The 144,179-nt window shown below is 43.8% G+C and overlaps 1 protein-coding gene and 1 non-coding gene across 6 annotated transcripts; one reads left to right on the top strand and one right to left on the bottom strand.

The window, feature by feature from the left end:
- The first annotated feature begins 48,284 nt into the window (after positions 1 to 48,284).
- Positions 48,285 to 118,934, top strand: HAAO (3-hydroxyanthranilate 3,4-dioxygenase). Of its 5 annotated transcripts, XM_014598111.3 has the most exons (11): positions 48,286 to 48,417; positions 55,961 to 56,068; positions 69,149 to 69,227; positions 82,536 to 82,619; positions 83,275 to 83,381; positions 91,503 to 91,592; positions 92,979 to 93,022; positions 111,956 to 112,101; positions 113,484 to 113,552; positions 114,745 to 114,827; positions 117,277 to 118,934. In XM_014598111.3, the coding sequence occupies exons 3-11, from the start codon at positions 69,171 to 69,173 to the stop codon at positions 117,353 to 117,355; spliced, it is 759 nt and encodes a 252-aa protein (XP_014453597.1). In that variant the 5' UTR covers positions 48,286 to 48,417; positions 55,961 to 56,068; positions 69,149 to 69,170; the 3' UTR covers positions 117,356 to 118,934. The 5 variants fall into 5 exon arrangements, with proteins under 5 accessions (XP_014453595.1, XP_014453597.1, XP_014453596.1 ...); XM_014598109.3 differs by lacking the exon at positions 55,961 to 56,068 and having other exon boundaries at positions 48,285 to 48,417; XM_006265160.4 differs by lacking the exons at positions 48,286 to 48,417; positions 55,961 to 56,068 and adding an exon at positions 61,412 to 61,585.
- Positions 48,410 to 48,503, bottom strand: TRNAI-UAU (transfer RNA isoleucine (anticodon UAU)). Its single transcript has 2 exons — positions 48,466 to 48,503; positions 48,410 to 48,445 (listed from the first exon to the last, which is right to left on the bottom strand). It is a non-coding gene; the product is annotated as a tRNA-Ile (tRNA).
- Positions 118,935 to 144,179: the final 25,245 nt, after the last annotated feature.

The raw sequence follows: 144,179 nt of genomic DNA, 5'->3' as shown, positions 1-144,179 counted from the left end.
GGTCCAGAACATCTGCTAACTATAGGGACACACTGAAGGTTGCTTCTACTTTGTTCATGCCTTCAATTTTACTCTGGTCCAGGAGAGCTTAGGATGTTCTTGTGTTGATGAAGGGCATGAAGGGACACTCCCAATGAGATGACCTCCCATAGCTGAAAGTGCCAGTGGGATCAGATGTTGGGAGGAGTACATGGCATCCTCTACATGCCGTGTCAACACTACTGACAGCTGGCTTGATGCCTATGAACTCTGGCAGGACTAGTCAGAGGAGCTGCTAAGAACTTAAGCAGACTTGCAGCTCGGGACTACCAATTCCTGAAACTGGTGAGGGGCTCAGAGAGGGTCCAGGAATTAACCCTCCAGACACATGCATCCCTCTCATTGGTCACAGAGTCATAAAGGTCTTTCCTGGACAGGGTGGTTACTGATGTGGAGGATTACGCCCATGCCACAACTATAAGGCTGCGGCCACTGGTAGCTGCCTACCACCCCCCCCCCCCCCAAACCAACCAGGGGCAAATGGCACCAGCCTCACATCAGCTCAGGCTACCACGGAGAGTGGCTATCTTCCTCCATCTTCCCTTCCACTCCCCTAACCTACTCTTCTCTGGCTAGGAACTGCTGCCAGGTGGTGAGTGGAAGCAAGCAGGAGGCTGGTTAGATGTGCTGCCCCATACTCCAGACACCTTGACCAACCATTGCCTTGCACCCTCCAGCATGGCTGGATGCTAAGCATGGAATGGAGGCGTAAGTGGCAGGTCTGCTGATCACCTCTTGTGGATCCCCAAATTGGATGAATCAAGACATCATCTCCTCAAATATGGCACATAACATACTTCATTCAAGGCCATCATCAACGTTGTCTTCTAACATGGTCCAAAGTTGGTGTTCACCAACTTCCGAATGGCCAGGGCCATGCATCTCTTGGTGGACAAGGAACACTGAAGCCTAATGTCCTAGCACTGGAGCAGGAAAGGCAGCCCAGCATAAAGTTCCATGGATGAGGGACCCTGGACCTGCAGGTTCCAAGCATGAACTGCTTCTACCAGCCCAAGCACACCAGTAGTGCACAACAGCAATGAGGTGGCATCCAGTGCAGTGCCCCAGCTTCTGCAGTATCATGTTGCGGCTACTGCAAGTGGTCCAGCATGATACCCATGGCAGCATCACGATCCCCACCAAAGCATCACCTTGCTGGGGCCAGGAGCTTGCACTGTCAAAGCATGGAGTGCCTGTGGATTACAGCGGCCTGGGAAAGGATTTGCTTGGTTTCCACCACTCATCAGCTACAGAAAGTCACTGGAGATGCAATCCCATCTAGCTTTGAGGAGGGATTGGAATGTTTCCTCAGTGAGACAGTAGGCCAATTGGCGCTTTTGTCTGTACTCAATTGTTTTTGGCTGCTGTTGAAAACAGAAAAAAAAGCCTTACCGGCCCAGCATGTTGGAATGCCTGCTCACCAACCCTCTAGCGGCAGAGTGCAAGCTGTGCATATTAGGGTTCCTAGTAAACATCACCATGCATCTACTCAGAACATGCTGCAACTTGAAGACTCCATGACATTGTACTGATTTAACACATACCAAGTGTCTGTGTGACATGTCCTGAAAAGGGAAAAATATGCACCAAGTAACTTCCTAAGTTTAAGAGGCACGGTGAAAAGACTAGACATTTTGGAACATGAAAAATGAAAATAAGCATTCTTCCCTACTCCACATGGAGGAAAATAAGTTTGTGGAAGCAACATAAAAGCCATTGGCAAGGAGCAGAAGGCAAAAATGATTTCCAGAAGACTCTCCCCGAGACTGTGGGAAAGCACAGTGGAAAACTTTTCCTGTTAATCATTTATTTAAAAAAAATATTTCTAAAGGTGCCTTGCTACTTTCTCTTCTCCAACCCTGCTAAGTAATCAGTACCCCATGTTTGACATTTCACCACTACAAAAACTCCTATTACTTGAAATGCTTACAGGTTCCCCATAACCACTATATTTATGAAATTGCTGTTCAAAGCTGCTGTTGATATGAATTATTGGCCTGGCTGAATTAGTTAGTGATTTGGGAATTTTGTGGGGAAGGATTATTTTCCCTGATTATGCATTTCCTTACCGTCTTGGAAAGACCACTTCTGGTTGCTCCCCAACCCCCAGTTTCCAACCAATAAGATACATGCAAGTAATACACAGAAAACCAAGGAAGAGCGGAAACATAACCAAATTTTAGTATGCTAAAGGCATTGAATTAGAGTGAATGTATCTGATGAAGCTTTTAGATTGGGGTAGAAAGATCTTTGCTCACCAGTTGCACTATCAGCATGTGCATACAGTGGAACTATATGGAATCTACATTAATTCCAGGGTACCACTGGTTTGTGATACAACACGTTATGCGAAACTACTGTATCATCACGTGATAACAGCCTAAGGAACAGTAACTGCCAAACTACAAATAAATAGTCAAATGTGACCTTTCATTTCTGTTTAGTTTTCATTTTTCCTCAAGGAAAAATGATTGCTGCCAAAAGCAAAAATGTTTAAGATTTCATGTGAAAAAATGGACAAGTGCTATGTGAAAATCCTTCCTCCTCAAATATGATCCACTTTTTTTTTTTTTGTAATGGCACTCTAAAGAATGCATAATTCTTTCACTTGTGTCTTGTGGTGATACAAAGCCATACATTTGGCGTGTTTTGTGTAGCTCACAGGAAATGTCACTGTATGTACGCCCAGAAACCCTATTTGGAAAAGCTGACATTTGTTTGGCATTTACAAGCAACCAAGTACCAATCACTACTTAGTTCATGCTGAAGCAGAGACCACTTCGAAGGAAGACTTTCTACATGAACTGCAGGATTTGGCCTGGTCAGTAGTAATAGTTGCATTCTCCCACGCAGGGGTGTCAAAGATAAGGCCCACGGACTGGTTGTGTTATCTGGCTCATGCAGCTCCAGAAGGAGCCAGGAATTTGAAAGTGGGGACCGCAACTGAATTCCAGGATATGTAGTGCTATGGGGGGCACTTTTTGGCAATGATAGGGGAAACAACAGCTGAATTAATCCTCCTAGCTCCCCCAGCCAACACGGATTTGAAAACCTGCAGTAGAACATTATTGCTACTCAGTCTGCCACCAGAGGTGGTTTGGATCTAGCCTGGAGGCCAAGGTAGTTAGTACTTAGGTGTGCTGTTTCTAAACGTTAGAACAGGGCCAAGTATTTCCAAGAGGGAAATTTATCACTCAATTAACAAAGTAAAATTTGGAAACTGGAAAACAGTATTATACAGTCAGCCTAGTACCCTGGTACAGTTGAAGACTAAGAAAATTACATTAATCTCCCAGCTGCAGAACAATATAGACAATATAGCAGGAAATACCAAGTATTGCTCAAGAAGAGCTGATACCTAATGGGAAACTAAGCTCCAAAAAGGGGCTTGTCCAAATACATGGACAAACACTTTTTTTTTTTTTTTTAAGTAAAGCAAAAATATGCACAATCAACATGACCTAAATGGGTAAAAGGTGAAGGGATGAAGGACAATTCCTGATAGAAGAACACACATTCTTAACACAAGAACTAGTGAGTTTCAAGTGCCTTGATGGAACCCAGCTGCAGCGAGGACAGACCTTTAATCCATCTGTATCTGCATATAGTAGATGTCTTCTAAAATGCTATGGTTTCTGTCTGTGCCATTGTACAAAGGAAATTGAGAAATGAACTTGGAAGAGATGGAGATATGATCAGTGGATTCAGAACCACAGAAAATCCTGTACACCAAATATACCAATGTGGTTATGTTGATACTCTAAAACTTGGCCCTGTTTTGGAGTATTTCATCATCTACTCATGGAGGATCCCTGCTCAAAACACATGCCTGCAGGTTTAGGACTTTCCCCTAAAAGTAAGTGAAAATTTGTTTAAGAGAAGAAGAAAGTAGTAAATATGTCACTTGAAGAAAAAAAAAGTCAATCAAGGCACCCCATGGTTTGAATTAATTCATGCTCATTTACAATTGAAACTGATTTCTGAATGAATTTAAAACTAGACAAATGACTGGATAAGAATTCATGCCATGTAGTATCACAGTTCTTAAATTGTAGTTATTTTGCTTGTATTTTAAACTTATTACCGATAAACATTTAATTGCTATATACATATTTATAGACTAACGGAGACAAAAAAAAATTTTGCGCAACCTTACAAAAAGGCATACAACTATATATAAAGATGCATCTGCATTGCCAGTGCCTATTTTTAAGTTATAATATTAGAAATACATTCACAAATTGTTAAATAAGAAGTGCTTCATATTCTATAAGAAGGCATAATTGACAAGAAACGTTAGAGGTGTCAAACTGCCCTGGGAACAAAGGCCATGGTAATACCTGAATATTTTACAGGTAGCAACTCAGGGCATGAACCCTCACAGTAAAAAAGTTTTGCTACATTTGTATTGGTCCCAGCTTGCACTCAAGTAATTGTTACAACTGGCCAGTACCGTGCCTTGGGCAATTGCCCCACCAGGGCTGTATTAATGCACAGGCAAACTAGGCACATGCCTAGGGCCCTAAGTGAAGAAGAGGCCCAGTTGTGCTTATTTTACATATTATAATTGAATGGAAAAAAGTAGGGGTTCACAAGTTTGTTTGCCTAGGGCCCACTAAAGGGTTAATCTGGCCCTGGGCCCCACACAGTATGGGAGCAGTAGCACAGGGACACTGCTGCCAGAAGGATCTCAGGTTTTTGCCATAGACATGCATATTGACCAGCCATTTAAATAATGATTTTTGGTAGAAATACAAGGTGACATCTCCAGCAGCAGCAGCCATGACCTCTGATGGCTGCTCCTGCACTGCAGAATGCTGCTGCTGCTGCTGCTGCTATGCCCTCCACGCCCCAGATCCAAAGCAAGAGCCAGACAGGGGATGGGAGGATGAGGCACCCACCTAGCTCCATTGTAGCACCAAACCCCTTTAAGGGCATGTGCCCCATTCACCCACCCATCTTTATGAAGCTAACAGCTACAGTGTGCTCCTGTGCTACAGCACCCTTTCCCTTCTCAAACTGCTGCAAGTGCATGTTTTTCCATGCCTTCAGCTTTCATAGTGGGCTGCTTATCTATAGATTTAATCAGCAGTATACTTTGCCTGTTTAAGAGTGATGAAAAGTGGCATTGCCTATTGATATCAATGAAAACTATGGATACTTGGCACCTCTGAATGGCAGTCCATTGTTAGACAATTTAGTGATGAATTCACATGCAGAGAAACTGTCCTACCTCACATGCATTAAATTCAGCAAATTTGCTTGCAGGATTGATAGTGTTGCCACCTTACAGAATTCCACTGAAACCAAAAGAACTTTATGCAGCCTTAAGTATACCCAGAGACATAACAGAATTTGGCCTGAATTTTGGTGGAACAATTAAATAAATCTGCTGAAAATATAGCCCTTTTCTGACTTTCAGATTACATTTAATAGGAATAATTTGTACCAGGAACTATGGCTATGGCTATGCATATTATAATGAAAGATAATTTGTTTGTACAAGTCATATATAACAAGGTTATCCTAGGTATCCCCTATTGTCCTGATAAGTGATGCATTTACATTGAGACCTATGGACACTTTCAAATGGCTAGGTTCAAATCAGTTTCAACAGTTTCCCTTGACCAATGTGCCTCTGATATTAGGTGGTTGTTGTTTCAGATAAAAAACAAAAGTAACCTGAAATTGATTTGAATTAACAGGAGTTTGAACCATTAATCTGAAAAAGGAAAAACTTCACAAGGTGACAAGAAACATGAGAGATTTTTAGCTAATAAAGGGAGCAATACAAATATCATATGCATCAGGATCTATCAGAGATCCCTTTGAGGTTAAACCAGGATTTAAGCAAGGCTGTATCATCACTCCAACACTTTTCTCAATACTCCTGGTCTTGATAATACATCTGACGACCAACAGGCTTCCAGCCCGAGTGGAGCTAAACTACCAAATGGATGGTAAACTGTTTAATCTCAACCAACTCTGAGCCAAAACCAAGACCACCCTGACCTCAATCACTGAGCTCCAGTACGCTGATGATGCTGTGACATGTGCTCCCTTGGAAGCAGACCTTCAAGCAATTATTGATGTCTTTACCAAGGCATACAAGAAAATGGGATTGATGCTTAACATTAATACTAAGGTTCTCCATCAACAAGCTCCTAATGAACAGTTCCCAGTTCTGGTAATCCAGATCCATGGTGAGATTGGAGAATGAGTATTTCTCGTATCTCGGAAGCCATCTCTCGCAGGATGTCGACATGGACAAAGGAATCCATCACCTCAAATGTGCAGGTGCAGCCTTTGGATGCTTAAAGAAATGGGTGCTGGAAGATCATGACATCAGATCCTAAACCAAGCTCATAGTTAATCAAGTAGTTGTGATCCACACCTCGCTGTATGGAGCCGAGACACAGACAACCTACAAGAGACATCTAAAGTTTTTGGAGAAGTACCATCAATACTGCCCACAGAAGATCCTCTAAATCCAGGGGAAAACTGATGCATCAATGTAAGCATCCTCCTGCAGGCAAACATCATGAGTACTAAGGCAATAATCATCTGACATCAACTTCGTTGAGCCAGCCATGTCATCCAGATGTCCAACTCCAAACTCCTGAAGCAAGTTTTGTTTTCCCAGTTCAGCCAAGGCATATGCTCAAGAGGAGGGCAGAAAAAGCACTTCAGGGATGTCCTCAAAGCCAACTTTAAAAAAATGCAACATTGATGTCAGCTTATGGGAGACTATCACCCAGAACAACCCCAAATGGAGGAAGAGTCTGCTGGAGGGATCTCAGCACTTTAAAACCTCATGGCAACAACAGGAGATGGAAAAGCAGGAGCAGTAGAAACAGTGTGTTGTGGACCAAATCAAGAATCCAGTGCCACCCACCCCACATGGAAACACACATCTGAGCTGCAGTAGAGTCTGTTGATCCCAGATAGGCCTCATCAGCTATGTTTGGACCCACAGATAAGATAATCATGGAAGACGATCATCCTCGACTGTGAGGCCTTGCTGAAGACATCATCAGGATTATATGGGTTTGTTTTAAAATTTGAATTAATTGGCACTTACAATTTTAGCTGCCAATGTTGGCAGTACATGAAATCAAAGGGAAGTGTGTTATTGATTAGATAGCACTGGGTTTCCAACCAATAGGTAAATAATATCTAAAGCAGGGATGATCAGCCCTTGGCCCACAAGCCAGATCCAGCCCACAGCGCTGTGTCATCCAGCCTGCAGGGCTCCCCCCGGACCTGCGGAGAGCCTCATGGGCTATGGACCTATGTGCTGTTGATACAGAGCCTAACTTCAGTGCATGGGCCAAGACAATGAGCACCAGTGATCTATAGGTATAGATAGATATGTTTAGATACGTCTAATCTTATTCCCTTAGGTGGAAACTGGATTGGGCCCCAATTTTGATGGCATGAGGCTGTAGTAAATCCATAAACACTAGGACTAATGCATCTGTTCATTTCATGTCATCTCTCTTCTTTGTTTTGTTTACATACTATACAAACCACTAATAACAAAGGTTAGAGAAACTGTAATGGAAAATGGAAAACAGGATCTTAAAATAGTACTGTACTGAAATTCTACAAATGATCTAGGGAAAAATTATAGTATGCCTATGTGAAAGTTATTAGTGAACTATACTTGAGCCACCTGTCCTCATTTTCACTGGTAGATATTGATGCATTTAATTAATTTGCATAACAAAGTAAATTATCAGTTATAGCAAGATCTTTATGAATTCTGTAATTTATTCATGTATTTAAACCAATATAAATGATACTGCTTCATTAACATGCCAAACTAGTTTCACATTGAATCTAATAATTAAAGCTACAAAAATTTTTACTGTAATCCCCATACTCATGAGATGATATAGCCATAATTTTTTTAAGCATGCATGCTCATGCATTTATAAATGCAAAAAGAGATGGTCTTGGAAGTTTGTCCACTTGCTTTTTATATATGGGAATTGTGAAGAACAATATTAATATAATTAGCAAACCAGTTCTGATTATGGCATACTTTATCATGGGGGGAGGGAAATAAATTGCTAACTTCTTAAAGCAAGGCAAGGAGTCCTTATCTTATTGGATGAACTGGGTAGTAGACTTAGACAAGTTTTTGGACTCAAGACCTTCTTAGTCAGGTCTTGGCTAACTCTACTACCCACATGGTCGAATAAAAAGATATCATCCTAAGAAATCCTGGGGGATTGCCTCTAGAATAATTTCGGGATAGTCACTGCCACAATATCACTTTCATGCTACCATAGCTTTTATATTGTATAATTACATTCAGAATTTCAATTCTTTTAAGACAGCACATGTGTATGTGCATGTGCACACATGTATGTTCATGCCATCTCGTGTCATCTCTCATGCCATCATGTATGTCCACATGGTGACAATCCAATAATTATATTAATCTACATGCCCACTCTATTCAACAATTTCCTGGGGTTTATTCTAAAATTCCATCTTCTGCTTCAAACAACCAAGCTGTCAAGTGTTCTCCCCTTCCTCGAATTTATAGCAGTTCCAATGGATGAGTCATGCCTGATGTTAAAAGAAAACCCAACAACAACAACAAAACTTGCAGCCTTCAGGATGATAAATATCAATAGCTATTGTTGAATGTTGGGTCTCATGACTCCTCAGTGGAATCCAGACCTCAGTTTTAGCCTCAGAAAGTCCTAAGAGAACACATTCATACATTATGGAGGAAATCTGAGGAACCAGGTTTGAAAAGGAGCAAAGAAAAGGAATCTCCAAAGGTGAAGGATACCCCATAGGCTACAGAGCCCCAGGGCCACACAAATACTATTCAAAGAGAACTTGATGGGCCTACATAGCCATAGTTCCATCATAGCTTTATCAACAAAACATTGTCAGGAACCCTACATCTACACCTCTAGCCCCATGCACAACATGCAGCTTATGCAAGACTAGTCTAGGGTGTGCGCTACATGCAGTGAGCTGGGCCAGTAGGGGCATGTGCTATACATGACACCCACAGCCCTGTGGCATCATCCACAATCCCTCAATTCAAAGATGATTTGTACCATAGCTCATTCATGTCTTGAATCCAATCCTTGAGCTATGGATATATCTGCAGAAGTTATAAGTTTTTCTGCAGGAGAAAGTAGGGCTGCAGGCTGGGATTCTTCTCCTTTTCCTCCCTCCACTCTCTCCTCTGCTTCTGCAGCAAGATGCTTTACCTTGAAATGAGCTGCCACTCGGTTGAGTTTACAGCACTATTGGAGTCTGCTGGCAGGCAGTTCCTCCCAACTCTTGACATTGGCATCCATTTTCTTGAGGTATGCCTTCAATGTGTCCTTGTAGCATCTCCTCTGGCCACTGTGATCTCCACTGATCTCTGGCTGTTACAGCAGTGCTGGGAATACAGCACTTTCATTGGGAGTCAAGTGTCAGGCATTCACACACAGTGTCTGGTCCAGCAGAGTTGGTGCTTGAGGATCATTGACTCAATGCTGGTAAAACTGGCTTCAGCAAGGATGCTGATGTTTGAGCAGCTACCTTCCCATTTGATGCAGGGGATTTTCTGAAGGCACTGTTGGTGGTACCTCTCCAGGCTCTTGAGGTAACAATAGTAGCTTACCCACATTTCACATCCATAGAGGAGAGTGGGGATGATGCACTACAGAGCTGCATCTTGATATCATAGGCAACAGGTAGGGGATGAACATGCCCCCAGGATGGGGCCAGTGCCCCCACAATGGCTGACACTGATGCTGTTGGTAGGGCTGGTGGCTCTCCCCCCTCCTCCCAACAGGGTCAGAAGCTTCTGCGGGTGCCCCCACAGATTCAGGAGACACCAGTCACCCATGCTTAATATCTTTCCAGAGACTGATATGACTAAAGACTAGGGTTACCATATGACCGAGTTTTTCCCAGACATGTCCGCTTTTGAGTTCTCCCATCTCTGTCCGGGTTTTTTTCTGTTGTTGTTTTTGGTTTGTTTGTTGTTTTTTTTTTAATATCAGCAAGTGTCCAGGATTTGGCCCTGCCTCTGCTTTCCCACCCTCCCCATGTGTGCCAGCTGCCAGCAAGATGCTTGCTTTTGCCACTTGACTCAGACAGTGGCTGCTTGCCCTGTCTGCCTCCAGCCCTTCCCCTCCCTCCCAGCTGCGGGGAGCAGAGGGCCCCACTGCACTAGCCCCACGGTGGGGAGAGGACACATGACAACAGACCAGGCTGTGACAGGTGTGCTTGGCAATTGCCCACTAGGACTTTGTTGTGGTGACTGCTGGGGCTCCTCTTCCACCTCCTCCTCCACTTGGGATCATTGTGGCCATGGCAGGAAAGGAGGTGGCTGCTGCAGCTCTCGCCTGGTGCTGAGCCGGGACCTTGTGGACATTGATACTGTGCACCCGCCAGGCTGGGCTGGGCCAGGCCACAGAGAGGAGTGTCACAACCCAATTAAGCAGTGCCCATGCCACAAGCAAGAGATACCAGTTAAAGCATTTTCATTCTGCACTAGGTTAACTAAGGGTTAACAAAATGATAGTAACAGCCTTCTTTGCTGTACATGCCAAAAAGAGATTTATAGCTGCGTCACTAACAGAAATGAAACTTTTGCCTTCTGTGCTTTACATAAATCATTATAACTGGTCAGAGTAATACAGGGAGTAGCCCTAAAATAACACCCTAGCAAAAACCGCTATATAATTGGCGATTCTAATTAAATTTATGACGTGGCGAAAAGCAATTGGCTATTACACAAATAAAACCCGCTTGCATTTCCGCAAAGTCAGAGTCCTCCGCACACACCTTGGAGACCTCTGATCACACATATCAGAGTAATTTGACAATCTGATCAATTGCCAAAGTCGCCCCGTCTTCGACCCAAATTTAGACGTAAATCAACGACTGCCAGCCCGACCATTTCTGCTCGAACACTTCTGCTGACCGACCTAAGGAACTCTAAGCTGTAACTAACCAAGTATCTCTGACCTCCGTCGCATGTCACTATCTGGGCGACACAAGTAAACAATGTCCTATAACCAACACGCGTCAGTGCCTGGTTAATTTCACACCATCCATCACTACCCGCCTGCTGAGGTGATAGTTTAACTGCCCAGGTGGGAGTCAGCGAGAGCTGCTGGCCGGCTGCCCTGAGTCCCGACAAGGAGAGGAGGGAGCTGCACCAGGAAAGTTTGAGGTGGGCACCCAGCAGCGTGGGGCCCTGGGCAGGGTGGGGGGAGCCCAGGTGCCCACTCCAGCAGTTGCATGGAGTTGCAGGAGCTGCTGAACTGTGCTGTTTGCACCTCAGCTCTACGGGAGGCTGGAGCTTTGCAACAACAGCGCTCAGGCTGAGGCAGGGGCATGGTGGGGGTGCTATGACACACTGGTGCCAGTGGGGGCCGAATGCAGCCATGGCCCCTCAGCACCTGGGTGTGCTGAATGGGGAGAATGGGGGGGGGGGCGCTCCCTGCTCCCCCTCCTGTTTCCTTTCTCTAGCCCTCTTGCCAGCCCCGTTTTTATTTCCTTTTTGAAATTTGCCCAAGACTAGGCCTCATGCCATGCTGCTCCTCCATCTCAAGCTGCCTTCTTTCTCAGACCTCCTGCCCAGCAGGCAGGGTTGCAGGGTGTCCAGGCAAGTGATTCTCTACCAGATGCAGGAGCAGCAGCAGCAGCAGCACCACCATGAAAGGCCTTGAGAGCCTTTCAAGGGTACCATGAGAAACTGAGAGAGAGAACCAAAGTTTGGCAGGCTTCTGCCAAAAGATCCAACACAGTCGGAAGGTTTTCCTCAGTGTGCACAAGGATGGCAGTCATCAGTGTATTGAAGGTCAATGATGGTTGTTTTGAATACTTTTGTCTTCAAGCAAAAACATCCTAGACTGAAGAGCCCTCCATCTACTTAGTATTCAGTGCCAAATCCAGAAGGAAGATTGTCTTTAATGAGATTCCAGAATGACTGTCAAAAAAATTGACAGATTTGGAGGGATGATGCATCCCTTGCTTGACCCCAATTCAGATGACAAATGGTTCCATCTCCAATCTGTTACAAAGCAGAGTCACAGACAGTGGGTTATGAAGAAGCCTCAGAACATCGATGTACTTTTCAGGATATCCAAATGTGGCCAGTACTTTTCGCAAGCCTTCTACCCAGCCAGCCCTGCACACTGGCTCCGGCATGCAGGGCTGATCTATGAGCCTGATCTGGACTGGTCTCATTTGCTGTGTAGCATCCATGCTAGACCTGCTCTGCATGCTGGGTCTCGCTTGGGCCAGTAGTCTGACATACCCTGGATGCAGCAGGCTAGATCCAGTTTAGTGCAGGCACTGCATGCAGCACATGACCCAGGCTGGCACCATGCTATGTGCAGTCCATGGCAGACAGGCTCTTTCGTCACATGCAGCACCAAAGCCAGCACATGATGCATGCAATGCATGGGCTGTATCTTTGACACCCCTGACAGTGGATAAGCTTTTCACCAATGTCTCTTTTTCAATAAAAATGAAGGTTTGCAAGGACTGATTCTCTCAGCAGGCAAGTATTTTTGCCAAAGTTACACAAAAATCAAACAGCATGGAATAATTCTTAGTTAATATTCACTATAATCTGAAATTCTTGAAGTCCTGTAAAAACAAGTTAATTAAAAATAGAAGAAGAGGGAATTTCGAGTAATCCCAGCAAAAAGCGTCTTTCCCCGAGGTAGACTACCACATCCCTTTAAGAACAGTGCCAGACCTGAAAATCCACAATGCTGATGTTGCAAACATAAGCATCATTTAGAGAGGTACTGGCACACCTATAAGCCAGGCACATTGTGTGCTGCTGTGGGATTGTGGTTGTCTCCATGGAACCTTCTTCCCCTGCCGTTTGACTGAGCGGCAGAGTGACGCAAGACAGATAGTGGAACATACTCATGTCTGTACAATTTGCTTCCAAAATATTTTTAAAGTTTCAGGAGCTCTGAACCTCAGAAATCCATCTTCAAGGCTACCTATGTGGTTTGAAAATCTTTGGCTCTACTCTCAGAATGGCTGAATCAGTGTGTAGCAACTGTTGATAAATTCCTACACTCAAGTGAAAAAACTGAAGGGATCTATTCTTTCACACATGTGCTAGGGAGTTACTGGACCCCATGCAACTCTCAGTTAGTCACTTAATTCCTGTTTCCACTAACTCCTCCACATACTAATAGAAGTCTGCATCTCTAAATTTAGAACAGAACTATGCTGAAGTGGAAACACCCACCATTGCCTTGTAAAAAAAAAAAAAAAAAGAGAGAGTTGAATACAAATGTGTTTAATATGTGGCAGTGTTCTGCATCTCTTTTGAGGTAGTTTCTAAATTCTTGGCTATTTTGTAGCCTGTTCATACGTTTGTAATGGAGTCTTTCCAGAAAGTAGAATTAAGGAAGGAAACACAGTAACCAGGTAACATTTTACAATGTTTATTTTGCTGAATAGAACAAAGATACTTCTTCCCCAACAGTAAAAAACACTGAAGGACTTGCTTCAAACTTGGTTGACTAGGTGTCCAGAGCTATATTTGGATAAGAAAATTTTATATGCACCCAATGTCAATTGACTATAGTATCACTTTCCCAAAAGCTTGTAGCCTGATCTCGGGATATACAAAGAATTTACAGACCTAAAAAAGTTATGTGAGGGAGAAACACGAGAAGCAGGAACCTACCAGCAAGCTGGTCTTTACTCTGGAGAATATACACCAAGGAGACAGAAATGAAGTGAAAAAAAAAATTTCCATATGGTCACCCCAGCAGAATCACATACCTGCAAATCCCTAAACCTCTGAATCTGGTAACAAGTAATAAAAGGAACAAAATATACAATTTATTCCTTTGCTTCAAATTGAAGTTTAGCCATCTTCAGATGTCCCACCGAATTCTTTAGAGTTAGTTCCCGAAGACCCCTAAAGAGATGGCAATCCATCAAAACTATTGCTGGTGGAATAAAACAAAAATGTCACTTGCAGACAGTCCAAAGTAGTTACCTGTGTCGCTAAAATACTCCTTCAAATGGATGTTTAAACAAATTTAAATCCGATGCTCACATTAATAGCACTTAGAAGATCCTTACACTATTCCCTACTTAGGCAAACTCCCATTAATTCATGAGAGCACTCAAAATGAATTAAATTTGGCCTATGCTACTCCTTATGCTAAACCAAATTATTAAGCTAGAAACAAATTTTAAACCATTAGGTAACTTAAGTTGGCAGAGCTTGCTGTGAACATGAACACCACCCAAAACTTCCCATTCCAAAAGTGGGAGACTACAACACATGCAAATATGAATATTTCAATTTTTCTTTTCCCTTCTAGGATGAAAAAATCTTGAATTTTCTGTCTTAGTTTTCATGGAACAAGAAGGCTTTCCACCCCTGGTCTAATAACTACACCCTGGCCTACTAAACAAGCCATTCTCTAAAGTTGTACACACTAGATGAATAAACACACAAACGTTCATTTACTAGTTCTTCCCATCAGACTTCTCCTTCACTAGGTAAGTTTGTGAGAAGCAGTAATACAACTCTAACTGTTGAGTTTCATTAGCCACTTTAACTTATTTAGCCAGCAAGTTTTGACTTATAATTGTTTAATTGTCCCACATCTAGTTTATTACCCTCAGCAGTTTATTGTCTAGTCCCGATCCCACAGCTATTGAAGTCAGTGAAAGCATTAATCCTTCCATGCAATTTATTACCTTTTTATTAGTCTGTTTGCTATACTGTGGGGTGCTATTAGAGCAACTCGTATGCTGCCTCTTGTGTAAAATGGATGCAAGGCCAACATCTGCACATTGCACCTTTAAGACCAAAAGGTGCAGACTGACTGAAGTACATTAGGCATGATCATTTTACAGGTTGAATACTTTGTCTTCTAGATATGAAAGAACCTGTTGACTCAAGCATGCTATGCAAGGCTACTGCATCAAAAACTATGAGGGATTTTTCTGTTGGCCCCTGGGGTTGTCCTAAAGGCTAGAGACAGGAATGACAGAGTTCAGGTCTTCCACCCTAACCCTGCTTCTGCTTTCTAGGACTAAGTGGAGTGGTGTAGATCATGGATGTACACCAGGACAGAAAGCACCATTTGGCTTCTAGTAGACAGTGCTTGAGGGCATGATGAAACATGCAACTTTGTTTTAGATTATTTTTTTTGCTTAACATTTGTCAGGCTCAAAACAATAAAAAGCCAAAAGTAAGTGCTAAGATTTCTATTGGAAACAGCATTACTCCATTCCTCCTATTTCATATGAAGCAGGAAAAAAAATATGCAGCAATGTTGGAAGCATAGCTAACCAAGTGCCCAGCTGGTATGGCAATAGGTACTCTATAGTGAAAAAAGAAATGTGGACAATAAAACCCCCCAGTAAGTTCTACTGTAAAAGTCATTTGAAAGCAGTGGACCAAAAGGCTCTCTACTGGATCCATTATGTGCAATGAACAGAGCTGAACAGCCATTTTATTCAGATCTACAATGGTGCCTGGTTAGCCCATGTACATCTGGATGATAAAAACAGAGTATAGTTCAATACACTATTGTCAAAGAAAATAAAGTTTCCCAGGGGGATTTCAAAAGGTCCTTCCTTTTGAGTCTGCTGAATTTAAAAAGACGAAAACAGATTTCCTCACAGTCAGAATGCATGTTATAAATACTGAGAATTGGTTTATAACATTGAAGGTGACCTACCTGTATATTTACAATTAGTGTTTAATACTCTTTAAGCAAGCTTCAGACCTTGCTTAATAGGTTCTAATTAGAGGCCTGTTTTCCACTGCCTCATTGCTTCTTGTGAAACATGGATTTAAACAATTCTCCAAAATAAGAGATTATATATTTGCATAGGTTTACTGGTCAAGTACCTACCTTTCTCAAATGTAGATATGTTAACATTTTGTTTAAGAACAAGTATTAAGACTATCAGTACACAAGTTCATGTGTTGTTTAAGAACTGTATGTTTTGATGGTTATGAATGATTTTTTTTTCAAACAAAGCTAGATGAAGAAAGACTTGTATATGCTAGAATGTAGGTACACACATGAACACTACACCTGGAGCACTGCCATGCAAGTAATAGGAAAAAGAAAAATAATTTGTTCAAAGTCATTATGGATATTTGGGCAATTATATACAATAGACTGGCAATCGGGAATTAGTACAGTTATACTCTTGTCAGTGGAGATGCAACCTGGAATATCTACTCTATTATTTGAGAGGAAAGATGCCTTTGAAAGACTCTTGGACAATATAGACAGCCATTTTGCCTACTAAGGGACAGAAGCAGAAGTCTTGAATTACTTTGTGTCCAGCCAATATCTATGAGGATTACTGGCCCCACTGCTCTTCAAGTTTTATCCAGATCCTTTCTAATGAGTTCTGACTGGCAGCCCACTGAATCTGGAATACAATCCTATTAGTGTGCCATGCACAGAAATAGGTGACTATGCCAGAGAATCAATTTATTCAACAAGTAAGAGGATTAAGGCCCAGAATCTTTGTGAATGATCACATGTCAGTCATGCACATCTTCTATGCCAGCCCTTGGGACTCCAGCACAGGGCTGTTAATAACTCTGAATGCAAGTTGCAGAGCTATATAAAGAATCTAGATTAATGTCTCAGGGAAGCAGAAAAGACAATTATTAATGAGGCCTACATCCCCATTAACTCTCCATGGGAGGCACTTAATCTGGGGAAGGGGGTGCAGGAGGGAGGGTGTTATATAGCCCAGCTGAGTTTCCTTCTGAATAGCACAGTTGGGTGCAGAAACCAGAGCTCTGACCTTCCTCAGGCTTCTCTGGATAATTTCCAGACAGTAAGAACTTTAGAAATAGTTTGCCTTGTGAATTAAAGACTAGCTGCCTCTAAAATCTTCAAACCAGACAAACTATGTAACACTAGGACCACCATAAAAAACAGATGCAAAAAATAATAAATAAAATAAAATAAAATAAAATGTTTTGCTGTGAGTGATCTATGGAGAGGGAGTAGTTGAGAAGAAAAAAACCCACAGAACATTTTGTATTGTAAACTGGAGGGTTTTTGGAGTGAAAGCTATTTTAAAAGACTGATCCCGACAGTCATTTTCTCAGAGGACTGAGAAAATTTGCTTTCTATAAAAACAAACAGAAATGAACAAGTAACACATTTTTACACAGTCCATATTTGCCAGAACACGGAAGAAACAGCTTTAATTTTCTTAGGGCTGAAAGGATAAATAATAAATTGGCACTGAGTAATAAAGGATAAGTAATAAATTCTGCTTAGACATTTGCATTGACAAATAGTACCTACCACAAGCACTTTAACTTGTTGCCAGCTCTGGCTTATGCTGGCCTTATAACTTCTTCCACACCCCTTGCCACAGAGAATAGCCAACCTTTTAAAAAGTATTCTCTAATGCGTTTAGAAGCTAGCATACTGTCCAGTACAGCACAACACTATCAGTTCCAAAAGGACTTGCAAAGTCCCCTCGTTAGATTTCAAATCATCTAAAAGGACCATTAATCATACTTTGAAACATTAATTTATTTAAAAAGTAGCTATTTCCAATTATAAAAGCCAACCTTAATGAAAAATATTTCGTTTCAGGAGCCTGGACAACGTTTAGATTAGATAAACAACCATATACCATTTGCTGATTAACAGGGGGTACAATCCTGTGAGGTACTGGGTACCTTTTCTAAAGCACCTTCTGCTCTAACTGAACTTTATCAGCACATAAAAATTTGATCCTAGAAGGTTCATTTCATGCAAGACAGTTCACTTCTACAGGTCTAGATTCAAAGCTAAGAGTATCTATGATAATTTGGTCTTTCAGAATAATCCTCATCGAGACTTCTCCAAAAAACTGTCTATATTTTTCAAACTGGTTGACAATAGACAAACTGTTCAAAAGACATTTTAGACTCAAGGCACCCCTCAGAAAATCCCAGCTTTTAGTTTCAGTGTAACTACAGAAAAATGCTAGAGCACTTCTTCTGCTGCAAAGACCTCAGAAAGACCACAACAGGTCAGATAGTTTTTTGACATTATGGATTCCTCTTTGATGTCTCTGGGTTTAATCTTGTCAATTGTTTGCATACCTAATGGTGCTAACATTACATGGCAACCTGTGGCACCCTTGAAAGATTCTTAAGGCAACCCTGGTTGAGAAGCACAGCATTACGGGTTACAGATACAGGTAAATTTAATGGTATGTGGGGAAGCCATACTCTGCCTGGCTCAGGATGCTGCCATTTATCTCCCTGCTTCATAAATGAAGAAAGATACTTTTACAGGTGATAGAACAGAACAACATAGAAAGTGACAAAATGGAATTCATAAAAACAACTGTTTAAAAGATGTGGTCAAAGATATTCAGAAAGCTATAGACACAAAAGCTATGAAATTTAATTTTGTCCTGAATTCATTAGGTGAGGTCATGAGTACAGAGGTCCTATTATGTTACCCTGGAGTATCAGCATCATACCGTGAAAACTTTATATTTATTCCCTTCTACCACATGCAACAAAAATAAATGTTGAAAACCTGGAGTAAAATGAAGGGAAGAGCAGAAAGAGGCAGCTACCTGTCAGCATCTACCCGTTGCCAACCCCTCCTCAGCAGAAGATGCAGATTTTATGCTGAAGCTCAGAGCTTCAGAACTATTCTCTAAATATTTAAGGAATGGCTGGGAGTTGTGGTAAACCAGACTGATACAGCACAGAAGGGAGGGCAGCAATAGTATTAGCAAAACAGGGCCAGAGAAAATAGTAAGCCACAGAGGAATACCTAGGACTTGATCAAGCATCTGCCCTGTAGTAGATTAAGGATATCTTGTTTTAGGAGATGTGTCCATGTCACACCACTGCCAGTAGCTATGGGTGGATCATGGGGTGCAGTTCAACCCCTCCTTCCCACAGTGCGGCACATGCATAGTGAGTTCTCTAAACTCACCAGGTTCAGTGCAGCATCTGGCCAATGGTGCTACCTTGATAGCACCAGTGAGCTCCCCTGCCCAATCTGCCTGCCTACTGCATTTGGCTGCAGAGCAAAAAGGGGCAGGGAGGGGAACAGGACAGGGAAGCAGCAGCAGTAGCTTTCACCTCCAGGTTCTGGAGCCACACTGACCAACCAGCAAGATCAGAGAGCTCCATGAACACATGTTCCACAGCCAAAGGGATGCGTGTACCTGCACTGCCCTTCCCTCTCTCCCCCTTTCTAGATATACCCATTTTTTTTAACAAGAGGGTGATTTGCTGGATTATCAACTTTGAACAATATCGGATGAAAATTTTCTCTGCGAGCAGACCCATGAGGTCTGTCCTGGGTCCACTACTGTTCAACATCTTCACTAATGGATTTCAGTGATGGGATGGAGTGCACGCTTAGCAAATTTGCAGATTATACCAAATTGGGTGAAGTAGCAGACACTCTGGAAAGCAGAGGTAGGATCCAGAATGATTGAAAAAGCATTGTCCACAATCAAACAGATGAGATTCAACAAGAACAAGTGCTGGGACAGAATAACTGCATGCACAAATACAGGCTAAGGAATGACTATCTAGGCTGCAGTACTGCAGAGAAGGACTTGAGGGTTATAGAGGAAGACAAGCTTAATAAGCCAGTAGTGTGCTCTTGTTGCAAAAACAAAACAAAAAACCAACAGCATACTGTGCCGTATTAACAGAAGTCACTTGCAAATCAAGGAAAGTGATTTTTCTATTCTATTCAGCAATGGTGAGTCCTCACCTGGAGTACTGTATCCAGTTTTGTGCCCCACACTTCAAGAAGGATGAGGACAGATTGGAAAGAGTCCAGCACAAAACAAGAGAAATTATTAGGGCCCTGGGAAGCAAGACTTATGAAGACAGGATTAAAGACCTAGGGCTATTTAGTCTAGGAAAGAAAAGACTGATGGGTGATTTGATAATAAGAACTGCATAGCTGAATGAATCTTCCACAAGGAAATCCAGACATGAAGTAGATGGTTACTAGTTTGCCTTGTGGACTGAGTAGTAATAAGTTTACTTGATACTATAAATATGTTGACAGTCCCTGCCTTGAAGAGCTCATCTGTGTCAGCATTTATCTGAAAGGCTGATCATAATTGAGGGGATATACAAATCTGTAGCAGTCAGTTAAATTTGGCAAGAGATAAGTGTCTTGAGGAGGATTTGATGGTCTTGTGATTAAGGAGGAACTAGACAGGGATTTGAAAGATTCAAGTTCTATTTCTGGATCTACGTATCCCCTTTTGCAGATAAGGAGCTGGGGTCAACTGGTTTGGGATATACCACTACACTGCCTCAGGAATGCTGTGAATAAGTGCATGAAAAGGTTGTGATATAGTCAGCTACTAAGAAAACACAGCCCAGCAAATAAAGCTGTAGAAAAGGTTTTGGTGGTGACAGCACTGGAGTGGGACCTTACAAATCTAGGTTCAGTTCCTGGTTTTGCTGCTGACTCCTGGCCTTAAAATGAGAAAGAGTATAGGTCCAGATGTGAAAACTACTGAGGCAGAATTTAGGCACCCAAATACAAGAATACAAATCACAACCTACCTCACCACAAATCTGATCAGATTTGGGAGTCCACACATACTTATGTACTGCTGTTCCCCCTGGCCAAAAACACTGCCCTCTTGGCATAGTGGGTACCAAGGCATTAATTTTTCCATTTGAGTAGTAACTGTAGCATCTGTGCACCTAAGCCTCCCAAACAATTTGAATCTCATAGGTGCATGCAAACCATGGGCCATTCCGCCAACAACAGCAAGTTGAGCAGAGACCACAGCAGACAGCCATTTTCATTCGTTATTTTTATACTACACTCATGAGAAGATCACTTGCCCAGGAAGGAGGGGACTAATTCTAGGTTTTGACCAACATTTCTCACTTCCCAGGAGAGTACCCCAAGCAAGAGGGAGCATAGTTCTGTAGCCCAATGAGGAGCACTGCACCTGGAGAGAAGAGTCCCAGGTTCTGGTTCCTGCTCCCAGAACTATTTAGGCATTTTGCATTGAACACTCTTTGCATGAAACAGCCCTGGTTCTCAAAGTAAATCAGCCCAGGTGGATTGCTGCCCAGAATGTGGCTACAGTTCTTCTGGTACCTCAGCTAGTTCACAAAGCCATGTAAAACCTACCCCAAGCTACCCAAATCCTCACACTGGCTCTAATACTCTTATTCCACATGAAGGGGAGTATTTTCAAGGAAAAAGTGTCTAACACTGCCTCCTTAAGAGGCCCTTATAAGCCCTGGTATAGGAGATGTATGGGGGTGGAAATGTACCAAACTGCAAAGATTCAAGCAGCCCAGGAGCCTGCTTAACAGTCTAGGAAGACTGCCCCCATACTATTTATATATTATCCTGGGGACTCTTTCAGTTCCTGAAATGGTGAGGCAGAAGGGTGGAATAAAGCCAATATAGCTTATTCATCCCCAAACTGATGCCCCCTCTACATGTTACAGGTATGTAATTAATTGGTTAATTGTACAATTACCTTGACCAGCCGCATGTGCAAAGTACTTATCACACAATAAAAAGCTCCAACCAGCTATAAAGTTACACCTAAAAAATGTGCTTGGACTTGATAGCCAATTGCCATCTGGCTGTAATTTGCATGTGTAGCAGGTTCCCCTTTGGCTGGGAGCCCCCTCAACTGTGAGCTTCCCAGCTGCACCTTGCCCAGCCAGGGCTGCAAGTCCCACAACTGCCATGAATGTGTGGCATGGCAGGAGGAATGACTGTACAAATCACATTAGATCCCATCACACCTTTACCTTCACTTGTAGAGAGGGTCCTACATTAAGCATCTACCCTACACTGATCAGAAAAAAAGAAAAGATAATCTTCAATTTCACTAAATTAAGAGATCCATTGTATGTGTTATATTTCAACAAATCAAACCTTTTCCATTTAACAGAGCTATTAAATAGCTGGGCAACCACTGTCAGTCACAGTCTGTAGCAGAGGGCTTTCCACCCAAACCTGTTTCTCACCCACCCCCTTCTCTATGACCAATTACCAGCATTAACACTGGTGTTAGACTCTCCAGGTATAAAGTTTTCTTTTTTTGGTCAAAATCTTCAGGCAGAGCATAGAACCAAGTGAAGGAATCTATTTAAAAAGCATGATAAGACTCTCTCATCAGAAGTACTACCATCCCTCTAGCAACAGGATGGCATAATGCATTTATTTCCTTTTTTAGTAACTTGGGACATCATTTTGTTGGACCCTTGCAGACTAGAATTTGCCTGATGTCCCCCCAGGCTTATGTTTTAAAAGCATCTGTCTGCCTATTGACTTTGTCTAGCTTTGGGAAACAAAAATGACTAACAGTTTTCTGAAAATAGTTCCTAAACCTTTGAAAAGAAAACAGTGCTTAAATTAATCTGTCCCATAAAAGTAAAACCATTCTAAAGGAGACTTTTAAGCAATAGGCTTTATTCAGTTGGTTAATAAACCTGAATAAAGGTCCTACTTTAAGACTCTATTCAGGATGCAAAAAATATTGGGCATTCAGAGATCACCTCCTTTTATCTCTCTTGAAGATATCAATTAGTGAAGACATTTCATTGCCTAAGATTCCTAAACACAGAGAAATGGCAATACATAATATAGAGAAGGAGGAACTAGCTATACTACTGATCCATCTTAATAGCTTTAAATGTATATGCCACAGAAACATTTTTGCTGTATTCAGAACTTTAAAAAAACCAAAAACAAAAACAAAACCTCATTACCTCATCTCTTACATTGCCATTCCCATTGATTTCAGTGACAGTGGTTACTTAGCAATCTGAAATCCAGACCTTGTAAGCTGTTTATTATAGGCAGTCAATGTTAGAAAATAATGTCACCTGAGATTTGGGTCCACCTTTGCTCATACAGCACCATCTATCCATATATTACTAGATAAAATGGAAGCACGTCTTGGATATAAAGCAGTCCAAAATGGTTGCAAATTTTATACAATACTCCAAAACGTACATAGAATTTCCATACATGGACCTTGTGCATCTAAAATAAGTTTGCCCAGGGCTCAAAAAAAAAGTTACTGAGACTGGTCCTTATTTTTAAATAATGAAAAAGCTTGGAGCCATCTGCATTCACTGTTTTTACCCCCTTTTGCTGAGGGTCAGCATCAAGTCATCAGGTCACTTACCCTTTCTTAGACACTATTTGAAGGGGTATGTAGCAGAGCTTTTTAAAAACTGCTGAGAGATTTTGATTGAAAGTGCGTTTCCTACAAAAACTGAAGTTCCCTCAGGAAAATCCACTGGAAGTAATCTGAACAAAATATTTTTATATTCAGATAAGTTAAAATGCATCAGTTTTTGTTTAACAATAAGTTAAAATATTTCATTAGGGTTTAACATCAGCTACCTTGCATTAATTCTCAGGTGCCACAGTGCTTCTTGCGAACTGTATTATTTATAGCATATGCCCCCAATTCTCCTCAATAGGATAGATGCATCCCACATCTCTCATGACCCCCTTTACAGTAAAAGTTAGTCACAGAAAACCCATAATCAGGTTACCAAGAGAGATGGAATCAAGAGGAGTGGAGCCAGTAAAGAATGGAGGGGTATCAAGTGTCTCAGCAGTAACTTCTATAAAATGCCACGGGTTGTTCTTTCAGTTCTTGTCCCTCTCCCCCCACAACCATGATATGCAGTTGATATAAAGGTGACAGTTATAAACAGTATAAGAGTTGCGTCCTCTCCAGTCAATAGAGCTATACTTGTTTTGTGTCCAATGTAATCGGTTTACTAGTTCTCCGGTTCTTGGTCAAGTCAGGGAACAGAGGCTAGGTAAGACATGAAATATTAATTCTTTGTAGTATAACACTTAGCAGAACTTCCCATCCTACTTTATATTTTTCAAACCATCATGAGATCTACACCTAGGGAACAAACAACTCCTTACCATTTTCCTCCCATGCACGGTCACTTTTGGATAAGATACAGGCAAATCTCCAATCTGTTTATAGTTTAGGTAGTGGACTTCATGCATTTAGACTCCACAAATGACCCTTGTGGAGATGAACAAAGATATTATCAGTCCCAGCTTTGATCCTCCCCTTAAAAGGTCTCAGTTACCCTTATATGTAGATATTCAAAGGGCCCCCAAAGAGCCATGAGCCATATGATATAGTCAGCAGTTACCTTCGGACACCCTAAAAGCCTTACTAGTGCTATTTTTTACACTTCAGAAAGAGATGAGATTTGCTCCAAAAGGCCTTAATGGTTCTTTGGGTATGGTATAGACTAGGGCTATGCGAAGCTTCGGTATTGGGTTTGATTTGAAGGAGATTCGGCCTGATTCAGGGACTGAATCCAAATCGAATTGGGAGACCAATTAAAAGCTCTGAATCAATTCAAAGCATCTGAATCGATTTGGAAAAGCTTCAGAAAAGATTCGGCCTCTTTGGAGATTCGGCCATAGACTAAACAGGCAGCTGGCACAGCTGCCTCCTGCTAGTAAGTCTGTTGGGGTTGTGGGAGAGATTGGGGCTGGAGCTGGGACAAGCTGCCCAACAGGGGCAGGAGTGTGCATTACTCGGGGGGGGGGGGGGGTCACAGGATGAAGTGCGGCCATGCTGGGAGGGGGGCTCTGTCCTCCAGCCACTTGCCCAGCCAGGGCGGGGGGGTGCAGATGTGGGCATGGCTCGCTCCATACTATACTGGAGAACAGTGGGAGAGGTAGGAGAAAGAGTCCAAGACATTAACATAACACAAATCCCTCTATATCCAAGAGTGTGTTTTGCACTGATGCTGTCAACCTTATCCTTAAGGACCTAACTAAATCATGGACTCTGCCTCCATTTTTCACAGTCCCACTGTACCATCCAGTGCCATTTTCACAGCATAGTGCAGTGCCCCCCCCATGCCTGATTGGCTGAGGGGTCCTTGGAGTCCTGCTCCTCCCCAGAGATTGATAGCCATCTGTCAATCTCCGGGAAGGGACAGGAGGGCCCTCTGCCATGTCTCTCATGGGCTGAGAGGTCCTGGAAGTCCTGCCCCTCCCCAGAGCTTCCATGCTTTTCTGTTTGCAGAAGCTTCATGTCCCCCTTCTCCCCCAGCTTGCTATTGATTTTGTGCTTTTTCACAGTCCCCACTACTTTTTCATTGGGACCAGGATTTTTTGTTGGGGAACATCAAATTGGCAAAAATCACGTAATCATGAATTTAGTAGGTCCTTACATATTTATGATGGCCTCACTGAGACTTGAAGCACTCTAAAATGGGGTTTAGAGTACAGGTTTCCTCTTAAACTTACTGAACCAAACTCATTCTGAGACCTAAAATGGCAATGAATTTTTACCTAGAACAAGTATCAAATGATCATTTTAAATTAGTGCTTCCAATTAAGAAAGCCACATATTCTGGTATTGAGAGGAGTTCTGTAAAGACACCAAAGTGCATGTGAAATTCCTAAAGGCTAAATCTTCTTTATGAAATCCCATCTGTAGAAATGCATTTAAAAATTATCATCCTACTCCAGAAATGTTGCCTCAAAGTAGAGTGAAAAAGAATCCACTTATAAGGAAGCACTCTATACCAAGCAACACAACTGTTCATAGGTTTGTAGATTTCTGGATACATGCGAGTTTTGAGGACAGAAGCGACTCCCATTGGCCAGATGTTCCATCTGAAGGGTGAACAAAATAAGAACAGTCCTTATCACTCCGCATAGTGGCTGGGGGTCCTCAGGGATTCTACTACTGTTCTGCGGTCTCCTGGCTCTTCCAGATTGCTCAAGATATAGAATGGGACTAGTATTTGGCCTGGACCAAAGAAAACTATGTTACAGCAGTTCAGTGTTTGTGTAATGGTGTGTGACAATGTTCTGATACCCCATTAAAAAATAAAGCAAGTAAGCATTAAGCTGTGCTGGTTTTTTCTGACTGGGTCCCATTTGCAACATTAACTTTGAGTACTTTATAAGTTCACTATACTGTAATTTGTATTTAGCTGGTTTAGAAAATAAACAACTGCCTCAGGTTAAAACAGCAAATTCTATTTAACTGTCTAAGATAGGAAATGGACACTGAATCCTATTTAGTTCTAACCACATGGGAATTACGTGCTGCCCACAATGGAATCCTGCCAAGAGACCAAGATAACTCTTAAGAGTGCTGCATTATTTTAAATGACTGCAAGTGATTTCTATTTCACATCCGATCCAGCTCAACACGTTCTGAGGACTTTTCTTCTGAAGTGCCTTCTGTTGGTTCTAAAAACCATTTCCTGTGCCACCTGATTTTTTTGGGAGCTCTCCCATGTAAGTATAACCAGGCCCATCCCTATGTAGTTCATGGGCTGTGATGTGATCACAGCCCTTTGAGCTATAGCTTCATGAATGGAGTCCTTCAAAAGTAAAGCCACATTAAATTTAGCATATTACAAGTATAAGACTAATTGTTGCTGTTACTTTCAGGTTCAGAAGACTGATATAGTTGCATCAATTTTAAATGCAGTTACTCTAGCATTTAACCAAAAGCAGAAAATGCCTAAGTAATTCAACTTGTTTGCTTGAATTTGGTGTCTTATTTGTAGAGTTTTATTTTTCTATAGAAGGTGAGACTAGAGGAGTGAGGTAAGGGAGGTAAAGATCCTAGCTGTACACCAAGTCGTAGCAGGGCAGGATCATGCCCAGGGCAGCTAGGATGCACGGGCCAGTGCCAGCTGCCACAATACCAATTGGGGCAAGACATTCAGCCACCACTGTGGGGGGGGAGGGGGAGGGGTGGGAAATCACAGCTATTTTTGCACCGCATCCCCTCAAGGCAGCCTTTGGGGTTACTGCCCCAATCACTCCCACTCAGTTATACTAATAGTTGTTCAGTTATTTTTTAAATTCTCTTCATTTGGGAATTGTGAATGTGGTGGATCTTCAACACTAGTTTTCTAGTGAGCATAGCTCCTTTGGCTCACTACACATCTGATTTACACCACTGGGTGAGAGATCCACACTATTTTTATGCTCCTTCTGAGATCCTGTTAAAACAAAAACATTTGCATCAGTGCTACAGGGCTGTAACATTATCAAATCAGCCTGCTGGTTACATCATTGCTAAAAATGGCCCATAGAATGAAGGATTTAGATGGCATGGCTGTATAACTATGAGTGTTGTAGGCACTGTACATTTATATTTTTAAGGATTACGTGGTTTGCAGAGTCCAGCAACTACTTGGTATTCAATTCTATGCAGGATACTACAGTAGAGACACGCTCAAAGAACTGTTGGGTTACATTATGCAAACAAAACACGAAAAGCCATTCGGGCTGAACGTCTCTTTTTCATATATAAAAACTAGGCCTCTCACTGCCAGCTATGATGGGGTTGCATGTTGTCAATATCTATCCACAATGAATTGATCCCAAACTAGTAACTCATTCTACGAAAGGCTACAAGTCAACTGCCATAGGGTGAGATTTCAATTTATAACTCGCAAGTTAAATTTGAACCAGCAACCTGGCAGCAAAAAGCCTAACCCGTTATCAATCTTGAACCACCCAGATTTTAAATAAATGTATGTTAACTGTGTTTTGCATGGACAGATTAATGTCCTGTTCAAACTGTTCATGCATGTGTTTAATCATTAAGTGTTGTATACTTAAGCTTTAAGCAAAGCCAGCTATATTTCATTTGCACCACAGTACATCATATGTTTGAGCATATGACTAAATTCACTATTAGGATTCAAGTTTAGTCCCATACTTTTTCCTTATGCAGCATAATGGTATTTTCCATATGAAAGTCAAAAATCTGGAACAATACATAGTTAACATCTACCAAGACCTGTATTTCAGAACATTTCAGAAGTGGTGTTGGATTACTACTTCTTACTGGCATCTTGTTATCACCAAGAGAAGAGTTAAAGGAACTAGGTAGGGTAAAAAAGAAAAAAAGGCTGCAGAGTGCAATGCTGCCATCTACTGGAGTTTTGCTGTTTGCCAGCTTGCCTGTTTAAAGATGAAGTTACTGGCTTGTCAAACTTATTTCATTGTTCAAAAGCTACTTTTATTGGTTTTAAACCATTCAGTTTGTGACAAGTTTATTCCAAAATATTTTTGAAATTGCATGTGTATGCTGGTACAGGACCAACTTCAATTCTGTACCGTACAGTAGTTCTGATATTCTCTCTCTCATGTAGAAATGCTAGTGTAGGGGACAGCTAGGTATTCACATCATCATGCCAAAGGAAGTTGGGGGCAAGGAGGGAGGTTGTTTTATTTGGACTCAGAGCATTGCCTCAGACAGGGCTATCTGTTGGAGTCAGGAGAAATATTAGAGTGGTAGGAAAAATCCTACAATGAGCCACAAGTCACCAGATCCCATGTGCTCCTTCTCTAAAGACTGTCAGAACTCACCCCAGCTGCAAGGCGGAGCTGGGCTACAGTGGTTTGGGGCTGCTACTGGGGACACACTTCCACTGGATCCTCCCTTAAGTTTATGAGAGTAATTCATGTGACCTCCCAGGACCTACTCCTGGAATATAGCATGGTCCTCTCACCCTCTTGGTGCTGGCTGTGGTCTGCTGCAATTACATAAAGATTTTTTCAAATGATTCAATAAATTCATTCTAATAGAAAAAAAATATTCACCTAAGAAATGACTGGCAGTAACCCAACACCACTATTGTTCTCAGATTGAGAAAAACAGTTACCAGTTTTGCTTGAAATTTTGTTTCAGCCATTTATATTAACATAGGAATTGGCTCCATTAACTCTAGACCAGCAGTTCTGAACCTGGGGTACATGTATCCCCAGGGGGTACATGAAGCCTTCTCAGGGGGTATGTGAGATATATTTCATACATTGTCTAACACCAGTCAGAGAACCTAAAAAATTAATTTCTTATTGAAAATGGGTATGTGAAGTCTCACTCTGAGACCAAGGGGTACGTTGACTGAAAAAGGTTCAGAACCACTGCTCTAGACCCCAACTGGGAAGAAAAACAACAGTTTTGTTAGGAATTAACTTTTCAAAGGTAGTGGTGAGTTTATGATACATATCAAATAAATTAGTCACCTTTTCACGTGGGTGACCAAAAGGTTTTAGCTGCATTTGTACGTGTAAACTTGCCTGTACAAGATTCCTGACTATTGCAAACTAGCGACATATCAATAAAGCAATAATGATATGACTAAAAAAGAAATTTGCTACTCCTGCATAATTTTCTAATGGAGTCTGGCTGGCACTTCACAGGTAATTAAGATAAAGAGTACACTAGTGCAAAGGACACAGCTTTATGAAACTTGATTCTAAAATAGTATTGTGCTTTTAATAAAAGCAAAAGGAGAAGAATCAGCCACATCCTAAAAGGGATACATGTCCTTGGAATATGCATATTTAAAGGTAATAGTTTTTAAAGTAATGGACCTCACCTGGAGTAGTCCATCTATTTTTGGGCCATTCACTTCAAGAAAGATGAGGACAACAAGATGAGGACAGTTCAGGGTGCTTGTACACATGATGATGTCATGATGTATATGTGACGAAATTTCCCTTTGTGTGGTTTAATAGCATCACACATACGCAAGTTTGGGGGGGTTTAAAATGAGTTTGCATCCTGATGTAGTTTAGTTTACAATGTTGCAACTTGGAAGATTGCAGCCATTAGTCAGCTCACCCACTGGCCGTGGGAGATGGCAGACTCCACAAAAAAAAAGGTCTGGGCCCCTCACTGCTTCTGCTTTCGGTAGGCTTCTGCAGCCAGAAGGACACCTGGGGCCTCCCAGGAATGGGTTGACTTGCTCCTGGGATAGTGCAGGGAGGCAGCAGGAAGGTGGCTGCAGAAGTTGGCGGGGATGGTGCATTGGGAGCTGGAAGCCCAGCCTCTCCCATGGCCAGGGGCTGAGCTGACAGATTAATGGTACAGATTAATGGCCCTCCAGCTGCAGGAGGGGTGGGCAGGCTCTGCCAAAAAAAGAAGGATCTGGTCCCTTGTCACTTCTGCCTGCGGCCACCAGGACAACAGCAGATATACAGCGGCGGAAAAATAAAACCCTCCATTTCAATTAAAAATTCACTGTTTCAATTTAGAGGGCATAGAATGCAACTTTAAAAACTAAAACCCTGTCATGTGTACAAGTACCCTCATTTTACAAAGGGTACAAGTCAACTGCCATAGGGTGAGATTTCAATTGATAAAACTCACAGGCTAGCTTTGAACCAGCTCTCTGGTAGCAAAAAGCCTAACCCATAACCAATCTTGAACCACCCAGATTAAGGAGTCCAGGAGAGTGACCCAAATAATTAGAGGCCTGGGAAACATGATTTATAAGGAAAGAATTAGGATTGCTTAGTCAGAGAGAAGATTGGGGGGGGGGGGGAAGAGAGAGGAGAGAGAAGTTTATCAGAGTCATCACATGCGGTCCAGGAAGGCCTACCTAATGGAAGAGATTGTTGGCAGCAGTAGAGTCAGAGAAGGGTTATGCTGTTAGGAAAAAAACTAGGGCTTGCTTTTTCAGTCTATTAATAAGAACAAGTGGTGGCATATTTCTCAGTGATTCTATAAAGATCTGAGCCAATGTGCCATTTTAATTGTGGCACAAGATTGCACAGATACAGAGGTGTTGAGCAGCACGGGTCTGAATATCTCGCACCCTGTTCATTAATACCCGTGATCCACTAAATAGAAGGATAGCACAAGTAAAAGTAGCTTAACAAGACAGTAGGGAATCTTCTCTTCTATACATCTGGATGCAAAGCACATTTAGAAATGCTAAACCTTCAAGTTAATTGCTTAAGTGCTATTTACCTGCTTAAAGCAGAGCTGGATTTGGTCTACCTATTCTACACTGGAGTGCACAGTATAAAACTCAGGTCTTCTCAAGTGACAAAACCATTTCTTCTGAATAACTCCACCTCTGAATAGGTGGAGGGTTCTGTTCTTTGCTGGGTGGTATCAAAAAACACAAAGACATTCCTGTGTCCTTTGTCAACTACCATGAGTCCCTACACAGCTGCTGGTGCTTTTGCAGGGTTCACTTCATACTCTGGCCCCAGACCAGCCAAATAGGAATGTGTGGGTGTTTCCACTGGCTGCTGCCAAAGGAGGTAGGTGTAGAGAAGGCCAGAAGCACATTATACTCAGGCAAATTATATAGCAAAATGAAATGTTAGCAGTCATTTAACATTGATCTGGTGTCCACAGACCAGATTAAGGTCTCACTCATTTAATCTCTTCCAGAGTAATTTCATACGAGTTGCTATGCATTCATGCTCTGCACAATTTACATTGATGTTGCCTTTTTGTCAAGATGTGGTACTTCACAAATTATGGACCTACTTCCAAGTGCAAATCAATATATTTCCAGATGTCAGCTGATTTAGTTACAACATGAGTTACATGCAAAGATTAACTAGATCTACAAAGCCAAGGAGCAAGAGTACCAAGATCTTACTTACTAGATTGCTGGACAAGACTATCATGTTTCTCAATGTGTAACCACCAGCCATTACTCAAGATTTCTTGACGTCTTAAAGGTATGGTCTCTCCATCCCCAACAGGTATATCACTCCTATTTCAACTAAACGGTACTCTACCTCAAGACTTTTAAGCAGCAATAAAAGTTGGTGTTGCTGTTTTATTTCAGCTGCACCCAAACCACAGTGTTACTGGAAAGTTTTGGCCTAAATTACTTTCTAAGTAAATCGTTGAGCTATTTACTTTTTTCTATTATACAGCATCTATACAACTGGGGTAAAATTCCTACTACATATGTCATTATTCTGTGTATTAGCTTCCAGAGGAAACAAACACATTCAAATGAACACATTTAATCTAATCTATAATGAAGTATAATCACCCCTGCATTTGAAACCATTATCCTCCTTCATTTGAAACATATAGCTTCTGGAGACATAGTTTTAAATGTTATATTGCTGCAAGGTGGTTTCCTTGTACAACAAAGTCACATCTTTGCTTCCCAGGAACACACACTGATATTTGCTAGCTGCCTTTGGTGCCTTCTCTCTCATAGTGCTGTACCTTTGCCTGGTAGACAGGAAAAGTTCTGTATTGTTTAAATTGTTTTTAATTTTTCTTAGGGCCAGGCAGCCTACAGTTAAAGAGAAGATTCTTGCTATTAAAGCAAGAATTAATTGTGGCAGTTAGCATTGTGATAAAAATCCAGATTATGCCAAAAAAATCCACTGATTTATCAGTGCCTTGCTCACTGAACAGTCCATCCAACTGATTTCCAAATTACTTCTCAGCATTAATAAGGGACATATAATCTGGCTAAAAAAGTAAAGTACATGCTAAGCAACAGCTCTAGGTACCTTTAATACATTTCCTCTCTAGGCAAAATCATTACCATAAAGTGATCCAAATGTGTTTTGAATGGATAGCTCAATGCATTTCCCCATTGGGTAGCTCAGTGCATCTCCCTAATGACTTCTGGTTTTGGTTGATAACACAGTAGGGGCAGATGAAAAGCCGAGGGACTATAACAGGGCAGGAGAAGTTTCTAGTTCTGAGATTTTGAGTCCTCTCCCAATTTGGTGCATCTAGCCTTACAGTATGCCATTTTTATTAAAAAGTAGAAAATTACAGAAGTTAAATGGAAAACGCTTATTAAGTCATCTACCAAAGGAGAATTAATAATGCCCTGTATGCATTCCAACCCAGCTATGACACATAAGGTCCCCTGCACAGATGATGTCTGCCAAATACATGACTAATCGGTAAATGATTTACATGTCAGGGTACATGCATATGTACATGAAAGAGCTAACCAGGCCATGTGGTCCCAAGTACTGCCCAAGATGATCACTCCACATTTTCAGTTGAATAATTAATTCACACTTCAGGAGAACCAGAAGCAATATGGAACAACTGTGTTTTGTGGTTCTGCTCCTATTTCCTACTTATGCATACATGGAAAAGGAGGCCTCAGTTTGGCCTATATTCACTCTGTAATTTGGGCTTCTGTTTTCAACCAACATTTACTGCTAAATCATGCCAAAAATCACACATACTGAATATTGCAGGAGGTCACATTTAAAGCCACACTTCCACCCCATACAGCTTCTGGTTTCCTTGCAGCCAGATGTCAGCTTTTCACCATTTAGGGCCAAACTCTATCCTCATATAGGAAAATATAAACATCATTGACTTCAGAAGAATTGCACCCATTCAAGTCACGGATGAAGTCTCTGCCAGTATCTGAATTTGGAGTAGTTATGAATTGGCACTGCCCATTAAAATAGGAGGCAGAAACCTACTCCCTCATAATTCTGAGAATGCAAGAGCCAGGTTTTTCAAAAAGCTGTAAACGGTGTTTAGTGGATTTATCAAGGGAGACTTCAACCAGGTAGATGGCACTTGGTATCTAGCTGAGCCTTCAAAGCCACAGCACCTGTGAAAAAGTTTGGTCCCAAATAATTTAAGAGCCTAAATTCCATTTTAAAAATGTGGCAGGGGCTTAGGAGTCTCTATACCACTGACTTCCCAGGCCATTTTTGATCGTGTTGTCATTAAAACAAAAAAGCCATAACAGAAGTAATATTAACAGCCTTCATACTGCTCACAGCAAATCAAGCTTAAATGGACTTCAAAAGGATCAACCTCTAACCAGAAGCTAAAATTCAGACGAGCTAAAATCTCAGTATAAGTTCTGGCAAGTCCTCACTGAAAGTGTATCATTACCATTTTGATAATTCAAGATGCAACTAAATTTTAGGCTACAGGTACAAAGTAGCAGCACAAGCAAAGAGGATGCAAATACCACACACCAAACCCACCTGTCACTCTGTAGCCTTTTAAATGCATTTTGTGTAGGGAAAGCCTGTTGTATAACAAGCAGGGGCCAGCTTATCAAAGGTACTTAGGAACCTAAATAGGCATATAGCCATCCATTAGAATTTCAACCCACCCCCACCAACTGGTACCTAATAGATTTCAAATGGGAGCTAGACACCTTACTCTTCTTCTTTTACGTACTTCTAAACAGTCAACTGGACACTTAACCACACTTTTTAGAAACCAGAGTCCTTTAAGAATATGACCTCTGGTTCCTCAATCCTGATTTTTTCCAGAGGCACTGAACAAGTCACAACTTCCAACAACTCTTGATGCTGTTGTAGGTGCTGTACAGGCTCAAAAGTCTCAAGGCAGGTACTAAGAGCTCACTTTTGAAAGTTTGTATTAAGCAACTTGTTCAAGGAGGGTAGGGCTGGGCACACAAACCAGGAGCCAGGTTCCACTCTCAGCCCTTGACTGTGTTAAAGAAATTCATGTCTGTGAAATATTGTTTTAGGTACATAGGTTCAACCAGAAATAGAAGACATATGGGGCGTGTCCACACAAGCACGCACATGCCTCTTGCCCCACCTCAAACCCCTTCGAGGCAGGCAAACAGGCACATATGGGAACAAAAAAAATGTTCCCCATGCTGCAAACTTGCAGCGCGGGGAGAAAATTAGACCCCTGGATATCCAGGGGTCTAAAAACAAACAAAAACAAAACAAACAAACAAACACCAAAGTATAAAAATGCCGTGCAGCCAGAGGTTGGGTCCTCCAAAGAGACGCTCTGGTTGCCCCTCGCCCTGGTGCTGAAACATGTGGCCCAGCCAGGCTGTGCATTTCAGCACCAGGGCTCCGATGCTGGTGAGTAAGGGGTTGGGGGATGTGGAGGAGGGGGGAAAGGACTGTGGGGGGAACCCCCGACAGCCCTGCCCGCTTCCCCAGCCCCCCCCTCTCCCCACCAGCCCCCCAGTCCTACTGGGGCTGGCCCCTCTCCCTGCCAGCCCTCCCTGGAGGCCCCCGACCCCAGCTGCGGCCAGCCCCTTCCCCCGCCAGCCCCCCCTGAAGGCCCCTGATCCCTGCTGGGGCTGGCCCCTCCCCCTGCCAGCCCTCCAACCCCTGGCCTGTCTGGCCCCATCTCCCCAAGGCCCCCTATCCCCGCCCCCCCCATACTTAAAAAAAAAAACACAAAACAACTGGCACTTACCAGCAGTTGAAGCTGCAGCTGCGGTGTGGCTGCCTGGGGCCCCGTCCGCACAGCGTGGGACAGGGTGACAGCCCCAGCAGCCCCTGCGCTGTCCTGTGCTGCATGGGGGGGCTCTGCCAGGAGGCCCCAAAGCCCCCCCCCCGCTTCTCAGGTAAGCAGAGGCTTTTTTTTCCCCCCTTTTTATTTTTTTTTGTTCTTTTTCTGGGGGGGGGGGTTTCAAGTGATGGTGCCTGGGCTTGTGGGGGTACCCTGGGGGCCTGGGGCTGCAAGCTGGGGGCTGGGGCTGGGTGGGGAAGCCATGGGGGGGCCTGGGGGACTGGAGGGGTGTGTCAGCCATTGGGGGGCTGCAGCAGCTGGTAGGGGATGGGGCCAGGTGAGGCAGCAGTCAGGGGGCTGGGGTGGGGCATGTGAGCCTTGCAGGGGGGTGGCAGCCCCTGCGGGGGCCATTTGGCCCCCATTTGGGGGCCATACCCCTTGTGTGGGGGATGAACCCCCTGTTTGGGGGCCATACCCCTTATGAGAGTGCCAATCCCCCTGTTGGGGGTCTGAACCCTGTGTGTGGGGGACAAACCCCCTTTTGGGGGGCTGAACCCCCTTTTGGGGGGCTGTAGCCCTTGTGTGGGGGCCATTGCCCTATGGGAAGGCAGCAAAATATGTATTCATGAATTCATGAAACCTGTATTTAGAGTTCACTTTATTATTATGATAAAAGACTTGCTTTAACACTGTAGCTATATCGATAAAACATTGTCCAACTGATTGCTGTCTCTGTCTCACTCTCTCTCTTTATAGTAGTCTTTTTGTTTTACTTGTGGAGGAACATGGATTTGGGTGTATTTTGGGATTTTTTTTTTTAAATCAGGGATTTTTCAGTTTTCCAATAGGGAACACCAGAATTCCTGCGAGGGAGGCCAGTGGCAGGACCCTGCCTGCTCAGAGCTGGCACCTTGGACCCAGCTGGCTGTGGCTGACCTCCTGGCCAAATGGGGCCAGGAGGACATGCTTTGACAGTTCAAAGCAGGCCACCAGACCCGGAACAGCTTTCAGGCGATAGCTGCCCAGATGGCCGGGCAGAGGGCACAAATGGCAGTAGTGCCACACAAAGGCCAACCCTGCAACCGCAGTCCACTGGCAGCTGGCCCAGAGGGGTAGATGCCTCATCTAAGTTTGGCAGGTGCACAGCAGGTCACAGCCAGTCAGCAGCCCCCACTGCCAGACTGCTGCCGTGGGTAAAGGGTGCAGGGAACTCTCAAGGCTGCTTCAGCAGTCCAGTTGGCACAAGGAGTAGTGTCCCCAGGTACCAATTGGCTGGGCCCCAGGAGCTCCTGAGAGCTAGTAGCCCTGAGTTACTTGCCAGGGTGGCTTTTTATACCGCTGGGGACAGCACAGGGCTCTAGCTCCCCCTGAATGAAGATCCGGGAAGAGGCAGGCAGGGTTATTTTGCCCCTAGAGGCACAATTTGCTCCACAACAGAGTGCATGTCTGAGCACATGCACTGAGGCAGAAAGCCCCACCTCAAATTTGCACTGCTTCTATTTGAGCTGCTGCAAGCACACTTGCTTGCATGCTTGGACACGCCCATGGGGGCCAAACCATCTTTCAGACCAGGTTGGCAAGGTTTCACTTACCTTAACTCCTCTTACCTTAACCCTAGCATCACACACAAATACAATTGAAGACTTGAATAGAATTGCTAACAATTAAATACATGTAAACCAAAGAATAGCCAAGCCAATACTCCAACAATGCTAATAAAATGGGATGTTAAAAAAATAAAATAAAATAAAAATCTATGCTGAGTGTCTGTACCATTAGTTTGCACCATATCCTGCTTCAGCTTTTCTGCATTGCTTTTATTTATTTATTCTGCAAAGCCTCATTCCAAGACTTTTGCAAATTATATAGAATGGACAGTTGTGAATTATAGTTACTCATGTTACATAACTTCTCCCACCAAGGAGCCAGGTAGAAGTGTTTACTGAAGCTTCTGTTTTTCTTTTTAAAAACCCTCTGCAAATATCTTTGTAGGTCTGATTTTATAGTGGAATTTTTTAACTAGTTTTAAGTACCATCATAAGCTGACTAGCCCATGGATAAAGCCTCTCACCTGCAATATGCAGGACTGACTCAGTTTCTCTCCCTCAACTCAATACCCTGACAGGATTTTTATCATAGATTCCAGGGCTATTCTCTGCTGCTACTCCTTCCAGCCCCACTCTTGACTTTCCCTTACTGTTTGCTGGTTTCGTTTGCTTTGCGGCTGTTCCAAGGCTTCCAGTTTCTAAGCTGCCCTGAAACTTCCATAAAACCAAAAGCCTTTTTGCTCCTCAAAAACAGAACATCAGGAGTGATAGGGCAAGGTAAGTAGGAAAGCCAATAGCACCAACAGTGCCTTGGAGAACTCAGCTACAGTACAGTCTCCCTTACTTATCTTCAGCATTATTTCCCCCTCATTTTTCTCCTTCTCCGTTCCCTACTCATTGTTTTCCTAATTTCTACCTATTTACATTCTCACTGACATCCTGCCATACTTTTAGCTTCTTTGATTCCTTAGAGATCTCAGAACAGCAGACTCCCTATGCCTGAAGAAGGGTGCTTGTACCTGAAAGCTTGCAAATAACTTTTTTCCCGTTAAAAGATATCTTCTTCTACTCAAAGAAGCTTGCCTCCTCAGTACCCAGCAGTCCCCTTCCCCTCTTAAAAAAAATCTGAATGCTCAGAAGTGTAGCTTCTCTCCACAACAACTGCAGCATTTGGAGGGGCTAATGCACCTCACATTTCTGCATAAATACAAGGGGCTTCTGTAGAGAGAACAAGTCATTCCAGCCATCCAAGGCTGGTTAGTAGAGAAAGTACTGGGTTTAACCACATGAACTGCCCACTTGTTCCTCTGTCTCCCAATGAAGTTTAGCTCCACCCCAGGTTTCTTTTTGGAGCCACTGCCTCACAACAGTTAGCTGTTAGCCTGTGCAAGCTTCAAAGTGTTCACACCCAGTCAAGCACATCACTTTTTACCCCTCTAAATTTAAGATAGTCTTCCACCCCTTCCTCTGCATGCTCCTGCTCCTTTACCCTTCTTGCTTTTTCTCTCCTCATCAGCCCTACCACTTTCTGGGTACATCTTTTCAGTGTTAGTTTTCTCAGTCCCAGTGTAATAATAATATAGTAACTCCCTCTTTCTTTTCTCATGCTGCATTCTCTCCTACTGTCCACTATTAGTCTCCCCCTCTCTCTCCACCCAACCTCCTACACCTGTGATACATGTTCTCTCTCACTTCAGAAAGAATGCTTTCTCTGCCATCTCCACATTACCACGGTATTTGCCCTCAAATCAAAAAATGAAAGATTTATTTTCTGCGCATAAATGTCTAGAAAGTACCAGACTTCCAATAATTTGGAGAAAAGATAACATATCCTGAAACCCCAAAAGCCACCAGAGGACCTCCCTCACTACTCGGCCTTACATACAAAGTCATGGAGCACATAATCCTGAATAGAACAGAGAACATCATTGATCCCTAGCTTCCAGAAGAACAAGCTGGCTTTCAGAAGAAGTGGTGTACCACTGTCTAAGTTACTTTACTTGTATCAGACACAGAAAATGATTTGAAACAAGGCAGAAGACAGGCACAGTCTTTATTGATCTTACAGCTGCTTGTGACATGATATGGCATCAGGGCCTCAAATATGAATTGCACTCCATGATACCCGACTGCAAGCTATGTGCATTCATGATGAACTTGATCTCCAGCAAATCATTCAAACTCTCTACCAGCCAAGGAGAAAAAGCAGAGTATGAACCCTGAAGAATGGCAACCCCCCCAATGGTCAGTGCTTCTCAACATAAATATCTTAGACTTCCTGCATACAACATCCAAGCGATGCATGTATGCTGACAATGTCGTCATAGTAATGTAAGGAATACACATGACAGAACTGGAAAACACACTAAGTACAGACACTGAACTCATTGCGACTACTCTCCACAAATGGCATTAATCTCTTCTGGTAGCTTCACTCTTCTACCTGGACAATCGTTGAGCCAAGAGCAAGCTGAATATCAGAGTAGGCAACCACATCCTATCACATGAGCATTGGTGATGTGCAATTGACTGACAGTGCACCCACTGAGAGAAGCACCGACGATGCCCGCAAGTGGTCACCGCTTGCCACCCATCCCCCCTGACGCCAACACTGCCAGCACCATCTGTGGGCTGTCACCGATCACTGCTGGATGCTACTGACACTGCCAACAGCGTGTGCAGGTGGTTGCCAACAGCTGGTCTGCGCTCGCCGCTGACACTGCTGCGGCTGCCTGTGGAAGCTCCCTGCTCACCACCACCATACTCCCGCTGCCACAGCCTGCAGGTGGTTGCTGTGCTCCCCCAGCCTCTGGGGCACACATCGTTCATGCCCATGGGTATATCCCAGCCTACCTAGAAGTCACATTAGATGGCTTCTTTACCTATAAACACCACAATCAGGAAGTCAGCAATAAAGTTTCTGCACAGGTAGTTGCCTTAAGATGTTTAGCCAGCACAACATGGGATGCCAAACTCAAAGTGCTCAGAACTACTGCACTTGCAATGCTATAGTCCCCAGCAGAATACTGTACACCTGTATGGTCCAGAAGTTGTCACACTAAAAAGCCTGACACTATTTAACAGTGTGCTGAGATTCATAACTGACTGCACAACTTATACAGACAAATGTACCTCCTGTACTTTCGGGCATTAGACCAAGTGACGTAAGATGACCGATTGTAAAATCATTACTGACAATAGGAGTCAAGAGATGACAAAAATCACCTACTCCATCAACTGGTAACTGAAGACTCAAACAGATGGAGGCTTAGGAGGCTTAAAAGTTGTAAAATATTTTTACATGAAGCCCAAAAGCTCCTGGAAGAGAACCAAACCTATAGGCTAGGGAAAGACATTTAGAAAGCCTAAGCCTGAATTGATTCAATCTTTGCAGGTTAGTCTAACCTGCCTAGGTGGAACCCATTTGCAACTGTAAAGACATTCCCTCTGGACTGAGGAAATGCAGACACATGCCTGCAGTGGCTCAGGCTAGAAGCTGGGGGGCACTAGAGTAGCCCTCCCTTTCCTTCTACAGTGCTGAGCTGAGGGAGTGGGACATAGCAGGATGCTCTGATTAGGGAGGAGTGTAAACCCCTAACTTGCCTGCTCCATCCCAGGCTTTTCCCCGCTCACTGCTCAAGGGGCAGGAGTGTTGCCAGACCTCAGGCCCCCTGCTAGCACTGTGAGGCAAAAGGGGGAGTGTGTAGTGCATGCATCTGTTGATGATACTCAGCTTTGCAATCTTCTACTCCCTGCTTCTTCATACTGTCTGCAAACCTGACAAGCAAAGGAGCCAGCAGGGGCTAATAGCACAGTGTTTAGTAGCCCATCAACAAAACAAGTGTCTCTCTTATTTGTTCAAGCTCTTCTTAAACAGCTTTTCCAAGGAAGGAACAGAGGGACATTACCAGCTAACCTGTTGATTAGCTCCAAAAAGCCCTAAGCAGACACTGTCCTGTCTGTTTGTCCTATTGGAATTGGAGACACATACACAGATACCCCAGCATTAGCTAGCATACCACATGCCTAGGGTCTGTGGAGCTACAGTCCATGCTGTGGGAGATGGGAGGAAGGGTGGTGGGGGGAATCTCTGCTTGAGCAGTGAGGGAAGCCAGGCAGACCCTGCTGTGCCTGCAGGCTCCGCTGGAGCTCTGACTCGGGAGCAGAGGGTTGGGGCCAGCTTGTTCTCTGGAACAGAGAGCCCAGCCCAGGGCTGCAAAGCATCTGGGATGCTGGGGGATTCTTGTTTAAACTTAAACCAGAAAGGGGCCTGGGACAGACATTGCATAAACTGGTTTGACCCAAATCAGTTAAGTCAGATACTACATTCAACCAGGTTTATCTTAAACCAATTTCAGCCATTTTCAAACTGGTTTATGGGCACTGACCATGTGTTCTTTTACAGGTTTAAACCAGTTTCTGATTACTTAAACCAGTTTATGTGTAATGTCTGTTCCTAGCCATAGGCAGCAACAGAGTGGGGTGACCATTGGGAAAGGTCAGACCTATTCCTACAGCATTTTATACCAACACCAGATTAGTCCCCCATTGGGTACAACCTTGGCAGAGAAACATGGGTCAAGCTGAACAGACTGAGATCTAGATACGGACACTTCAAAACAACACTTCACAAGATGAACATCTTGGACGGGCCCTGTGTGAATGTGGAGTCCAACAAATAACACAACATTTAATCAAAAGCTATAATCTCTATAAATGCCCAGGCAAGGTAGATGGGTAGATGGAATCCATACATTGAGCGATAATACCAACCAGTGGCTCACAGATTTGAAAGTTGACATCTGATGCTACATAAAAGAGGCAGCAGCAGCCCTCAAATTACTATTCTGTCCATCGGCCCATGTCACTTCTCTCTCACTGCCCTTGCCTCCTTAAATAATGATGCATTAGCGTTACTAACATAGTTTGCCTCCACTCAGAATGTGTTCCAGGTCCTTGCACAAGAGTTTTTTGCTCTCCCTTCCTGACAGTAAAGTGCAGTCAAAGATTCCCATAGGCCAAGGCAGTAGCATGAAACACAATTGCCTGGTCCTGTGACAACAGTGCAGAAGGGCTTCTGTTGAGGTAATCAGTTCTTTACCAAATCTGCAGAGAAAAGAATTCAACCTAAGGCTGCTTGCCTGGCAGAATTCAGCAGTGCTGCCAACTAAAACCAAGACATTTTGATTTCAAAGACACCATTCACCTCTATCATTTAATGATACCAATTGATAGATGTAACTTTACAGATATCCATACAAGAGAATGACATATACAGAAACTTCATCTGTCCTTCCAGATATTGACTCGATCTTCCATCTAACCACTGGAACATATACTTATTGCTTGTCCTTTGTGAAACAAAAAAGCATAGTAAGTGGCTTCTTTTTTTTTTTTTTTTTTTAAAGAGGGTCTGGAACTGCTTTCTCTCTCTTTTTTTTTTTTTATATAATGCTTTGTGTGTGATCACAGCTCCATCTGCTGGAAGTTATACAAAAGAAATAAATAAGACTAGATGTCAAATATTGACTTCAAGGCAAATAAAGGGGCATGACTAATAGTTTAATTCCAAGATTTTTGTCACAGGTTTTATCATGTTTGGTATTGCTAGAAGCATCTTATTGGATGGAAGTTGTACTATCATTAGAAAAATCTTGTTTTTCATATAACAAAAGCATCATTAATGGCCTTTCTTGCACACACTTGTGCAATAACCCTTCCTGCATTTCCTTCTTGTGCTGGTGATGTATGGCATACAGGTACCACTCGCCTTCAAAATAACTTGCCTCCAAGTGGCACCTAAGTCTCCTGGGGCTGTCTCCTTGCATGCAAGTACCGAACAGGTATGGGAACAAGCCATCTTCATTTCCAAAATGAATGCAGTCCAAAGAAGAACAGTCATCAATAGTATTAATATTTGGATTTATCCCACTCCATCCAGAAACTATAAAACTATATCAGAAGTTCAAACAGTTTATTATGGTGCTAGCCTCCTAATCTACGCTAAAAATACCACACAATAATCATGATAACATTGTATATTGCCATCATTAAAAAACAAAACAAAAACTCAAACCTCAAACCACTTTAAAAATCACTTTCAAATATTGTTTTACATCCACTTTCTTATATTGTCACGTACTTCCATTCTATGTGCTGTTCTCAAATAACAGGCTTTGATGCACAGAAAAATACAGCCTCCCTATTAGCTACTTATAAAGTATTCTGCTTAATTCTCTTCCCTGGCACGTAGGAGCAACTGCTTTCAGCTACACAGTATGTGTTGGAACATAACCTTACATTTAACTGACTCAGATTACATAATGTATCCCTGTTTTCATTTCAAAGAATTCTTCCCCTCTAGTTTGCAAGGCTATTCATAAAAGAATACAACCTAAAGCAGTGTTAATTAAATAATTAATTAATTAATTTTAGACTCAAGGCATCTCTCCATACCTTTTTTTAATTGTATGACACCCGCTTTCAGAAAGCTAATTTATATATTACAGTACTTATATCCTTGCAGAGGGGCCTTACAATGGGGATGGGGACTCATCCAGGCATAGAGAAAGAAGCCTGAGCCTATGCCTATCTGCTTAATGATGCATCATAATTTATCTCCTAATACCTGACTTATCACAGCACCCTTTGAAATATCTGGCAGAATCCCAAGGTGCCCCTGCACCCTGGTTGCAGATCACTGTACCATGAAGGTTCCAAAACCAGCAGAGCAAAGAAATCAGTATTTTAATCTTGTGGTCTTTGAACATTTAATCAGTCTACTTCCCCTTAGCATATACAATCTTATAGCAACTCAGCTTGACAGCAGGGCCAGATCTGCTCCCATCAGGGAAAGATACTGACACAGGCATCTGGAAGTAAAATATCTTTAACAATCTTGTCCAGAAAGTCTTATTGCAGTTGTGTAGATTTCTTCCCATTTTTCTGCATAATGCTTTATATTCCTCTTTGTAGCTATTTTGATGAGATGGTCTCTTTTTAAACTGGGTAAAGTTGCTAGTTCCATTTAAAGCAACACAGGCAATTGAGAAGGAAGCTTTAACATCCAAGTGCAAAAATTTACTACATAAATAGTTGGGATTGTCTCAAGCAAGTTCAAACAGTATATGACAGAAGCATTTGCAATCTTTACACAACTCTGGCCCACGCTGTGGTGGGCTATGCCTTTAATGTCTTCTTGGATGCATTGCAAAAAACACAGTTTATATGGAGCCACTTCTGCATATTAATCAAGTCAAAAAGTTTGCAAAGCTATACTAGGCCAATGTTTACAGCTGTGTAGCTCATGGCAGGTCAGGATCTTGATTTCAATGGGAGCTGCTGGTAATCAGATTGGGGGGAAAAAAAATATCAGACTGCCTCTATTTTAATGCCTGGAGGCCCATAGTTCTCTCCTATTTCAGGCACCCATGTTAAAGGCAACAACAAACTGACCAAAATGGTTAATGTTGATTTTTTAAGTAATTGAGGGGTTTTTTTTCCTATTCAGCTCCATAGAAAGACTTTATAAATGATTAAAAACAAGCATTTTACTTGCATAGCGTTATGTTCTTTAGCAAACAATCCTGGCCTGTTTTGGGTCAGGAACAAATGGCATGAGTTGCCTCAGTGTCAAGAAGAGATACTGGTCTGTTTAACGTGTTGTTAAGGAATCTGCAGATTCTGCTAAATATCTGTCATTAACAATCTCGAACAGGACACAAGAAGACCCTTCCCTCCCCCCACCCCCTTTTACAGAGGAGGAAACACAGCCCTAAGGATTTCCCCAAAATGAAGACTATTTTAGCATAGATGCAAAAGAACCCTTTTCTTCCCACCACTCTTACACAGTCAGGCAGGCACATTACCCCTGTATTGTGCTGCATGCATTTAATAATGCTTATAAAATGTTCTCTGACACTCCTCATGGGGGGTTCAGACATACAAAAAACCTTTGTATTTACATTCTCCTATTCTACAAAATGAGGTAGTCAAGTCTGCTTTAGTTACAAGTGTAATTAACTACTGCAAAGAACAAGTAAAGGTTTAGGAGGCTTTCAAGCAGCCTTAAATTAGTTAGGAACACAAGTCACAACCGAGTAGCTTCTTAAAATAATAATTGTGCATCACTTTAAACCATTACTTTCATTTGCAAGCTAAAACAGCAGCCATTCCCTATTATACCTGTGTATTATTCAGAATACTGAAGTTACTAATCTGTATTTTAAAGACTGGCAAGCAAAATCCACTGTGTGTTTACACAATTCCTTCCAATCTCTAGTATTCAGCAACAATAAACTTGCCTCGCAAAGTCACTTTAGTTAAACACGTGAACACAGAAGGGACAAACACAATGATTTTCAGTTTCTTCCTCCTAGAGGAAGTTGATCTGATTAATCCATGCAGAAGATTTTTAGGTACTGTTGCTAATTATTTAAGTTTTATTACACATCAATAGTCACAGAAAATTAAGTTTAAGCTTTAGAATGAAAGCTACCAGACATGTACAAGTTCTGCCATCAAATTCATTTTTTCCCCTCAAAGACCACACATTGTATGTGATTTAAATGAAATCACAAGCTGAACACAGAACCAAATAATTTGGTTATAACCAAATTATCATACAGCCCTGCACATCAAGACAGACAATAGTAAGTACAAATAAAATACAATATTTTTTAATGCCTTCTGGAGCTGGCTGGAGGGGACCACACCCTTTGCAAGAATGGTGAAGCTCCCACACCACTGTGTGCTGGCAGCATTCATTCATACTAGAGACATCCAATATAAAAAGGCCCTTTGTACGCAGGAGCACTACACAGGCCCCAGCTCTTGTCCACAAGTTTATTTTAACATGAGTTCAACTATAGCAACACTCTAAGACACAAATGCAGGCAACATCTTCAAGTCACACTTAGGCCCCTTTGCTTCACTTTTCCCAGTTACCTCATTCTGAGGCCTTAAGATCCTTCAGCACATGCTGTGATTGAAGAAATGCACTGTTTTCTCTACCTCCTCACAAGCCTCATGCCATCCCCCTTACCCAAATCAGTCTTCAGGGTACAGTCATCTCCTGGCTCAACTCCTGCAGTCTTTGCGAAGAGTTGACCAAACAGCCTACACAGCCTTCTTTTCTAATCCACAAAAAGATTCCCTATATAACCATGCATAGTGAGTCAAGAAAGCCTCATCTTCTCCCCTATTCATAAAGTTAAGGCCCAGCTCTCATGTGGACTTTTTTTCTCTACATTGCACAATTTTTTACACCTGTGAATAGTATGAATTAAAAAAGGCTGTTCCAGGTGAAAAAAAGCAGCAGGGAGGCAGGGCTCCAGAAGTGATGTGTGTGAAACAGGTTTGCTCCAAATGGGACAAGGTCACAATCTATTTCAAGGATTTATGTTCAGAGTCAGTTCATTTACTGTGCTTTGAGTATACCCTCTGTTAAAAAAAATCACCTCTTGCTACACTTCCACTGTGAATCACTTTTAGTTATCAGGACTTGGAATTATTTCCCCTGCAGTACCCTAATCCTGCAAATATTTCAGATGTGTGCTTAACTCCACTGCTAAATTAAATTAATAGATAAATGACTGGCAAGACAGGGGAGGTTAAATCTCATCCATGTTTCCTTTGCTCCAAGAAAGTAGTGCATTTTGTGCTGTGCAATAATGCTGATTAATCTTGTTTAGAGGTAAAACAGGTATTTTCAGCAACTCAGAAACAGATCCTTGTGTTTCCCCTGCCACTTGAAACTTAGATAGGAATACCAAAATGCATGTTAGAACAGCTAGTTTAACTAATCTCTGAAGTGTGAACAATCACAGGCTAATTTAGCTAATTTGACTATGCACAACTGAGCACTCCAACCCAGATAAAAATACAGCAATGGAATATACCCATTAAAATCAATGTGGCTATGGATGGCAGTAAGTGTAGGGCGTGCTGACATGTTGCAGGAGTAGAACCTAAATATCTAGCCTGCGTCATTTTAAACTTTACCACGCTGCTTCCTTCTTTGCTGTTCTTTGCACGTCATTAATAAGAATATAGATCTCTGAGGCCACTAAAAATACAAAAAGATCTGTATTTACTTTTTTATGGATTAGTCAGGAATTTCCTTCTTTTTTCTTCATTTCACCATTATTGACATTATAAAGAATAACATATGGAGAATAACTGGGCCAGAATAAAAAATAAACATATACTTTGTATTGTTGGACTGCAAAATAGGCAGCTAATTCAATAGGAGGGAGAAGATAAGTCATGTCAGTTAGCAGTTGCAGCCCCAGAGAGCTAGTTTGGATGAATTCACCTGTATATAATATATTTATTATTATTATTAATATATGGCATACCTTGTAATGTCTATACTGAAGCATGTGAATTATTTATTTTCTACAAAGACTGGGTGTGCAATCGTTACCAGGAAAATATATGAACAACTCTACTGTCAAACTTTTTTTGGATACAATGGTGAAGTGAAGGCTCAAGGGTACATATTAACACTAAAAGCACAATAAAGGCAGAGCACAAGTGATGTGGCATATAGCCATATAAAAAGCAAGCCTGCATGTAAAAAGTGAGTTGGGCCCAGGCTTTACCACATACCCCGTGTTACCTGCAGGGAGCAGGGCGGGGGGGGGGGGCAGGGCGAGACCAGTGCAGCTTTGCGCTCCCTGTCCTGTCCTGTGTTCCCACCATCATGGCGGCAGGATGCCTTCTGTCAGAATGCTTCTTCATACTCTGATTGGCTGTTTGTCAGCCAATCAAAGCGCGAATACAGCGTTATGGACAGACAGACAGACAGACTTAGGCTTTTATAATATTAGAATATCTATCTATCTATCTATAGATAGATAGATAGATAGATACACACATATACACACACACATATATATAAATAACATATGCCAATATTTAAATACATGTGTATATAAATTGTATATATGTTTATATATAAGTGCATATATAAATGAATAATATAATATACATCTATAATCCATATATACAATATAATAAAATATACATAATAGATATGATATACATGTTATATAATACATATACTATATATAATAGACATGTATTTATATACATGTATATAAATAAAAATAATATAAATATGTCCATATATAAGTACATGTGTATATAAAAATACATGTTTATAGATAAGTACATATATAAATATATAATATACATAATGCACAATATAACATACATATATCATACATATAATACAATATAATACATATATACAATATTTAATATAATGTATATATATGTATATAAATTCGAAATATATTGATATATACATATAAATGTATATATCAATGTACATATATATATATGTAAATATATGTTGATATATATGGAAATAAAACGTAAGTATAATGAAACACAGATAGGCAGATAGATAAAAACATTATCTGTGTTTATAAATGTATAAACAAATTTGTTTAATTTTACATTTGGGGTCAGGATACGTGTGTGTATCTATCTGTGTGCCAGCATATATACATATATCATGTCCCTTGCGTATACACACTATGTATGTGTACATACATACATACATGTGGACACACGCACACTGCACACGAAGGCTCCCCCTGGCGCGGCCGCCCCGCCCCGCCCCTCTTCCCGCGTGCGCGCGGACGCCCGGGGCAGGTCTCACGTGCCTGGCGGGGTTGCACAGCTCAGCTGCACCCCCTCTCCCCGGGGTTTGCCCCGGGGCCGGGACCAAACAAAGAAATAAGGAGCCAAACAGGCAGAGAAACCACGGCGCAGCGGGCGAAAAGGAGATGTGCTCCAGGTGAGGCTCGAACTCACAACCTCGGCATGGCTCTGCTGCGTACTGCTATATAAGTACCGCGCGCTAACCGATTGCGCCACTGGAGCCCTGACACCAAGTCCTCCCGAACGCCTTATCAACGGTCGAGCGGGGGAGGAGTGCAAACAGTGGCGTACAAGCCACTTCCTCTCGTGCTTTATGCGGGCTGGGGGCGAGGGGGGGGGGGGACGCTCCGTCGCCTCTGGGGCCTCACGGGCCGCCCCGCCCCCGCCAACAGGAACGAGGCGCGGGGGGGGGGGGGGCAGGACCCGTGGGTATGTGCGTTCGGTCACTGACACGCAGCGGGGCGGGCCCGCTGTGACGTAGCTGGTCTGCCTGTTGTGACGTGTCGTCGCCTATCGCCCCGCCCCAAAGGAACGCGCGCAGAGCTTGGGGAGCCCACGCGACTCCCTCTGTGACAGGGAGGCGTTACCGCAGAGCGTCGGCTGACTCCGGCGGTGCAAGCGCTGCGTGTGCGCTGTGTTGTCACGGGCGGGGCTGCAAGGGGCCTGCCCTTGGGCGGGCAGGACTAGAGCCTGGTGCAAGCCCCTCCGCAGCGCCTTGGCGCAGGGCGCAGAGGCTGCTGTCACTTGCCCCCACTCAGGCGTGCACGCAGGGGCCTGGTGGATGCCCCCCCCCCCCTTCCAGACACTGGGGCAGGTGCTGCAACAGCTGGCTTCTTGGCCGATACCTGCTAGCATTTACACGGGTGGTATTTAAGACACTGCTTTGTAGGCAATGGGCCAAAATTCAGGCAGCAGAACTCCAGTACAGACATCCTCAGAGCTGGCTTCATAGAAAATTCGGGTGGGAAGGGCACTCAGGGTCTCATCTACTCCTCTGCTTGAGGCAGGCCCAGCCCCAGCTAGATCATCCCAGCCAAAGCTTTGTCCAGGTCTGCTTTAAAACCTCCACAGATGGAGAGTTCACCATCACCCCAGGTAAGCCATTCCCACTGTTTCACCACCTTCCTAGTGAGAAAGTTTTTCCTAATATCCAACTGAAACCTGCCTTGCTGCAACTTGAGACTATTGCTCCTTGCTCTGTCATCTGCCACCACTGAGAACAGTCTAGCTCCATCCTCTTTCAAACCACCTTTCAGGTAGTTGAAGGCTGCTATTAAATTCCCCTTCAGTCTTCTCCAGGCTTAATGGGCCTTCTTCCCTCAGCCTCTCCACAGAAGTCATGTCCCCCAGCCTCCTCACCATTGTTGTTGCTGTCCACTGGACTCTTCAACTTGTCCGCATCCTTTCTGGGGGACCCAAAACTGGACACAGTACTCTGGATGTGGCCTCACCAGTGCTGAATAATGGGGAATAATTACTGGAAGGGACTTTGTGAAATCTGGCAGTTTTCTGACTTGTAAAATGTCTTCGTGAAGGGGAGGCTGCCCTTAGAGACTGACAAGTCTAAGGTACTCTCTCTTCTCCAGTAGTCAACTCTTCTGACCTTGCTTACCTTAAGGGCATATTACATGGCTCCAACTGCACCTTATACCACACCCATGCCTTGCAGATGTCATTGCACAGTCACTCCCTTGTTGGGGCCTCGGTCCTTTTGGCCTCCACCCCTTTTCTCTGGCTGCAAGCCTCCAGCCCTGGCCCGCTGATTTGTGTCTGGGGCTCTTGGCCTTTGATCTTAGTCATAAGTATCTCTGGGCCTCCAGCCCCTACATCTCTTACTCTGGGACCCTGGCCCCGGTCTGTGCCTCTCCTAGGCTGCTGGGCCTCTGGCTCAGGTTTCTGCCCTTCTCAGGCTGCTTGGGCGCTTATCCCAGCCTCTGCCCTTCATGGTTCATTGTGCCACTCCAATTGGATGTGACTCTGGAAGTAATCACCTTGTATGGGAATTGGACTAACTACATGTGTGGGTGTCCAGGATAGGTTATATCAAAAAATGTGAAGACGTTAAATTCTGTGCCACTCTACTGGGCTGAACTTTGGAAGAGAAATCCTTCCACAATTAATTCACTATGGATCCATAGTTTAAATCAGTTCAGATTGACTCATTGTTATTCCAAATTCAGATTAACTCAATCAGCCTTAATTAACTCATTAGGGATCCGCAAGTCAATGAGCATAAAATCAATTCATAGATTCATAGATTGTTAGGGGCTAAAAGGACCTTGTAGATCATCAGGTCCAGTCCCTCTGTACTAGGCAGGAAAACGCAACTGGGGTCAAGTGACCTCAGCGAGGTGACTGTCCAGTCTCCTTTTGAAGATTTCCAGGGTAGGTGGCTGCACCACCACTGGAGGGAGTTTATTCCACAGTCTCGACACCCTGACTGTGAAGGAGTTTTTCCAGCTGGGCTGAGTTCCTTTTCCCAGCCCGACCTAGCACTGGGGAGGGGAACTGAGCGATCGGGCTCAGTTCCCTTCCCCAGCTCCCCAATCCCAGGCAGCAGCAGCCGGCTTCCCTTCCTCATTTGGCAGGCAGATCGGTGGCCTGCAGCCCTGGGAGGACTGGCACAGCCCCTGCAGCTTTCCCGGGGTTGCAGGACTCCATCTGCCTGCCGGATGAGAGAGTCTGTTTTGAGCTTCCCCATTATAGCAAATAGACGAAAGGTCGAAACAGCGTTGAAACAGTCACTGTTTAGACGAAGTGAAATGGAACAGTGGTTTCGAATCAAAATGAAATGTGAAACGAAACGCTGTTCCATTGAAACGTTGAAGCTCAAGTTGAAACGGAACAGTGCCATTTCGCACAGCCCTACTAATTACCTCAGGCAGAAAATCTGAGGTCTGAAATCACAATGAAAGTTTTACAGGGAAAACCATCCCTGTTCACAAATCAGTTCCACTCCATTCCTCCCTGGACACCTGCATGCCTTCAGACACTATTGGGACCTCCACCAGCCCCTAGTAGTCCCAAACCCAAACCACCAGTATAAACACCAGTGCAATCAGAAAGCCCTCCAGCTATAACACTGGCTGCGTGCCACACTTCTTCTGGGCCCTGAGTCAGGTCCCTTGGGTTGCATTCCCAAAGCTCCCTGCCAGGCAGTCATCAGTAGCAGCTATCTCACAGCACAGCCTCCTCACCCTGCCGCTTCCTAGATCTAACTCCCTGCTTTGGCTCTGGCTTATATACTACTAATGTGTAATGTTTCTGGTCAACGTGACTCCCCTGTCATAGTTTCATAGTTTCATAGTAGCTAGGGTCAGGAGGGACCTGAACAGATCATCTAGCCTGACCCCCTGCCACAGGCAAGAATGAATGCTGGGTTCACAAGACCCCAGACAGGTGATCATCCACCTCCTTTTGAATTTGCCCAAGGTAGCGGTGAGGACCACTTCCCTGGAAAGTTGGTTCCAGATTTTGGCCACCCTAACTGCAAAATATTGCCCTCTGATCTCTAACCTAAACCTATTCTCCATCAGCTTATTACCATTGTTCCTTGTCACCCCAGGTGGTGCTGGGGAGAAAAGGGCTCTGCCTATTTGCTGTTGATCCCCCCTGATGAGCTTGTAGGCAGCCACCAGGTCCCTCCTCAGCCTCCTCTTGCTGAGGCTGAACAGGTTCAGGTCCTTCAGTCTCTCCTCGTAGGGCCTGTCCTGCTGCCCTCTCACCAAGCAGGTGGCCCTCCTCTGAACCCTCTCCAGGCTGGCCACATCCCTTTTGAAGTGCGGCGCCCAGTACTGGATGGAGTACTCCAGCTGCGGCCTGACCAAAGTCGCATAGAGGGGGAGTATCACTTCTCTGGACTGGCTTGAGATGCACCTTTGGATGCATGACAAGGTACGGCTGGCCTTGCTGGCTGCGGTCTGGCATTGGCAGCTCATGTTCATCTTGGAGTCAATAATGACTCCAAGATCCCTTTCCACCTCTGTGCTTTCAAGAAGGGAACTCCCCAGCCTGTATGTATGCTGTGGATTCCTTCTCCCAAGGTGCAGCACCCTGCATTTGTCTACGTTGAACCCCATCCTATTCTCGTCTGCCCACTTTTGTAGTCTGTCTAAATCTAGTTGCAGCCTCTCTCTCCCTTCAAGTGTGTCCACCACGCCCCACATCTTAGTGTCATCAACAAACTTGGACAATGTGTTTTCCACCCCCTTGTCCATGTCGCCAATGAAGATGTTAAACAGTGCAGGCCCGAGGACCGAGCCCTGGGGTACCCCACTGCTCACATCTCGCCAGGCTGAGTACAACCCGTCCACCACTTTGTTTTTACCAGCCTAAGGTGTACACGATTGTATCATTGATGTAGGCCATTGCATAGCCACAGTGGGGTGCCAATATGCTGTCCACTAGGTGTTAGAACGTGGCAGCTACTCCACATAGTCCAAATAGCATTCATCAGAACTCAAACAGGCTGCACAGGATGGCAAACCCCAACTTCTCCTGGCCTTCGGGTGCTATGCTCATCTGTCAGTAGCCCTTAATCAAGTCCAGGGTCAATATATAGCAGGCTTGTCTAATATTCTCTACTATATCATCCACTCTCAGCATCAGGTACACATCAAACTTAGCCAACGCATTCATTTTCCTAAAATCAGTACACAGGCAAATCTTCTCATCCAGTTTCGGCTCTACCACAATCAGGCTTCGCCACTCACTGTGGGATTCTTGTTTTATGTCTCTTTTCAGTGTCATTTCTTTTTCTGTTTTTATCTCTCCCTGCAGCCATCGCAGGATCCTCCTCCAGTTCTCTCTGATCACCTGGCCCAGAAGTATTTCTATCCAATATTATTCTCTAGAGCAGGGTTCAGCAACCCACAGCACACATGTTAGAGCATGGCCCAAAAGGCCATTCTGCTTGGCATGCCACAGCCAGCCTGCGCATTAGGCAGCTGCTGCTAGTCACAGAGTCTGGACTGCTTGTAGCAGGTGGTTGGGAGGCTGCAAGCAGCCTGGGCTCCATGGCTGCAAGCAGCTGACCAGAGCCTGGGTTGGCTGCAGCTGGGAGGCTGCAAGCAACTGCATTGGGCTTTGGAGCCCCAGCCAGGCTGCGTGCCAGCAGCAGGTGCACATGCACTTTCGGTGCATGGCTGGAAAGGGACCTGAGGCAGAGCAACCATGGCTTCTCCCCTGCCATCTGCCCAGAGGCACATGTGCAGCCACTGCCACCACAGACCCAGTGCCGGTGCTCTGGAGCCTGTTACAAATGTTTGCAGCCTGCCAGCCACATGCTACAACTGCCCAGAGCCCAGGCTGGCTGTGGCAGGCAGCTGGGAGGCTGTAAAATGCTGCACTGGGCTTTGGAGCCCTTGGCTATGTTCCATGGTGGCAGTGGCTGCACATGCACCTCCAGGCAGATGGCGAGGAAGTGTCTGGTGTTGTGCTGCCCCAGGCCTCTTCCTGGCTGTGCATCTCAAGGCATGCTGCCACAGAGCCCAGCCAGAGCTCAGTACAGCTGTTTGTAGTCTCCCAGCTGCCTGCCACAGCTGGTCTGGGCTCTGGGTAGGTGTACTGGTAGGAGGTAAGCTGAAGACAGCTGCACCAGGCTCCCGAGCCCCAGCACTGGTTCCGTAGTGGTGGCAGCTGCATATGCACTTCTGGGCACAGGGTGGGGAAGGAGCCTGGGGTAGGGCAACCCCGGCCCCTCGCCCACCATCTGCTTGGAGGCAAGCATGCAGCCACCACCAGCAATGAAGATCAGGCCCCTCGTGGTTCCCCTGTAGTCTGTCCCTGGCATGCCAAGTCAAGGTGTGGGTTAGGGTTGGAGTGTTTTTGGCACTCCAGCCAAAAATGTTGCTGATCCCTGCTTTAGAGCCTCTTTTTGGGCTGCTTGCAGTCATTCCCTTAGCTAGATCACATATTGTGCCAGATTTCTGTCTTTACTTTGCTGATCTTCCCATCCTTCTCCAATCAAATCCAGGATCCCCCATGACTGATGTCCATATAAGGGCTCAAAGGAGGAAAATCCTGTTGAGGCTTGGGGAACTTCTCTCATGGCAAACTGCAGAGGTGGCAACATCTGATCCCACTTTTGTGGGTCCTCCACCACAATTTTTTTCAACATGTGCATTACAGTTGGATTTAAACACTCTACTAAGCCATTGGTTTGTGGGTGGTATACTGAGGTCTTTAGGTGCTTAATCCCTAGAGTCTCACTCACCCCCTCAAAAACACGAGACAAAGTTCATCCCCTGATCAGTCAATAATTCTTTGGAAAGTCCTACTCAAAAGGAGACTTTAAGTAGCTTGTCTGCTACTTTCAGGGTGGACACAGTCCTCGTGGGTACCACCTTGGGGTATCAGGTCACATAAAGTCTATTATAAATAAAATATGTTGGTGTCCTGTGCACCAGTACATCAGTAGTTGCCCCATAAGTAGAATATACAAGCAGTCCTTGACTTACGGTGTTTCAACTTGCAGCGCTTCACCATTTACACCCATGTTATTACTTATGGCGCTGGATCCTTGCACTTACTGCACTACAGGGAAATTTACAATGAGAAAAAGAGGGCAGCAAAACAAACATCCCTGGATCAGTTTCTCAGAAAGCCACCACTTCAGAAAGCTTTGTACTGTACAGTGTATATCATTTATAGTTGATTAAATAGTTGATTTAAATACGGTGTTTATGGTCATTTCTATAAAAAGTTGGGCATCAGGCCCTTGGTCAGGAACATAACCCCCTACTATAACATTGTTTCTATGGGAAAAGCAGATTCAACTTGCATCATTTCAACTTACAGCACCTTTTCCAGGAACATAACCCACTGTAAGTGCAAGGACTGCCTGTACTGGTGTGCTGTGCTACACTTTGGTAATGGCCCCACAGTGCCCACAGCTACCCATTCAAAAGGGGTTTCTACCAAGGGGAGAGGACCCTGGATGGGTGGTTGGGTGCTACTTTCTGACACATAGGGCAGAATCACAGTACTCCTTTACCCCCTGGAGTAACCCCAGGCAAAAGAACCTTTCCCAAACTTGGGCTTCTGTTTTATTTCTCCTCAGGTGGCCTCCTATAGGAAGTTCATGGGAACTTTTAATAGGGCCTGACAGTACTGTTGGGGCACCAATAGTTGTATCACTTCCTCCCTTTCAGGCTTACCCACTCAGTTCTGTAGAGGAGATCATTCCTCACCTCAAACCTCAGAGTTGTCTTCATCAGCTCTGGTCTCAGTACCTCCCCATTGCATTGGGCCTAATGCTCCCAGAACGCAAGCCAGAACCCATCCTCCTGGCTCTGCTCCAATTGAAAATGTCCGTCTTCCAAGAGGGTACTGATATCCATCCTTAGCTCCAGGGCTGCTACTAGTGGAGGTTCATGGTCCTCTCCAACTAAACCCTCAATGAGAGGAGTGTGGCTGCCTTCTACTCTGACACTCTCTTTCTCTGCCCACACCCAGGCCCTTTGCCCCTCTTGGCTACTCCCAGGTGCGTCCCTGGGTCCAAGACCCTGGTCCTGCCTGTCCCAAGGCACTGGGCCTTTGGCCCTGGCTCCACACTTCTCTGGGCTGTAGGTCCCTGGCCCTGTTGGTTCCCAGCTGTGAGCCTTGTCAGCCCTTGACCTCTCTTCCTGGGCCCTGGCCCCTGGCTACAAGTCCCTGACTCTGCCTCTCATCCCTTGCAGGCTATGGGCCTGACCCTCCTTTGTGACAGTTCTACATGTGACCCTCTCTGTGACAGTTTAACACTGCTGGAAACTTGGGCCAGTCCTCGCCTAGGATCACTGGATAAGGTAATTGCAGTAATGCCAACTCTCATGAAAAAATCATAAGACTCCTGATTTCAAAGTCAAAATAACTCTGACTTATGATCTCCTGAAAGAGAGATCAAATCTCAGGATTTTTTCTTCTGGTGCATATAGAGAGCGCCACGCTGGTAAGTCTGTAGAGGGGAAGGGGGGAGGGCAGACTGAGGCCCCCATAGTGAGAGAGAGAGAGAGGGGGCATGGGTTGGGGTAAATGAAGCCCTGGGGCTAGGGGAGTCATGAGGGGCATGTGCCCCCTGGATTTGTGCATGGGGCAGAGGCAGGCTGCCCAATATGGCCTGGGGCTCTGTGCCCTCCTTGCCCCGGGATCTACGTGCACACACATAAAAAATAGCATCTCATGATTTACATTCCAAATCTCTTGATTTTTAAGAGTTTGTCTCACGATTTTTGACACAATGGGGTTGGCAATACTGTGGGTGGCTTCGCAAGCTAACACTTTGTGGGTGTCATACCACAGAATTATCTACATTTTGGCATATGGTCATGTGTCCCCATGCAGGTATTTAGGGACTATCTGGTCCTGTTCCATCCCGTCCCCACTACCAAGTCTCTCTGTACTACCGTCTGGTCTGAGACTGAGTCCACCATAGTCTGCACCCTTTGTCTTTCCACTAGCATATTTATCATCAGCAAATTTGGGTCTCTTCCCAGCCCCTGCCCTTCTAAATGTACGGCCTTGCCATAATAGCTGCATTCCACCCCATTGTTCCTCTTCTTGCTAGGCATTACATCTCTGTGCGCCATCCCATCCCCCTCATGGCTTCCCCTCATAGTTTCTGTCTCACATCCTGTGGGTGTGGCATCTCATTGCCTCCTTCCTAGACTGCCTGATTCTGCTGAGTGAAACTAACCAACTTCTCTAACAGCAGCTGTTGCTACGCCTAGTGAGTCTCTTAGGCTTGTAGTTGATGTTGCAGCCCCTGTGCTAGCTTGGCTAGGAGCTTCCACGTCTGCTGCTCTGCTACCGGCCATTGGGCTAGCACTCATAATCAGTCCTCCAACTTCTCATTGAGCCCACAAGTTCTTTTCTTTTGTATAGACCATCATTTTCTGGCATATACAGCCTTTGGAATCTTCCTGGCCAATGCACCAATATAACAGGTTAGGTTGCATTCACATAAAGGTGTGAACAAAGCCTATAAAGGTATAGATCTGCCCTACCTCCTGATAATTCACAACCAGTTTTCCACTTCTTGTTTGCTCAACAACTTGATGCATCAGGCCCCGTGAGAGTTTTGCAATAGCCTAGCTCAGCTTCAACTTCTGCCATCAAAGTTATGCAGTGACAGAGGGCATAAGCAGTGGGGGGGAAATATTATTTGGAGGGGGGAGGGGGGGCTAAGCCCTACCTGACCCCCACCCGTTCCTCCCTCAGGGCCATTGCAAGGCTGACGCGCACTGGTGCTGTACATGGCATCAGGGAAGTGGCTGCATGCTGAGCAGCGCTGGGCACTGTGGGATGGTGGCACCATGGTGCTGCTGCTGTTGCTGGCCACCGCAAAAAGTTTGAGGGTTGCTGAGCCCCTTTAGCCCCAGCCTTCTGCCACCTATGACAGAGGGGATCATCTTAAGAAGTGAGTCTCAAATTGGGGCTACCCAATCACAACATTGATATTTAACTGTTGACATCGAGCCTAAATTCAGAATCAGATAAATTATTATTTGTGAAAGAATATAAAAACTAAATGTCATAACGAATCATTGAGGGCAGGTCCTGCCTGACTAACCTGGTTTCTTTTTATGATCAGGTCACAAAGTCCCTGGACGAGGGTGTCAGGGTGGATGTCGTCTTCCTGGACTTTAAGAAGGCCTTTGACATGGTTTCCCAGCACATTCTCTTAAAAAAAACTAGGTGACTGCAGCATTGATGCCTACACAGTCAGATGGGTGGCAAATTGGCTAGATGGTCACACCCAGAGAGTGGTGGTAGACAGGTCATTTTTGAGCTGGAGGGATGTGAGCAGTGGAGTCCTCCAGGGCTCGGTCCTGGGACCTGTACTATTCAACATCTTTATCAGTGATCTGGATGTAGGTGTGGAATGCACACTGTCCAAATTCACTGATGACACCAAATTGTGGGACGAGATGGGCATGCTGGAGGGCAGGGACAGAATCCAGCTAGATCTATACAGGTTACAGAGATGGGCAGATAAGAATAAGATGGAATTCACTGCAGACAAGTACAAGGTGCTGCATCTAGGGAGAAGGAATCAGCAACACACCTATAGGCTGGGGAGCAGCCTTCTTGTCAACACGGTGGCAGAAAGGGATCTTGGAGTCATTGTTGACTCCAGGATGAACATGAGCCGCCAATGCGAGGAAGCTGTCAGTAAGGCTAACCACACCTTGTTGTGCATCTACAGATGCATCAATCACAAGCAGGTCCAGGGAGGTGATCCTTCCCCTCTGTGTGGCATTGGTCAGGCCACAGTTGGAGCACTGCATCCAGTTCTTGGTGCCGCAGTTCAAGAGGGATGTGGCTAACCTTGAGAGGGTCCAGAGGAGGGCCACTCACATGGTCAAGGGGCAGCAGGGCAGGCCCTACGAAAAGAAGCTAAAGGGCCTGAACCTATTCAGCCTCCACAAGAGAAGGCTTAGAGGGGATCTGGTGCTGGCTATGTACAAACTCACCAGGGTGGACCAGAGGGAATTGGAGGAAGCTCTGTTCCCCAGGCACCACCTGGGGTTACTAGGAATAATGGCCACAAATTGTTAGAGAGAAGGTTCAGGATCAACATCAGGAGACATTACTTTACAGTTAGGGCTGCCAGGCTCTGGAATGGGCTCCCAAGTGAGGTGGTATTCTCTCCTACCTTGGGGGTCTTCAAGAGAAGGCTGGACAGATATTTGACTGGGGTGATATGACCCCAGCAACCATTCCTGCCTAGGGCAGGCGGTTGGACCTGAAGATCTGTTTAGGTCCCTTCTGACCCTAGGCACCATGATACTATGAATCATCTTTTTTTATCTTGGTTGCTTTAAAAATATTCGCTTCTTGAAAAATAATTGCCATCTAAATAGAAGTAGATTTTCTCCAGCCTTTGTACTGCCATATTGCTGTTCTAGTACATCAGATAGTTACATATTTTAATTATTATGCTAATTGCTGATAGTTTGCCTCTACCTACAACAATAAAGTGAAGATAAAGCACCTAGAACAGTAAAATGAAGATTGAACACCTGTCTTCTCTCTGTCTTTCCTCTCCTTAGTCTGTGGTTTCATAGGTGTTAATCCTTGCTCATTAACTCATTATCCTCACTAGCTACTGTGTTACCAATCAGTCATGATTCACTCAGGGGCCAGCTCAATACACAGTAGCTAGCGAGGATAACCCCAAGACAGAAACAGTTGCATAAGCACCCGTGACACGAGTTTTGCCTGTCAGCAACTAGGGGTGCAGGGCCCCAGAACCCAGAAGTCCCTGCACCTATCTCTTTGACAGCTGGAAGTCTTCATGGCCTCAACAGGGGCTAGCAGGCCTGCAGCTTTCACCCTGCTGCATCTTAACACACACAGTGTCACCCATATCACAAGTTTTGCTTGTCTGCAGCTTGAGGTACAGTTTCCCCCAAACCCCTGCACCTATCTCCTTGAAACTTGGCAGGCTTTGTGGCCTCTGCAGGAGCTACCACCTCTGCAGTTTTCACTCCACTGTGGCTTAACACATACACGTGACATGAATTTTGCTTTCAAGAATTTGGGGTGCAGTTTCCCCCAAACCCCTGCACCTATCTCCTTGACACTTGGCAGTCTTTGTGGCCTCACCAGGAGCTACCATCCCTGCAGTTTTCTCTCCCCCCTTGGTTAGCACACATACACTGTCACCTATGTCATTTGTTTTGCTTGTCAGAGGTTTGAGGTGCAGTTTCCCAGAAACCCCTGCTCCTATCTCCTTGAAACATGGCAGGCTTTGTGGCCTCAGCAAGAGCTACCATCCCTGCAGTTTTCACCCTACTGTGGCTTAACATAAACACGTGACATGAGTTTTGCTTGTCAGCAGCTTGAGGTGCAGTTTACTAGAAACCCCTGCACCTATCACCTTGAAACCTGGCATGTGTCATGCTCTCAGCAGGGCCTACCATCCCTGCCAGTTTCATCCAAATCAGTCAACAGATAACAAATTTATAGATATTTTATTTATCCCCCATTATACTCTATGGCCAAATCTCTGAATCGGCTCCGAATCTTCCAAAGCGATTCGGCTGAATCAAATTGGAAAAAGGATTCAGATCTCCGAGTCAAACCTCTAGCATCTGAATTGGCTGAATCTGAATTGAATAGTTCCCTATTCACACAGGCCTAGTATTTATGGCTTGCCCTTTCAGTGAGGAGGTGGGAGAGAAGATTCTTTTCCATGCTTTCCTGGAGTGCCCCTGGCTGTAGCCACTCTTTACTATCCTCAGTGCCCTCTTTGGTGCATTGGACTTAGAAAATTGTATGTAAACCCCATAGTAACCCCCAGGTCCTTTTCTGAAGAATTGTTGCTTAGCCAGTTGGTTCCCAGGCTGTACTGGTACATGGGATTGTTTTGTCCTAAATGGAGGACTTTTGCACTTCTCCTTATTGAATCTTATTGAACCTCATGAGACTTTGACTTCACGGAGACTGTGTACATGTTCTGTATCCCATACTGAGTGACCAAGGGGGATATGATCTTTCTGGTCAATGTCCTGCTGGACTGGGCCAAGATGGCAACTCTGAGAAGCTGCAAAAACTGGTTCTCAGGAGCCCATTCCAATGACATCCTACAACCCTTCTGTTTCTTGGTCCAGGTTAATTTCTTATTTGAGTTTGGACACTTTACCATGCAACAAAATGTGGACCAGTTTAAGTTGTATTGGACCATTGAGGGGGCATTCTGCAGAGTGGAAGAAAGACTAGTCCTAAATTTATAAACCCATAAAAGATGTTGCAGGGGAGGGAGTTTCAGTCTCTGGTGTTATGAGTGTTTTCATTCTGACAAGTATTTCATGCTCATCCCCTGTGAGGGCCACACACTTTTATACTTTCACCTTTTTTTTTTAACATTTTTATAATAACCATTTAGAAGAACGATTTTTCTTTCTAAGTAAAAAAGAAAATCTCTCTCTCTCACACACACACACACACCACACTGCATATTTTAAGAGAGCTAAGTGAACAAAGTGTGTCTCGTATGCTGATGTTTTCAGATTACACTAGTTGATTATTGGCTAAGCTAGTTAATCATAGTTTCTTCTACAAAGTAACCCTTGACTGGTCAAAAAAAATTGTTCCCTTTCATATCGAAACCGGAAGAAAAGAAACCTATCTTATCAACCAATCCCCCGAGGTTTGTGGAGGGTGTAACTTTCAGTCTGCTAACTGAGAGTAGGTGGTGGTAGGTCATTATCTTCCTCAAAAAATTCTAGCTGGTTAATCATGGAGCTGCTTGTAAATGTAAGAAAATGGATAGAAGAAAATAAAGCTGATTTTTTGCCACCAGTATGCAATAAGCTTATGTAAGTAAAGTAAGATTTTTTTTTACCCTACATATTTTCAGGTCTAAAAGGAAACTGCTTTAGATGTTATGCAAATCACTAAGATAAAGTAACTATTGATATGTTGTTCTTCATCTCTCACCACAGGCATCTTTAAAACATTGGCAGTATCTGAAATTTGTTTAGCAGTTTAAAATAGATGGACTTTTATGTTAACCACATTGCAATTTATGGCCCTGACTCAAAGGACCTTCAAGTCAATGAAAGTTTTTCTGTCAACTTCAGTGGGCATTGGATCATATTCTATGACAGTTAAATCTCCCATTTCACACTGTGGGAGTATACCCATGAATTATGAGATTCAATTAATAACTTGGCATTACCTTGTCCAGCCCCTGCTTCCAATCTTAGAGTAAGAGCTTCATGAAGCTTAAATTAAGTACTTCAGAATAATTCAGCTGTATTCTTTCAAAGTATCTCCATTTCTACAGCTTACCCTTAATACCTGTGACATTATTTCAGTATTTAAAGCATTTTGAATAATCCTGCTTTCTGATGTTCGACAATAAGATGCACACTCCTTTTTCTTCCCTGCCCACAAATGCCAGAAGCCAGAAGCCTAATAAAATAAGATGGGTGAACTAGAATGCCTGGTATTAAGTAGTGACTGATGTAATAGGCAACTCATAGACCTGGTGGAAGGACAATAATTGGATACTGCTATATTGGCTTGCAAACTATATAGAAATGACATAATTGGACATGTAGGTGGAGGAGGGTAACTGTATGTTAAGGGCAGTATAGACAGCAACATCATAAAATCTTATCTGAAAGGAAAACTACCATAGAATCACTGTTGGTATAAATTCTGTACTTGAATAAAAACAATATAGTACTAGGATTGTACTACCAAGCACCTGATCAGGAAGGTGATGGTGATTACGAAATGCTGAGGGAGATTAAAGCTGCTGAAATGGAACAAGCAATAATAATGGGAGACTTTAACTATCTATCCTCACATAGACTGGGTAAACACTTCATCAAGGTGAGATGTGGAGATAAAATTTCTGGATGTGATGAATGACTGCTTTCTAGAACAACTCATCTTGGAACTCACAAGAGAAGTAATTCTAGACCTAATCCTAAATAGCACACAGGACCTGGTTCAAGAGGTATCTGTTGGTGAGCCACTCTGTAATAGCGACAATAAATAATTACATTCTAGCAGCATAGAGTATGCCAAAAAAAATCCACCACACCCACGTACAACTTTATGCAAGGAACTTATACAGAAATGAGGAAGTTAGAAAGAAATTAAAAGGAGCAGTCAAAAACCTAAAAAGCCTGCAGGCAGCTTGGAAGCTATTTAAAAAGACCATACTATTGGCTCAGGAAACATGTATACCACAAATCAAAAATAAGAAAAACAGGAAAACCCTCAAATTCTGGCAGGTCAAGTGTAAAAGTGAAAAAAGACAGGTCAAAAAAGAATTACAGAGCATTTAGCAAAAGATGCTAAAGTTAATCATAAAAACATTTAAAAATACATCAGAAGCTTGAAGCCAGGTAGAGAATTGGTGGGACTATTAGATGACCAAGGTGTAAAAGGTAGACTCAAGGAAAATAACAGAGAAGCTAAGTGAATTATTTGCATTGTTTTTTCTGAAAAAAATACTGAGGAAATTCTGATGCCAGACCAATCATTCCTAGTGAATAGGTCTGAAGGGTTGGACCACACTGAAGTAACAACAGAAGTTTTAGAACAAATCGATAAATACTAATAAGTTACCAGCCCTGGATGGCATTCACTCAAGTCTTCTGAAGGAACTCAAAGGTAAAATTGCCAATCTGACATTATGACTAGGGACAGAAATTATGCCTAAACTGGTATAACTGATCAGAAGTTGGTTCCAATCTGTAATACAACAGAAGTTCAGTGCACATAAAGCACTTTCAAAATGGCCAAAACCAGTTTAAGATAAACCTGGATGGTTGAAGTATCAGACCTAAATGATTTAGATTCAATCAGTTTATTGAACTTCTGTACAAGATCCCCTCCAGATTCAAGTTAATTCACAGTCCTCCAGCATCCCAGAATGCTTTGCACCTCCCCCACAATCCTCCCCTCCTCACCTTGCGTTTGAAAATTTTAGTTCCTCATTATAAACAGTAAGGAATCCTTTTGCCCTCTTTTGTTTTTTAAAAACTCAGGAAGCAGCTTTAAACAGCACAGTTAAGAACAGAAATATGATGCAATACAAGAATAAGTTTAAATCACATATCATTCAATATCAACTATGCTACAACCAGGAATAATCTTTTAACCTCATCTGAAGTTAATTATTTCAGAACCCAGTCTCTGGATATTGATTTTTATAGTGTCTGTGACTCCTCTGAAGCCCTACTTTGGATACAAGTAAACAGTTCCTTGGCTTTAAAGTTATCCTAAAATATCTGATTCTTTATAGTCTTTAGAGCTGTTAAAAAGATTTCCTTCTAATAACACTGTCATTTTAAGAAGTGAAATATCAAGAGTAGGTATAATATAAAAAAACTAGATGTATAAACTGGTCCTGATTCTAACAAGAGAATGGTATGATCAAGTCAATCCCCTAAGCCTGAAGCTTTTAGGGTGTTCACCAAGCTGTTTGCAATATCTTCTTAGTTCAAGAAAGTCCATCTGTTTTCTTCTTATCCACGTACCAGAAAAGTGTATTCAGCAGTGCGGTCAAAGCTATATGTTGGAACTTGTATTTACAGTTGGTAACTAAGGTTTTTCTATGCTGCTTAGTTCCACTAATAATTTTGTTTTGGTTGGCTTCATAGTATGTTAAGCACTGTGAACATGGTGAACTGTGTTCCTAGTAAACCTGATATTTTCAATTACTGTTTAACAGAAAGTTCAATGTCAGTAAGTTGAATTACAGTACTACCTCCTCTGTTCTTTTAAAATCATTAGTTCTTGGCACTGAAACAAAATACCTGGATTTCTGTAAAAATTATGTGCCCTCAGTATCCAGTATCGCCTTTGGATTTTGTTCATGGATTGTCAGCTATGTTATTTCCAATTCTGCTAGAATTTCTGTGCTTGTCTTGTATAAGTAGAAAGGTACGTTATGTTTGTAAAGTGTGAAAATATTTTGGTTAGTCTTTAGAAATTAATATTTAATCTGCAGGCTGTGAGCAACTTATTAGCATAATGCACACAACTGCCCATTATAAAAATAGTTGATCTGAGATCTCATTTAAGTTTTATGGCTTTTATTTCAGGTATGATAGAGACTATCTGATATCACTTAAATGCTATTAGTAATAATCAAAATTAATGTATCAGCACAAAGCAAAACAAACACAGCTTTTATATTCTAGGCCTTTCAGAAATTCTCCCATTGACTCTACTGAGATATTTGGGTGCAGGCATGGGGATAGATTGCTCTTCTCTCTCTTTATATGCTCCAGCTGCCATCCTAGGTATTCCAGTAAAGCTTCCTCGGTACTACAGTACCAGGATCTTCCCAGAGGTTCTAAGCACCCCTATTAATGGGGGTCTCCAGTGCTACATGGGAAAGAAAATACCATAGGCCAGGGCTGTCCAACTGGCAGTCTCTGGAGGGTTAAATTGTGGTCCCTGGGCAGTAGCTCAGCTGCCACTCCCCACACTGCCACTCCCCACTCCTTTCCAACAGGGTGGAAGCAGGAGGGCTAACAGAGCTTAGCCTCCCAAAAAATGGGGGAGCAATACAGCTGCCAGTGGCTACAGCAGGGGTGGGAAGGGATGCGCATACTGCAATGAGGAAGGGAGTAGGGCTGGGATTGAGGCAGGGGCAGGGACTGCACAGCCAGGGTGGGCCGTGGGTTGGAGCTACGAGCACTTCATCTGGGGGACACAGCTCCTGCTTTTACGCACACCCCGGGAGGCATGGGAGGGGGTGCCCCCGGATCTGCGTAGAGCGAAGGCAGGCTGCCGCTGCGGACTGGGACCGGGGCTGACAGGGCTCTTCCCGGAGGCAGGGTGGGGCTGCGCTCCAGGCAGGTGGCAGCAGTGATAGGAGGGAGGCTATGGGGTGGGACTGTAGCCAACCCAAAATTCACCATAGCTCCACCGACCCCTCCTCCCAGTGCTGCTGCCGCCTGCCTGTCCTGAGTGCTGCCAGCCCCGATCCTTATCTCTGCTGATAGCAAGCTCCATCAAAACACAAAAGGAATTTGGCTGCTTCTCCCTCCCCAGGAAGAGCCCGGTGCAGCCCTGGCCCCATCTGCAGCAGCAGCCCACCCTGCCCCACACAGATCCGGGGTACATGCCCTCCGTTCCCACCTGGGGTGCATGCAGGGTGGGGGCCACCACCCCTTCCCCATGCCAGGCACCCCTGAACAAACCACTCATGGCTTCATCCTGCACCCTGCCTTGACTGTGCATGGCCTGCCCCTGCCCCAGCCCCACTCACTCTCACTGCCGTGGGGAGTAGAGGGGAGGCAGATAGAAGTCCCAGCAGTGAGGGAGGGAGCAGGGCACAGGTGGAAGCAGGGGCTAGGGTGAGTAGGGCCCCGGCTGGACCAGGTGGTGGGACAAGCAGAGGCCCAGAGGGCACATGCCCCCCCGATCTGTGCACGGGGCAGAGGCGGCTGCTGCATGCTGCGCTTTGCTCCCTGCTGCAGCTGCACCCCACCCTCAGCCTGCCTGGCAGTGGGACGTATGTGGCATTGCATGGCTTTCAGTTCAGTGGGGCTCAAAGAGCAGCTGCAGCTGCCTCCACCCCATGCACAGATCAGGGGGCACATGCCCCACCAGGCCTCCACTTGTCCCACCACCTGGCCTGGCCAGAGCCCCACTTACATCAGCCCCTGCTCCTGCCTGTGACCTGCTCCCTCTCTTATTGCTGCAGTCTTGATCTGTGCGTCCCCCACCATGGCCCTTTCCCCTCTCCTCCCCTCATAGACTTACCTGCTTTTACCTTACCTTTCCCTCCCCTCCAAATATTTTTTTCTCCCTCTCCCTATGGTCCCCAGCCTCCCCCTCATTCCTCTATCTTCCGTTTCCTGCCCCTGCCTCAGGGGCTGGAGCAGTGCATCATGACACTGAGAGCTGAGGGTGATCCTGAGGAGGCATGGGTGCAGGGTGCCCCAGGGGTTCACCCACACAGGTTAGAGGTTGAGGGTGTGCCCACATGGACATGCAGTACAGGGCTGGGACATCCAAGTATATGCATGGTGCAGGACTGGGAGGGAGGATTGTCTGTGCAGCATGGGGCATCTGTGCAGTCCAGAGGCCCATGGCTCACCTTGGTGTGGCCTGAAGGGCATCCAGCCCTCAGCCACTTAGAACTTGGGTAGCCATGCCCTAGATGGTATCAACTTTTCAAGGCCAGCCTCAACTGGTGATAGGTCACTGTCAACATAGGTCACTGTCACTAGCCTGTACTGTACTCTACTGTCCTGTCACTGGCCTGACCTCTGTCTCTTCCCCATGTGTAAATCTCAGCCATGTTGAGGGCTTTAGGACCCTGTAAATGACATGGGATAAAGGAGGCTGCCATGAATGCAAATACAGTGTGAGCTGGGTAAGATCCCCACAATCAAGTTCCTTTTGCACCTGGAGCTTGGAGATATAACCTGGCCCACAGGGAACCCAAGGAAGGCTACATTTGGTACTTGATTGGTAGAGCTGACAGAGTAAGTGGTAACTGGAATTCACAAGAGTGAATAAATCAGATAAAGGGCTGGATTGTTCTCTCCCTTCCTCCAGTTTAAATCAGATGAAGGGTAGTGAAATTATCCCATTGTAAGCCTAATGTGAGAAAGGAATCAGGCATGTTACTAACTTCAGTAGCTTGCTGGGATAAGTTATATTTTACCTAGAGCTTCTCCTCTCATCAGATTGTGTTGCAAAGATAATAATACCTAATCTTCATATATTATTTTTTATCTTGAATTTCTCAAAGAAGTTAAATAGTATTCTCATTTTACAGATGTGGGAACCAAACTACAGGAAGTGACTTGCCCTAAGTCACCCTTCAGGGCAGGGGAGGGAAAAATATGGAGGCTTGCAGAGGGACTTTGACCAGCCTGCTATGGTTTGCTTGGTTCCACCTGGCCCAGGCACCATCCATCCCATGGCACGCATCCTGCTACCCGTGGTCATAAGGGGGGCTGGGGCAGCTTTGCCACTGGACTCCATTTCTAGGTAGCCCAGGTGGTGATGGATCCTTCCAGCTGCCACCACCAGCCCTGCCCCCATGGAGACTAGCAGGGACCCATGCACACAGTCCTGACCCTAGCCCACCCCACACCCACTCCAGACCCACTCTGCCTGGAGTAAACCAGCTCCAGATCAGCTGGGATTTATGTGTACAGCCCTGTCCCTGGCCTGCCCCATGACTGCTCCAGACTGCTCTGCCCATGATGAGCAGTGGCAGTGGCCAGGCAGAAGCTGCTGCTGGGTACAGGGGAAAAGCATCCACTTCCCCCTTGCCATGGCTAGGCCCTTCTTGCTGCAGCTGCTCAGAGCCCACACCTGGGCTGCCTTGCAGCTCCTCTCTGGCACCATCACTACCGCCACTAGTGCCATCTCCAGGCAGGTTTGCAGTGGCAATGGAGAGAAGTCGCAGGGTGGCCCAGGCATGAGCTCTAGGCAACCAGAGCAAGAACGGCCCAACAGTGGGGAAGGGGGAGGCAGTCGCTTTTCCCCCATGCCCAGCAGCATCTTCTACCTGGCCACCGCTCATTGAGGTGGGCCGGTCCAGAGCAGCTGTGGGACAGGCTGGGGTTGGGGCTGTGCGTGAGGGTCCCATCTGGTCTGGAGCTGGTCTGCTCTGGCTGAGGAGGGTCCAGAGCAGGTGTGGGGAAGGCCAGGGCCAAGAAAGGGGCTGTGCACTTGGGTCCCAGCTGGTTTGGAGCTGATCTGCTCCAGCCAGGGTGAGTCCAGAATGGGCATAGGGTGGGCAGGGCTGTGTGCTCAGCTGTTAATGGGCACTGGTAGTGGTGACAGTGGCAGGGAGGAGTCACAGGACCCATGGGCTGTAGGTTTGGTGAGCTGTTGCAGGGGGTGGGGGTGCTGACTGGCCTGCAACTGCTCCCCAAAACTGTGCATGTGACTAATGGGTCCAAATAATTGCCCACACCTGCTTTAGGGTAATGACAGCTAGAAATAGAACTCACATCTCCTAAATCTGAGTCCAGGGTCCTATTCTCTAGATCATTGGGGGCCAACCTTTTTCATAGGCATACCACAAATTAGGCCCTGAGTGTTACTCCAGTTTCCTTCTCCTGTCCAATCTGTGGTTCTGCTTTCTGCTCCCTGCCCTGTATTTCCTGACCAATCTGCTGCTCTGCCTTCTACTCCCTGCCCTATCTGCCATTGTGATGCCTGCCCCTCCAGCCCCAAATCAGCTTCAGGCTGCACACAGAGGGTGCCCATGCCACTTGTGGCATCTGTGCCACAGGTTGGCCACCCCTGCCCTTGACCACACACTGCTTCAATTAGTCACTGTCTGTAAAATCCAAAAGAATGAAATTTAGAATGAAATATAAATATATAGAAATATAGAAAATATACTGTTACTGATGACTTCTAAATATTTTTGGCAGGCACCGCTATCAGCTGAACGTGATGTTTGTGGGAGGACCAAACCAAAGAAAAGATTATCACATTGAAGAAGGAGAAGAGGTAACACATAGAACATCTGTATCTTCTTGCTTTTATTGGTCTCTAGGGTTGAGGAATGTAACTACTTTGAGCAATACCTCCCAATATGTACTTTTCACCTTAATTTTAAGATATATATATTAGAGATAGTCAAAGAAACTTAAACAGAAAAGTATTCTATCAGACTATGCAGTTCAGTCAAAACAGAAACATTTAAGAAATTGGGTGGATTTTACTGGTATTCTATTTCAAAAGAAAACCAGAAAAAATATTCTGACTAAAGTTTCTGCAAAAGTTTCTTATTTTGACATTCTTTGACACGTAGCACTTTGATTTTTCATTTTGAAATTGCACCTCATTTTATTTTGAAATATTTTGATTTTGTTGCAATGAAACATTTAATTCTACCTGACAAATATTTTTTTCAGAATTCTTCTTAATAAAAAATTTCAAACATTTCAGTTTGCATTCCAGCATTAAGGCATATTTTGAAATCTTTAAACCCTTTGCAAACCAGAACCCTATCCTCTCCACAGCTCTAGTATTTCTATTACTATGTTTTTTCTAGTACCAACAAATGGCTGTTTTGTGCCTTGGGTAGCCATTTACCCATGTTCAGAATTCAAGTGGAGGGGAAAAAAGAAACCCCAACAAATCAAAGCAGCTATGATTTACTCCTGCTTTGTACTTCCATTTGGCTGGGAAGTTAGGGACAGACCCTTGCCAATAGAATTTGGCCATCTAGGTGCCTTTGAAAATCTCACCCTACCCAACACCTCAAGTACCTATAAATTCATCAGGGGAAGGCAGCAGGGAATAGGAGATGCTCTATTTACTAGGGCACCCCTGAAGTAAATAGGAACAATGGCCACAAATTGACGGAGAGCAGATTTAGGTTGGTCATTAGAAAGAACTTCTTCATGGTAAGGATTGCCAGAATCTGGAATGGGCTTCCAAGGGAGGTGGTGCTCTCCCCTACCCTGAGGGTCTTCAATCGGAGACTGGACAAGTACCTAGCTGGAATCATCTGACCCCAACGCTGTTTCCTGCCCAGAGCAGGTCGTTGGAACTTGATGACCTACTGAGGTACCTTCCAACCCTAACATCTATGAATCTATGAATATACCAGGCCAAAGACAATCAGACCTATAATTTGTAGAAGACATCATGGGTATTTTATAATACATACCATAGTTACATTTCCAAAAGAGGTGGACCTTACTTGATTTATGTTGTAATTGTGTGCCATATTGGAATTGCACCTTAAGTGAATCTAGTACTTGTTATGTATTCAGAAGCAAATGCCAGAAAACACTTCCCTAGGCAAACTGAGCATAACTTTTATTTATAGGCATCAAGTTCCAGGGAAAAGAGATAATCACAGCTATATAATATCAGATTACAAAAGCTTGAAAGCACCTCTAAACTGTATTCTGCCATTATGCTGTATTTTTAATTATCAAATTATTAATGTGATAATTAATCGATTCATTAATATTTATTATCACAATAACTAGGAGTGGGTGATTCTTATCAAAATAAGTTTGGCAAAACACTCAAACCATTTCTATGGAATCATAACATTAAATCATTTTTAATGCCACACAATTAGATTTTTTTAAATGGCATAATTACATTTTGCCCCCTCACCCAATGGAAGCCTGTCCCATGTACCACAGAGAGAAAATTAAAGAGACTCTATAAAATTAGACAGATGTGTCTTCTTTATATATAATATATTTCTTTTATCTCATAGATTCATAGATGCTAGGGTCGGAAGGGACCTCAATAGATCATCAAGTCTGACCCCCTGCCTAGGCAGGAAAGAGTGCTGGGGTCAGATGACCCCAGCCAGATGCCTATTCAACCTTCCCTTAAAGACCCCCGAGGTAGAGGAGAGCACCACCTCCCTTGGAACCCCTTTCCAAATTTTGGCCACCCTTACCGTGAAGAAGTTTTTCCTGATATCTAGCCTGAATCTGCTGTCTGTAAGTTTGTGACCATTGTTCCTTGTTACCCCAAGAGGCGCCCTGGTCAACAGAGCATCTCTGATCCCTTATGAATTTGTAGGCAGCCACAAGATCACCTCTCAGCCTTCTCTTGCGGAGGCTGAAGAGGTCCAGGTCCCTCAGTCTCTCCTCATAAGGCTTGTCCTGTAAACCCCTAACCATACGAGTGGCTCTCCTCTGGACCCTCTTGAGTCTATCAACATCCTTCTTGAAGTATGGCACCAGCAATAAGGCATGATGGGATCTAATGCACAATCCCACAGTCATGCCTCCTGCCATGCACATGTTGCATGGCAAGAGGTGCAATTGTGTGGATTGCACATTAGATCCTCTCATGCCTTTACCTGCACATGTAGAGGGGGCCTAAGCCATCAAGTTGCATTCAAACTTTAAACAGAGAAATTTTGTCATCTGCTTTTTCACATGTACAATGGATTGACTGTGCACTATTAAATGTTTTTCATGTTGAATTAAGTTGTATCACATATAGAAATATGTAACTGAACAAGTTTCTCTGTGATTGTCATACTAACGTAGCAGCTTACTAAAGTAACAGAAACTTCTTCATCTCATTGACTTAATTAATCCCTTAGGTCTAAATCTTCCCATTAGGCTAAATACAAGCACTTCTTTAATAGTAGAATAGATTTCTAAATTAGACTTGATAGTATTTTCTTTTTTTCCCCACTGGGCTGTAAGACACACTTTTAACCACTAGTTGTCACTGTAAGACTGCCTTTTCCTTTCTCCTACATGGCTGACAGTATTCTCAATCTGCATATGATGGATTCAATTTTGTCTGCTGCTGAAAGAGATATGATTGGGGAATGAATTTCCTGGCTTTAATTAATTAAAAAGGACAACAAATAAGGTGGTTAAGTCAGTAACTAGTGTAGTCTTTTCATACCTGAGCAGTTCTCCCTCAAGCCTTCACAGGCATAGGGTTATATTCTTTCTTTTTGAACTAAATGTGCTCAGGTGATAAAACTGCATAACTCACAGACACCTAACATGAGGTGGTTTGACAAACAGAAAATATTTTGTTCATCACTTAATTGTAAACAATATTGCATCAGTACACAGGCAAAAATCATGAAATTTGTTGTACAGAAGCCAAAAAGTAAATGTATGGTTCCAACCTTCTTTAATTTACTTGTTAAGATAGCTGTTCCTAAACTAGATATATGGTTTATGTTTTGATTTCAGGGAATCAGATTATTGCATAGCTTGGCCTTGGCACAGTAAATGTCAAATTTATGTGGGGACCCACAGTTTAAAAATTAGTCTCCTTATAAAGCATATAAATGTAGATATTCAACTCACACCTCAAAAGGCAAATGCTCTCTTAGATCTAAGTGATAAATTGAATCCCAAACATGCATGTCATATTAAGGAGTTCATGTTTGAAAGTTAAGGCCCAGGATCTTAATGCCAATTTAGGAGCACTTTTCCATAATTAAAGAAGTGCAGGATAACATCCTGTTATGAGAGAGAGGTAGTTAGCCATAATAGTCCAAAGTCAGGAAGAAGACAGGATAGATTTGCACCTTTTTGTATCAGATGAATAAACCCTCTGCTTATAAAAGCTTATGCTAAACTTCTTGGATTTGGTTAGTCTATCCTGTTATAACCCATATTAGTCATGAAGCTAACTGATTCTGAAGGGAATCCTAGACTTCTTGGTGTTTGTTTTAGAGGGGCACTTAGTGGGGTTTCCTGTGCTCATCTAAACCACAGCTTCTTGGACTGCATGTCATATCCCTAAGAGGTTCATCAGAATAGATCAGGGTTTGTGAACCAGCTCCCATTCTTGCATGTGGTACTTTGTATAAAACATTTCTAGGCTCTCAGGTATCTGAGGAAGCCAGACTGGAAGTACACAGCTGCTTACAGAACAGCTGGAAGTATAAGTTTAGAAAGTCCCTGTCATAATTTACTTCCCTACAAGGGAGTCTTTTAAGTGTCCAGTTTCAAACTGGTTGTCATGGGGGACTTCAACTACCTGGACATCTTGTGGGAAGAGCGCTCGGCCAAATCCGAATGGTCACAAAGCTTCCTCACGTGCGTGGATGAGCTCTAACTCAAGAAGTCTACAGGCCAACAAGAGGCAAAGCGCTGCTTGACCTGGTACTGGCAACCAGAGATAACCTAATCAGCGACCTAATGATCAAAGGGAAGCTGGGTGACAGCGACCACGAGCTGATCACCTTCACCATCCGCCGAAAAGCTGTCAAGTCAGTCAGCAGTAAAGAGGTCCTCGACTTCAGGAGGGCTGACTTTGACAAACTCAAGAGACTCATCAGTGAGGCCCTAAGGGACCATGACCCCAAAGGGAGGGGAATCCAGGAAGAGTGGCTGTTCCTCAAGGGAGCAATCCTAGATGCACAAGCTAAGGCTATTCCGTCTCGGAGGAAAGGCAGCAAGAGGGCACAGCAGCCCCCTTGGCTCTCTAGGGAACTGGCGGTCCTCCTGCGTCTAAAAAGACAGACCTACAAAGGATGGAGGATGGGATCCACCTCCAAGGAGGAATACTCTGCACTGGTCCAGACCTGCAGGGAGCAAACCAGGAAAGCCAACGCTGCCATGGAACTCCAACTGGCCACAAGTATCAAGGAGAATAAAAAGTCCTTTTTTATATATGTGGAGAGCCAGAGAAAAAGCAGGGCAACATTGGACCCCTGCTAAACCAAAAGGGAGAACTGACAACCAACGCCCAAGAAAAAGCCAGCTTGCTAAATGGGTACTTTGCGTCAGTCTTTCACAAGTCCCATGGGACGCCCCTGCCTATTACAGGACAGGAACGCCTAAATGAGGGTTGTTTCTTGCCCATCATCAATGCTGACCTTGTGAAGCAACAGCTTGAGAGGCTGGACACCTTCAAGTCAGCCAGCCCTGACAGTTTACACACCAGGGTACTCAAGGAGCTGGCTAGCATCATAGCTCAGCCCCTGGCACAGATCTTCGAGAGCTCCTGGCACTCTGGTGAAGTGCCTGATGATTGGAAGAAGGCCAATGTGGTGCCTATTTTCAAGAAAGGGAGGAAACTACAGGCCCATCAGCCTGACCTCTATCCTGGGGAAGGTCTTAGAAAAACTCATCAAGGAGGCCATTCTTAACAGACTGGCGGATGGCAACGCCTTGAGGGACAGCCAGCACAGGTTTGTTGCAGGTAGGTCATGCTTGACCAATCTCATTTCCTTTTATGACCAGGTGACCTATCACCTAGACAAGGGGGAAGAGATTGATGACATATATCTCGACCTTAAAAAAGCCTTCAATCTGGTATCCCATGATCACCTTTTGGCAAAACTGGCCAACTGTGGGCTCAGGTCCACCATGATCCACTGGCTGGGGAATTGGCTCCATGGTCAGACCCAGAGGGTGGTGGTTGACGGAAGTCACTCCTTGTGGTGCCCTGTGACGAGTGGAGTCCCTCAAGGCTCTGTCCTTGGACCTATTTTGTTCAGCCTCTTCATTAATGATGTGGAGATTGGAGTCAGAAGCAGACTGGCCAAGTTTGCTGATGATACCAAACTTTGGGGTAAAGGATCCACACCTGAGGACAGCGGGATAATCCAGGCTGACCTTGAAAGGCTCAGTAAATGGGTGGATGAGAACCTGATGCTGTTTTACACCGAAAAATGCAAGGTTCTCCACCTCGGGAGGAAAAACCTGCAGCATGTCTATAGGCTCGGCAGTGCTATGCTGACTAGCACTACGGACAAGAGGGACTTGGGAGTCAGGATTGACCACAAGATGAACGTGAGCCTGCAATGTGATGCTGCAGCCAGTAAAGCGAGCAAAATGCTGGCTTGCATCCATAGATGTTTCTCAAGCAAATCCTAGGACGTCATTCTCCCATTGTACAGCTGAGGCCGCAGCTGGAGTACTGCATCCAGTTTTGGGCTCCACAATTCAAAAAGGATGTGGAGAAGCTTGATAGCGTCCAGAGGAGAGCCATGCGCATGATCAGAGGGCAGGAAAACAGACCTTATGATGAGAGGCTGAGAGCCATGGGACATTTCAGCCTGGAAAAGCGCAGGCTCAGGGGCGATCTGATGGCCACCTATAAGTTTATAAGGGGTATTTACCATGACCTGGGAGAACATATGTTCACCAGAGCACCCCAAGGAATTACAAGGTCGAATGGTTATAAACTCCTGCAAGATGGTTTCAGGCTGGACATAAGAAAGAACTTCTTTACTGTCTGTGCCCCCAAGGTCTGGAATGGCCTGCCGCCGGAGGTGGTTCAAGCACCTACTTTGAACGCCTTCAAGAGAAACCTGGATGTTTTTCTTGCTGGGATCCTATGACCCCAGCTGACTTCCTGCCCCTGGGGCAGGGGACTGGACTCGATGATCTTTCAAGGTCCCTTCCAGTCCTAATGTCTATGAAATCTATGAAACAGCTCTAGGGCTGGTAGGCACCATCCTCCCTTTTTGTAGCTAACAAATAATTTACTAACACATAATTTTATTATTTCTTCTTTCAGTTTCAGGTCATCACTTCTTGTTCTACCATCCTTGGCCACACTCAGTAATACCCTTTTTCTTGTTCTCTCTTTCCCATCAGACAACTTTTATAGATATTGGTGTTTCAAAATTCAGCTTACCAAAAGAGTTACAGATGTCAGCCTGAACCATCCTTCAGACCTTAGAGGAGTTTGCCTCTAAACTCTATCGCTCTACCAAATACTTATCTTTTAATATGTACATATTAAGTTCCCTTTGCATTCTTGTCATAGAAGCAGAGATAACCCTGAAAACCCTACTCATCTGTGTAGTTGCTTTAACCTCAAAATCAAATCATTTTCAAGTTTAAGCATGGAAACATTTTGAAAATCCATATATTCTCTGATGCAACCAAGCTGCACTTGGCATGAGACCACAGCAAGGAGCAAAGGTGATTTTATTTGGCTGTTGTCCACATTTTACAGGTGACTAAAGTACACAAGCAAAGAAAAACATTTTCTCTCTCTTCCTTATGCAATTGCATTTTCTCTCTCTTCCAGATTTCTGATGGCTGAAAATCCTGACTGGAAAAAGAAAAAATGATGTTTTGCTTTGTTCACATATTTCAGTCATCTGTAAAGCCTGGACAACACCCAAATGCTACTCCCATGTCATAATTTGATTTGCTTTGCAAATTAATTTAGTGTTTGACAATCTGACAAGACACTACATGCTATATATGCCAACCCTGGGCCAAATCCTGTAGTCTCCAATATAGCAGGGGCTTTTAGACTCTAAGGATGTGTCCAGATGAATGCAGCCTTACAGTATGTGGCACTGCAGACATGTCTGTGGTGCCACATGCCACATGTTCCATTGTTCTTTGCACTGCAAGGGAGCAGCGCAGGAGGGGGGTTGACTTCCAGATATCCAGGGATCAAAAAAAACATGGAAAAAAAAGCAGAGTGGTGTACGTGGGGGCAGTGTGCACCACTCAAAACTAGAGCCTGGCCAGCTGGAGCCACACTGTAGCTGCCAGCCAGGTTCCACACAGCAGGATCATGGCTGCTGCAGCCCCAGGAGGCTGCCAGGACCCCAGATAGGGTTGCTGGGGCCAGCACTGGCCTGGCCCCAGCCTCCCCTACCCCACCCAGGGTAACTTGCCACCTGCCAGAGGGCACATGACAGAGGCATTCCCTGGGGACAACTAGCAGTGGCATCAGGTGCACCACTGCTTGTTGTCCCCAGGGAACCAAACGTCCATGCATGTGTGAACACAGCCTAATCGGTTAATTTTCCTCAATCAATTCAGCAACACTGAATCCTGAATCTTCCTTGCCTCTTTCATTCCTGAACCCTGCATGGCTGTGTATATACTGGGTCTTAGCCTTTACACCCGTTCCAAGGTGACAGGAGGATACCAGCCCTTCTTATACACTTGCCTCCCATACCCCTCTGCCTAACCCTGTTCCCCCTTCCATGGAAAATACCACCTATTTCATGCAAAAAGATAGTCAAACCATTTACTCCAAGAGGAGGCGTGCTGTTTGGAATAGCTCATTGCAAACTCAACAGTGACTCAGCATCATCAGTACTGCTACACTTTGTAATTTTCTATTTTGGTAACTGATGTTATTGCCAGTCTTTGAACTGTGGTGGATGAGGAGGTGCTTCATGTGTACTTCTGGGAAGGGAACTGGGTCAATGCTAAACTGTCACCATTTTAAGGGGTTTACTGCAGATGTTCAGCACTGCAGTATTAAACTGTGTCAGACTGTCCAACTCACAGCCTGTGAGCCACATATGGCCCATCAGGGGTTAATTTACAGTGCCCCAGATTCCCACTCCGCTGCTCCTCTGGCTGTAGCAGTAGTCAGGGCCTCAGTCTCCCTTTCCCTGCTTTGGCTTCCACTTCCTGCTCCTGCCCCAGGGAGGCAGTGCAACACAGCCTAAAGGGCTGGCTTTGCCTGGAGCCAAGGTGCCTGCATAGCATGGTGCAGCCGGGAAGCCTGAAGTTGGGAAGCTGAGGTTTGGGGGCTGAGGCACCTGCATGGCATGGTACAGCAGAGGTGGGGGGTCCTGCATGGTGTGGTGTGGTGTGGTGTGGTGTGGTGTGGTGTAGTGGGTCACGGGGCATGGCCTCCACTTATGTAGCCTATGGGCCACGCAGCCCTCGGCTGTTTAAAAGTTGGATAGCCCTAGGCCAGTGGTTTTCAACCTTTTTTCATTTGCAGACTCCCTTGGAAATCTTGAATGGAGCTCCAGAGCCCTTTGAATTGTACGTGTGGTTATTCATATACTTCTGATTGATCATAGTTATTGTTCACAGACCCCTTAGACACAGTCTGCAGACCACAGGTTGAAAACCACTGCCCTAGGCTATGTGATTAAAGGAGGGGAGTGACTTCTGATTAGATAACAACTCTTAGAAGTGGGTAGCAGGTAAGAATTCATAAAAAATCAGGAGAGGTTTTACAATCTCAGGAAGAGAGTGGTGACATGTAGATAAGAGCTAAAACAAAAGAAAAATAAAAAACAGTTGGGAGGAGGAGGGAGAGAAAGAGAGAGGGATAAAAGAAAAAGGAAATGTATCAAATTTAGAAAAACAATAACAACTAAATTTAATAGTGGTACAAATATTAGAACACCTTTACACAGCCCTTCCCTCCCTTCCTTTCACTTCTAACCACTCCCCTCTACCCCACCAAACCTGCAAACTCAGCCTTGTGTGCCTTCTTTTCTACTCTTGTCTGTATACTGCCTGTCTAGACTGGAGAGTCTCCGAGCAAGGCTCTCATTGATACATAATTTGTAAAATACATAAAATAAAAACTATAGAAATGAGAACTATAGATAAAAGAAATCTGTCTGACAGTCATGATACTGAGAATGGACACCAGGTTATCTCCTGAAACAAGAAACAGAAACCCTTCCAGTCCCCAGGGTAGGTATTAAACAGACTCTTTCTCTGTGAGCTCTCTGTAGCCATTCCCTTTCTCCAGGACACACAAAGTGAAACCAGGCTACTTATCCTGTTACAGGACTTTTTTGTGGCAGTGTAAGTATGGGTTGATTTTACCCAATAACTGGGAAAATTGTATCAGGACAGTAATGGCTCAGCAAAGAACAATAAAGTTCTCTATTTACTCTTAAATATTGCTAATGCTATTAAAATGGAATGGGTATTGACAGTAACTCACTGAGCTATTAAACAGATGACAGTTGCCTCAACAGAAGTTCAGAATATATAATTAGCACAGTAGTAAATTGAATAATTATTGGCACTTATGCCTCACAATATCATCAAAGGATTAATAGGTGAATGAAAAGTTCAAATGCAATAATATACCATATTGTTTTCCTGAAAACAGTTCTAAGATTAAAACCATATTTACAGTCATATTGGATTACATGTAAACTTTATTAATTTATCAGTAAATTTATCAATAATTTCACTGTGGCTCGAAGTAGAACTTCTGGTTTTGCTTTTGCTGCGTCGACCGGCATGCCAGTTAATGAAGTGCCAGATAACAAGGCTTTTACTGTACTTTGAAAAGCATCATTTTAATACAGGCAAATAAATACTTCTCCTAAGTATAGATAGCCACTCCCCCCCACAACTCCCACTGCATCCTCCCTTTATCTTCATTTGTTAAATGGGTCTGCTAACATCACTGGGTGCATTTACACGTGCAATTAGCATGTAGCAATAAACTCCAGTGCCATTCACACTGGAGTTTATTGCTCCTGGGTGCAGCGTTTACAGGTGTTTTCGGAACCACAGCATGTTGAGTCAGGGCGGAGCAGCCCCAGCTGGCAGGGGTCTGCAGGTTCAGCTTGCCAACACAGGGCTGCTCTGCCCTGGCTAGTGTGCTGCAGAGGGGCTGGCTGTGGCATAAGGGTGCTGCAACACAGGGCTAGCCAGCAGGCAGTCCCCACACTATAGCACCCTCATGACCCAGCCAACCAGGTCACCGCCTACATGTGTATTTCAGTGCATGTAACTACTCCTCTGTAGGATAGTATTTGTCCTGAACAGTAATTCCTACAGCAGAGTTAATTAATTTACTGTGCCCTAATATGGGTGCCATGGACAGGACAAAGTGGCGTTCCCTTCTCAATCATGGAGTCCAATATCATGACAAGAAATGATTTCTCAAGTTATAACAGAAACATGACTAAAGGAAACAGCCTGTCAGTACAGTAACTCCTAATGCCATGTACACCTGTGACTGTTGTGGCAGGACTTGCAAGTCTAACATAGGTCTCGACAGCCACAAGAGAGAATACACCACCTGTTAATCGAATAGATGTAATATCCACTGTCACTCACTGATGAATGGATGCCATACAATACTGGCAACATGTGTAGACAGTGACACTTTACTGTGGAGCTAATTAGTCAGCTCCATAGTAAAGCGCATGTGTAGATGCGCCCAGTAATTTCTAAGTTAAGGTTGCTCAGGAGTCCTTTACAGCCTGCACCACTGAACTCAATGTGAGCAGCCTCACAGTCTTTCGCAGCCTTTTATTACAAAAAAGATGTTTAGTTACAATGACATATTGTCACAAGGTGCTGAAATTCTCCCTTGTGCTGAGGGACAGCCCAAGACTCATATGTCACTTAAATCCCACTTTCATCTTCAAAATAGGGCTAAAGTGATGCATAGTCACTGGGCTTGCTCACTGCCCAGGGGTGGGGAAATAAATTATTACAAAAGAGCGAGCAGATTGTTAATATGGGAATCTGAAAAGAATTCTACAACCGGGGCACTGAGAGTGCTTTATTTTTAATTGAAGCATTAGAAACAGTGGATGAAATTCTTCCTGAGTAATTCCCTGGAAAGGGCCATTGGTAGACCTAATCCTTCTCTTTGCCTTATTTATATTTTTATGTTAATGACCATCATAGTTTCTAATAAAATGTGGTCACCAGAGTGCAATTTCAATTGCCGGCATTGCCAGTCAGGACATGAACGGTGTGGCCTTTGTAGTCATCAGTATCTGAGTAAAAAATTTTTACATAAAATTACTCTTTTTGAAGGGACATACATAGCCCACTTCTCCACTTGAATCACCTTATGGTGTACAATGAGCAGTCAGCTTTGTCAGAGGTCCTCTATAATGAACATGCTGCTCTGGCATTTTAACCAATCAATCAGTGACACCAAAGCAAAGAAAGTTGATAAGAAAGGAGGATGGGAAAATGAAGTATAAGGAGGTTAAAAAATGGATTGAGATAGTAGTGAGTTTGACAAGGGTTATAATTTATCCATCTTGATGCCCCTGATGTGAAGTTATCAACAGGGGCTTTTTTTCAGTAACACCATTCTAATGCAGAATCTTTTTACTGCTCCATTTTCTTTTGAAGTCTACAAAGCTGAGATTCATAAAAGTACCTTTCGAAACCTTAGAGCTGTGTACCAACTAGAAATGTGTGAACTGATTTGGAACTTACCCATATCAAATCAAATGAGAATTTTTTCCAGATTCAGAAAAGGTTTGGCTTGGTATTTCTTCCATGTTCTTTCATGGCTTCATTTTTTTTCGCTAGGATTGATAGCAAAAAGAAAAGAAAATTAAAAATCTACCTAGGTTCCAACCAATCCTCATATTAATTTAGTTAGAATTACTTATACCATCAAGTACATCCATTACATCCATCCGTGGACAAAATTAACCACCTGTTTTGATGACAATAAATGGAAATCATATGAAAGCTGCTATTGGATGCAGTGGGAGAAATATAGTTATCCTGCTTTATACAGAATTATGCAAAAGAAAACTCTGTTCACTGTGAGTGCCCTGAAGAGATCAGGTTGCTACTACTCTGGTGTCACAAAGAGAAAACTGGGTCCAATGGCTCTACTCTTACACGAGTCTAAGGGCCCAGCCCCTTGAAGACCCACACACAGTGGGAAGAGTTGTGACAGTTGTAGAGCCACAGTAGTGATGACTAAAATTGAGCAGACCCATGTCCAGATAAAGGCTTACTGCCATTTCAGAAAGATTAGTCAAACATCTCTGAAAAGGTAGGCATGGATACCTGAAGGTCAGCTGAAAGTCTAGAATGGCTGAAGGAAATTTTAAATATGAAAAGGATTTTTAACTGAAAAAAATGGTAAATCAGAGAAATGAAACACAAACAATAGAACTAGTGAAAATATTGAATATCATTGGGTCTGTCTACATGCTCATTAATGCGCTGTAATTACAGTGTATTTAGTACATGTAATCACAGCTACTAACTTAATGCTTCATAATCGGTGCTACTGCACATTAGCACCGCATGCTTTTTAAGTGACGCTAATGCACAATAGACTAATTCTACAGTGCGTTCGCTTGGTTTTTCTGTGCCGCACTAATGCATAATATAATTAGTCTATTGCACCATTAGCATCTCATGTAGATGCTCCCACTGACTCCTAAAGTGACATACACTAAAAACCAAACAAATTAGGTTTCTTCTCTCCTTTGATTCAGGTTCTGTTGGATGGCATACAGAATGTCTGTTGAGAGTAGAAAAAAGGACAAAATATGGTTCCAATGCGGCAGAAGTTTATCCCAAACATGGACTTCGACATGGAGTCCTATCAATTTCAAATGGTAACCCATTACACAATTGGGAACTATTGGCTAGATTTTCAAAGACATTTAGGTGCCTAGTGATTTAGTATTTTCAGAATTGCTCAAGCAGGTTAGGTGTATACCCCCTGTTGTTTTCAATGAAAATATAGCCTTATGCCCAGGCCATATAATCACAGAGTAAATTTACTTATATATTTTATAAACAGAATTTGCCAGGGATATGCAGACTATGTCATGTGTATTGAAATACATGTCCTAAAGTCACTTTTCCTGTGCTACAGTTGTTTTATCAAGTGGAAGGAGACATGTGCCTGAAGATAATAGAAAATGGAAACCATAAAGATATCTTTATCAGAGAAGGGGAGGTAAATATATGTTTGCTGTTATATGTGTGTGTTGCGCATGCGTGTGAGTGTTTAAGCTATGATTGTAACAAGTCTTTTAAGTGAACCTTCAGCTCTGCTACAAAATAAAATAAAGTGATGATTTTAATGCGGAACTCAGTATAGTAAATACTATTATAGAAGTTCTTATACTAAGCACCTCATGCTAATCACTTATGTCTGGAGAGAACTCCATTCCTCATGATCCAGATGCTTGCTCTTTGGAGAAATGCCCATGGAGGATTAGTCTAGGAATCCTCTTGTGCTAGCAACAAGCTTTCTTTTAATTTCTCTTACAATTGCTCAGAAATTAAGTAACTTTCTAAATTTCAAATAGGCTGACTCTTCACTTTGATTTTATCTAACTGTGATGTTGAAGCTGACAGGTGACTAACTCCCTACGCATGGAGGTAGTGCTGCTGAATCAAACGTTGTTATTAAAAAAGCACCAGACTGAGAAAGCTTGCAACAGTATCTGTTCTATTGCTGATATCAATGTGGGCTTACTTGCCAAGGAACATCATAATATCAATGAGGATTAGAGTAAAAGTAGAAGGGAACAAAGAAACATGAAAAAGAAAATTAGATCTAAATGACAATGTAATGGCTAATCTCCCCAATTTCTTTGTCTGGACAGATGTTTCTCCTACCTGCCAGGATACCGCATTCTCCTCAAAGATACACAAACACTGTTGGACTTGTGATTGAGAGGAAAAGGTTAAAGACAGAAACAGATGGACTCAGGTGAAACATTATTTTCTTTGTAGGGCAGTTGTCTAATCTATTGAAAGTCATGGTATGAGAACCAGCTCCCTTTTCAGCACTATTTTCCATTCTACTGTATCCTAATAAACCACCATATTAGTCCTGGCAAGTTTGTGTTTGTATCCTACGTGAATTCAGACTGAGGACATAAAACATGTGTACTATCAAGTGAATTGCCTTTATTCCAGAGTGGGAAAGGCAGATACAACATAAACCCTTGAATTGGTATAAGTCTTTTCACTCCATGGTAAAGTTGTAAGGGTAAGTTACACAAGCATACCAGACGTGTCATTTCCTCTAGTCAATTTCAGACCTTCCACCTATCCCACAACAAGTCTGCTCATTGCAACCATCTCTTGCCATTTAGTGGTCAGGGATTGTAATAGCACTTAGTATGGGCAGCTAGCTTGAGGAAAATGTGTCCACACCTTACTACGCACATCTACATGTTCATATTAAGGCAAAGCACTAAACTCTTTTGCATATCTCACAGGAGTTTACTGCTCCCAGGTGCTGCATTTACGTGTGCGCCCAGGACTGTAGCATGTTGAGGTGGATCGGAGCAGCCCTGGCTGCCAGGTGTCCTGGGGTTCAGTCTGCCAGCCAGGGGCTGCTCTGACCCAGATCAATGCCTTGAAGAGGGGCTGGCTGGAGCACAAGGGTGCTTCAGCGTAGGGTTAACCAGCGGGCAACCTCCACACTGAAGCACGCTCATTCCCCAGCCAGCTGGGTCAGTGTCTACACATGCACTGCTGCTCATGAAAATTTCCACAGCAGGATAGTACTTGTATTTTCCAGTACCAATCTACTGCAGAGTTTATGTTTCCTGCAACCTAATAGGGCTGCACTTGTAGATGCTCAAGCAGGACTCAAAATGAGTCGAAACAGCATCAAAACGAAACTGCCGGCGAAATTTCGCACAGCCCTACTATTCATGTAATTTATAGAAGTCTTTAAAAAGTACAATAACATCTTCTAGAGTTACAAGTTTTTTATTGACTATACTCAGGAAGACATTAAATTGAACTGCTGTGTTCTTTCTATTTGCATATCAAAGCAAAAATAAGCTCCCTATAGTGGATATGCAAAGCCAGAGGAATAAGTATGAGCAAATTAAAAGTTTAAAGTAAGGAATGAAAGTGCTGTGAATAGCACCATTCAGAAAGTTACCTCAGTGGATTCCAAGTTACCTCAGTTCCAATTCACTTGAAATATTGTTCGGTTATGGTACTGTGCCTTTCTTTCACAACAGATCTGTGAGCCATGATCATTCATATAAAAAATATTCCTGGAATTATTTCCAAAATAATAAAGATACTTTGTGTTGGAAACATAGCTGACTAATGGTTTATAAAAACATCATGCTTTGGAAAAGTTAATTTTAAAACAAGTTGTATTTTGTAACATTACCAAGGAAATCTTTCTGCTTCATACATGTGGTCCAAACATTACCATGGAAATCATATGAAAGCTGCTATTGCAGAGGGAAGTGACTGTTGGTTAGGCCTATGGATGAAATGGGAGAAATATAGTTATCCTGCTTTATATAGAAGGATGGAAACTGTGCCTCCTAATCCTATTTGCAAAAGAAAACTATGTTCACTGTGAGTGCCCCGAAGAGCTCAGGTTGCCACTACCCTGGTGTCACAAAGAGAGAACTGGGTCCTTGGAACAGTACCAGGGAAATCTTCTGATTTATACATGTGGTCTGTAGATATAATACTATAAAAATTAAAGAGGTGGTTTCAAAGAGCTCCACATGGAGTTGTATAGTCATTGCCTGATATCTTCTAATCTATAGAAAAATTTAAGAAAAATTAAAACATTCTGGTTTGTAACTGAGCAAATAAGTTGTATTACCAAAGTATACTCTCCAAGGCCATATACAGTAGGGCTGTACAAAGCTTCGGTCGCTAATTCGATTTGGCAGAGATGTGGCCCAATTTGGTGGCTGAATCTCCGAATCTGAATTGAATCAGAAGACCCTTTAATCTCTCTGAATTGATTTGAAGATATTCAGAAAGATTTGATGACTCAGACACAGACATAGCTTTAAATGTTTTTTTGACATACCTTGAGGTTCCAGGTGTGGCTTGTGAATGCTGAGATGGTGGGGCAGATGGAGTATCCCACAGGAGCGTGGGGAGGTCCCCAGTGCGCTTGACAGCAGACCCAGAAATGGACCAGAAGCACTTCCAGTCCACTTCCGGGTCCACCGAGGAGCATGCGGAGGGCTCTCCAGCACCTCTCCAGCTCGGCGACTGGTGCCTCCTGGGCCTGGGGGTGCATGCAGGGTCCCCCCGCAGCTGATTGCTGAGGTGGGGGGCTCGCGGGGGAGCCCTCCATGTGCTCTGCAGTTCGCCGCCAAGCACATGGGCCCCTCCGTCATGCTCCTCTGGGACGGTCCATCCGCCGCACAATCACAGCATTCATGAGCCACACCTGGTACGTCAAGGTACGTAGAAAAAAACATGTCAAGCTGTGTCTATGGCTGAATCTCTGATTCTCCAAATCAGCATCAAATCTTCAGATTCAGATTTGGCCAAATCAAATTGGGACAATGATCCGAATCAACTAATGGAATCACTATCCCCGATTTGGGCCGAATCCAAATCTGAATTGAATATGGCCCATTTCGCACACCCCTAATATACAGGTGTTCAAAAAGTCAGGGGAGGAATCAATCCAAGTTACATGGTTTTTTCTAGTTTCGATCAGGGGTGAACAGTATACACATTCACCCTTCCAGGCAGGGGCACTCAGGCAGCCTGAGCTAGTGAAGACCTACAGGTGAGTGGAACTCCTGCATTCCTCCCAATGTACCTTGCAGGCTTCCCAGGCTGCCAGAGACTACCAAACACAACTGAGCACTCACGCCAACCCTGACTGTCTGCTGGGTGTAAACAAACACGAACACCTTGCCACCTCACTGTGGATCCACCCTGGCATCCTGCCCAGAGGCTTCCAAAACAGGCCAAGAGTGAGTGCCCTCCCTTGTCATGCCTTTGTGTCCCAGACACGGTGTCCCACCACCCGTGCCCAAGCCTGCAGACCCAGGAGCTGCAGAACATCCTGCTTGTTGCCCTACACAACTCTTACTGGAGGCTGCAGGTCATCATGCACAGCCATCTGGACATGATCTGGTAGCTGGTCACCATGGGACACTTCTTCTTGCCCCTGAGCCACCAGTCAGCTATCCCATGAGGGGCCACCTACTGCATCCTGTGTCTGGAAAGTGTTCCGGATTAAGCCATTGACTTCCATATGGCTAAAGAGGATGAGGCCACCCAGAACACCATGGATGCCCAGGAGCTCTGGCACCACCTCCAGACTGTTGACTGCCAGTTCTGGTGCCCACATCATCAGTACCTACTTATATATATAGTACAAACTACACATGACCTTAGTCCAAATCCAAAAGGCTCATGATTTACCATATAGTTCATTGGGCTGGGCCTCAACACAATCAACAGCATTTCAAGCCATGGTGACTGAAACGGAATTGCTGGAGCTGGGGACTGCTCATTACAGCTGTGCAAAATTTCACCGGCAGTTTTGTTTCGATGCTGTTTCAACACATTTCAAGCTCAAAACAGCGAAATCAAAATGAAACAGAGAGTTTTGAAATGAAAGGAGGCAAGTCGAAACGTTTCAAAATTTTTGAGCTGGGCTTGCCTGCAGGGAAACAGAAACTACAGTAAGGAGAGGGAGGGGGAAGATGGGGGCAGGAAGGACTGCTCTCATTATTCACTGTGTGGCTGGCCAGTGACTGTCATCCTTTCATGAGGTCCCTTCCAATCCCAGTGCTCTGGGGGAGGGATGGAAAAACTGCATTAAAGGCAGCATTGTTTGAACTGCCCTGCTTTCTGCCTTGGTGTCAATTGAGTGAGAGCACACCTTAACACACACACACAGTGTCACCCACCCATGTCACGAGTTTTGCCTGTCAGCAGCTAGAGGTGCAGAGCCCCAGAACTCAGACTCCTCCTGCACCTATCTCCTTGACAGCTGGCAGGCTTTGTGACTGCAGCAGGGGCTAGCAGGCCTGCAGCTTTCACCCTGCTGCTCCTTAACACACACAGTGTCACCCATGTCACAAGTTTTGCTTGTCTGCAGCTTGAGGTGCAGTTTCCGCCAAACCCCTGCACCTATCTCCTTGAAACTTGGCAGGCTTTGTGGCCTCATCAGGGGCTACCATCCCTGCAGTTTTGACCCCACTGTGGCTTAACACATACATGTGACATGAGTTTTTTGCTTTCAAGAATTTGGGGTACAGTTTCCCTGAAACCCCTGCACCTATCTCCATGATACATGGCAGGCTTCATGCCCTCAGAAGGGGCTAGCATTCCTACACGTTTCATCCAAATCAGGCCAGAAATGACAAAGTTATAAGCTGTTTTGAGCTTCCCCATTATAGCCTATGGGTGGAACGTTGAAACAGCATCAAAACAGTGAAACTTTCAACGAAATGAAACGGAACAGCAGTTTCAAACTGAAACAAAATTCAAAATGAAACGCTGTTCTGTTGAAATGCAAGTTGAAACTGAACAGTGCTGTTTCACACAGCCCTACTGCTCATTAAGAGCTTGTTGATGAAGGAACTTAGTCTTCTGAATGTTAAGAGTCAGTCCCATTTTCTTGTATGCCTCAGTAAAGATGTTGACAATTACCTGAACATCTGCTTCTGAGTGAGCACACATTGCAACATCATCAGTGTACCAGAGCTTGACGATTGAGGTTGGGATGGTCTTGGTTTTGGCTTGGAGTTGGCTGAGATTAAACAATTTACCATCCATTCAGTATTTTAGCTACACTCCAACTGGAAGCTTATTGGTGGTCAGATGTAACATCATGGTAAAGAATATCAAGAAGAATGTTGGAATGATGACACAGCCTTGCTTAACTTCAGCCTTAACCTCCTGAATCTGATAGTCTGAATCTTAATTTAAAAACAAATAATTTGCTTTCCCTCTTGAGATGCAAATGCTGTAGACAGAGGAGGGTAGGTCAGAGCCCACCCAGTCAGCACGTGGGTCAACCCAGATTTGAGACCATTTTAAATTGTTTGCAATATAAATGATTTGTTGTGATGTCAGACCTTTGGTCATTGCCCATTCTTCATAAATTGGGCCTCATCTGAATTCCCATTGCCAGCTACATCACTGTTTGAACATCCATGAGGTCTTATTTTTACATCAGTATGTAAATTAGATTTTAGATATGCCATAAAATACTTATGCTAGTATAAATATAGACTATGCTCATTATCTTGCATCTAGTTTCAAACTCACTTCACCATTAGCTGCCTAGGAAAGGATTTCCTGTCAGGTTAACTACCTCTAACAGCCAAACTCATTGTTCACCCTCCTCACAGTGGCTGTTCAGACACAGTAGCTGTTCAGATATATGACCTGTGTAATTTTCCCCTGATAACTTGCCAAACAGTGCACAGGCAGTAACTGTTTACTGACTGAGCTGCATGCATCTCAAGGCAGAGGATACTTATAATTGCCCCAGTAATTGCATGGCTCTATCACTGTACATCAAGGGCATTCTCACCATGACTAAATCCACATTGCTTGATAAACCACATCACCATATTTATGGAGTTGCAAATCAAAGATGCAAGAGATAGCCATTACATTCAGTCTCATAAAGTGTCTGGATAATGGTAATTTTTAAAAAACTTACCTGTATTTTTCATGAAAACAATTCTATAAAAATGTACCAAGAAACTGGGAACCCATTTAGTACCAAATTTAGCCATCTGTTTAGCTGTTACACCTGAGGCAATATTCACCTGAATGCATGTGTCAGAATGCCTTAACAGCCAGCCCTGACTCAATTGATTGTCTGTCTGAGTTATATCAGGATCTATATGCTGATGGGCTGATCAGGATCTATATCCTGATGGGCTTCAATAGGAGCATACTGCCTCTCTCAGTGAATCTGGGACAGTGGACTACAGACTGTTTAATAGGCTTCCCTCAGTGTTAGCTGCCTTGCTTCAGGACACTCTGAATCTGACTCTTGGCTTCCTGATACGCTTCCTTATCTAGCTTGTCCCCTGGCTGTGTGACAAATATTAACTCTCACCATTGGATCAGTATTCCTATGTCCTAGTACCCTAACAGGTGGACGAAAACAGTGCTGGCACTCCTAAGAACCTGTGCATTGTGCATCTCTATCATCCAGAAGAATGCTAGGTCCCAGAGCATTGTTATTTTGATGATAGTCTTGTTTGAGAAAGCAAAATATTTCAATACACAGCTCAGAGTTGGAGACTTCCTTGATTTTAATGGGCAGCTTTAGTATTCAGGGAGAACTAGATGTCCATTGACTTGAGGCAAGGGATGATACAGCAGTAGCTCAAGCAGCACTCATACCATGACATCTACAATTTAAATGAGGTGATTTTTTTTCCCCAGATGTTGCCTGACAAGTTAATGCCAACACTGGACAAACTAAAAGGGGTCAAAAGCAGTAGGAACAGTTATCTGTTGGGCAATGTGCAAACACTGACAACACAGATAAACTGAGGCCAATCATCATTGGTAAAGGGAAGAATTTGTAAAGCAATTCAACCAGCAACTGTACTGCAATTATTACATGACAGTGGAAGCATTGAGAATGAATGAAATGCAACCCAAATTCCTATGAGCATCCAAACTGAGAATGAAACATAAGAAATGCCACCTTTTGTTCCTGATGGACAATCTACCTCATCATTTCATCCCCAAGGACCTGACAAATGTTCTGATATACCCCTGCCACCAACCACCTGCAAGCAAAGAAATACATATCATCAATGCCTACAAAGTTCACTACTAAAGTCATCTCAGGTAATTTTACATCAATGCTGTCTGCACACCCAAAGCCAAAATCAGAGGTGTAATCCACTGGACAAAGTTAAGTTGGAATGAAGTATTGGCATTCATTAGAGTTCCACTGACAAGGCTCTACTGACACCAGTTGTGAATACACCAGATCTGGGTAACGACATCGCCCTGTTGATGATATCACCATTCAGTGATTTGGGAAATATATTTAAGGGTCTGATGTTTTAAGCAAGCTTGCCAATGACCCCTGACAAGTATCTGGGAGTCTACTAATGGCTACCATTGTATGAGCTGATCACTTATGAGTGAGTCTTCAGCCTAGTGTTGACCACAGCAACCACAGTCATTGTAAAGCGGAGTAAGCTGTCAACACTGAAGCTAATATATATCCTTCAGATTGTCACCAGGATGTTCAGCAAGTGATTGCTGTACCACAACCTGCTAGAAGGTTGGCACTGGAGGCTGTCAATGACTTTCCCCTGATACATGAACGCCACATGCCCCCAGACCCTGGGGGGGCACGGTGAGCTCCCACAGGTGGCAGCAGCGCTGTCGGCGGTGGGAGCATGGCGGAGGCAAGTGGGGAGCTGCCACAGGCAGCCACAGTGCTGTCAGCGTTGGGGGGGGTGGCGAGCACTGACCAGTCGTTGGTGACCACCCACAAACACCGCCGGCAGTGTCGGCGGTGACCAGTAGTGATTGCGGACTGCCTGCAGATGCTGCCCAGCTCCGGATCAGTTCAGTTCAGCTCTGGCTCAGTTCTGCTGCAGCTGGGGAGCTGGGGAAGGGAAGAAACAATGGTGGCACAGAAATAGCTTCCAGTTGCCTAGTCCCAGTGCAGCACCCCCCTCCCCACCCCACTCCAGCTCCTTTCTGGCTCCGCGGGCCAGAGCCAGTGGTTCTGTGACCTGGATCTGGCTTGCAGGCCATAAGTTGCCAACCCCTGTCCTAAGTAGCATGTGACCATGTGCACATTGCCTCTCAAGCCTCTCAAGCAAGCAAAAGCCTGCACGTGCTACATTGCCTCTCAAGAAAGCAAAAGCCTGCCCAGAGCTCCATAGCATACCTGATCTGCATAGCGTACCTGACAATACAACTCTGTGACACGGTAAGCTTATCACACGGAGATGGCCTCTGTCTCCCTAATACATTGTACTTCATAATAAAATAGTATGTCATCATTAGGAATAATATAATAATCTGCTTTCTTGGGGAAATCTTATCCATTATTCAACAAAATGAAGTATCACTTTTTTTTCAGATATTATGTTGAAGAATCTACCGATGTCCTCTTTGAAAGATGGTTTTATTGCAAGGATCTTGGTGTACAGCTAACACCAATAATACAAGAGTAAGAGGGGATTTTATGTTTATTTCATAGATTTCATAGACATTAGGGCTGGAAGGGACCTCGGAAGATCATCGAGTCCAGCCCCCCGCCCAAAGGGCAGGAAGTCAGCTGGGGTCATAGGATCCCAGCAAGATAAGCATCCAGTTTCATCTTGAAGGTGTTCAATGAAGGCGCTTGAACAACCTCCGGTGGCAGGCTGTTCCAGACCTTGGGGGCTCGGACAGTAAAGAAATTCTTCCTTATGTCCAGCCTAAAACGATCTTGTAGTAGTTTGTGACCATTCGTCCTCGTCATCCCTTGGGGCGCTCTGGTGAACAAACGTTCCCCCAGATACTGGTGGTCACCCCTGATAAACTTGTAGGTGGCCATCAGATCACCCCTGAGCCTGCACTTTTCCAGGCTAAAGAGCCCCAGGGCTCTCAGCCTGTCATCGTTTAAATTCCCATGATCGTTTAAATTTCTTTATAGATCGTTATCAGTATGCCACATTATACTCTGGTTTTTATCCATTTTGAATAAACTTCTTAACCATAGCATTAGCAACCATCCTATAAGGTACTGAGCACCTCTGTCAAAGTACTGAGCATTTCCCATTCCTATTAAAATTGATGAGAGTCATGTGCGTTCACATCGTATAGAACACAAACTGTGCTGAACGAGTCCCTGGAATTGACAACACAAAGCATTGCAAAAAGACCAAGGATGGAGAAATGCAGAATGTAATAGGCAATCATTTTACATGTAACACTGAATTGGTATTGGTGCTCTGCTAAAATATTAATGGAAATTTAGAAACAGCCTTGGAGCTACTATTCTTTGAATTTCTAACTTGTCTGAACATTCTTAATTTGTAAAATGTGTCCCTTTCTTGTCCCCCGATACACCACCATCTCAGATTAAAAGACAGCAAACAGTTCCCCCTTTACACTAAATCCAGAATTGTAGGAGACTTATGTCTGTTCAGTTCTATTCTAATGGTAATAATGGATAATCAAGTATTTGTTTTTCAGGCAATAGGAAAACAGGTCCATTTAAATAACTGATTTGTTATCTTCTTTAAATGTTTCACAAATTTTTGCATTACAGGCTGGCAAGGTAATTACTGAGCATAACAGAGAGCTATGGAAAAGTTTAATGATTTTATAGTTAGGTAATGAATGATTTTGCTTTGTGGAGGGACTTAGGGCCAAATCCTCTATTGATGAAGTTTGCAAAACTCCATTGAAGCCATGCTAATTTATACCAGCTGAGGATTTGGCCCAATGTATTTTACAGATTCCTTACAGGAGCACAAAACTTAATAGCCTGTATTGCTACCTGCTCCCAGTTCATGGAAAGAGAATGTGAACATTACGCTTTAGTGATACTTAATGTTTACTGTTGCAGGTTTTTCAGCTCAAGTCAATATCGCACTGGAAAACCAAATCCAGGTAATGTAAAATAATTGCAGAATCATACAAATAAATTAACCTAATTAAACAGCAGTAATTTTATCTTGCTATTTTACTGTGATCAAGTTCTGCTTTTCATATTGCTTCTGTAAGTGAAAATTGGTTTGGAAAGAAAAATAGCAATTCCTCTTTCTTATCCCAAGGATAAGTACAATGCATATGTATGAGCAGCATAAGTACCTGGTCTGTGCAAGTGAAGACATTAGAATGAGCTGTTTGAATAATTATATAGTATAAGATCAAGAAATTCTGTTCTGCTTCCATGCTGCTGAAACCCTGTGAATGTCAGAGTGAGGTTTTATTAAATTAGACATAAACATTACATGGTTATTTCTCCCCTTTGTAAAGGTTCACTACCTTGATAAAAAGACATTTTCAGAAAATAAATAAATAAATAAAAAAGCAACTTCTGGTCCTTTTGCTCTTTCAGGGCGGGATCGATATGCAACTGAATTCCCAAGGAAGACTTCCATTGCTTCCAATAGACCTTGACTTAAGCCTCTAGTGCTGCTATTAGCTCGGGCAAGTCCTAATTTGCCAAGTGTTGAGACAGAGACAGAAACTCCTGAGCTAAAGTGAGCAGGCCCAAGTCCCTGTTCTAAAATGTCATTGTTCTATGCCTGGGTCAGCCCTTGAGGACCAAACTTATAACCCTTCTCTTTGAGGGTTCCACCAGCAGTTGTCCTTAAGTAATCTACATACCCAACTCAGGGTGTCTTTCATTTTATCAGTGAATTACTGTAATAAGGAAACAAAACAAACATAATAGAGTATAATAAATCAACCAAACACAGTAAGATATGTTACCCCAGGCCAGACTGTGAACTGCTTACACACACGGTAAAACTTTGCAATTATTCAGTCTCAGTTAAGCTACAACAAAGGTCTGATCCAAAGCCCACCAAAATCAGTTCAAGGCTTTCCCAGTGCATGGCATCATTCATGAGACTACTTGGGTGTATAAATGCCCACCCAGAGATGAAGGAGTGTGCAGCAGAACCATCTGTAAAACAGAGCAACTTAATAAGGCCCTTCACAGACAGTGTAATAAACCAGATGGAAATCATGTGTAGGAGGCCAATATCTGGCCCAGCATCAGTGATATGTTTTATATGTGCCCAACAACTGCATGGAGGAGCCAAAATTTGTCTTCCCAAAAGCTCACTTCTTCATAGGGCATCTATCAAAACCAGTTTATTCTGATTTAGTTTTCTCCCAAGCACTCAGAAGCTACAGGCATCTCACTTAGGCATCCTATGTGACACTATGGGCAAATTATAGGGCATCACGTCACAGGAAAACTCCCTGCTGACCAGCCTACCAGCCACACAGGAAAAGACCCCTCCTAACAGAACACTAACAAGGTTCTCCACCACTGAGACCCCAGCTTCACAGGCTGCATCCAATGGTGCCACAAGCCACCAGCCACTGCTCTAGGCAATATTGAAATAGATAAAAATAATATTTTCAGTTTCACATATGAACTGTGGTCAGTTGAATGAGTCTCCCTAATCACAGGGAAGATGTATTTACCTTCCCCAGCTGAGCTGGATGCCTACATTCCAATAACAAGCAAATTACATTGAATAGAAATAATAAAGACCTCTAAATATTAACATTTTCTCAGAAGGCAAGTGCCAGGTGACACATGCCATAATTGTCACATGCCATAATATTTCCTGAAGTTTAGTACATGGAAACTGAGAGAGATGTATCAATAATAATCTGGCAAGGAAACTTTTTCTGTTGTTGGCATTCAAAAGATCTATACTACAAAGAATCAGGAGTGTAGGAAGAGATTAATTATAGCCAAAGGTGAAACTTTAAGAAAGAGAAAAAAAAGTTAAGGGCTTAAAATGTACTACTTCTCTTCTGTGCTCATTGCAACTTTTTCCCCTGAATACCTTCCATTTTGGAATAAGCAACTGAATTCAGAATACAGGCATTTGAAAAGCTTTTGGCTTTGTTCTTGCCTCAAGCTCAAAACAACTTGCAAACATATTGGCAGAATTTCAGCCTGGAGAATAGCTTTTTGCTTCTCATGGACAGTCATAAGCACAAGCTTCCAGAAACAAATTCTGTTGTGCAAAAGCAAAAAAATGCATACCCTACAACTCTTAGTGTTGTAGGAATTTTAGCTACCAACTCCCAAGAGAGTCAATGGAAGCTATATAAAATACTTAGAATAAAGCTTTAGTAAAGGACTGTGCCCCCCCACCCAAAGTCATGTTCTGCTGATGGAGAATGTATCTCCAGAATAATGAGATTTCCTTAAGAAATTCCTTTCCTTAAGAAAAAGAAATAATCAAGGACCTTGTGCAGTATGCAAATGTAGCAGAAGCCCCTGATGCATATATACAATTTGAATGGTGACTACATTTACTTTTAATCCTTTTAGAGGACCGAATGTCACACAAAGTGAGCAATGTACTTTTAATCCAAAATTTCATCAGCAGTAAGACTTCTGCCAAAATATTTATCTCTGCATGAGTCCCAACTGCTCCCCAGTATATGCATAGAGAGAAATATCTTCAAAGAAAATCCTGATATCAGTTCATTCTCACAGGAAACAGACTCAAACAATTTTCAAAACTTTTTATGTTTTTACTTGAGCCAAAATTGTCTTAGAATTATTTATACATGCTGCCAGTTTCTGCCCTCACTTTAACTAGTACAAGTGCAAGATAAACCAATTTAAGCCAAGTTGTAAGCAACAGAAAAAGTGTTATTCCTTAAACCTGCAGTTGGTTAATACCATACTTGTAGTAAATCTAAAACAACTTCTGTGTTCATACAAGTCCTAACATCTTGCAAAGAATCTTTCTTCAATATCATATAAAATTCAACTAATCATAAGAGGAATAGAACACTGTTTTCAGCAGACACAGTGCAGATATGTTTTGTGCAGCAAGACAGCATAATGTAGTCTCTGAATATTTCAAGGATATTAGAGAAATTAAGATTTGAAGTCAGAAGCGTAACTGTAATTACATTAATAACTTAACTGAAAATAAAGGAATAAAGAGAGCTGAATAGGAAACATAATTGCCCCATGGATGGTTCTTTGATGGAATCACTTAAAAATAATACAATTTTAAAATGTTTTTAAAAACTTTAAACCCAAAAGGTAAAAAACATGTTCTTGCCTCATGGTAAATGCAAAACAAGTCTTCTGAGGTGAATGCAGATTTACACTGGTGTACAAGAAAGACTTTATTCCAAAGTTCACAGCTGAGCCAACAGAAATGCACAAATTGTGGCAATTGTCTTACCCAGTGTTACGTTCATTTACGCAAATACAGTCCACAGCTATAAGTCAATATGTTAAATTTCAGTTATTTTGAACAACACATTATGCCACTGCCTTCATCAGCATACTAAATGTAAACATTAATATAAACTCACTTCCATCTAATACAAACACTAGATATTTTTAATAAGAATGATCCATAAGTTGAAAATACATGTACATTCCCACAATCTATGGGTTCTGATGTTTAGGAAAGTTAATGGTTGACTATTGATGTAATGGAAGAAGCAAAAATAGTTAAATAGCACCCAACACATCAGTCACAGGTTCCTTCTATTATTAGTTAACCTGAAATGTTTTGAATGTACATTGAGCAATCAGAAAATGGGTATGCAGATACCAGGGAGTAACCTTCGTGATGGGCAAATGTGCATCTAACAGCCTGAAATTGTCCATGATTTGGGCTAGTTAAGTTTACGTAGGTAATCTCGTCTCAGAGCCTACTTAGTTAAAGCTAACTCCACTCACCAGAACTTCAGCATTCCTCAAGACATTGTTCAACCTCTGCTTGCTATTCAAACTTGATTTCTTTCTCTGTTTTACCCATACTGTCTGTTCTACCAAATGATGCCAGCCTCAATGTCTCTTTCATTTTTCTTCCAGAGGTCTATCCATAACTTGCTTCAGGTGGTCCCCACCAACCACCACCACCTTCCCCAAAGCTCCTATATTCTGTCTATTAGGTGTCTAAATTGACTTAGGTGTCTAAGTACAATTCTTTTTTTCCTTGTTCAAATCCTTGAAAATCCATTAATGTACCTACTTTAGTAACATATAATTAACTTTATTATTGATTTGCAAAAAAAGTAGTGAAGAAGCAGATGACCCACTTACCTGTTGAATTCATTCTTTTTTGTGGACTTGAGTAGGGTGAAATAGATCACACTTTGGCACCCAAATCCACTTACATGCCTAATAGGTGGATTAGAATCTGGACTTCAGTGGGCTCATCTACATGAGATGTTTACTGCAGAGCTGACTAATTAGTTCTGCAGTAAAGTCTCAGCATCTACATGTGTGGTTCTGTTAGGCCTCAGTAAACTAATTAACTCCACCATAAATTAGTACTTGTAAACAGCGGCATTCTTTAGTGTACAGCAGCACACATATAGATGCCGACAAGGCTGGCTGGGGCATGAGGATGCTTCAGTGCAGGGGCTGCCTGCCAGTGAGCCGCACACTAGAGTACTCTCATGCCCCAGCCAGCCCCTCTGCAGCACACTGTGCCAGGGCAGAGTAGCCCTGGGCTAGCAGGCTGACCCTTGGGTACCCTGCCAGCCATAGCTGCTCTGACCTGGCTTAACATCCTGAAGTCCTGGGCACACATGTAAACATTTTACTTGGCAGCAATAAACTCCAGTGCTGTATGCACCAGAATTTATTGTGTTGCATTAGCTGTATGTGTGTATGTTCCCAGTATGTACCAAGTTGCTGTGTGATCATCCTTGTCAACCTTGCATTCCTTCACCTGTCCCCTATCATTGTGGGCAGCAAGTCCAATCAAGACTATGGCAGGGACTGGTCAGAAACTGTCTCTCTGCTGTGCCTTCACAAGCCCATACACTTGTTCTATCCAAAATAATAAACTTATAAATAAGAAAGTCTTTAAGGTTGTTCCAAGAACCTATAGAGAAGCTAGATTTTTCTATTCACGGTATAGGACTTCTCACCAAAGAAGATCCAGACATACTAGTAGATAGTGGGCACGTCTACTCGAGATGCTACAAGATGCTCATAGTGGTGAGCTATGGCAATGTAGCTTGTCGCCATAGTCATGAGCTATGGCAACATAGCTTGTCGCTATGGCAATGTAGCATTGATGGGCACAAACCGCGATGCTGATGCTACATTACTATAGTGACACGCTACCTCTCTATAACACATCGCTACAGTGATGTAGCTCTAAAAATAACCATGTGCCACCAGGACGGCACAGTAACAGCTGTACTTCCTAAAGCAAGTACTAAATGATGGTGCGGTAACAACTGCACCATGGGGGCATATGTAGACACACCCACTGGGCGTATCTACACATGCATTTACTCTAGCCTAGATTTGGTCCCAGCCAGCTCCAGGATGGGTGGGGAACTGTTGCCATGTAGGGAGCTCCCAGCCCCTGCTGTGCAGTCACAGTTGCAATCATGGAGTGGTGGCAGGGAACAAGCTCCCAGATTTTGTTCCCGGTCAGGCATCTACATGAGCACTATGGTGCCCTTACTAATGCCAAGTAAATTTGTTACTTGCATTTGCAGGTAGCAAATTTACTCATTATTAGGGAAGTTTACTGCAAAGTAAGCACGTGCATGTGTAGATGCACATGTTTACTTCTCAGTAAACTATGCTAATGCAAAGTTAAGCATCTCATATAGATGCACCCACTGTGTCTAGGAGTGCACCGATAGCTTAACTGAGGGAGGAGAAGTAATCAACATTCTCCAAGTCCAGACACTAACTTGCAGGGGCAGGGTGGGGCCACAAAAATGGCCACTATTGCAGCTGCAGCTGACTGCACCACTGCTATCAGCGCTGCAGCAGCTAGCACTACCCTATGTTTTGCCTGTGCCCTGGTTGCAAAGCTGCACTGCTATGCCTCTGGAGAACATTGTTACTTGTAGGGTGACTTGCACGGTGAGGGAGCTAATGGTGACACAGAAGAGGTGTGAACATTCCTAGCCCCTTATTTCATCCTGCCTCTGGCTACAAATGTTATTAGGAGCACAGTTTGAAAAGTCAAAAGCTAATGACTGAATGAGAGATGGGTGGGGCAGTTAAAAAGATTGGGAATCAGATGATTTGAGCTGTCTTCCTGACTCTTGCAAGCATATGACTCTTTGATGCACTTTCTATATTACATGGGCAAGCCACTTAAACAAAAAAGAAAAGAGTAGGTGGACCACCAGTTTTGTGTGTCTAATTAGAAAAAAAAAATCCAGGTAAATCAGGCTGGTACCCAGAACTGAAAATTCCATAATCAACACCCTCTTCTGAAAAACATTGCATTTAATCATTATAAGCCTAGGCTAAAGATCCAGAAGTAAGTAGAAAGCTTTCCATTAATATCAGGAAGCCAGCCTTAGGTGTCTCAGTTTATTAGGGTTACCATACATCCAGGTTTTCCTGGACATGTCCTCTTTTTTGGCCCCTTGTCATCCATCCAGGTGGGTTTTTTTTAAATGAGAGCAAATATCCAGGTTTTTGCTGTGCCTGCGGCTTTTCCCAGGCATGAGCAGCTTGGATGCTTGGGGCTGGGAGCAGCAGGCAAGGTGATTGGCTGTCAGGGGTCACGTGCTCTGCACCCGAGCCCTGGCAAGCTGTTTCCAGATAATAGAGTATGTGCAAGCACGTGCAGGAGCTGAGTGGGCAGCAGAGCTGGTGGAGGGCGGGAGCTGCAGGTCAGGAGTTGGGGGCACCGGCTTGGCTGATGGGCAGGGGGCTGTGAGTCAGGAGTGAGGGGCACTGGCAGGGCTGGGGGGGCAGGGGCTGCAAGTTGGGAGTCAGGGGCATCAGCAGGGCTGGGGGGAGTAGGGGGCTGCAGGTCAGGAGTGAGGGGCACCAGCAGTGCTGCAGGGAGCAAGGCTGCGGGTTGGGAGCAAAAAGCACCAGCAGAGCTGGAGAGGGAGAGGCTGCGGGTTGGAAGTGAGGGGCTGGGGGGCAGGGGCTTATGAGTGAAAGGCAGAGGCAGGGCACAAGCATATCTTACCCCCCCCCCAATCATATGGGAGGGGCATATCTTACCCCCCCCCCATCATATTCCCCCTCCCTCTCTCTTCCCCCTCCCCTGCTCCACACCCCTGCCCCCCACAGGTGTCCTCTTTTTTAGTCATGGAAATATGGTAACCCTATGCATCAGTAAAATAAGGATGTAGTGAGGGATATGTAAAATTCACTGGTACATTGGAGGGCATGTGGCAGTGTTCAAATGGTAGGTGCTGTGGGTATGCAAGCTGTTGGTACCAAAACAAAACACTGTTTAGCTGTAAAAAATGGCCTTCTTATTTACACATCAAGACATTCAGCAAATTATTTTTTTTTTTAATTAACAACTAAATTTTAGTTTTGTCAGCATCCCCAAAGAAAGAACAGTATGTTGTTGTGCTGCCTCAGGAGTAGGAAAGGAAGCAGACTGTGACTGACTCAGTGACAATCTACCCCTGCGTATTCCCCTACCTTAGAAGTGCCATGTGCTAGGCCTACATTTGGCAGTGCATAGTCCCATAGCATGCCAATGCAGCAGCAGGGACTGGTGGCCTGTGGCTGAGGGCAAAGCCAATGCTTCACCTAAAACCTCACCTCAGATTGGGGTGGGAAAGAAGCAGCTCCATGGAGCCAGCTATCCCCCAAATGCTCTTACCTTCAACATATATTGCCAGCTCAGAGGAAGAAATGGCTATACTTGCCAGAGTGGACAAATATGGAGGGCCACAGCTGGATTAAATTACGAACATTGGATACTTTTATTTTATTTTTTAAATAAAGGAAAATAGATGTATGCATTGTCAAATACATTGTTTTGCATAGTTTGCCACTTGAAAACTTCCACTAAGCCTGTAAGTGCAAATCTTAAAGTAGTGTACAAATCTCTAGATTCTGGACCCGCTTTTCCCAAATGCTAACAACACACAGAGGAGTTCATTAAGCAGCCTGAACACAAAACTCTCTGACAACAACAACAACAAAATCCCAAGGCAGAAAACTACCTCTTTGGAAATATTCTCAGCTGAGCCTCCTCAAAGGCAGAACACAAACCATAATCTTTAAAAGCTGTCCTAATGCTTCACCATGGGAACTAAGCCACTGCTGCCCTTTTGCACATAAAGTACATAATAAAACTGTCAGGGAAATCAAGAAAAATAGTGCATAAAGATGTTCTCCCTTTTTTGTTCTAAGTTCGGAAAGAAAACATAATATTTTCAAAGAGCACTAAAACTCTGAGCAGTTACAACAGCAATTTCATTTTCTTTAATAAGTTAGCTTCTTTCTTCCTTATCCTCCTTTCAAATGTTCCCAGACAGCAACATCCAGAATGGACTACCCACTGCTGGAATCCATCCACTCATTTCTTCTTTCCCCCTTTTCGGGCCATTTAACAGTAATAATAACAATTTGCACCTTTAAAGATCTTTACCAAAAGTATGTAAGCTTCACCCCAGCTGTGTAAAAGAAGGATCATTGTTCCCCTTTTACAGAAGTGGAAACCAAGGCATAGCTATATTAAATGACTTGCTCGCAGTAAAACAAGGCACGTTCAGAAACTGAACAAGGGCTTCAGATTTCTAGTCCTGTAATTTTTTCTCTATATATCACCTGATGCTCTGAACTGCAGTGACACAGATGATACCCAATAGATCTTCTCAAAAAGGGTATGGCAGAATCTGGTCTAACTCTAGTTACTCAAGCAAGGAAACAGTCGCATACAGTGGCTGGCCTTACAGATCCCTTCTGGTTGTCTACACCAGCTTCTTTTTATAACAGGGGTAGGCAATTATTTTGGGTAGAGGGCCGCTTACTGAGTTTTGGCAAGCTGCCGAGGGCCGCATGGGTAGCCTCACCCTGTGACAGGGACCCCGCCCCTTGGTTGCCATCTTGGGACCAGAAGTCCCACCCCCTTCACTTCCAACCTTTGCCACTGGAATTCCCTCCCCTTGCCCTGCACATACTCCTTTGGGAAAGAGGGTTTGCCATTTTAGGGGGAAAAAATTATATACTAAAAATCAAACACCCATAATAATATATGTTAATTTAATTTTTTTAATATATTTTTGTCCTGATTTGTGTGTGTTTGTGCTGTATATCTAGAAGTGATTGCATAATAGCTCAAAATGCAGTCTTACTTGTATATTGTGTGGGGTATGCATGGGTGTATGGGGGGCATGGGGTGGGTGTGGGGTTTGTGGGGAGTTGTGGGTGGGTGGGTATGGTATTATGGGTATGGGAGCCACAGAATGCAGGGTGGCCAGCGGGTGGGCAGGCAAGTGGGGAAAGCAGTGGCTGGCGGGTGGGGAGTGAAAGTGAGTGGGTGTGTGGGAGCACAGGGCCTGCACCAATGCCCCAGGGCCAGCACCAGTGGGGCCAGGAGCAGGGCAGTAAGAGCATGGGGTGCAGGCTGGCAGGGGTCTATGGCAGGGGTTCCCAACCTTTTTATACAGTGGACCTGCAAACTGTATAATTTACAGATTTAAGTTTAATTTACATATTTAAATTTATTTTTTATGGGAAGGGGGCTGGGTTGTGAGTATCAGATCGAGTTGGGGCACCAGGGGACCCTGCAGGGGAGGGAGCTGCACAGCCAGTGACCTAGGGGGACCCAGCTGATGCTGTCTGGAAGGAATAGGCTCTGCTGCCTTTCCTAGGAGGAAGCAGCAGAGCTGCCTCCCCATCCTTCACTCTGGGCATTTCTCTGGCTGCATTCTCCTACTCCTAGCTGTGGGCGGGGCTGGAGGGTCCTGGCTAGATGGCCATGGACCCTGGTACCTGGTGCACGGGCATCACCTTACCAGGCACAGCCATGGTGGCAGGAACGGGATGGGGCACACAGAGCCAGCTGCCTCCCTCCTGGGGTTGCCCTGCCACCCACACATGACTGCCAGCAGCGGAAGCCACAGCTCCCATCTAGCTACCATGCACCTGCTCACTCCCAGCTCCACCTGCCCCAGTCCCACAGTACAGGTGGGGATGACTGTGAGCAGCCCTGACCCCACTCTTGCCCATCTGGGTTGAGCAGCGGTGGTGGCAGGGAACAACCTACTGCTCAGAGCAGGGGGAAAAAGGCCCCCTCCCTCTCCCACCACCGGTGCTCCCTGCTGCAGCCACTCAGAGCCCACCCAGGGCTGTCCTGTCTCTCCACCATGTCACTGTCACTGTCACCCTGTGGGGCAGCTATGGTAACGGAGAGCAGGCACAGGCAGCCCTGCATGGGCTCCAAATGGCTGCCGCTGGGAGCACCGGCAGCAGGAGTTGGGGGACTGCTTTTCTCCCCCGTTCAGCAGCATTTCGTTCCCCACTACTGCTGCTAGCCTGGGCCCTACACTGGCTCCAGACTTGCCTGCTGGGCTGAGCAGCAGTGGCAGCAGCAGCAGCTAGGCACAAACTGCTTCTGGGGCAGAGGAAAGCATCACTCCCACACACTTCTTGCCACCGCTGGGCAGTGTTTGCTAGCCCATACCACAACAGACTCCCGTGCAGCTCCTTCACCACAGGCTCTGTGCTGCCCAGGGCAGCTGCTCTTCATGGCCACTGCTGCTGCCTTGGGCAGCACAGAGCTGGCAGCAAGGAGTGGCAGGCAGGGTGTGCTTTCCTCCGCCCCAGCAGCAGTTTGTGCCCAGCTGCTTCTGCTGCTGCCGCTGCCACTCAGCCCACCAGGCAAGCCCGGAGCCAGTGCAGTGCCCAGGCTAGCAGCAGTGGCAGGAAACAAACTGCTTCTGAATGGGGGAGAAAAGCAGCCCCTCCCACTCCCCCTCCCAGTGCTCCCTACAGCAGCTGCTTGGAGCCTATGTGGGGCTGCCTGTGCCTGTTCTCCATTGCCATCACCATCCCACAGGGCAACGGTGAAATGGCAGAGAGGCAGGACAGCTGTGTATGGGCTCTGAGCAGCTGCAGCAGGGAGTGCCAGCCCAGGGCATGGAAGGGACTGCTTTTCCCCCATGCTGAGCAGCAGTTTGTTTCCCGCCACCACTGCTGCTCAGCCTGGATGGGTGAGAGTGGGGTCAAGATTGCTTGTGATTGTCCCTGCCTGTACCATGAGGCTGTGGCAGGTGGATCTTGGAGCAACTGAGAGCATGACAGCCAGCAGCAGCCAGATGGGAGCATGGGGCCCATGCCAGTGCCCCAGGCCCAGTATGAGCAGGGCCCAAAGTGGAGCAGCAGGAGTGCAGGGTCCCAGCGGGCTGGGGCGCTATGGAGCTGGGACAGCTCCCCTCTCTCCCTGTTGGTGCAGCCCAGCCCGGCTCCATAGACCCCTGCCAGCCCACGCCCTGAGTTTCTGCCACCCCACTCTGGGCCCTGCTGCCACTGGCATGGGCCCCACTATCCTACATGCCACTCGCTTCCACCCCCCCCCACCCCCGCCACCGCTTTCCCCACTTTCCTGCCTGCCCCTTCCTCCCTTGTTAACTGAATTTCCCACTCTGGCACAGGGAGGCACGAACAGCCCCACAGTCCCAGGCCAGAAGCCTCTGCTAGGCAGGGGCTTCTGGCTAGAGGGTGGGGCTGGGTGGGCCTTGCCATTGCAGCAGCCTGCCGTGGCTTCCCACTGGATCGGCGATTGGCTGCTGGGGGACCCCCCCCCCCCCAGTTGACAAATAGGCCATGGGAGGACTCCCCCAGTAGGCAATCAGCTGCGAGGCAACCCCCACCCAGTCGCCAATCTGGTGCCCCCCAAGACTCAGGAGGCACCAGTCGCCTATGTTTAAAATAGTTTGAAATGGATATGTAAAATCACTAGTCCCTTTTGAAAAATATAGGTTAGGCCTAGGTACTATGATGTGTTGAGCAGAGGCATGTGTCTGTGGAGCTGTGAGGGCAGGAGAAGAGGGAAGAAGGGAAGAAGAGTTTTCTAAATAGCATTTTTCAAAGTTGTGTGGTTAAAGTTAGGCCCTTTAGTCTATATTTAGGTTCCTGATGTAGTGGTTTGATTTTTCAGATGCACCTACGACTTTCACTGACTTCACTGTGGCTCTGATTCACAAAAGCACTTAAGAATGTGTTCAAGTTCATCCCAAGTCAGGATTGCAGTGCTTTAATACTGTCCTAAATAATTCTATTAAATTGGGGCTTGAAAACTAAGCTCTCAGAATAGTTAGTTAATTGTCAACTGCAATTGAAAAAGTTGGCCTAGATATTTAATGATGCTGCCAATAAAGTAATCTGTCTAGAACAGCATTTGATTGCATCAACCATAATTCATTTGTCTCCAGGTATTTAAATAATTTAAAGGCATCAGCACTGATGGAGTTAGGCCCATGCGTGGGAGTTAGATTTGTTCATCTGAGGTAGAGAATTGGTGGGCCAACTGCCTTGCTCATGTCAGGAGTTAAAATATGGGCATGTCTACACATGCATACCCTTACTATGCAGTAAAAATGGCTAATCACAACAAATTTGGGCACGATTAGTTAATGTGTTGTAACGCATGTGTAGACGTGACCTGGTATTAACTTTAGTGCTGGATCTGCCCAGCCCCTAGGGGGCCAGGCTGAGCCCAGCCCCAGGGCTTCTGGCTAGCTACCTCTCCTGCTCCAGGGCTGTGCTGCTCACTAGCAGTCCCTAGCTTCAGGGTATAAAAGCCTGCAGTTATTTTGTGCCTTGGGGCAAATACACCAGGGAGCCTGTTCTGTCTTCAGGAGCCCAGCAGTTGGCCTTTAAGGAGAGAGTAGCAGCAGGGAGATGCTGACTCTCAGGCCTTGGACACCCTCCTGGGCCAGGTGGCTACGTCCATGCCCACCATGGCCCTACAGGACTTCTGGGTCCCACCCACTGCCCCACAGCAGGCCCCTGCCTGGGCTGTGGAGGAGGTCTTGTGGTGCCTCCTTCTCCAGACCCCCCTGACCGGACCCCCACCCTGGACCTGCCACCAGTCACCTGGGCCTGGCTCTAACACTCTACCCTGCACCAGGCCCCTGAAGACCTGGCTGTACATAAGGCTGCCACCTGCTGGGGTCTCCATGGCCCCAGACCTGTGCGGGAACATTCCAAGACTGGGTTGCTGGGCACCTGCCCCGGGGCTCTTCCCCATAGACCCCTCCCCCACAGGCCCCCACTCTGAGCTCAAAGACCCAAAATATTGTATCTAGTTTTCCATTTGTAATCAGGTTTTTTTGTTGGTAGTGGGTGGGGAGGGTGGTGGAGGGGTTCTGTTGGTTGAGGGGGGAGGGATGAGGGTGGGTGTTGTGAGGGTAATAAAGTTTTTTTTGTTTCAACCATGTGTGTGTCTTGAGAGTGGTGCTGGGGGTGGGCAGGGCGTAGGCAGTGTGGGGGCAGTGGGACAGCTGGGCTGGAGAAGGGAGTGCAGAAGGAGGGTTTTGGCCAGGGCCTTCCATAACTGGAGCCCTGGCCCCCTCTGGCAGGTGCACAGTATTCCTCGGGCCTGGGTGGGGGTGGGGGTACTTCTGGGGCCAGCACCATGGCCAGCAGGAGAATGGGGTGCTGGTCTTCACTGGCAGGGGCTGAAGCAGCAGGGTACTGGGCATCCCTGGCAGGGGCAGGGGCAGCCCTGGCATGGGAGGAGAGGGTGGGCAAGGAAGGAGCTGCTGCTTTTCTCTAAACTGGTTTCTTTGAGGAGCTACAAAGACACATTGGAGATATCCCTGTTCTGGAATTTGAGCTTGTAAAAGGTTTCTTTCAGGCAATTCCTTCATGGCCGCCAAAATCTCTTTGGCACAGCCATGTATTCCTAGTTTTAATTATCTTTCATCTTTTAAGCAAAACTGACCTTCTCTCTAAAGTGTAATTTTCTTTTATAAATCCTTTTAGCAAACCTGGCGTATGTTCAGTTTAGCACAATATTGTCTTACTTTTCCATTTCAAATCTAGAAAGAGCACATCAAGTGTATAACACTAATGGCTCCACACTGAATTGCTACAGTATAAATATTTAACAGCAACGAATTACAAAAATGGATTTAACTGCCGAATTCTTTAAATGGAGCTCCTCAATATTAAGATACATAAGAAAATATTAGAGTTGATGTTCCATTTAATATGTCATTTGGAGGATAAATATGCTAATGCTTGCAGCTTTCTAACATGGTAGTACTATCATCTTACATATTACTACTATGTTTTTTCCCCCAGTAATTAAATTTATTTTTGTTTGTTCCTTGCTGAGCCCCATTATCACATCAATATTATGGAATTATCAAAAAGCACATTTAGCTTGACATTAATTAAAGCATGATAGATCAAGAATAAAAAGAAGTGGCCAAAACAAAAGTCACGGGGCTGATAAGAAATATTCAGTTTCTTTGGTTGTTTAGGCTGTGAAGAAAGACCTGCTTACCTTGCCTGCCTTTGAAAAAGTGCCAGAGTTTATTGCTTCCAGGTGCCGTGTCTCCATGTGCACCTGGGACTGCAGCATGTTGAGATGGGTTGGAGCAGCCCTGACTGGCAGGGGACCCCAGGGGCCAGGCTGCCAGCCTGGGGATGCTCTAACCTGGCATACCCTACACGGAAGCAGCCTTGTGCCCCAGTCAGCCCTATCACCATCTACACATGCATTGTTGTGCACTAAAGAACATCACCACAGGATAGTACTTGTATTTCAAAGTACTAACCTGTGGTGGAGTTAGTTAGTTTCCTGCGGCCTAATAGGACTGCATGTGTAGACGCTGAGACTTTCTTGAGGAGCTAATTAGTCAGCTCTGCAGTAAACATCTCATGTAGATGTGCCCTTTATTAAGTGCCATAAAATACCACTAGCAGGCAAATAAGCATTGTTCATTATTAATTATTTTCATGGAGCTGATACCTCTGGGCCCCATTCAAGAGCCAGACTCAAATGCAGTAGGACAGCCTTTATCACAAATGGTGCCTGTACACAAGCGTGGAGACTGCTCTGACGTGTTGTTCAAGTAGTGCAAGAGGAGGAAGATTGTCCTCATAGTAATTGATCCAACTTGCTTATGGAATAGTCAATTCTCTAAGGAATCCCTTGAATGGTGATATGCTTTCTTTTCCTGCTAGAGAAAGGTTCTTTGCTCAGCACGAATGTAATGTCTGTCCATGTCCTTGGCCTCAAACATCCCAGCAGCCCCCCACTACCCCATGCTGCATGGGGGGTGGGTCTGCCATGAGCCCTCAGAGGCCCCAATCGTCACTCCTGCAGCTAGTGAGTGCAGAGCTTTAAAAAAAAACACCCCACTCACTGGATGCAAAAGCAGTGATTGGAGCCTCTGAGGCCTCATGCGAGAGCCACCCCTATGCAGTGCATGGCAGTGGGGGGCAGTGGGAATCACGCCCCCCGGCACCTGTGCAGTAGCTGCTGCATCGCGTGGGTGCAGTGTGGCTTGGCAAGCCACTGCACGCTGCCTGGGAGCTGGACTTGAGCGCTGCCAGACTCCATCTGATAGGTGGAGCCACCCCAGCTCCCAGACAGTGTGCAGTGCCCTGCCGAGCTGCACTGCACCCACGCCATGGGGCAGCTGCTGCGCAGGTGTCAAGTGGGGGAGGTGATCCTCGCTGTCCCCAACTGCCCCGTGCTGCATGGGGGGGGCTCTGCCTTGAGCCCTCAGAGGCCCCCGATTGCTGCTGCCAGAGCTGGTGAGTGTGGGGCTTTTTTTTTTAAGTGCCAGGACTAGGCTGGGGCCAGGTGGGGGCTCTGCCTTGCCTCCGCTTGCTAGCCAGCATAGAAGATGCAGGATGCAGGCATGACAGCACTGGGAGTGGAGGCTTTGCCATGCTGCCACTTGCCCCTTCCACCTGGAGTGAGCTGTGCCCGCATCTCGCCCATCCCCCCGCCCTGGTTGGGCAAGTGGTAGCAGGGCAGAGCCCCTACTCCTAACACTGCCACACCCACATTCCATGCCTTCCCGCCTGCTTCCTGAGTAATGTGCCCCCCGCCCCTGCGGAGCAGCTTGTCCCAGCCCAAATCCCTCCCTCCCCCAACACCAATAGGCTTATCAGCTGAAAGCAGCTGTCAGCTGCTTGAATCTCCTAATTCAAATTGGCCAAATCTTTTCTGAAGCTTTTCTGAATCAATTTGGATGCTTTGAATCGATTCGGAGCTTTTAATTGGTCTCCTGATTCGATTCGGATTTGGAGATTCAGTGCTGCCAAGCAGTGTATCTCAGCAGAAGTTGGTCCTGCTGTTATATCTCATTATCATCCTCCCATCATGGCCAGGGAAATGTTAGACTGCCACCAAACACAGGTCTCCCACATCTCAGTTTAGAGCACGCTCACCATATAACTTTATGGAGCTCCAGAAACCATTTTAGCAGTAGCATATGTTTTGCTCCAACAGTGGAAATAACTCAGCTATCTCAATATTATTTAACTGGGGAGAGTATTAGTTTTAACCAAACAAAACACTTAAAAATCAATTAGCTAACTAATGGTACCAAAAGCATAGTGCAACATCCTCATTTTTTCCTCTGCTGGTATTTCTGGATGTGTCTTCTAATAGAATTGTACACCTATATTTCATTAATGTTCCCAGCCAAAAGGTACATTAAGGGTGCAGACAGAAATACAACCCCCAGCTGTAACTCAGAACATTTCCTGCAAAGCGTTCTGAGTTACAGTGTTACTCCAGACCAAACAGAAGTTCACTATTGGTTCCAGGTGGAGGGGAATCCAGATATGAGCTGGGAGCCTGGAGGCAGGTTCCCATAGCAATGGTCATGGCTCTCTGCCAGTGCTCACTGTTTTCAGAATGGGAGGAGGAAAGGCAGCAGAGGGAGCTTGTTCTTGGTGCTCCCCAGCCAGTGCTGAAGGGTGGAGTGGGAAAACTGGAGCATCCCCCCTCCCCCACTTCAGGGGGTCTCCAATACACCTACCCCACCCTCCAGGGGAAACTGAACCCCCCCACCTGACTGAACTTCATCTGCTCCCTTCCCTCCTTCCATTCTCAAAACAGTGACAGGCTGGGAGCTCCATAGACACAAGTTACAGAAGATACTACATTATGAAACATGTTCACCTGATACCTCATGAAATGAGGGATCAGATTTTCACCCAAGCAGCCATTTTTGAAACTGTCTGCAGCTTGCTGTCTGACCTTCAGCAATACTATGCAGTAATCACACAAGGAAGATTAATTCTTATTTTCACTTGCAGTCCCAGATTAACATGATTTATAATGACTTTTTTTCACTATTTTGTCCTTGTAGAATCACATAATTTCTGGGGTTTGCTGGGATTTTTCTTTTGTTTTCTTTACTTTTGGTTTGGGTTTGTTTTGTTTATTTTAAAACAAAATTGAAAAATATGAATAACTGTCCAATAACTGGATGAGAAAGAATTGGATGTATTTTGCTGATAAATATTCTATGGCAAAAAAAAGATTTGTATCCAAGGATTCCTTCTCTTAACAATAGATATAAAATGCACAGTTCATGAAAGGAGAATACAAAATAAGCAAAAATGTTTTGATTTATAATCTAGACCTTGACCTGTTTACTTGATCATGCTATGATTTAATAGAAAAAAATAAATTTATAAACTAGACAGTATCTCCATATCAAAAGTTGCTGAAAGGGATTTAATATCTTGTCTTTATTTTCTAAAGGTCAACTATAGATGCAAATGCCTTGTGCATCCCTATTATTATGCATCAAATATGGATGTAAATACCTTGTGCATAACACAATCCATTATACTGGGATAGCGGCTTTAATATAGTGCATTGCCTTTCATGTACTGACCTCACCCATCAAACACTGTTGTACTAGAATCATGTACAAGATGGCTTCCTGAGGAAAACTTTGATGTGGTATGTTCAAGATATGATCCCGATCCCGTGATAATACGTTCAGAAAAGCTTGTGATTTCTAGGAGAGTTAGAAGACCACCACATAAAGAACACAATAACATTCACTAAATTATCTGTTCAGGGTCTAGGGCTCAACTGTGTGCTCATTTCCTGAATACCTTTGGGAAATGGTGAATTTTTCTACATCTAGTTGGGATTATTACTTGAAAGTACCCTAGAGACATTCCTCATGGTGTCACAGAACAAACTATCTAAGATTCTCAAAGATGATTGCATTATCTCTGCACTTTACTGTGGGTTGGTGAATGATTGAAATTAATTTTATATAGCAACACACAGCACAAACCTACCAAAACTGAAACTGCATTTAGCCCTCTTAGATATTTTAAACTAAGCCAGTTATGGAGGAGATCTACTGGAAATTTACTTGAACTACAACTGCTGGAACATCATGAGGAAGACCATTTATTAAATTTAAGGCTGTGATAATTGACTTGTTTCACTCTGGTCAATTAAGACTTCATAACACCTTAAAATACAGACTGGAGAGAAAATGACGAGAAATCCTTTTCTGAGAATATGAAAGGCATATGGTAACATGAGTTTGTCGACTCAATTCTAATTCCATTTAGTCGCAATTCTAATTCCATTTAGTCTGGGGTAAATCAGGAGGGACTTCATTAAAGTCACAAGATGGGAATCTGCTCATCACTGTTGGTTAGTGTGGAAAGGGGATGAAGAACCTGGTTGGCAAGAATTATGCAATAATCTCTGGACCAGTCTCTCTATTCCATAATGTCTGAATACTTGTACCACAGTTATGTCATTGCTGGATGCAAGCAATACTTTAAAATAATTTTTAAAAACCCTACAAGTTTTAATTTGGACAAAACCAACTTTTACAGGGCTTCTCTTGTTATTTGTCTAGGACATACAAAGAAGACAATTCACTAGCCATATCACAGAAAATGCATTTCCATCAAAACAGGAATGTTCATTGTATTTGATGTAATAAGTACTAAGTTATGATTCTGTGACATCATATGTTACTTTTATCACTAACTTCTTGATTACTGCTATCCACATTTTCATCTGGAACCATCAACAAAGTCCAAACTTGATTTTAGAAGATGTGGAAGTGAGCTTCCCTACTATTACTATTCTGTCTTGGTTGCAGATGAACTCCTGAAAGTCACACCTTTTCCACTAAATGCCACTGCAGTCATGAATCCATTTTCCTTCCAAGACTGGCTAAATGATCACCGTAAAGAAATCAATCAAAAAAAATCCTTGAGTATCTTTGGAGACAACTTTGAAACACAGGTAGAAGCTTTTGTTTTCTCTGACTGAGATACGGGGATATTTTCAAGGGCCCTTATGATAGAGATACAATTTCATTGACTGTCAATTGGAGTTAGACAACTACTTCTATTTACACTTCTGATAATCTTCCCCATTTTGTGTTAAGTAAAGATAGTAGGTTTAAAAAAATATTTATTAGCCTATTTAACTCCATTCTCCCCTCCCCCCACCCCTTAATTTCAAACAACAGTCTTGATACAAAGACCGATGCTGGTTTGTGAAATAATAAGGCTGTATAATCTGATGGCTGTTCAATATGTAAAGGACCTTACAAAACATACCAAAAGAAACACTGCGATTCTGAATTACTTCAGAATCACATCACTGACCCCGGGAAAGCAATCCAAGAGACAGACAGTATTGAAAACCATCAGCAAACTCTATCCAGAATGGATAAACAATAGTAGGGTTTTGAAGAAAAGAACAAATGGGGCACATCTACATGTGCATATTAATGTGCAGCAATAAACTCTGGCACATATTGTGCCAGAGTTTATTGCTCCCAGGCACCACGTTTACACATGTACCTGGGATCACAGCACATTGAACCAGATCAGAGCAGCCCCAGCTCAGAGGGGACCCCAGCGGTCAGCTTGCCAGCCTGAGGCTGCTCCGACCCAGCTCAACACACCGCAGAGGGGCTGGCTGAGGCACGAGTGTGCTCCAGTACGTGGCTAGCCAGCAGGCAGCCCTCAAACTGAAGTACCCGCATGCCCCAGCCAGCCGGCTCAGTGTCTACACATACAGTGCTGCGGACAAAAAAACCTCTACTGCAGAATAGTATTTGTATGTACAAGTACTAACCTACTGCAGAGTTTATTAGTTTCCTGTGGTGTAATAAGGTTGCATGTGCAGACACTGAGACATTTACTGCAGAGCTAATTAGACAACTCTGCAGTGAATATCTTGAGTAGATGCACCCATGAGGCATGATCAATAGAATTTTGCAATCAATGAAAAAATCGTATCAACTTCAATAGGATTTGGATCAGACCCCATAATAGACAAGAAGAGAATGTCTGTTCCAAGAGCAGGTGGTGGCAAATATAACACTGTGAAGCTGAGAGTGGGAAGAGGCAAAGGGAACAGATATAGTGAGTAGGTGAAGAAGCATAAGGAGTGGCAGGTGTGATCAGTTTTCCTTCTATTGGTGGATATCAGTGAGAGAATAATGACCTGCCATGTGAATTCAAATCAGGTATATACAAATAATGTTACATTGTATAAAGATTTCTTGTGGAAATTGAATATTTTATAAACTTTAGGAAGATTAACATAAGTCTTTGGGATAAAACCCATTTCTTCCCCCTCTCTTACCCCCTACCCCACCCCTTTTCATTTAGGCTGTAGTTCATGCACCAGGAGTAAGTGAAAGAAACCAGAAGAATGCGGATATCTGGATATGGCAATTGGTACGTGACAATTCATACTTACAAAGGGCGGAGTTGTATTTAAGTGTGGAGTGGATATCTCTGCCAAAAAAATTTCCCAGTCACAGGCAGAAAAATTAAAAGATTTTATCCTTTCTCTAAGAAAAATGTCATAGGCAGGCAGTCACTGGTGAGTCAGTTGCAAGCCATTTGTTACTTGTTAATGCTTGAAAAGTAGCCCCTCTTCCTCAGCATGTGGGCAATGGACCACTAGCATCCTATATCATGATGAGGGCTTAGATTCTTAATAGTGTCCATCCCTGAATCCATGGAAGTGCCATTGGTTGAAGGGGTCCTTCCTCCATTTCCCTTCCCTAGAACCCTTACCCCAGCACATGCACTGGAATCTTCATGAAGGAAACAAGTAGGGTGCTAAAGACTTAGTCTAAGAACTTGGCTATTTGAAAACAAAATGCCTGAATACGGTCTGCTCTAGTATTTATCAATTTCTTATTCTGGGAGAAGAACTAGTCTATATGCAGCCCAACAGGAAAAAAAGAACAGAAGAAATGGTTCCCATGTACACAAATCAAGATGCCAGATACTTCTACCTCTTGCCATTCTGTTTAAATTCACAGAAACTAACCATCTAATGCTAATTAAAGACATATCTTGAATTAACCTTGTCTGTACAGCTGGCAGAAGACAACCAGATCCTGTAAGGTTGGCAAGAATTCAGCATCTCTGCCTGAAAGGACAATGATAAATCCATTTAACGGTAAATGGGTTTCTATCAGTAACTTCTACCAGCTCCCCACTGAGTTGTGAACAGCTTTTTCAACTTTAAAAGGCATTTCAAGTGTCTTAAAAGAAAGAGAAAACCTGTGAAAAAAAATACTCAAGGAGTTTAGCCCTGTGATGTTTAGACAGCCATATTAAAAAGCAGGCCACTAGATTAGCTCATTAACAATGTATGCAGGATAAGCTGGTTTCTGCGTAACTTCATTATGGAACTAAAGTCTGAAACTTGTTTTTATTGCTGCTAACTCTGCCAGGTGAAGAAGATCAGCTACAGTTTTAAGATAAGCCATGCAGAACAGAACCGTTTTTGAGCTACGTTTCTGTGGAAATGCCAGATTTCTAACTAAAACGTGCTTCTTTCTTAGTATCAGCCTTTTCTTTCTGCCAGTGACAGCACATGAAGAATTAAAAGCTGTTTGTTTTTGTCGTTTAGGAAAGCACATCTGCTGTTGCTATGGATGGTAAAACCTTGACTCTGACTGCTGGTGATAGCTTGCTGATTCCTGCTCAGTCTACGTGAGTAGAGTGGGTTCCTGGCATGGTTTCCCAGCTTTTGATAACAAAAGCCTCAGTTCTGCATCTTACTCCTTTGGTCTATACAAGGGTGTGTGTCTAGAACAGCAGAGCCCCTGTAAAAAATGATATCTGCTATAACTTATCCTGCTTGGTAAAACAAGAGAAGTGGTGAGAATGAAATGCAGTGGGCATACAGCTCAGTGTAGACCCCCTCAAAGACAGCAAAAGAAAGAAAGCAGCCCTGTAAGCTGGTCTCCTAGCCTGTTGGTTGCTGCATGTGGGTTTTGCTCCCTGAGTAGCCAGTCTTCCCAAACGAAGTACAGTCTTTGAACAGCAAGGCAACAAGCAAATAAACTACTGAACAAAACCAAAGCCTTCTGCCCTGTTCTGGGCACGAGGAGGGGAGACCTATGGCTCTGACCCAGGGGTGGGCAAAATGGCAGATCCATCTGGTGGCCAGACTCCATTTCCCAGCAGCCCCTACCCACATCACTGGAGCCAGTTTCCATGGAGATCCCAGGAGGGGTAGGGCCATAACAGTGCAGGGCCAGGTTTTCCATGGAGACTGACTCAAGCTCTGGGGCTAGGGCCAGGATTTTGCGGTGGTGACAGAGTGGTCTGGAGTTGGGGCAGAGCTGTGATCTGCTGCCCACATGCCCCAAGCAGGTGTATGCAGGCAGATCTCAGCTCTGCCCTGAGCAGGGGCATGAGGGCAGCAGATTGCGGCTCTGCCCTGGCTCCAGACCAACCTGCCACCAGCACAACATCCCAGGCCCAGCCCTGGAGCAGCTCCCTGCCAGTGCTGCTTGGTCAGGTCTCCATGGCAACCCTGGCCCTGCACTGTCACGGTCCCACCCCTTCTAAGGTCTCCATGGAAACTGGCTGCAGTGACGTGGGCAGGGACTTCTGGGAAATGGAGTCCGCTGCATGCTGAATCCAGCCCTCGGGCCAGACTTTGCCTACCCCTGCGCTAACCCCAGTTTAACAGCCTGGCGCCCTCTTGCTAGCAAGCTTGCCTCCTATTGGGAAACTACTCTGTCACCATTTTGCTTCCTTTTTTGCTTTCTCTTGCCCCTGGGGTTTTAAACTCCCAGTGGGACACTCCCTCATTATCCAAATGCCCTGTGGCTGGGCTCTCTAAACAAAGCTGACTATTCCCTCTTCAAGGTACAGGCTGTCCTATTACAAGCTCTCACTAAAGGAACTGGGACAATAACAGTTTACAAAGGTCCTTCACATAGGTAGGAGGTGGAGGTCTATCCATCAGAACCTGCCTGTCTCAGAAAGTGGCATCCAGAGCTTGATGTCAGGTCTAACTAATGTATATGTATATTGGCTACTTGGGTGCTAGTTCAAGAATACCACTCTGTCCTGTAAGTATTGTCCTGACATAGAAACTGGATCATGGCAGGGCCATCACTAAATAAGCTGCTGACATACATAAAGCATGCACAACAGAGAACTGTCCAATAGAGAGAGAGAAAAGTTTGAGTTGAAAAAAAATACCAGCCAACTCTTGTGAAAATATGACACAGGCAGGCAAACATAGAGCACCAGAAAAAGACAATGGTTGTATATTGATAGTGTGAAGCGACTGATTACAGGCAGGTGGCTTTTTTCCTCTCCTCTGCAGAAGCAACACCCCAGCAAAATATTTCTGATCTCTAGATCAACTTTTATTTAGTATCCCATAATATTAAAAAAAACATTGAAAGACTTTAAATGACCAAATTGTACACAGAACTATTCTCTGTGACATTCTAAAACTTTCCAACCTCCTCCATCTATTGTTCTCTCCTACTGGTGTGTCAACTAACTTGTCTTAAAAGTAATCCCCATTCTTCCAGTTGGATCAATGAGAATAGGTCCATTTAGAATCTCTTGGAAGTCAGGAAGGTAAACCTGGACAAAGTGGTCCACCAGAATAGGTCACAGGGGATTGGGACCATTAATTGTAAGGTCTTTGGGGCAGGGACTCCTTACTTTAGCATCTAGCAAATGGCATCCTGATCCTGAGTATGGTCTCTGGTTATTTCTCTAATATAATAAAGAGGGCCTTAAATCAAAATACTCCTGAACTTTTGCGCATTTGAAATCCTGATTTAGATCTGTACTTTTAAAGCTAATAACTCATTAGAGTGATTCTGTTATTACCTCTGTATGAGAGCAGAATTTAGCCCTTTGACTTGGACCCGTATATAAGGTAGACAATTATTTACTTGAATATCTCACCTGGTATAATCCATATCTTTCTTGCTACACCAAAGGGTATTATTCGTATATTGCTTATATTGGTGTTCATGGAAAGTAACTCCACTGAACTGAATAGAGATGACTAGAAAGAAACCAGTTTAAGTGCAATCAGATTAGGCCCCATAACATCCCCCTGCATTGCAACTACATAACTACATAACTTTTCAAATTAAATGGACTTTCTCTGTATTTTTAGGTACCATTGGAAGAGATCAGAAGGATGCCTTGCTCTTTACATTGCACAGGATCCAACACGCAAGAGACCTTATACTTAACTTGTGAAATTGAACATTGGTGATCAGAAATGTTAGTGCACAAGGACCATTTTAAAGATGCTGACAATATGACTTCCCCAAATCTATATCAGAGTTCTCATTAAAAGTTTTCATTGAAATTTATGTTTCATCAGTAAGTTCAAATAACTTTAAAAATCAAGTGAGCAGCATGAAAATCTATAGCTGATGAGCTATTTTGGTAAAAATTCAGAATATTCATTATTCCAAAACAAATGTAAAACTGATCTAAGTAACTGAGTCCAATATGCAAAGTTACATTCTTGATCCTAGCTACAGCAAATCAAACTTTTCTGAATAGGAGTCCTGGGTGAGCCTTCTGGATGTTACTGATATAGCTACTACTGACTGCTACTCAGCAGAAAATGGATCATTTTAAAGCTAAAACACTAACTGGAGAGCTCTTTAAAACTGGGTTCTATTCCCAACTGTGCCACAGACACTCAGGCTAGGGACAGATATTCCACATAAACTCGTATAAGTGATAGGGAACCAGTTCAGACCTGTTACACACCAGAAGTTCAGTGCATATAAACTGCTTTCAAAATGGCCAAAACCAGTTTAAGATAAACCTGTATGGATGTAGTATCAGACTTAACTGATTTAGGTTAAATGCTTTATTGAACTTCTGTCCAAGATCCCCTCCAGATTCAAGTTAATTCACGGTCCCCCAGGATCCCAGGATGCTTTGTACCTTCCCTGCAAACTCCCCCTTGCAGGCAGGCTAGTGTTGGCCCAAGCTGTCTGCACCAGCTAAGCAGGGTGTCATGCTCTAGCGTCCCCTGGCTTCTGGGGGCCACTGCAGGGATCTGGCTGCATTTCTGAAATCAAAATGTGAATGTCTGTTTACTGGCTTATTAGTTTAATCTATGAAGCTTTGACTAACCTGCAAAAATGTAATTGATTCAGCCTCAAGTTATTTGACTATCTGTACTTAGCCTTAGAGTTCAGTGAAGTCATTTCCTCTCTCTAGCATCAGTTTCTTCATTTGTAATAAAGCAATAATGATAATTACCTAGCTCATAGGGTGCTGAGAATTTTAATTTGTTAATGTTTGCATATGTTTTGAGACCACTAATGGAAAGGTCCATAAAACAAATCAGCCATTATGCGTCATGTATCAATTAATATTATGACAGCAAGAGTTCAAAGCCCACAACCAAGGCTTGATTGTAGTCCACTATCTGCAGAAACCTCATTTTAAAAGGTGATCCAAGAAGCTCTGTGATGGGTTCCAGAGAGAAGTTCCCATCCCTGCTGCCTCTTCATTCTTACCTTAAAAGCCAAACTGACATGTCCAATGCTTTTCCTGGCTGGAGTCTCAGAGATTTTACCTGAATCTGCTTTTTGGATCCTTTTGCTACTGAAATATTGATTACCAGGTTATTTAGAAAGATGTTATCAAATCCTAGCCACTTTGAGAACTATAAAATTACTGTAGCTTGATTTTTTTGTAATTATATCAATAATGTAAATTAAAAAAACAGACTCTGTTAATGCCTATAGATTTTCAGTATTCCTGTCTACCACCTACGGAACTTATTAAAACCAAGCTGTCATATCTTTTATGTTAATGATTATTCCGTTGATGAGACGATGTCAGATGGAATGACTGTAGTCTTTAATTTATATTAAAGCTCACTTTAGAAGCTTTTCTGTTAGAGTGTACAGCAGAAGCTTGCTAATTTCTACTAGTAATTGAGAGGCCCATTGTGAATTACTAAATTTGGCAAATTAGGGTCCAGTCATTAAGGCATTTAAGCAAGTGAAAATCTTTAATCACATGAATAGTTGCATTGAATTAAAGGGGATTATTCCCATGACTAGTGATCTCCAAGGTTAAGGGTCTGTAGGTTGTCATCTAATAGAGCAAAGGCCTAAACTGGAGCCAGTCAAGGAACTGGGCTGCAGTGTCTCCAGTGTGGAATGCACAACACTGCATTAGCCACTGAAGCTCCTAGCTAACCAGTACAACTTCCTGTTGAGGGTGAATATGACATCCTGTACCTTTCTCCAGACTTTGGGCACCTCACTCAGGGCTGCAGAATCCACTGAGAATCCACTGAGAATCTCACTCCACTGAGAATCCACTACCTCAAATCCTTTCCTAAGCACAGGTGCAACAGCCATTCTTTCAAAGAAAGATGTGATTTTGTTTTTTCAGATGTTCAGAGGAGATGGTGGTTCCGCCTCACACTTTTTAAGTCTATTAGTTAAAGCATTTGCCCAGGAAGTGTGAGATCTGGATCTGGAGATCTGGATTCAATTCCTTTCTCCTCCCAAGAGGGTTCAAGCCCACATTTCTACCTCCTAAGGGAGTGCCCTAACCACCTTTGGTCCCCTGCCAAGGGCCACTCTCTACATCTTCTCTTGAAAATGGGCCACTGTACAGAAAGGAATTCAAGATTAATCAAGTCAGAGAGGAAGCAAGAGGGAGTGTGAGTCTATAGCTTAGTTATAGAGGCACAAGGAAGGAGACGTTCTGGCTTCTTGTCCCTGGACCCAAAACAAACAGTCCTGGGAGAAGGGACCAGAGCCTCAAGAAGTTTGGGGCATGCATATAGGTGTGGTGGTACAGGTACCTGAGTAAAACTGTGGACATTTGGGTACTTAAATGCCTACATTAGGCATCTACATCTTTTGTTTTCCTCTTTTATCCAGTGCCTAATCCTACTGCTATTAATTTCAATGGGATTTTGCCATGAACTTCAAGTGGGAATAGAATTAGGGTCTGATCCTATGAAGTGCTAAGCATAACAATAGGAGCTAAGGGTGCTCAGAACCCTGCAGAATCCACGCTTGAATGATCAAACGATCAACAAAGTATTATAGTGACATTTTAAAGTGCTTGAGCTTAGTAGAGAGCTCTTCAGCTCATACTCAGAGTGTATTAGCATTTTATTAAATCAAAATTTCAATATTTCAAATTCTGTTTGTGTTGTCATAGGACTTAAAACACACAAAGAAGTGATCCATAGCTTCTTTGATAACAATTCTGACAGGATCATAGGAAAGGAAGGCTGGAAGGGACCTCATAAGGTCACCTAGTCTAGCCTCCTACTCAAGGCAGGAGCATCCCTGACTGAACCATCCTAGCCACGTGTCTATCAAACCTACTTCAAAAAATTTCCAGGGATGAAAATTCCATAACCTCTCTAGGTAGCCTATTCCCAGGCTTACCCCCTCCTCCCCTGCCATAGCAAGAAAGTTCTTCCTAATCTCCAACTAAAATAGCCTCTAATGAAATTTGAAGCCATTGTTCCTAGCACTGTCCTTGACAGCCACAGAGAAAAGTCTGAGACCCACTTTACAGGGTCCATCTCCATCCTCTTTATAATTGTCCTTCAGATATTTGAAGATTGTTATCAAATCCTCCCTCAGGACTCTCCTCTCCAGACTAAATAACCCTAGTGTTTTCAGCCTGTCCTCTTAAGTCATGGTTCCCATGCCACTCATCATTTTTGTTGCTCTCTGCTGGACTCTTTCCAGCCTGTGAATCAACAGTGTCAGTGGAAATATGCTGTAAATACACCAGTTACCTGATCAGATTTTTAATAAACTTTCACTTCATTGACCTACATTTAAACAAATTGAAATATGAAGATAATTAAAAAGGGTGCTGATTAGCAAGATCCCATTGTACATCAGCATCAGGTCGGAAACAGCTGGTGCCTCTAAGTAACCGTGACAATTAAGAAGAATAATTCCAACTGAATAAGGAACTCATAATTTCTCACCAGTTGAAAGAAGCACATCAATAATGACCTCTGTGGGAGCTGCATATGTTTGGTCTAGTGATAGTAAAAATATAGCTTTAGTGTACAATTTGAACCATAAAACACAACGTGGAATTTGCTGTCATCAGAGAACACTATTGATGAGCATGATTTTAAAAGGGTTGCATGTTTTTTATCATTAAAAACAGTTTTACTCCAGTAGAGAGCATCATTAAAAAGAGTAACTGAACCTCATGTTTCAGTGATCACTTACAACAGATCAGGAGAGAAATCTTCCTTCTCAATCTCTACTTGTATGACCACTATACCTTGCTTGTTCTTTAAAGGATGATATTCAGCGCCTTCCTAGAGACAGGACCTATAACAGTAGATGGCTCAGTAGTTTGAAGCATAGGAGTACTATAACTGAACCTTTGTCCTCCTATAGAGAAGCAATAGTAAGAGCACTCACACACTATAATTGAGTCTCACTCAAGATTATGTCTATATGCCAAGCACAATACCTTCACCAAGATGTATCCTGCCTATTCACTCCTGCTGCATCTGTGCCTAAGTCTGCCTTACTGTCCAGGGGTCCTGGTGGGTATATATCCCACCACCTTTTGCCTACAGAGAGACAGAAGAGAGCTGGCTTTAGTACTGCACCACAGTAAGAAATATCTTCCATTTCATAGTTAAATATGCTCATTATGCTGTGCCTTCAGTTCTCTACCCACGCTGACTTTATGGAACAGATGCATAGAAAACAGCCTTCTCATCAACATTACATTTAAGTAAAGAGAGAGATTTTTAGTTATCTAAGCACTTCAGGAGACGCCTGCAAAACAGCAAATGTTCTTAACTTCCTAAATGACCACTCTTCTTTGTGACTAGCACTCTAAAACGCTATATGAAGGAAGAATTTTAAACCAGGTCCATTTGCCAAGATTGTCAACCCTGGCTTGCTTCTAACTGAAGACATAAGATAATGGTGGAGCTGTTTTTTTAACAGCACGACATTCAAAATAAATTTGTTTGGAGTCTAAGTACAACAGCGAGGCATAAGCTAAAGTGATTTAAAAAGAATAACTAAATATGAGTTAAACTATTTTAGTTTCACATGTAAAACCAGAAACAATGAATAATCTGCAAAGACAGGCTACAAGGAGGATCACATGCCATATCTAAACAAAGTTATTCAGCAGGTCCAATTCAAAACACATGGAAGTCAACAAAAGGGTTCATTGATTTCACAGGGGTTTTGACTAGCTTGGAATAGGAAAATTAGAAAACAAGACTCAGCCATGAAGTATTACATCTAAAGAAATAAATTAGAAAAGCGATTCAACATATTGTACTTGACCCTGCTGCATTTTAAGTGACCACAGCCTCCACTATAATCAATGAGCACTCGGGACATACAACACCACAAACAAGTGCTCAGCTCTTTTGCAGGACTGAGGTCTGAAATGGCAGTTACCTAATGCACATCAATTTTATATCCTGCCACAAAGAACTTATGTTTATTTTTTTACTTGGTTTCGTTCAGTAAGTTCCTCTTAGTTTCTGCATTTAAGCCTACCTTGAGGTAAAAACATGTCAGAATGTTACCTACCTCATGAAAGCTACAAACAAGCCGTATCATCCGTGAAAAACACATATTTTGATTCTTTGGTGTGTGACTATAGTGCCACGCACATGGACTTAAAAAGAATGATTTTAAAGTGCCTGATGTTGCTTCTATATTTCTGACAGATCTGTCAAAGTTGAGTGACCATTACCGAGTTAAGAAAAAAAAAGGATGCCAAAAGTCCTATTCTGGGATGCAGTGATGCCTTCTGGATAGAACAAACTCAGGGAGCCAGGAGATCTTAGCTATATCCCATGCTCTGTAACTATCTCGTCCTACAAACTTTGTAGATCTTTGCTTTGAGAAGGCACTATAACAGTGCAAAGATTTATTATTACTACTTACAAACACATAGCAACACATTTAGATATGCAATGAGAAATATGGATATAGCCTCTGCATAACACCAAATAATTGGACAATTATAATCACAGGGTTATCATAAATTTAAAAAAATGTATTTATTTGAAAGAGGTCTGTGTTTGTTTCATTGAAAAATATTTTATGTAAATGGAAAAATTAAAGCCCCAAAATGATAAAGATTATGTATTTCACTTCCAGTAGAAGTGAGCTCTTGTACAATAAACTGTCTGATTTATCTTTCACAGTTTGGTGATAGATTTGACATATTCAATAATGTCAGACTTAATTAAAAATTAGCAGATGTTAATATACAGCTTGAAAGTTTCACATTTAGAATTTGTAGGCACTAAAAGCTAAATTCTGTCAAGAACTTGGGTGCTTAAAAGATAGATATTGCAGCAACTGACTTTTAGGTACCTGTTCCCCAAACTAAAATCCAGAACCCAGAGGTAGGTGCCCCAGTTCTCTCTACAGCAGGGGTTTGCAACTTATGGCCTGGATCCAGCCCACAGAGCCATTTTATCTGTGGTATGTTAGCAATGAGAAGAGCCTTTATCTGCACATGTAGAGGGACCCCTAGTGTCAGCACGTTCCTCTAAACTAAGCTAATCAATTGGGAACACTGAAATCAGAGGCTCAGTCTCAAATCCCATCCCCCAAAAACCTCACATTAGGCTGCAATGATCCTTCCCCAAACACTCTGGATCCTTGCACCCTTTGTTTTCTCTTTGAGCACAGTTGTAAAGAAAGGAGCAAACCCCATTTCATTTTGTATAATTGCCTAGTGGTTGGAGCACTTGCCCAGGAAGTTGGGGAATCTAGATTCAATTTCCTCCTCTCCAGACACATCTACACATTTTGCTATGTCAATGTTGTTACTGTGCCGTGATTTAGTACTACCTCTTGGAAGTACTAAATCACAGTGCAATAACAGCCCATACTGTGCTGTACATTTAGTGCATGGTTATTTTTAGCAGCTACTTCGCTGTAGCAGCACGCTATACCAGGGGAGCGTGCTGCTATGGGGAAGTAGGTGCTGCATCCCAGTTCTTGCCTGTGGATGCTACATTGCTGTAGCGCATTGCTACAGTGACATAGCATCACATGTAGACGCACCCTCCATATGGGTATTTAAATCAAATCATTCTTCTACAAATGTACCTATAGACTAGTACAGAGCCTATAAACTACTGCAGATGGGAAGAACTTTCTACTCCTCCAGCTGAAGCCAATGTGCAGAAAAGTATTCAGGGATTTATTATTAATAGTATTATTGGCTTGTGATCATGGAAAAGTTAATAAAGGTCATATATATATATATATATTTGTCCTTTGCGGGTGAAGATGACTGCATCCAGCAGGGAAAGAAGAGGGAGGAGGGAAAAGAGAGAAAAGAAGTGGGAAAGAAACAAGGAGTGAGAAAAGAGAATAGGAGAAAAAAAGGAAAAAGGAGAAAAGAGACAGAGGAAAGAGAAAGGAGTGGGGTGGAGGCTAGGGTATGTAAGTGACTCATAAGCCTGTTCTTTGCCTTGAACAACATGCTGCAGCAGGCACAGCAAAGTGATGAGGATTGGGCATGAGAGGTTTTCGTTTTCCTGGCCATGCATTTCTTTATTGCTTCTGCTGTGCATTGCTGTTCGAAGGCCAGTGCTCCGTTCTGGATTGATGATCTCAAGGACGGATAGTCATGAGCAATTTGCTCCCATGACTCCGGGTCAATGCCGAAAATCTTTAGGGACACCGTTAGTGTGTCCTTGTACTGCGTCTTTGGTGTGCCACAAGAGTATTCTATTTGACAGTTCACCATAGTTCGTAATAAAGGTCATAAGTAATTGTTTAATATCTTATGAAACTGTATGTAGAGCCACTGATGGATTAGCACTAGACACATCTACACATGTGATTAATGCACATGAATAAACTCCAGAGCTTATTGCTCTGGAGTTTTTTGCTCCTGGGTGCACTGTTTGAACATGCGCCTGGGAGCAACAAACTCCAGAGCATATTTCTCCAGAATGTACTTGTGCACAGCACGTGGAGCCCAGTTGAAGCAGCCCAGGCTGGCAGGGGACCCAGGTTGGTGGGGATCAGCCTGCCAGCCCAGGACTGATCCAACTGGGCTCCACATGCTGTGGAAAAGCTGGCTGAGGCATGAGGAAGCTTTCAGCATGGGGGCTGCCTGCTGGCTAGCCATATGCTGAATCACCCTCATGCCCCAGCCATCTGGGTAGTGTCTACACGTACACTGCTGAGCACAAAAAAACTCCACAGCAGGGTAGCACTTGTATTTTACAAGTACTATCCTGCTGCAGAGTTTATTAGTTTTGTGTGCCCTAATAGGGGTGCACGTGTAGACACTGAGATGTTTACTGCTCATTTAATGAGTTAACTGCGCAGTAAACATGTCTTGTAGACATGTCCACTGATTATCTGATGTTGGATTCTGAATGAAACAAAGGTTATAGACAATCATTAGTCGATGAATGCAAGTTTAACAACATGAGACTCCCCAAGTGATTTTTGACACTCTCTAAATAATTAAACTGAATGATTTTAAAAAACAAAAGCTTTGAAAATAACAGGTTTTACTGCCATTTGAACCTTTTGGTTCTGGGTAATTCACAAAACTGAATGTAAACTACACCATTCAAAACAAAAGTATTTCTGTGTGCAAACACAGCTATTTGATTTTAAGAACACGTGCATTCTAGTGCTGCTGAGTGTGCTGATCCTGTCTCTCACCAGGCTGCCTGTGAAGACAGGAGATGAGGAAAACTTGCTTGCAGTTAATCAGGGATCTGCAGGGGGGAGAAAACAGGAAAAGGATTCAATTTTCATTAGCAGCCATGAACAAGCAACAGCAAACTAAATGTGTGACATAGACACATAATTTCTACCACAGGTGCCGATCATTAAAAGCACTGTGCTATTCACAAAGGACCTGATCTTAGTGCACAAACCCCAAACAGTCAACAAGACAGCAGTTACTTTTGTCTTTTGCAAAGAAAATAAAAACCGCAAAGCCCTTTTCAGATAAGTCTTCACTTTACAGAACAAAGATCATCCACTCAGTGAACAGAAACGTAAGGCCATATTATTTAGCTGATGAATTTAAAATCGTAAGAAATGAAAGCAATTCCGAGAAAACCTGAGAAGCTTCCCACTGCTCGTGGTTAATATTCAGAACATATTTTTAAATACATTAGGTAAAAAAACCTACGTTGATTTTCAAAGAGATCATACAAACCAGAAACTGGATAAAGTTCTGTAGGTTTACAATTCATTGAACGCTACTAGACTAATATACTATTAAATAAAAGCTATAAGTTACAAGAATAAAAGCTATAAGTTACCAAACTAGAATTCCCATTGCTTTACTGCATCAGGCTTTGCAACATCTTAACAAGTTAATCAGTTACACTTTGCTTTCCTGTTACAGATTTAATTTACAGATGTAATTCACAAAGCTAGTAAATCTTCTTAAACAAATACACAGGCAAGAACAAAATGGGTATGGCAGACAAAGGCACTTTATCCTCATAGCTCTGGAACCTCAGTGGTCCTCCTGTTAGTGTAGAGCCCCTACACTCAGCAAGCTTTCCAGGCGGCCGGCAGGTGAATAGGCAACAAGACACAGCTTAAAAAATATGTCAGCAGATAGAACCCAGCAGGGATAAAACAACAGTATGATCATACATAAACAAAGCTACATCAATAAAATTCGACATGTAACTACATCAAACACGTAAAAGCAAAATAATAGTCAAGGGGTACTCTAGCAGACCCGTAAAACAACCGAACCACTAGCAGTCAAAACAAGGCAGTTCATAAGCATCTCACCCTACAACATGAAATTACACAAGTTTACAGCAAAAGATACAATTTACAGACTACTCAGCAGTATAAGGAATAAAGACAATATTAAACAGTTGCATAGGAAACAGATTATGGTACCACTATGGTGCCAAAGGAAAGAATAATACCAGGGAAGAAGAAGGTAAAGAGCCATCCTCAACCACACCTAGTCCCCATGATTAGACTGGCTCAATAAGCACAAATCCTTCCCTGATGAACAGAGCCCTTCCTCCCCTGTGGAAACCGCCATCTCTCCCCTTCTTGGGATGGCAGCCCTCTACCCAGGCACTCATGACTCATCAGCAGCTCTGGTGGGCTTGGCTCATCTCTCTCTCTCTCTCTGTGGGTTGGCTGCTGGGGCTCCTACCTCACTGGGGCTGCCACTCTGTCCTGTTGCCACTTGCAGCAGGAAGGCCCAAGCTGCCTTGTGCAACTACCAGGGTCTGCCTGCTCTTCAAGGCCCTCTGTGCACCATCCGGTGACCCAGGGCCTCTGCCGCTTACAGGGATGGGGACCTGCACTGTCTCGTGCAGCCGCAGAGTCCCTTCAGCTGTCTCCAAGCCCTGTGCACCATGTGCACCCTTTGGCTCATTCCACACCCCGAGCAACTCCCTGTGCACTGTGGAGCTTCTGCCTCTTGCAGGCATGGGGACCCATGCTGCCTCGTGTAGCTGCAGGGTCCCTCAACTCTCTCCAGGCCCTGTGCACTGCATTGTGCACCGTGGGGTGTCTGCCTCTCACAGGGATGGTGAGCCACACTGCCTCATGCAGCCACGGAGTCCCTCAGCTCTCTCCAGGCCTCATGCACCAGCACTATTGCTTCCTCAGCGTGGGGCTGGGACACAGTCGTTTGCTGCCTTCCACTTGACGGATGCATCTTCAGGGTACTTTGGGGGCAACTGCTCTGCCCCTGCTGGCCAGCTCCACCAGTCTGTTCTGCAGCCCTCGTTGTCATCCCTCCACAAAGCCGCCCTGTGTCCCGGGTGCACGGGCTTTTATCCTTTCCGGAGGCTCTGCCCCATGATTGAAAATTCACCAATGGGAGGGCCCAAAGGTTCCCTCTCAGTTCCTCTTCTTCACCCTGCCCTTGGGTCAGGGTGAGGCAAGCTTGCCTTCTGCCTTCTCCTGATGGGTGGGGAAGGGAAATGCCCCACCAATCGAACTGAGCCATCTGGGCTGCCGGTGAACCTACCAGCCATCCTGCCACACTAATGTAGATTATGTTCTGTTTCCCAAATGCTGGTACTGCATTGGGGTTTTTTTTTACAGTGGGCGCATCTACATGAGATGATTTACTGAGCAGCATAGCTAATTACTGCATAGTAAGCATCACTATCTACATGTACTGGCCCTACTGGGTTCCATAAGCAGCACTAGAAAGTATTATTTGGGAGGGGGGGGGGAGGGTTTGAGTGGTGTGGAGCGTGCCTGCCTGACCCCACACCTCCCTCCTGAAGGACTGTTTCTGGGCCTGCACATGCTGGTGCTGTGTGTGTGGCAGCGGAGGAGCACGTAGCAGGGGCACTGGGCACAATGCAGCAGTGGTGCTGGAGCTGCTGTCACTGGCCCTGTTTGGGAGGGCGAAGCCCCGTTAGCTCCAGCCTTCCACTGCCTATACTGGGCACATTTACACAAGACACTACATCACTGTAGCAATGAGCTATGGTGACATGACTCATCGCTATGCTTATATAGCATAGGTGGGTAAAAACCATGTTGCTGTTGCTACTGCGCAGTACAGTTAGAAATGACCTATATGTCGCTAGGACTGTGCAATAACAGTGCACAGTAACAGTGGTAAAGTGGTTTAGCAAGTACTAATGATTGGACAGTAACAACTGCACAGTTGAGCTCACCCACTGAGCAGTATTTTGCTTTTTGCGGCAGTTAATTTGCTACCTGTAAATGCAAGTAGCAAATTAACTGCTGAGTAATTACTGTGTAGTACAACACATGTAGACAGCAGGCTGGGAGGAAACCTCCCAGTCAGCTGGGCAGTAGGGGGTGGGAGATTGCTCTCTGCCCCCTGGAGCTGCCTGCTGCCAGGGTGGGCTCTGCCACCAGAACCCAGGAGGCAATGCCCCCCTGCCCTGGCAACAAGAAGCTCCCAGCCCCTGCTCCATAATCATGATCATGGAGCGGGGGCTGGGAAATTGTTCCCAGTCTACTAGCCCCCACTCTATGATTGCAATGGCAGACTGGGTACTGGGAGCTCCCTGCATGGGGAAAGTTCCCCACTCAGCCTGGAGCTGGCTAGGATCTGCCTCGGATCAGGGTGTTCCTGGGCAGCCCCCGGCTGCACAGGGAAGTCTGCACATGCAGCCTAAAGGTGGCTAGAGACAGTCCCCCATTTAGCAAGTACTAAATGACTGCACAGTACCCACTGGTGCTGCACAGTCCTGGCAGCACACGGTCATTTTTATACACTACATCACTGTACCAATGAGCTGTGGTGACATAGCTCGTTGCTATGGTGACATAGTGTTAGTGTCATGGTTTGTATCTGCCAATGCTACGTTGCTGTAGCAATGAGCTATGTCACCGTAGCTCATCACTATGGCAATGTAATGTCTTGTGTAGATGCACCCAGGGTGTATGAATTATTGACTATCTTTGTGGCAGCTGCTAGCAACTGTGATTATGGATCCTGCTGGCAGTGAGAAAGTTTGTGCCAGAGCATATATGTCCCAAGTCATATTCTATATACTTGGATGCAAGTAGTAAATTATTAAAGTTACAGCAAGAAAAGAAAATGGTATAAGCAGCCATTTTATTTATTGGACATAAGATATATGGGAAGTTTTTTTTGGAGCAGTAAGTTGTGTGTTCTCCAACACTGAATGTGCTCCATTTGTATATACTGGCCAATCAGGGACAGGAAAGGAAGGGAGAGGTGTACTGGGCATGGGAAGCATGGAAACATGACTTTATGAAGTGTTCCACCCAAGCAGAAGCTCCTCTTTTGACATACCATTTAGATAGGCCTCTGCAGCTCAGAAATATGCCACACGGGGACAGGCAGGACTATTTTACTGGACAAGGAATGTACATGGCAGTTAATGGTTTCACAGCAGCGTTTGCTCTATTTGCAAATTTTTCATCCTCTCAGAAGGAAATAAGATTTAGGCACAGAGGGCCAGATCCTCTAATTTGGATATGTAAGCACCGTCTAGGCAAGAGTATCTGGTAGAAAAACCTATAAAGACAGATATGTCTTAACAGTGAGTATAGTAATAGTGAAAGAAAGATGCTAGACTGACAGCTCTGGAGTGCAAAGTTGTCCTTTATGCAGGCAAAGCATGATATTCTCCACAATATCTGCCAATGTACCCCAACCCAGACCTGGAGGGAAACCATTGACTCAATGCATATGTGATAGCTAGACTCTATGCTGAAGCTGTTTCTGTGGCAGTTAGTCACAGTGCCAGTTAGTTCCTCTCCAGAACTGACAAATTGGTATCTTGCACAAGCAATTCACAATTCACACCATTTAAAAAATCACATAGAAATGGGATAAAATATTTTGAGAAGCTGCCTGTTTTTGCTTATTTCATTTAACTGTTTTATTTGTCATATTTGAATTTTTAAAATCTCTTTTACGTATACAAATTGTATTTATTTTCTAATGTTCCTATGTTGGGTTAAATTATGTTTTTAGTTACACTGGTATAAATCTGGAGGCAATGAAATTAATCTGGATTTATGTTACTGTACTGGAAGCAGAATCTCTCTCCCCACATACAGACACATACTTTTTTACAGAGAAGAGCAATATACTGTAATGGCAAAAACAGCTCACTGCACAAAAACTAAATTGGCACACAGTACATTGTTTCTAATGACCTGTGGGCTATAACATTGTTGTAATTACAAGCTCTTTACAAGAGGCACTAAAGCAGAAGGGGTATTATTCTATTTTGATTACATTTACATATGTGTTTAGAATAGAAGTAAAGAACTCAAAACTATTAACCCCACTCAGTAGAAAAGTGGCACACCTGAAGGATGGCAACACCAAAATGAGACTATCTGGGCCCATGGAGGGCATAGGACAGGAGAGCAATGAAAATGTCATTAAAGAACTCATTAAGTATAATCCTTCTGTTGTTGCTTTGGAATCCATTTGAGTGCTTTATAATTAAATAACAGTCCAAAGCAGTCCCTTCACTTAGCTCCCATTAATCCCTCTTTGTGAAATAAGCTCTAAACCAGTTTAAGATAACTTGAAAGGGTTTTTTCCACTTCTCAGGTTTAATCCAGTCCTACTGAAGTCAATAGGATTTTTACCATTGCCAGTGAGCTTATCTACGTGTACAATTAATGTGATGCAATAAATTCTGGCACAGCTCATACTGAAGTTTATTGTTCCCAGCCATGGTGTTTACACATGTGTCTGGGACTGCAGCATGTTGAGCCAGGGCAGCACAGCCCTGGCTGGCAGGGGGGATGGAGGGGCAGCCTGTCAGCCTGGAGCTGCTCTCCCCAAACTCAACATGCTGTGGAGGGGCTGACTGGGACATGAAGGTGTTATGGTGCAGAGCTAGACAGCAGCCCCCACACCATAGCAACCTCATGTCCCAGCCAGCCCCATCACCATCTACACATGCATCATGGTGGAGTAAATAACTCAGCCGTAGGATAGTACTTGTGTCTGGCAGTATTATCCTACAGTGGAGTTAATTAGTTTTCTCCAGGTTAACAGCTCTGCACATGTAGACAGAGATGCTTTATGATGGAGCTAATTAGGCAACTGCAGTAAGTGTCTCATGTAGATGCTCCCATATAGGGGGAGTTGGATCAGGCCTTTCATGAAAAGCATGCTATATCGCAGGGATGGCCAATCTGTGGCACAAGTGCCACACATGGCATGGGCAGTAGGGCTGTGCGAAGCTTCAGTTCCTGATTCAATTCAGTGAAGATTCAGCCCGATTTAGTGACCGAATTTCCAAATCTGAATTGAATCAGGAGACCCTTTAATCTCTCCAAATCAAAATGGAACCCTCCGAATCGATTCGGAAAGATTCAATAATTTGGACATAGACACAGCTTTAAATATTTTTTCTACATACCTCAAGGTAGCAGGTAGCTCATGAATGCTGCAATGCTGGGGTGGATGGAGCATCCCACAGGAGCATAGGGGGCTCCCCAGCGCACTTGGCAGCAGACCCAGAAGTGGACCAGAAGCACTTCTGGTCAACTTCCAGATCCGCCGGGGAGTGTGCCCCTCTGGCTCAACAACTGGTGCCTCCTGGGTCTGGGGGGGCACCCAGGCTCCCCCTGCAGCTGATCACCAAGCTGAGGGGGTGCAGGGCGCCCCCCCAGCATGCTCCCCAATCCACCCTTCCAGGTTCGCCACTGAGCACATAGGGGTGCCCCCCTGCACTCTTGTGGGACACTCCATGCACCCCAGCATCGCAGCATTCGCAAGCCGCACCTGGTACCTCAAGGTATGTAGAAAAAACATTTAAAGCTGTGTCTGCAGCCGAATTGCTGATTCTCTGAATCAGCATCAAATCTTCAGATTCAGATTTGGCCGAATCAAATCAGGGACAGTGATGCGAATCAATTAATTGAATCACTGTCCTCGATTTGGGCCGAATACAAATCCAAATCAAATATGGCCTGTTTCGCACACCCCTAATGGGCAGCCTCTGTGTGTGGCATGTGGCAGATCAGGGAGGAGACAGACTGCACAGTGGCAGGTAGGGCAAGAAGCAGAAGGCAGAGCAGGAGATCAGGCAGGGGCCATAGGGCAGGAAACAGAAAGCAGAGTAGCTGACTGGGAAGGGGATTATAATGGCACTCAGGAATGGTGAGAGGTTCATTTGTGGCATGCCTGCCTAAAAGGTTGTCTCTCACTGCTACATTATATGTCACATTCACCTTTCTAAGAGCCCATCAAACAGAAATTTTTCATAAGCAACTCCTGAAATTGCTATTTCAGGTAAGTAGAAGTTCAAGGAAATTTCTCTAGCTTACTCTTGTTTTCAAATAAATACATCCCCCTAGGATATGACTTTCATTTATCCTACTCTGAGATTTTTAGGTTTGCTTAGAAAAGGATGAGTAGTTGAAAAAGGCCAAGTAGTCCTTCCAGATACCTCTTTTAATTTTTAACTATATCCACTTGGCTGTTTGACCATGTGTTTAGTAATATAATAGAAATGATCTTCGTGGAAGTTATCTGCTCTAAAGTCTTAGTCAAACAGGTTCATGGTGTGTGGATTCCCATGGCAACCACTGAAAATCACAAAGTGTTTAGTTCTTAAACACAGAGCTCAGAAAGATGATTAGATACAGCATTAACTCCACATGGCTCTGGAGATATTTTAAGGGGTCAGAGAGGCAGACTGGGTATGTGTCTCCCCTGCTCTAATGAACTCAGAATCAGGCCCTATGTTATTACAAACTTGAAATGGGTTGTAGCACACAAGAGACAACATTATATAGCAAAAATTAGTGCCTTAAATTCCTTAGTTACAGTCTATAAGGTAGGTTGTGCCCTCCCAAAAAACTCTCCCTGCCTGCCCTTCCCTCCCCCCACCGGCCACCCCACACACACCTGCCAAAGGAAAAGGTCATTGAAGTCTGCAGGCAAGGGAACAAAAAGGCAGGTTGTATGTTCACAAAAGTTGTGTGTCTAAGCATCTTACAAATAAATATTCACCAATACAATAACAGAAACAAGTAGAAGTCCAGGTACAGTTTGCTAACTGAGAGAGCTAAATCAATAAATAATGGGCTAGAAAGAAGCCAGCTTGGGGAACTCCCAATGGGCATATAGCCAAAATGGCCAGAACTTATATCACTTCCCACTAAAGCCTCCATTAGCAAGTGCATTTAGAAAAGAAATATTCCAGCAATCCCAACTCTTCAATAATGACTTGAGCCAGGCAGCAAAGATTCGGTTCAGGACTGATGTAATTTATGCTGATCCACAAAATCAGCTAAAGTGCTTATGAGTTCATTGCTCCCAGCCCAACTATTTGTAATAGCACCTGACAAAATAGGTTGTCACCTATGAAAGCATATACATTTCTGAACCGGTTAGCTCTAGGGCAGCGGTTCCCAACCTTGGGGTCGTGACCCTATTTGGGGTCACAACAATAAAAAATGGGGTCGCAAAGATGTTCAACAGTGTTGACCGATTATGATGAATACAGTTCCTGTTTTTAAATATGCAGTTCTCGCACATGGCATCCACACATGACAGCTGCAGCTCCAACACAAGGCCCTTGTGTGTCTAAGACATAAAATCAGTACATTCATACTGGCTGGCTGAAATACATTTTACATGACAGAGAAATCTAACATGGATGCTCTTCTCCAAAAAGTTTCTGCTTTGAGCTCTAGTAGTAAAACTAATAACAAGGATGAGAATGAGAAATGAAAGGAGTGCAACGCACAAAAGCAAAAATTTAATTAATCCTTCCTTGTTGATCTTGTCTGCATTATTTTGGTGTCCTTGTTGATCTTGTCTGCATCATTTTGGGGTCGCAAAAAATTTCCAATGTTTAAATGATGTCATGCCGAGGAAAAGGTTAGGAAGCCCTGCTCTAGGGTGTCACCTTGCCCTATCTTTTCCTTGGGCCTTTATGAGTACTTCATCCATCTGAGCAAAACACTTTTAGCATCCATGTTAAACAGCTTATGCCTTATACCTTTATTCATCAACAAGCAGAAGTCTTCTTTAATGAGCTCCCTCTTCAGAGCATATCGCAACTGATAAAGAGCATTGCAACCAGCCACAAAAATGCAGTTGACCTTTACACAGACAGCTGAAAGACATAATTTTATGACAACTCACATAAAGCTCTATAGAACACCTACTTTTAATATTCCCTTTAATTCACACATCTATTTCAGACCTCCATTAAAACTGCATAACATTAATTTATTCAGAAAAGCATAATAGTCTCCTTCTAGAAGTTTTCCCCATTAAGTTGATGTTACTGTCATTTTATGGAGGGCCTGAACAGATGTCCTTTTTTTTTTAAAGGGTTATTATTCAAAGTTACATTCACAGATGGAAAGGCAGGGGTGCTTTTTATAGTTAAAAGTAAAACAAATTTCTGGAAACAAGTATTTTCTATGATCTATCCATCCCCTCACCCTATTCGCCCAAATGACAGCAATGCACCATATGCTTGATCACAAAAAATAATAAAAAAGATTTGCATCAAAAATTTAAAGGCAACCGGTAGGTCCTCCATGGATGTCTTACTTGAGATAAATCTGTGTTGATTTCAAAGGAATTACATTCAGTGATGTCACCTGAAGATCAGGACTAGTGTGCTTTTAGTGATGGAAATTCTACTTTCAAGCTCCTGCACTGACAGAGGGTGGCAAAAATTAGGGCATTCACAAGGGGAATGTCAACCTTCTGCATGAATTAGTGTCCTCACCATGGGAGCCTGTTATGCACTGGTGTGGAGGGCAGAGGGAGGGAAATGGATTGGGGAAAAACAAAATCAGGGCTGAGGAATCCACTTACATGCCATTTGCCACTGTCCCTCACAAATGCCCCATTCTTTACACTCCCTATGGAGGATCCGCTGCTGGAGAGTAGCTCCAATGTGATGGTGAAAGAGAGTGTCCCTTCCCCCCATCCTTGCAGAGAGCATTACAGTCCTTCTGGCTGTGCTCTAAGCAGTCTTTATCCTTTGGGCATAAGGTCTTAATGTAATTCCTACTGCACAAGGACTACTGGTACCAGTCTTTTAACAACATGTCATAGAAGGGCAGCCATTTTTAATGTATATCACATCCCACATTGGTAACTCATCGGGATTTTTCTCCAGGATTCTCTACATACTTCAAGAAAACAGAAAGCTAAGACTTGTGCCCAGGCATGTTCTGCAAATTTTTTTTTGAACATTTGTGAAAGAGAACCTTGTTACATTTAAGCAATAAGTAAGCAGATGTCCTGTGATGCAAGACCCCATTGTGCAAACAATAACAGCCCTTGCCCTGAAGTTTATAGTCTACGCAGACAGGACAGCAAATGGGATTCACATGAAACAAATAGAAAGACAGTTAGAAAAAGTCTTATTATGACTTTTTAAGCTGTTACTGGTACGTATTTCTTATCAGAAGAGTGTGGCTCCTTTGGGTTATGTTGGCATCTTTATTTCTGGATATGCAATGCTTATTCTGAACATTTATTTTGGGCTGAATACCAAAGATGGCTTATCTCTCCAAGTTAGAAATTTCATCTCGTGTTAAAGGCTTGCTTCTCTAAACCAATTGCATACCCTGCAAATTCTGAGCATTTGATTGGGAAAGATATATTTGCAGTACACTCAAGATGAGCATTAAAGAGATTCCTGCCATGTTAATTGCTTTCCATTAAGATCTTGCCAGCTGAAATCTAATGTCTGATTAGCAACATCCCAAGATAGAACATTTATGTGGGGCTTTGATAAGGCCTTCCATCAAGTAGTTTGAGTATCTTTTTCCCCTTTCAGCATCTCTCTTTTTTATTCCCCCCCAAAACACATGATTTTCACAGCTGCAGTTTTTATTGCATTCATTTTCTGGTTCTATATACTCAGTTGTGCAATTATATTGAAACATTCAGACCCCAACGAAACATCCATTAGTTAGAATTTAAAATGTATTCTGTGCCTTCTATTAGCCTCGTCACTTTTAATGCTATTAGGATTTGAAAGCGATGCTCCACCACAGCTGTCCTCAATGGCAAGGAATTAGACTCAATGATCCAGACGGATCCTTCCCATCCATTCCCATCCATATGTTCTTTGATCGCTCAAAACTACCATTTGACTCCATCAAAAGAAATGCATAAACAAATTTTATCCCACATTCCTTCCTATTAGGAAAACATTCTGGTTATCCGATGTAAGTTCTCCCTCTCACCCACATATTTTAATTTTCTGAAGATCCATTTTTATAATTTCTCCCATGCTGGCAATGCTTCATAATTTAATTCTCTGTAATAAATTAATTTACTCAAGTAAATTAAATATCTTGGCTTTCCTTTATAATGCTGTTAATCATTATTCTTATTAATAGTAATAAAGTGGTTAATACATTTAACCACAAATCTTCTTCCCAGTACCTCAGGACTTATTATAATGGGGTATATTATATGACTATATATATGACTATTATATGACCAGTATTAATATGACTATCTTGGGGCAAATATGTTGAAAGACTTGCCCAAGGCCATGTAGTGACTCACTGACAACCTTGAAGACAGCCCAGAAAACCAGACTCCCACTCAGCTGCTCTAATCATTGTTCCATTTTGCTCATCAAACTAAAACAGACTAGTACTGGTCTATGCAATCGCTGTTCCATTTCCCACCAAATGCAATATGTTAGATACTTACTTTTTCCCTATGATCATTATGTCTGTTTCTATCCACATGACCATGCTAATACCAAGTCAGAGACAAATTAATATTCCCAGTAAAATCTTGTTTCATTAAAGCCTAGAGGTTAATTTCCATTCTTAGCTACATGAGTCTTAATCAGGAGTAACTTAACTGATATTAGTCTGGATTTCCATGTCTATAAATAAGAGCAGGCTCTGACAGCCATATAAATTACATCTGCTCCACTCCATCCATCTGTAACTTCATCCAAAAAATTAATCAAGTTTATTTGGCTTGATTTTTTTTTTCATTATCAGTTTATGCTGCTTACTGCTCAGGAGCAATCTCTGTGCATTTTCATAGGGTTTTTTATCTCTCAAAATTTATTGAATAAAAATTTACTGAAAATTTATTGAATAAATTATTAAGGGTAAATGTTAGATTTATTAGACGTCTTTTCCAGTGGTCAGTACCACACTATCCTCTTTCTAATCCCTGATTGCCACCACAAAATCCATCACTTTAGAAAGTTACAGCAAATAAATGGAAACAGGCTTGCGTATAATCAAGAGATAATCAAACCATTGTACAACCAGTGAATAGATGACTGGCCATACTGATTGCTAGGGCTGTGTGAAACAGCACTGTTCCACTTCGACTTCCATTTCAATGTTTCGATGGAACAGTGCTTCATTTCGAGTTTTGTTTCATTTCGAAACCACTGTTTCTTTTCATTTCATCAAAATTGTTTTGCTGTTTTGATGCTGTTTCGACGTCTTGCCCATAGGCTGGCTGCTCCACACCCAGCGCCGGGAAGATCGATGCTGCCGCTGGAGGAGGAGGAGACTGTCACAGCCCTCCCAGCCCTCCCTGGGGTGCGGGCAAGCCCCCGATCTGCCTGTTAGGTGACGGGAGGCTGGTGCTGCTGGCTGGGGCCAGCGGCAGCACTGATCTTCCCGGCATGGGCTGGGCCCAGCATCAGTCCCAGTCCGCAGCACCAGCCTCCTGTCATCTGGCAGGCAGATCACGGGCCCCTGAACCTCTAGGAAGAGTCAGCAGAGCCCCGCAGCCCCCCGGGGGTACAAGGACCCCTGATTGGCCTGCTGGATCACAGGAAGCTGCTCCTGCCACCTGGAACAGTGCTGGGCACAGCCCACACCCAGCGCCAGGAAGATCAGTGCTGCCACTGGCGCCTCCTGTCATCCTGTTAAACTTTTTGAGTGCCCTTGTTTCGTTTTGAAGCTATTTTGAAGGCTTTTGTTTCATTTCAATTTTGCTGTTTTGAGCTTGAAACACATTGAAACAGCTTTGAAATGAAACACTGGGCAAAATTTTGCACAGTCCTACTGATCGCATCCCTTACCCTCTTTTCCCTTTCATTTCTCCATCCCTACTCTCCCTTTGTTCTAAATTTGACCCTACTGGTACCTTCTTTTCTTATCCATAGGGGAGAGGTGGAAGCCTGTATTGCATTACCCAAAAATGAAAAAATAATAAGCCAGGCCTCATTAAAGTACAAGTTAGCCTTAAAGAATTAATAAAGTCAGGTTTCTTTTTATGTGTTTCTTCAAGATGCACTCAGTTCACATTTCAAACTTTCCTCCACAACCCTGTGGGTTAAAACCTCACTTAAAAATGAAAACCAGCTATTCCTGAAATCCTCTTTGAAGATCCTAAAGGATATGTACAGATTGTTTCTGCCTTTCATTGCCTGTTCAGAAACATTGATTGGGATGATTAGCACTTCCCAGATGTGTCATATTTTTAATAAAATTCTCTGCCCTGTCTATCTGTCCTATCTACTGTTGTTTTATCCTTGAATATCACCTATAATCTATATGGATTTCTAGAGATTTTGTGCATTTTAGGAATGTTTCATACATCAACAAGCTTCTCATTACCCAGAGTAAGCCAGCCTGTTAAATTTATGTTTCTTAAATGAATGTCAAAAGGAAAAATATGATACAGCATTGTAGCAAACAGCAAGCATATGATTGAATTATACCTCCCCTGTCAGCAAGAGGTGATCCATCTGGGAAACAAAAGTGGGCCCTGCTGACCATTGAGGGAGGCTATTTGAATAATCTATCCCAGATATGAGAGAGAATGAAGAATGGATTTTCACAAGGGAGAGACAGCAAGGGAGGAAAGATGTAGAATGTAAACTGAGGGTTCCTGAGGTTGAAATAATATGCACTTTTGCCAGAAGAAATTCTCCAGACAAACCCTTAGCTAAGGACAGACATTCAAAAAGCCTGAGCCTGAATTGATTCAATCTTTGCAGGTTACTCTAACCTGCCTAGGTTGAACTGATTTACAACTGCAAAGACATTCCCTCTGGACTGAAGAAATGCAGGCATATACCTGCAGTGGCTCAGGATAGAAGTTGGGGGGCACTACAACAGCCCTCCCTTCCCTTCTTTAGTACTGAGCTAAGGGAGGGCATGGCCAGGTCCTGGCTGGATGCTCTGATTATGGAGGTGTGTAAACCCACACCCTGCCTGCAGTCCCAGGCTTATCCCCACTTGCTGCTCAAGGGGTGGAAGTGTTGCCAGACCCCAGTCCCAGGCTAGCACTCTGAGGCAAAGGTGGGGATTTGCAGTGTATGCATCTGTTGATGATACTGAGCTTTTCAGTCTCCCTCTCCCTGTTTCTTTATACTGTCTGCAAACCTGACAGGCAAGGGAGCTAGCAGGGAGCTGATAACAGCATTTATCAGCCCATCAGCAAAACAAAAGCCTCTCTCATTAGTTCAAGCTCTTCTCAAACAGAATTTTCCAAGGAAGGAATGGAGAGACATTGCCAGCTGACCTGTTGATTAGCTCCAAAAAGCCCTAAGTGGAGACTGTTTTGTCTGCCTGTCTCAGTGAAATTGGAAACACACACACCTCTCAGCATTAGCTAGCATACCACATGCTTAGGGTGCATGGGGCTACGGAATGTGCTATGGGAGATAGGAGGGAGGGAGTGGGGATTCCTGCTTGAGCAGCGAGCACCAAAGGGGGTGGGGTGGAGGGTAGGGAGCACAGCCCAGCCCAGGCTGTGAGCCTCCCCCTCTATGTGACACAGGTCAGGCCGCAGTTGGAGTACTGCATCCAGTTCTGGGAGCCGCACTTCAGGAGGGATGTGGAAAATATCGAGAGGGTCTAGAGGAGGGCCACTCGCATGATCAGTGGGCAGCAAGTCAGTCTACGAGCGGAGGCTACGGGACCTGAACCTGTTCAGCCTCCACAAGAGAAGGCTGAGAAGGGATCTGGTAGCTGTCTACCAACTGGCCAAAGGGGACCAGCAGGCTATGGGAGAGTCAGGAGGCACTACTTCACAGTCAGGGTGGCTAGGATCTGGAACCAACTTCCAAGGGAAGTGGTGCTTGCTCCTACCTTGGTGGTCTTCAAAAGGAGGCTAGATAATCACCTACCTCGGGTCACTTGACCCCAACATTCTTTCCTGCCCATGGCAGGGGGTCAAACTTGATGATCTGCTCAGGTCCCTTCCAACCCTACCTACTATGAAACTAGGGCTGCAAAGCATCTGGGATGCTGAGGGATTCTGGTTTAACTTAAACCAGGAAGGGGTCTGGGACAGACATTGCATAAACCAGTTTGACCCAAATCTCTTAAGTCTGATACTACATTCAACCAGGTTTATCTCAAACTGGTTTCAGCCATTTTCAAACTGGTTTATGTGCCCTGAACTTATGTTCTGTTACAGGTTTAAACCAGTTTCTCATCACTTAACCAGTTTATGTGTAATGTCTGTCCCTAGCCCTAGAGCTCACTAGATGTCTCTAGAGAAACTTTCTAAGGCCATCAAAAATATCACCAAACAATTAAAAATATTGACATAGTAAGCTGCATTTTGGTATTCATATTAAGAGCCTTATGTGGCAGGGCACTGTTGGTGCCTGCCACTTTAAGGGCCCAGCCAAGAAGCCAGCAGGTACTTAATTGCGGCAGCCATTTTAGTTCCATGGCTGCCTGTATAAACAGGGCAGTTTGCCGCTGGCAGGGCAGGCAGTACCATTGCCTGGCTGCTAGGCTGAACACAACATCCTGGAGTTAAGGGCAGGAGCTGTAGGGGATGGTTTGAAGGCTCCTAGTCCTGGGCATGACCTAAAACTACACCCTGCTGGGAGTGGGTGGCCTGGTGGAGCTCTCAGTGGTGTGGGAGCCCCCAGGAAATGCCAGGCCAGTCACCACCCTGGTAAAAGGTGAGTAGGGGTGCCTTAAGCTCAGCCCTCACCTTCGGGTGGGCCATTAGTACCATCAGACCAGGGTAGGCCAGGTAAGCTTCTGGAGGCACCTGACCCTGCTTGGGGAGTGACCCTGCAAGGCCAGGCATGATTCCAGGAGCACCTGAGCTGGGAATGGGGGACCCTGATCCCTAAGTGCAGGCAGGAGGTGAAAACCCAGCCGAGGCACTTGACTGGTCAATGCTGGGGCCAGGACCAAAAGGGCCAGGGGTCAATGACGAGGGACGCCCGTGAAGAGCAAAGAAGCTTGGGGTCCCAACTGGCCTGAGACAGGGCCAGGGCTTATGGAAGCTGAAGGTCCCATAATTGGGGGCCACAGCTAATGGGCAAAGGGGACAGTTGAGATGCCATTTGCAGGGATGCCTGAGATGCCATTTGCAAGGCTTGGGCCATGGTGTATGGATGGAACAGAGCCACGGACAGCCCACCAGTATTGGGATGTACAATGGATAGCCTCCTGCCTTGATTAACAATGAAATTAATTAACAATGAGGCATGGCAGGTGAGATAGGTGGGCAGCATGCCAAGAGGCAGGTAGGGAAACTAGCCCTGGGGCTAGTCAGGGCATCCCCCCTTTGCCACACTTATTAAATACATTTTGTCAGTAAGAACCCAAAGAAGTCACTAGAACACATGACAAAATTGCTAAATTTGCAACACTGATGCTAGGAGCAGCCAATCCTGGAAGGCAAGACTGAGCTTTATGTGATGTCATTACCAACTTCTTTATCATCAAAGACAAACTTCAGGTTTAGAGGTGAGGCTTTGATTCTGCATATCATGAGGATTTTGTTCATAAATTAGTTGTAAGAGACATCTGCTCACAAATATAGTTACTTATAAAATGCAGTCCACCATGCAGGGGACTCTGACAATATTTTTTCTTCTTTTTTACTTGAAGTCCCTACTTTGTGAATCACATGATTACATGAGAATCTCAGATTTTACAAAAGGGGAAAAAAGTTTCTAGTCCTCCTGGCTGCAAAGAAAAGCTATAAGGTATGAACTGTGAAAGCTTAAATAGCAGAAAATAATTAAAATATTTTTAATGGAAACAATTTTATTTAATCTCATGATTTTAGGGTATGATCATGATTTTCTGATTCTTGGGGTTTGTCAGTTATATTAGTATTATGGTTTTAGAAAAAATCTAGATGGGTGAACTTTGGGAGTCCCAAAAGAAAATATATTTGAAGGGACTCTACCGACTCATCTCATAAAACTGACATCAATGGGGGTGTAAAAGACAGAGACACAATTGCTCCAAGCTAGAGAGATGTTTAGCAAGAACAAAAACTCCCAGATGAATATAAAAGTAGCTAAAGGATAACTCATGTTAATGCTGAATTATAATCAGATTTCAGTAAGATCATTCCAAATATAGCACTGCTGCTCAAGAGGCCATAAATCAATATTTCATTCCTCAAAAGGCAATTTAGTCTTCTTTTAGAAGATATTCTAAAGACCTTTAAACTATTAACCCTAGACAGAACCCTTCAGAATCCTTCTGTTGTTTTGCACATAATAAAATACTTCATGGCTTTTTTTAAGTGTTCCCATTGCTGTTGTTCCAAGGAGAATTGCTGACACAGAGTAATATTTCTAGGATCAGATATCCTAGTCTCACTAACACCAGTATAAATATGGATTAACCCCAATTTACGTCACTGTAGCTAATACAGATTTACATAGTTGTAGCATGTGATCAGAATCTTACTTACAAAGAACAGGTCCAGCCTTACAAATCACTATTTATTTCTGGGCCCTATTTAGGCTTTCCCATTAAAACCACTGGGATTGTGCAGGGCAGGAAACTGCAGTTTTGACAACCCCAGACATTCAAAAAGTGTAATTTAATTCCCCCCAATTCATGAAACCACTGTCATGAAACTCAAATCATGAAACATTTTTTAAAAATTTAAACATTTTGGTTGTTTTTCTTTGGTTTCTTGGGTCCTAGGTTTAGTGACATTAGGGTGCAATTACTTCACATTTTTAAACTTTTCTCTACAGCAAAAAATGCCCACAATGTCTGGAAATGCTGTCAATTCTGCTGGGCAGGGGTTAGTACAAGGAAGGAAAATCTGAGTAAAACATTATTATTATTTTTATTATTATCATCATTATTATTATTATTATTAAGATTTTCTGTATTTTTCATAGAAATGATTAGCTTGAACAACCAGTAGGAGAAAATTAGTACCATTATGGGTGCCACCCAAGGTATTGGCATCACTGAGTCTTTCAAATTATCCTGAGGAGACCTCAAGGACTGCATAGGCTTTTTCACAGATCTCCCAGCTAGGCATGATTTTCACTTCTTGTTAAGAAAAATCACCACTGCACCGTATTGGTAAAGGACCAAACAATGGAACTGCATGGCCCAGAATAATGAAGTCCATATATTTAGCACATAGACTAGAAATGTCCTGTAGATTATTTAAATCCAGGAGGAAAAAATAGCAAAAACCTCCACAAGTTCAAACCATCCCTTGTACTGTCTCATCATAATGCTCCATCTTGTCCAGGGGTGGGCAATTACTTGGGCCTGTGGGCCACATAGGAAGATTAAGTGAGCTGTGGCGGGCCAGGCCAGCCCCCTTGCACTGCTGTGCCACAGCTCACCAAAACTCCCTAAATGACTCTGC

Source organism: Alligator mississippiensis, chromosome 1, assembly GCF_030867095.1.
Source record: "Alligator mississippiensis isolate rAllMis1 chromosome 1, rAllMis1, whole genome shotgun sequence".
NCBI lineage: Eukaryota > Metazoa > Chordata > Crocodylia > Alligatoridae > Alligator > Alligator mississippiensis.
This window is presented reverse-complemented; position numbering and strand designations above follow the sequence as displayed.

Coding starts and splice junctions, on each gene's coding strand:
- HAAO (XM_006265160.4), top strand. CDS start 61,506: ATGGAGCTGCTTGTAAATGTAAGAAAATGGATAGAAGAAAATAAAGCT. Junction 91,593..92,978: donor CTAACACCAATAATACAAGA/GTAAGAGGGGAT, acceptor TTACTGTTGCAG/GTTTTTCAGCTCAAGTCAAT. Junction 113,553..114,744: donor ATATCTGGATATGGCAATTG/GTACGTGACAAT, acceptor TTTGTCGTTTAG/GAAAGCACATCTGCTGTTGC.